The 144179-nt window shown below is 34.3% G+C and overlaps 12 protein-coding genes across 20 annotated transcripts in view; 4 read left to right on the forward strand and 8 right to left on the reverse strand.

The window, feature by feature from the left end:
- Positions 1-739: 739 nt before the first annotated feature.
- Positions 740-5290, forward strand: LOC110615538. Its single transcript, XM_021757433.2, has 4 exons — positions 740-1597; positions 3119-3718; positions 3817-4108; positions 4729-5290. Exons 1-4 carry the CDS (start codon positions 953-955, stop codon positions 4743-4745), a joined length of 1554 nt encoding a protein of 517 aa, XP_021613125.1. The 5' UTR covers positions 740-952; the 3' UTR covers positions 4746-5290.
- Positions 5291-8278: 2988 nt separating this feature from the next.
- LOC110614414 (dnaJ homolog subfamily B member 4) lies at positions 8279-10059 on the forward strand. The gene is made up of 2 exons (XM_021755939.2): positions 8279-9040; positions 9319-10059. Exons 1-2 carry the CDS (start codon positions 8517-8519, stop codon positions 9773-9775), a joined length of 981 nt encoding a protein of 326 aa, XP_021611631.1. The 5' UTR covers positions 8279-8516; the 3' UTR covers positions 9776-10059.
- Positions 10060-14751: 4692 nt separating this feature from the next.
- LOC110614413 lies at positions 14752-19710 on the reverse strand. The gene is made up of 4 exons (XM_021755938.2): positions 18869-19710; positions 18588-18784; positions 15433-15507; positions 14752-15331 (listed from the first exon to the last, which is right to left on the reverse strand). Exons 1-4 carry the CDS (start codon positions 19554-19556, stop codon positions 14942-14944), a joined length of 1350 nt encoding a protein of 449 aa, XP_021611630.1. The 5' UTR covers positions 19557-19710; the 3' UTR covers positions 14752-14941.
- A 2328-nt stretch (positions 19711-22038) lies between these two features.
- On the reverse strand, positions 22039-36180 carry LOC110614426 (AMP deaminase). 3 transcript variants are annotated; one of them, XR_006350654.1, is made up of 20 exons: positions 35536-36178; positions 34494-34687; positions 33953-34154; positions 32228-32403; positions 32011-32062; positions 30720-30847; positions 30457-30636; positions 30260-30327; positions 30033-30175; positions 28986-29047; positions 28306-28419; positions 27286-27426; positions 25694-25846; positions 25080-25133; positions 24882-24992; positions 23800-23973; positions 23638-23718; positions 23279-23377; positions 22597-22877; positions 22039-22129 (listed from the first exon to the last, which is right to left on the reverse strand). XR_006350654.1 is itself a non-coding variant. In XM_021755954.2 (19 exons), the coding sequence occupies exons 1-19, from the start codon at positions 36008-36010 to the stop codon at positions 22809-22811; spliced, it is 2676 nt and encodes an 891-aa protein (XP_021611646.1). In that variant the 5' UTR covers positions 36011-36178; the 3' UTR covers positions 22473-22808. The 3 variants fall into 3 exon arrangements, 1 of the variants encoding a protein (XP_021611646.1); XM_021755954.2 differs by lacking the exon at positions 22039-22129 and having other exon boundaries at positions 22473-22877; XR_002487785.2 differs by lacking the exons at positions 22039-22129; positions 22597-22877 and having other exon boundaries at positions 23299-23377; positions 25080-25165; positions 35536-36180.
- Positions 36181-41935: 5755 nt separating this feature from the next.
- LOC110615742 (protein NRT1/ PTR FAMILY 2.13) lies at positions 41936-44923 on the reverse strand. Its single transcript, XM_021757807.2, has 4 exons — positions 44455-44923; positions 44128-44345; positions 43047-43630; positions 41936-42957 (listed from the first exon to the last, which is right to left on the reverse strand). The coding sequence occupies exons 1-4, from the start codon at positions 44642-44644 to the stop codon at positions 42084-42086; spliced, it is 1866 nt and encodes a 621-aa protein (XP_021613499.1). The 5' UTR covers positions 44645-44923; the 3' UTR covers positions 41936-42083.
- Positions 44924-48642: 3719 nt separating this feature from the next.
- On the reverse strand, positions 48643-55745 carry LOC110614467 (pentatricopeptide repeat-containing protein At2g01860). Of its 5 annotated transcripts, XM_043956343.1 has the most exons (4): positions 55327-55745; positions 51393-53085; positions 49166-49385; positions 48643-48833 (listed from the first exon to the last, which is right to left on the reverse strand). In XM_043956343.1, exons 2-3 carry the CDS (start codon positions 52910-52912, stop codon positions 49325-49327), a joined length of 1581 nt encoding a protein of 526 aa, XP_043812278.1. In that variant the 5' UTR covers positions 52913-53085; positions 55327-55745; the 3' UTR covers positions 48643-48833; positions 49166-49324. The 5 variants fall into 5 exon arrangements, with proteins under 5 accessions (XP_043812278.1, XP_043812277.1, XP_043812276.1 ...); XM_043956342.1 differs by lacking the exon at positions 55327-55745 and having other exon boundaries at positions 48643-48828; positions 51393-53216; XM_043956341.1 differs by lacking the exon at positions 55327-55745 and having other exon boundaries at positions 51393-53216.
- A 1859-nt stretch (positions 55746-57604) lies between these two features.
- LOC110614568 (uncharacterized protein At1g27050) lies at positions 57605-58915 on the reverse strand. Its single transcript, XM_021756131.2, has 2 exons — positions 58454-58915; positions 57605-58211 (listed from the first exon to the last, which is right to left on the reverse strand). Exons 1-2 carry the CDS (start codon positions 58790-58792, stop codon positions 57966-57968), a joined length of 585 nt encoding a protein of 194 aa, XP_021611823.1. The 5' UTR covers positions 58793-58915; the 3' UTR covers positions 57605-57965.
- A 16273-nt stretch (positions 58916-75188) lies between these two features.
- On the forward strand, positions 75189-77048 carry LOC110614369. The gene is made up of 2 exons (XM_021755889.2): positions 75189-76059; positions 76294-77048. The coding sequence occupies exons 1-2, from the start codon at positions 75512-75514 to the stop codon at positions 76712-76714; spliced, it is 969 nt and encodes a 322-aa protein (XP_021611581.1). The 5' UTR covers positions 75189-75511; the 3' UTR covers positions 76715-77048.
- A 15361-nt stretch (positions 77049-92409) lies between these two features.
- On the reverse strand, positions 92410-94467 carry LOC110614793 (homeobox-leucine zipper protein HAT5). 2 transcript variants are annotated; one of them, XM_021756455.2, is made up of 3 exons: positions 93989-94467; positions 93004-93398; positions 92410-92898 (listed from the first exon to the last, which is right to left on the reverse strand). In XM_021756455.2, exons 1-3 carry the CDS (start codon positions 94095-94097, stop codon positions 92512-92514), a joined length of 891 nt encoding a protein of 296 aa, XP_021612147.1. In that variant the 5' UTR covers positions 94098-94467; the 3' UTR covers positions 92410-92511. The 2 variants fall into 2 exon arrangements, with proteins under 2 accessions (XP_021612147.1, XP_021612146.1); XM_021756454.2 differs by having other exon boundaries at positions 92410-92919; positions 93989-94466.
- A 35586-nt stretch (positions 94468-130053) lies between these two features.
- On the forward strand, positions 130054-134383 carry LOC110615599 (protein NRT1/ PTR FAMILY 4.6). Its single transcript, XM_021757565.2, has 5 exons — positions 130054-130214; positions 130372-130483; positions 130616-130833; positions 132615-133055; positions 133146-134383. The coding sequence occupies exons 1-5, from the start codon at positions 130212-130214 to the stop codon at positions 134115-134117; spliced, it is 1746 nt and encodes a 581-aa protein (XP_021613257.1). The 5' UTR covers positions 130054-130211; the 3' UTR covers positions 134118-134383.
- Positions 134384-134516: 133 nt separating this feature from the next.
- On the reverse strand, positions 134517-137358 carry LOC110615600 (aldehyde oxidase GLOX). The gene has a single exon (XM_021757566.2). It carries the CDS (start codon positions 136720-136722, stop codon positions 135040-135042), a length of 1683 nt encoding a protein of 560 aa, XP_021613258.1. The 5' UTR covers positions 136723-137358; the 3' UTR covers positions 134517-135039.
- Positions 137359-137510: 152 nt separating this feature from the next.
- The window catches only part of LOC110615237 (protein TWIN LOV 1), a 9869-nt gene continuing 3200 nt past the window's right edge, over positions 137511-144179 (reverse strand). For both annotated transcript variants that reach the window (XR_002487925.2, XM_021757016.2), the window contains exon 7: positions 137511-137842. Coding sequence is in view for 1 of the 2 variants with exons in the window: in XM_021757016.2 (XP_021612708.1) it covers positions 137690-137842 (153 nt within the window). In the remaining variant the exon portion in view is untranslated. The remainder of the gene's footprint in view (positions 137843-144179) is intronic.

Genomic DNA, 144179 nt, shown 5'->3' on the forward strand with positions numbered 1-144179 from the left:
TCATCAAAAACAGATAGAAGAGCATGATATCGTAACACTTATTGCATCATCAAAATTTTCCTCTTTTGAGTAAATTGAGATTTCATGAAAAGTTACTGAATATAATCTAACAGATCCATCGCACTTATAATTGCAGTATTTCTTATATACTAACTAGTATCAGTTAAAAATAAATTCCACCTTTTAATTATATAAAAATTAAGATACACATTTTTACATATTTATTTTGAATTAAAAATAATTTATTATATTCATCTATCTAAACTGATTTGAGTATTGAAATTACTATTATATGTGTCAATTCCTTCACTTTTCTTAAATTAATCGATTGCAATTCAGTTTTATTTTCAGTCATATTAAAATCATAAAATTTATCTAAATTAAAATATACTCAATATACAATAATATATAAAAAAAAGTGCAATAGCACTTTTTTATTTGTACATTTATGAAAAACCTTGTTTATAGGTGTCACGCCTTTTCATGTTTTGAGTTCAAAGCGAACAGGTGTAATTAAAAATTTTCTCTATATATATATTTTTTTAAACAAGGGACGAGGGAGCGAGACTCGAATCTGAATCTGTAAATAAGTTATATATAATTTTAGAAATTAGATGAAGACAAGGCAGGCAGAATTTCCGTATACTGGATTATAAATGTGGGTATAAAATTTTCACTCGTCTTATGCCTTCGTCACATTCCGCACCAGATATACATAAACTAACATTAATTGTCAATACCTACAACAACATACCAACACTATTAGCCTTTCTATGGCATTAAGTAATTAATCCCCACCCATTTTCTCTGCACCTTCGCTCTTCCCCGTCTCCATGGTCATGCACAAACTCCATATATAATAAACCCCTTCTCTTTCTTCTCTCCAACTTCAGCCTCAACACGCAAAACCCTTATTTCTAATCAGTCAAGGGGAGTACCCTTCTGTTTGTTCATGGAGTTATTTGCCAAAACCAAGGCAGTCAAGCTTCGCAGTCATCTTGATAAGTACCTGATCGCCGATGACGATGGGGAAACTGTTCGTCAGAGTAGAAATGGCTCGTCTCGTAAAGCCAGATGGCTTGTGGAGCTCGTCGAAGGGAAGCAAAATGTTGTCCGTCTCAAAACCTATAATGGCAGATATCTTACTGCCTCTGATTTGCACTTTCTTTTAGGTATGACAGGGAAGAGGGTAATTCAAACTCTTCCTGAAAAGATTAGCGACTTGAATCTCGAGTGGGAGCCTATAAGAGATGGGTTTCAGGTGAAATTGAGGAGCTGGTGTGGGAAGTTCTTGCGTGGAAACGGAGGGACGCCACCGTGGAGGAACTCGGTTACTCACGATGAGCCTCACACCGGTTCAACAGTGAGGTGGATTCTGTGGGATGTAGAGGCAGTTGACGCAGGTGAAACGGAGTCGTTGGCGGAGTATTTGTCGTCCATGTCGAGTTTTTCTTCGGTTCCTGGTGACGTTCTTGAAGCTGCTTCCGATGAGTATTTGGGTTCAGAGCCTGGTTCACCGATTTCAGTTGTATCATCGGTAAGGACTCCGAGGTTGACCGTCATCAAGTCCATGTCTCCAAGGTTGTCTCCAAAGAAGGTATGCAATTTTTTTAACTTAGAAAATTACAATTTGCTAGTTAATCTTAGGATTCGTCAGTTGGGTAATCAAGATATTAACCTGGTTTTATTGTTTTTCTTGTTTAAGAAGAAAATATTAGGTATATGCAGATAAGGCTAAATAATTTATGGTCTTAATAATTCGATAGACAGTGACTTAAATTAAAGATTAGCAGAATCCCAATTCTTAATTTTTGCAATGATAATGCCATTCATAGAAATGCATTAATAATTCTAACAGTAAATTATGTATATAAATTAGACACAAAGTCCAAAATTAGGGAGGAAAGGTGACAATACAATCGGGCAAATGAAGCATGAAAATTCCGTCCGCAGATGGAAAAAAAAAAAAGAAAGAAAAAGAAGCTGCTTTATTTAGAGCAATAAATCCTCTAACGAATAAAGAATAAGTTGCGTGTACGATGTGCACTAAGCTTTGTAACATATGGAATAGCTTTTTTTTTTTTTTGGCCTTTTCTCTTTCAGTTTCATTGGTGCACAGAAGAAGTGTACAGTTAAACACAAAATAAGAGATGAGGAAAGAACAGGGAAAAAAAAAAAAGGTGATTGTAGTTTAGAATTTAGACAAACATGAAAGGGTCACTCTCCGCTTCTCAAACTCCCCAAATAATTAATGGCTAGACAAATCTTGCTAGCAGATGCCTTACCAACCCTGCCGCACCATGTAATGGTTGAAAACTTAACCTGTCAAGAATAAATAAATAAATAAAAATTCTAAGTGGCAGTATTAGACGCGCAATAATTTTGTCAAATTTTTCTAGTGGTTTCAGTGGTGCCAGGTGGCATAAATTTTTTTATGGATGGATCGGAGAGATTCATCTATTTGTGTTTTGAAGATGTTCATGATCGAGACAATATATTTCATTTCCTTCCTTCTGTGTGTGATATTCCTGAAGGCAACAAGGAGTTCTTCCTTTGCAGAAATCCCATAAATTCTAGCCTTTATTTACTTAGTTGAAAACCCTAATTGTTCATTTGACGATTGACGGGCATATGCAGAAGATTCAATAAACACGCAACTGAATTTTCCTGTGTAGACAAACTGCCAGGAAGCTCAATTATTTTACGCTTTATCCTGTTTGTAATATTTTCTTTATTGACTTATTCAACAAATAGAAAAACCAATGATGCTAATGTGAACGTCGAAAGAGTCGCAGCAACTTGGAACGGGAATATTCAATATCCATGGGACCCATCACCTGTTTCCATATCCAAAGGTCACAAAATTAAATCTATAATACCGTCTGAAAAGCTGAAAAAACCAGAAAACTGAACAACCATACTCATAATAGCTCTCCAAGAAACTTCGGACAATTATTTCTTTTCTTAGATTAAATATAAAAAAGAAGCAAAGAAAAAGGCAAAACAAGTAATAGCCGTGTCCAACTCGCCGCCAATTCAACTTGGAACCATGAAATTACGGAAGACCGTGCTTCACGATTTGTAATCATTCTAAATTTGTAGTCTTTTGCTTTCGCAGTCCATTTCTAATCCCTTCCGGTCAGCTATGGAGTTCTTCCACAACGCCAAGGCCGTGCGTCTCCGTAGTCACCACGAAAAGTACCTCCACGCTGAGGAAGATGAGGATTACGTCTGCCAAGATCGAAACGGATCTTCCAAGCAAGCTAGATGGACTGTCGAGTTCGTCCCCGGAGCCGACAACTTAATCCGCCTTAAGTCTTGCCATGGGAAGTACCTCACCGCATCTAACCAGCCTTTTCTTCTCGGCATGACCGGTTGCAAGGTCCTCCAGACTTTGCCCAGAAGGCTTGATTCCTCCGTCGAGTGGGAGCCCATCAGGGAAGGAAATCTGGTTAAGCTCAGGACGCGGTATGGGAACTTCTTGAGAGCTAACGGGGGACTCCCGCCTTGGAGAAATTCGGTGACTCATGATATTCCTCATAGGACTGCTACTCAGGATTGGATTCTTTGGCATGTTGATATTGTCGAGATTCAAGTCAGGTCTTCGCGTCAAGAAGGTTCAGAGCCACAACCCATCTCTCATTTAGATTCTTTGGATTTAGATTCCAGTTCGCCTTCTTCCGTCTCCATCAAATCTGGCAGTTTTTCAAGACAAGAGGTTTGAATCTCTAACTCTCCTTGAAATTACATAACAAAAGCAAAACTTCAACCTGTTTTTAATATTTTCTTTTTTTGTGGTTTATATTGTGTATGCAGTCGACTGAATCTAATAGGAGTTCGCCTCCTAAATCTGAGGGAAGAACTATATACTACCACGTGGCTGATGAGAGTGGGAATGTCGATTGTGATATTGTGGAGGCTTCCTCGTTGAATTTTAAGGGAAATGATTTTCATGGATTGACTCAGAAATTAAGGGAAGAGACGGGTCTTCAGGATATTATTGTTTGTTCTCGTAGTCCTTTGAATGGAAAGCTTTACCCCCTTCGGTTGCAGCTTCCTCCAAACAATGCCGATATGCATGTTATTGTAATTGAGTCTTCATCTAAACGTAAGTTTTTTACCCCACCTTGCAATTTAGGGGAGTGAATAGCTTTATAAATCTGTCTTGCTATGCCTTTATCTGAATCTTTTATGCTCTGTTTGGTTGCTCTGAAAGAAAACGAGTTGATTGCTTCTTTTCCAGCACTTTCGAAGTAAAGTGCTTGTGTGATTAGTGCCATTCTTAATTTTGTTGCTTCTTTCCTGTTACCAGTTATATATTTTTAAGTTCTTGTACACTAGCTGGGAGTTAATACACTTGTAACTCTTATAATTCTTGTGTTGATTCTTATCTCTAGTAAACTTATTTGATAATTGTGGATTTGGATTCTGTAAATTGTAGTTTTAAGCACAAAGCATTGGAAATTTGAATTTCATTAACTGTGTGTTCTTGAACGAATTTGGAGTAGCGTACCTTTTTCCAAGAAACAAGAGAGAGGGTAGAATAATGGGTCATTTCAGTTCAAGTAAATTAATGCACCTAGAGGACTAATGGGCTTTTTCTCATTTATACTACAATTGTCTCCAGGGTTGAGAGATCTCATTTTCCATTTCAGATATTATGATTATTTTTCTTCTTCCTTTTTGGGTTAGATATTTTTCTTGACATATTTTCTTCTTCTGTATCAGTGGCCAGAGGATTTTGAGAGCCAGGAGTCAAATTATGAGATACAATGGATGGATATCACAGTTTTGTTATCTTCTCACGACGGCATATTTTCTGTACATTCTATTCCCTCCCCTTGTGCATCTAGTTGAAAGCACGATGAAATGGATCTATCTTTCCAACCATGGTCGTCAGACAATAATAAGTTAGACTATCTTGTGGAACTCTAAGCTATCTGCTAAGTGTTGTCGCAACTGCGGATGGTCAATGTGGTGCTGATGCGTCTCCCCCCATCGATAATACTATGCAATATTTGGTCTACTCGGAACATAACTATAGCATAATTTCTTCACAGATTTGTTGCACCAGATTGCGTGTGAAAAAATGTATGGTTTTGATAGTTTGCTGTGACCAGGTCCCAAGTGTTTTTTAGGTCTTTTCAGGGCTTGTGCAACTGATTCTGCCTGTGAAACAGTCTCATGGGTTTATAAATAAACAACCTCTTTTTTCTTTTTATAATAGGATGTTAGGATATCTCTTGCTACTTTGTACGGTTTACCAATGAGTTAAATCAGTTTGAGCCTATTTTGGTTTTTTTGCTAAAGATTGAAGGTAGAACAGGCATTGCTTGTCTTTCTCAAAAAAAAAGAAAAGATGATGGTTTAGTTGCATCTAGTTCCGGAAGGCCAATTCTGTAAGAAATTTATGGGTGGCAATGGTACTTCTACATTGACGTGTGTAGGATAGATTGATGGAGACTAATATCTAAGCAAACAGAGATTTATTGGCTATGAATTGTACAGATATGGTTACGAGACACGTTCATAATACAATAGCTCGTTCACTCTGCAACTCCATGCAGTTTCTGCTTCTCTACGTTCCACTTCAAGTTGGGTCTGGGGAAGCATCAGCAGGAGACAGTTTGGAAAGGAAGTGAGGATGTTAGTAACACAAAGTGGTATAGCCAGAACAACCAACTAAGAAGCAGAGGAGACGCAAACCGGTAATTGTAAAAAGAATAGAAGGAAGAAGAAGGGAAGAAAGCGAACCTGGTTCAGGAATTTTACCTAATATCTTGGGTAAGATATAAAAAAAATCATAAATCAGAAACTGAAAAATCATATTAAAATTTTTTAAAAATTAAAAAATAAGTTTCAAATAAATAAAAAAATATTATTTATAATAGAAAAAAATTATAATATATAAAATTATAAAAATAATTAAAATATAAAATATACCGTTAAACTAAAATTTTCGTCTTAAATTTTGTGATAAATATATGATTCTCGTCATATTTTAAAAAGTAATATGTGTCATGCAAATTGATAATTATAAAAAAAATAATAGTAAATTTGATTTAAATTGATCTCACGTCAAATGCAATTAAAAATTTTGTGATGATATAAAAATTAATATTTAAAATAAAAAGTGAATTTTAAATAAATAAAAAAGTCTATTTATCATAGAAAAAAAATATTAATTTTTATTTTAAATTTAGTGACAGACTTGCTGTTTTATCATATTTTTTAAAGTTCGTGCAATTTTAAAATTGTGAGACTTTCATAAATAGAAAAAAAAAAAGGTACGATTCAAATATGTAAAATCATAAATGTTGCATTTTTTAGACTGCAGGGCTAATTTAGTTCGCGAGTAGGCTGGATTGTTTATGTGGATGCATTATGGGTTGGGTTCTTTTTGGTTACATCTTTTTTGGACTCTCTTATATATATATATATATTTTTTTTAAGGGTGGAGATGGGGAGTTTGAACCCATGATCAGGTTTCAACTTCTCCTATATGCGTTGCCACTCTGCTAAAGGAGGGCTGCGACTTTCTTGTATTTTGCCTTCTAGACTTTTAAATGCAATAAAAAAAAAATTCTTGGAGTCAAAAAAGCCGTCAGAAGCATAGAAATGAAATTGTTATTTGTATAAACATTGGATTAGAACCCAGGTTTTAACTTCTAGGAATGCGCTTTTCCCTTGATGAGAATCAAACAATTGAGCACAAGCCTTCAAAAAGAAAGGGTTCTGTAGATGCAGCAGAAAAGCTTGTTTTTACAATCAGTCTGCCAGAGCTCTGCGCACGGGTTCTAATAAGAGTTCTACATGAATGAATTGAGCTGCGAAGTCCACTGAATACAATGCAACCTAGAGCTTGAGCGTGAATTTGCTCGAACTGAACGTGTTCCCGCATTCATCCAGGCAGCGAAGACGTCAACGAGTAATTGGGCTTGGAGATGATTTGAGGTGGTGGGCTTGGGTTAATTGTCCATAACCATTTTTGCAGGCAGCTCCGCATAACACATGCCATGGGCTGCTTGTGCCAAGTTTGTTTACTTACCATTCATTCATAACACATTCCATTTAATAATAATGATAATGATAATTAAGAAATCCTGTATTATGTTTTCATTTTTCACACTCCAAGCCACACCGTCCATTTGCTTGCTTAGTTGCTTAGATTAGATTATGATTATGATTATGATTAAGCTTAACATAAACTCCTAATTAAGCAAAATGTCAAACAACGCTAGCTGTTGTGCTGAAAAATCGTCCACCATTACGTGGCGTCTCTATGATTTCCATTTAAATAATAACCCAGAATGTGAGGTGTGAGGGCGATTAGATCGACGAATTTAGTAAAGGACGATGTCGTTTTGCCTGTGTACATTACGTTATCTGAATGATTCCTTTGGCCACCTCGCGACGCCAAACCAGATTCTGTCACGTTGTGGAAACTCTTGTCCAACAAGATACTCCTCTGCACGTTCTCCTCTCCCTCTCTTTTTGCTAACCCAACGGCCCTGTCACCTAACACCTTCCTTTGGGCCCTTTTTTACTCCTACCTTTCTTTTCTTCAACTTTCCAATAGAGATTTGCCTCACTCAAACTCATGGCTTTCACCAGAAACCAAAAAAAAAAAAAAAAACCCATATTTTAATTAATTTTATGTAAATTTTAATATAAATATTCAATTTAATAATTATTAAATTTTATTCTTATATAAAATTTGTTTCAATTTAATAACCAATTTTAAAATTATTTAAAAAAAAACAAATTTCTAAGTTAAAATAAGCATCTCGTAGATCCAGCTAGAATTAGTAAAATATTAACAACATACCTCTTCTTTAGGGAAAAATAAAAATTTATTAAATATAGACTTTTAAAAAAATTACTAATTTGCTATTAATAGGATTATATGAAGATTTTTCTCCTAAAAATTCGTTTACTGAACTAACTACTTGATAAGATGATTTTAATAAATATCTTCCATCATATTATTCCTAAATTATAAACATTTATTATCTTTTTCTAATTACTGAAAATTAAAATTTAATTAAATCATTAGAAAAATCGATATAAATAAAAAAAATATTTTTGGATGATTTATTGAATCTGTAAAATAAAAAAAGAAAACTTGGTTATGAGACTGTTGGGATATTTGTCATAATTAGGCGTTGGACTCGAATGGGTGATTGACACTTTGCTTGGAATGCCTGTCAAATTAAATCTCAACACAAGAGCTGTTACCCAAACATTACGCATTTATTTATTTTAAATAATAATCTCTAGTCCATGAACGCGTTATCAGAAACAGAAAGCGTCACCACTGCCACATTTTTGCTTCACTCGCTCTACAACCGGCCGACTCGCCGCTTTCTTTGTTTGCCACCGTCCCTTTCACCGTCAAAAAATTCCAAGAATTTTTTGACAACCCCACATTTCACTAGTTTTTAATTACAAAACCCAAGTCGCGTTTTTCCCATACTCACTCTCTTGTCTATCAATTCAGCAAACTCTCTCATTGAATGCAAATGGGGGTTGATTACTATAATCTACTGAAAGTTAACCGGGACGCAACGGACGATGACCTGAAAAGGGCCTACAAGCGGCTGGCCATGAAGTGGCATCCCGACAAGAATCCCGTTAACAAGAAAGAAGCCGAAGCGAAATTCAAGCAAATTTCAGAAGCTTATGATGTCCTCAGCGACCCGCAGAAGCGTCAGATCTATGATATATATGGGGAAGAGGGGCTTAAGTCTTTTGAATTTGGTGGGCCTGGTGATGAGGGGAAGGCGTCCAACAATACGTCATTCCGGTTCAATCAGCGGGATGCAGAAGACATTTTCAAAGAGTTTTTCGGCGGATCTGGAGGCGGTGGTATGGGTGGTGGGAGTGGGAAGAGTGGGTTTTATCGGAACGGGGAGACTGTGAGTCAGGGGAACAGGAAGATGGCGGCGATTGAGAGCAAGTTGCTGTGCAGTTTGGAGGAGCTCTATAAAGGAGCTAGAAGGAAGATGAGGATTTCGCGTTCTGTCCCTGATGATTTCGGGTCAGTTGATCTTCGTTAATTACTTCCGTCTCCTGATTTTAATGGTATTTATATTTTTTTCAAGAATGACGCTACAATTTGTAACTGGGTATTAAAAATCATCACTTTGTAGATAGAATTTTGGGAGTTGCACTTCCCATTTATAGGTTGAACCAAATGAATCCCTGTAGAAATATGGAATGAGAAAGCAGTATTGGAATTTGTGGCACAGTCTTGCAGTGATTTTTTTGTTCTTCGATTGCTTCTTTATATATTTGGTTGGAATTCTTTTCTTGCAGTAAGCCCAAGACTGTTGATGAAATCTTGAAGATAGATATCAAACCAGGATGGAAGAAAGGCACAAAAATCACTTTCCCTGAGAAAGGGAACCAAGAACCTGGTGTTATTCCGGCTGATCTTATCTTCGTGGTGGATGAGAAGCCCCATCCTATCTTTAAACGGGATGGGAATGATCTTGTGGTCAATCAGAAAATCTCATTACTAGATGCTCTTACAGGGAAGACTGTTGATTTAACAACCTTGGATGGAAGATATCTTGCAATCCCAGCAACGGATATTATCAAACCAGGCCATGAGATGGTGATATTGAATGAAGGAATGCCAATCTCAAAAGAACCACACAAGAAAGGAAACCTTAGAATCAAGTTTGATGTCACATTCCCATCAAGACTCACTGCAGAACAGAAATCTGATCTCAAGAGGGTACTAGGTGGTGCTGATAGCTTGGGTTACTGATCATCCATCAGTGCTAATTGTTCATGTAAGTTAATCGGATGTAAATACATTTGCATATTCCACTGTTCTAGAGCAAGATTGTGCATAGTAGGAAGGAAGTTAGAAGCATATTAAGCACTATTATAATTCTATTATCAAAGCTGTCAAAAGATTATTCCTATTTGAAAGTTGTATACTGTTGATCTACTAATGTTTAGTCTTTTTGCTTTGAAGTTGAAGCGAGAAAATCCTCTGTATGTACTTGAGAAATGATGACATCTAATGCACTGACTTGTTTCCTGACACTTCTTTCCTCAGATTTCAGTGTTCAGTTTAATTATAAGTTAAATCTTCCTGTTTGCTTTTTAGCAGAGTAGGGAATATATACAATTAAAGTGAAGAACTTTTATTTTAGCAGATCAGCTCTTAACAGGACACTGGCAATTTTATTTCCTCTGCATGTTCCAACTCTCTCTCTCTCTCTCTCTCTCGATTTAATGGAGCTTGGTTGTAAATCTGATCTGTGGCCTTGTTTGCTGGACAGAATCATAGGGTGATATCTGTCAAGCAACAAGAGCCCTACCATTTTTTATTTCTCACATTCTCTTTGTTTCAAGGAGAAGAAATCATTGGCAATGTCCACAACAAGTGAACTCCGATTGTGGGATCCACAAATCACAATTCCACACACGCTTTATAATATAAGCAAAGTCTATTTGAATAGAAATGGATTGGATTTCAAAATAATAACAAAAAAAATTTCAAACATTGTACTAATTATTTACTAAAATTCCTATATTTATATTATGAATTTATATAGATCCCATTTAGATTTGAATTTTTTCCTATTCCCATATTATTGAATCTTGTTTTGCGAGTTCTAACTTCTTAATCCGTGCAATCTTGTCAACCTCTTTCCCTTTCTTCATGAGTTTGCCACCAGCTGCATTCACACAATTTTCATCATTTGTTTTTTCTAGTTTGAGATTGAGAGGAATAGGGAGAGAGAAAGAAACAAAAATCTTAAGAAAGTGTATTTACCACCAACTTGTCCACATCAATCTTTGATGAAATCAACATCTGTGTATTCAGCAGCAAACTCTTTAATGGCTGGATCAGTGAGTCGATAAGGTCTGCACCGTGTTACTGTGAATTGATTAGCTAGCTTCAACACCAGAAGGTAAATAAAACCATGCTTAACTACCAAATTCATAGCAATCTATGTATACTTGTTTGTTGATAAGCATTGATGATTATGTAGAGACTATTATTATTAATAACTACCAAATTCATTGGCGCATATGGATTTCCACAACCGTATCTGATGGTTTTGTGTCTGAAAATTCATTGTAGTGATCAAAGCTAAACCAGCTTGACATCGTTCTTCCCCTTTGAATAACTGGGAAACCGAACTCCATAGACGACATAGCTAAGTAGTCTGAGCTTTGTTTCTGAACTTTAGAGACTGCCAAGCCTTCATGTAAATGCAGAAGGTTTTGAGCTGCTTTTAGAGAATAGGATTCCTAGTTTTTTATATAATTGATTTCTACTGAAATTCAAACTCTAAGATCATATAACATTGCAAATTACTTGAGCACCAATAAAATAAAAGTACATTAATGATTCTTTTATATATTTAACTTTCAGATCTACAACTAACAAACCTAACCGGAGTTGGATCCCTAGAATCCGAAACTTGATCAATAAAAACCATCTAAAGCACAAGAACATTGAGTACAATGGTCAATACTATAAAGGAAAAGACAGTCCAGAACAGAGTTGAGATGAAAAATCGATGGTTTTGGTGTCGAGTAGTTTCATGAGGAAAACCAAGAAGATTAGGAGGTGAACTGTTAAACAAGAAATGATTGACTTTCACAATGTTCAAGACGATTGAAAGCCATACTTAAGGAATCGCTTGTTGGATTTATACTGAGGGAGGCAAAAGGAGATGTTTATTGAAGGACCTAAAAATCTACCAACTTCAACCTACAAAGCCCCAAACAAACTAAACTAAAGGAAAAAAAGCATAAGAGGCCATTCAAACTCAGCTAGAAGCTAAAACAGAGCAAACTACAGTAGATTTAAAAGCAAGTCCTTATCAAAAATAAAAAAAATTGTATATACATCTCATCTAAAATGGAAAAAAGAACACACCTTCAGGCAACTATGGAGGAGCCATCCCTACTCAAAGGGATAGAAACTAATTGGTTTAGAACCTTACCGAAGAACCGAATATATAAATATATATATTTTTTAAAAATAAATTATAGTGATATTATATTCAAATACAGTTTCAATAATATATTTTACATTATATAAATAATTTCAATAAAATTACATACATATAATTGCAATATTATTTAATTATTAAATATTTATTGTCTTTTTATTAATAAATTATAATTTAATTTTAACTAATATAATAGATTAATATATTTTATTAATAGGTTTATAATGATATAATTTAACTAATTATAGTTTATTTTATTTAAATAGAATATATATATATAATTTTCGTATTAATAGAATTATACTAATAAAATATAAAAGCTCGTTTAATAAAAATTTATTTATTTTTATAAAAAAATTGTAATAAAATTTTGAAAAACTCTATGGATAGTTTTTTTTTAAGAGTTTAGAAATCGTAGTAAAAAATATATTATGTTTAATTATTTAATTATTTTTATATTTTTAAATAAAAATACTATATAATATAGTGAATATTTAATATTAATTTAATATTGAAATGTGAGTTTTGTTAGCTTGTTAGTTTGAAAAAAGTAATATCAGCTTCAAGTTAATTTAATTGTCTCGATGAAGTTTAAATTTTATTATAAAAATTAAAATTCATATTAAAACCAGAATTAAAATAAAAATTGATATTAAAACTTAATCAAAATCAAAACAGTAATGATAATTCAATTTATATAATAAATTAAAATAAAAATATATAAAACCGTAATAATTTTAATTTCCATTTATTATATAAATCGTTGTAAAATTGAAACTGCATGTACAAAATCTACTAATGATTGGTAGAGATAAATAGAGAGAGAATAGTGGCTCCACACTTGAAACTTTGAGATTAATCCAAAAATTTTCTGCTATCTACAAACTGGCAATTCACATGAGTTAACTTCATATTTACTTGAAAATCATCTTATTTATCGAATATGTTAAAGTTTAACAACTTTCGGACATTAACTCTTCTTTCATACTTTGAAATTTGAGAATCATCTTCTCTATTGAATATGTTAAAGTTTAAGAAATTCTGGACATTAACTCTTCTTTCATATTTTAAAATTTAATTAAAACTCTATTTATTTGTAAAAAAATAGTTTGTATTTCAAAAATATTTTTTAATGAAATAATTTATTTTTTATTATTTAATTTTAATTTAAAAAATAAATTTTATTAGCAAATTAATAAAAACTTCAAGTAGAAAAATAATTTTCTATTTTTAAAAAATAAAATTATTTTTTTAGATTAAAATTTTAAACGTTTCTATTTTTCGTGAAACAAGCCTTGAATACAAAAGTAAAACCATATCATGCCATCTCCACCAAAAAAGAAACTAAATAAATCCATGAAAATTTTTGATGCGGAAGAAAAAGCTAAAAATCCAAGAATAAGAGAACAAATGGCCACTGCCGACCAAGGAGGCTTGAAGTAGCCGCTGAAGTCGAGTTGCGGAAGGAGGCATCGGTCACGTACAAAGAAGTATCGAGGAATAGAAACAGCTCAAATGGGCTTCGAAAACTGATTATATTGTGCAGTTAAAAATACATGGGCCCTTTACTAACATAGCATTATGCATGTCTTACACTCGCATTCTTGAATTTGACCACATTCAAAATTATGTGCAAATTTTACGAAATTAATATGTTTAACAACTCAATAGATTCTTTAGAAATTTTGAAAGTACAAGTTCAATGCGTAAAAGGGTTAGGCCTAGAACAAGGATAAGGCCTAGAACAAGGATAAGGCATACTCAAAATATCCAACCTAGCTTAAAGATAGGAAATCTCCCAAATAAGGCCCATGCTAGACTAACAATTGGATAACCCATAGAGAATTGAATAATAATAATAAAATAGGGGCCAAGCCTACGAATGGATCATCATTCTTAACAAAGCCAACCCCAGGACGTTCAATATCAAACTTCAGAGTCAAGGTAAGAGTACATTGAGAACCAGAGGAAGATTTACAGAAAGTGGCAGGAGTCTTTTCCACATCCTGCCTGTGGGAGACTGGGTGCCTACATAGCAGACAGCTAACGTCCTCAAAAGATATCACATTCAAAAAAGATAATCCTAGGGTTGATCACAGGCACAACAATCATGACTCACAGTTGACAAGAGTACTGCGTAATAGCCCAATGCCTGCAAGTAACCATAAAATAGCAGATCAAAGGACACTTGCTCTCTTGCAAACTCGATCTGCCTTAAAAAATCAAATTTCATTTACCATAATTCCCGTTCCAAGTGAGAAGGAAGAAACCATTGTTGAGAAAGGGGAAATAAAGGCCATCCCAAACAGAAGGCGGGAAAGACGACCGCTAACTGATAGGAATCGACTCTGCAGAGAAAATGAGAAAAACAGGGACTCTATCTATCCAACTACGAAGGTAAGATATTGTTCTAATAAGGGTGCACTAAATTGAAGTGCCCAAGTTCAAAATTGTTCTCAAAACAAAAGAAAAAAGGTTCCAAACCCTCAGAAAAATGCCGTTAAACGGAGGCGCATCAAGTCAACCTCTAGCAAACGACATCAGCATTCCAGCTGGAAGACATATTTACTAGCTAGGGACACCATCCTGCTAACTTATCAAGAAGTTGTTGCCTTTCTCGGTTCATCAGAATTGTTTTTCCTGAATATGTTTACAATCTGTCAATCTTCAGTACAATAATTAAGCATTCAATAAGATTAATACACCTAGCAAGTTGGCCGGACAGCAAAACTAAATCAAAGAAAAACTCCTTAAAAAGCAAAAATAAATCAACGAGAAGTTCTTCATTGAACGAACTACAAAAATAGGGTGTCTACGTTGGTGCGTTCGACAGCAACCCACATTCATAAGAAGTTTCTTATGCAAAGCAGCAGATAAAAACCATTTTAATTACCCACCTGGCACCTAGAAAACTAGTAACACGGCACCCTATAAACACCCAATGAGTAATGACGTCATGAAGCCACACCAACATCAGCCTGGCCGTGACCACCCTGAACTGCTGAACCATGATTGTTATAAGGGTACCCACCACCTCTGCCACCCCGTCCTCGATTGTTATAGTAATTCCTTGGATAATAGTTTCCAGATTGTTCGTAATATTGGCTGCGCCCATTTTGGTATCCACCGCCTCCTCTGCCACTACTTCGACCGCCTCGGCCATTTGAATAACCTCTGCGGCTCCCACCACCACGACCGCCTCGTTGGTTTTGGTAGTTCCTTCGAGCAACATGTTGTTGATCCTTGGGATCTACCTCTTTTTGATTATGATCCACTTCCAATGATCTAGCCTGATCCTGTTCACCATAGACCTCTTCCGCTGGAATTTCAATCTCCAGTTCATCCTGCATTGGAGAAATGATCCACAACCCACATATATCAATTCTAGAAGTAACGAATGATAGCTAATCAAAGAAAAAGTTAATAGCATGAAGAACAGAAGCACCTTCTGAAGTTCCTCAGCCGGGCTGGACAGATTATCACTAGTTTCATGTCCTAACAGATTTGCTGAGTCTTCATCCTACAGAAAAACTAGATTCGTAAAGCTTCTAGAAAAACCAAATATCAAGTTTCAACAAAATGAAGAAATAATTTAGAAGTCATCAATAAAGAAACTCAAAACTGCATTCCAGTTACGAGAAAAATAAATTTTTTGGTGAAAGGCTCCTTAAAACTGAAAATCCAATAACAATCCACACAAAATAATAATAATAATAATTCAAACTAAATCAAAGAACATCCAAATGTGAATTAAATGACTCAAACAAATATAGACAAAAGAGTATATCAATTTCAAATTATCAAAGGATAGCCAACTAATTTAAAAAGAAATGAATATGTGACTCATGCATTAACCACTACTCACTTGACCTCAGGGATTTAAAAATTGAGCATGTATTTGCACTTTTTTTTTTTAAATATGAAACCAACATATTCACAATTAGCTCAAAAGATTGCTAATATATGGAAAGAAACTTATGTCGCTTAGATCATGTAAACTTTACAATCAAGGTTAACTTCAAAACTGAAGATATATAACCACTTCATCCGATGTAGTAAGACCTGAGCAACACTTATACCCTCCTGACAAGTCCTAGTTTATAATTTTCAAGTCAGGAACTCTCCAGCACAAAACTGCATGAAACTCCATTTATGACAATTCATTAAACATCGCAGGCTGACACTTGGAATACATGATTTGCCTCTCTTAGATACAAATATGTTTTCTGTTCTGGATTCATCTAAAAAGAATGAATATAACAGAACAAGGTCACTTGAGTTAATCTGATTGCCTCTGGACTAGCAAACACAAAGACATGCACAAAAGAGCTCCTTCAGCAAAGTCCAATATAAAGAGAAAAAAAATAATATAAGACACATTTTCTCGGAGTCGACAAGTCCAATAAAACATTGAAAAAATTATTATTGAGTCCCCACGGTATAGAGAAACTCATTAATTAATCAGTTTTACAAAATACATTAAAACGTCTCTAAAATTTTAAAAAATCTACTAATCAATAGCAGGTAAGTATTACAAAAAAATCTAAAATGCTTTCAATATAAAAGGACTAATCAGTAGACATTCTTACGAAACTAAGACATTCTTACGCAACTAAGAATTAACTAATGAGTTTTTCCATATCACAGGAACTAAATAATAAAACACTTAATGTCTAAACTAATGGAATGACTAATAAGTATAATTTTTAAAACCTTTGAGATGTTTTAATATATTTTTCAGAACCAAAGAACTAGCTAATGAACTTTTCCGTACTACAAAGACTAAATAGTAAATTTTCCTCAAAATTTTTGTTAGGGGGCAACATGCACTTGTTCTCATGGTTTTAAATAACGGCTGTTACGTTATGTAAGGGTTTTTGGGAGGCCGTTATCTATTATCCCGTTATACAACGCCCCCCCTAATTTGCAGGCATAACGACCGTTATGTAACAGCCGTTACCGGTAATTGAAATTCTTTTATATCCTTCATCTTCTGCCCCTTATTCTCATTTTTCATTAGTTTCTACACTTTTCAGCAGTTTTAAAGGCTATATTTTTTAAGTTTTCTCTTTGTTTTCTCTTTCAAATTTCAATCTTCCTTGCATATTTCTTATATAAGCTTAGATCCATCATAAACTACTATATTTCCAAGCTTAATTCTTCTAAAAGGTTAGTTACATTTTATGTATTTTAGTTTTTAATTATTGTTTTTTCCTTTTCTAAAAAGATTTTTGCCAATTAAAATGTTAATTTTGAGTTAATATTGTACTTTGAACTATTAGTTTGACTCGATCTATAAAAATTATATTGATTTTTCTTATTTTAAACTATATGATGTTTAACTTAAGTCAAATAATCTATATTTCATATATTTATGTTTATTATGCATTTATGTACATGTTCTAAATTAAATCTAATTAATATCATTTTATTTATAAACTTTGCAAATTTTTTTGAAAAATTTACGTAGCGCCAGACCATTAGCATTACATTACAGCCATTACAGGCCTATTTCCGTTATTCGCAACCGTGACCACAAATGCAGCCACGACTTAAAACCATGCTTGTTCCAAAAATGTGCAAATGGCTGAGATACAAAATAAACCCTCACAACTTAGAGACACACCTAATTTTAACAGAATTAGTAGGTTATTCTACATGTTATATATGTCTTTAAAAAAAAAGGAAGGTTTTCGAACAAGTTAAATTTCAGAACACCCAAGTTCTCTCAAAGTAAACTGAGTTTATACTCAACCAATAGTAACAATGAAGGGGAAGGGGATGCAGGTATCAAATAATTAGAATTCTTTTATAACTATCACCAAACATACAGAACTATGCACACCAATGAGGAAAAAAGTTTGAACACGAACTAGCAACCACATCTGGAACAGATAAAAAGCTGGTTACCCAAGATAGATTAACATTTGTACTTTGTTTCATGAGGCAACAGGTTTGACGCCAGAAAGTCGATGTTCTTCATTTTATATTGGCGTAAAAAGATTGTTTTTCTATTTGCACATACAATTGTAGAGAAGCAATAGCATTCATAGTTCTTTCTACCTAACTATCTAATGGCCAGTTTGCAATATAAATACACTACTGAAATAAAGACAATAATTCAAATATCTGTGCCACCAATCTTGGCAATAACACAAGCAATCTTCTTAGCTCTTGACCCCCTACCCAAAAAAGTACAAACATACACACACACACACAGAGAGAGAGAGAGAGAGAGAGAGAGGAAGAAGAAGTAAACTAGAGGTTCTTGACTCTTCACAAGATCCGGCAGTCGGCGTGACAGAATTTTTTATGTTCCACCGTGATAAGCACACAACAGGCTCCTTAAAATCTCATCCTGCCAAAACATCCTTCAGGCCAACTATGATTATCTCCATTAATGAATGTACCAATAAAATTAAGGGAATGCTATAGCTATTAAGCTAAAGCAAAATGCCATGTGATGACATTGATATACATAGATCAAAGAAACAAACAGGTAAAAAAATACATAACGAGCAAACGTGCAAGACACAGTTCATATAGAATTAAACAAAATCACATATTTGACATATAGCTATACAAGAAATGAAGTTGTACCTTCTCTTCGTACTGCTCAACAGAGCCTTCCACTTGGACTGGCATAGAGATAGGAACTCTATGAACAGGAACCTGGAAGGACGCATAATTTCCAGCAGCAGCAGCTGCAGCCACTTCCACTGGAGCTTTCATCTCTGGTGTGGTCGTGAAGTAATCAGAAGCCATAATCTTGTTCAGCCTCTCCCTCAGTTGTGCATCTACAAAATCAACAAATCCAAAACGTCATTGAGAACACCACACAAACATACACAACCAAACCCACAAATAAATAGAGAAATTACAAGTAACGTTAGCACTGGGCTCAATTGGCTCGTCGGAGTTGGTAAGCCATAACTTGGCATGCTCGATGCACCGTTGCAACGCATTCTTATGAGATAAGCTAGAATCGACGGGGCGCGAAATCAGTAACCCGCCAAGCTTGGAAATCATGTCCAAATCCCTTTCTCCAAGCAGATCCGTAGCATCATCAGTCACATAATCGTAAGTCAAGCAGCAACCTCTCTCGTGTGTCCGAGTCAACAAGGTGGCGGTAAAGTCATTTTGCGACTTCACATCGAACATCGACCCAAAATACAACAAATTCAACAGATCCTCCACCAGGGAACCACCTTCCCCTTGAGAGCCTTCTTCATCGGGCCCGTAATTGCTTTTCTCGCTATCATCTTTATCCGAAATTGCATTATCAGAAACAGAAGACTGTTGCTGATGGCGTTGTAGGGCGAGAGCGATTTCTTCAGAGACGGCATTAGCGAGAGGCTGGCGGAGCTTCTCGAGCTCTTCAATTGCGGCGGAAACGGAGGGCTTAGAACGCAGAACGTCCTCTTGCTCTTTGTTGATAGGCTTGCCTTGAGAGATGGACTCTTCCATCTGGAGGATACGGTTGTACTTCTTGCGGAGAGCACGGAGGCGTTTGTTAATAAAGCTGAGGACAGGTCCTTCCGTCACTTCTGAGGCAGAAGTGGCCGCCATTATAAAAGGGGGATAGGGCGGGTTTTGTAGATAATCGGAAAGCACCACCGTATGGTCGGTGGTGGTGAGGGTTTAGAAGCGGAAGTTATCGGAGGGCAGAAAAAGCGGCGAGGGGAGCGAGAGCTGAAAGGGGAGCTTAAAAAGGATTAGCGTGGGGTTAATATTTGGGAGCGTGAATGGGCATTGAGTTTGAGTTGGATTGGTTAGACGTGGACGGATGGATTAACGGGTCAACTTTTTTTGGACCCAAATCCACATTTGGGATGGGTCGGATTACCCAAAACAATAGGAATTAAAATTGGCAGGATAACAAGTTTTTTGCTCATTGATCTCTTAAATCCAGCGATGAAATCATTTGAAAGATCTTCTGCAGCAGTTCCAACATGTCTATTTCTCTATCTAATTGGATTAGTTCTTGTCCAAAGGCTTTGAATGATTGTCTTGCTAAGGATGATGCCCTGGGGACCTTGTAATGCTTAACAAGCAATTAGGGGAAATAAAAAAAAAAAAAAAAAACAAAATTTCTGTGGTAAACCTTCCCATCCCCACAATTACTTGTGCAATATCGACCATAATTTCCCCGCACCCATAGAAAAACGTCTAAGCCTCTCTTCGATTTCCGCATAGCTTGTGTTGTAAAATTGTAATATAGGTTCCTAATTCGCCCGTCTTCTTTAAATTTAAATTGTTTTTAAATTTTAATTTAAAACCCAAAAAAATCTTTATAGCTTATAATCAATTTCCGCATAGCTTGTGATATAGGTTCCTAATTCATCCCCCTCTCTCAACTTCATTTTAATGGTTCAACAATAATATATACATACTTTATATTTAATCACAATTATTAATTAAAACTTTAATTTGATTAACAAACTCTAATTTTTAAAATTATTTACCCAATTGAATAGGTAAATCTAAAACTTTAGATTTTATAAAAAAATGTAGTAAAAATTTGTAGTTTTGTACCCAACATTTTATTATAATTATAGTCAATCTTAAAATAATTTTAACTAATTTTTAATTAATGCATCTAGTACCTAACAATATTATTCTAATACTTAATTTAAAATCTATAATTTATAATTTATAATTATTTAGATGTAGAAATTCATTCAAAATTTTAAATTAAGGATTAAGATAATAAAAGTTAAATATTTTTTTATGGTATATGAATAATTAGAGCTAGAAGATTGTTTAACTAAATTATCTAGTTGTAGGGATTCATTCAAAATAGAAATTTTAGATTTTAAATTAAGAATTAAAATAATGAAAATTAAATTTTTTTTTACTAATAATTAGCGCTAGAATATCGTTTAAGTGAATTGATTAAATTTATTTTAAAAATTAACTATAATCGTAATACATTTAAAAAGTTTTAATTATAATTGTAATTAAATTTAAATTTTAAAATTATTAAATAAACAATTTTAAAACTTAACTATAATTGAAACAAATTTTAAAGTTATAATTTTATTATTTAAAATTAAAATTTTTTGCCACAATCATAATCAAATATAAAGTTTTTACCTTTTTATCCAGTAAGCTTAAATAAAAAAGTTTGCAAATGTTTGTAAACTTGGAATTACCCGTTCTTAATCCACATCTCCTTCCGCCTTATAGAATCAAGCTGACCACCCTCTCCTCTTTTTATTTCTTTTTTTTTTTTTTCTGGCCAACTCTTTTTTATTTCTCTCACCCTCTCTTCTCTCTCTCATACCTCTCGTGTATCATACGAATAATTGAAGGTGTAAAACATCTTATTCAAAAGAAAAAAATTAAAATAATTTTTTATAAAATTATGTAAAAATTTTATTTATTTTAAAATGATAATTTTTTAAAATAATAAAAATTAAGTTCACTTTTTATTAAAAAAAAAATTTAATTCACTCATTTTTAATAAAAAGATTATTAAGAAAAGAAATTAATTGAATTAATTTTTTTTAAAATTATTAATTCCAAACGGAAAGGATGGAGGACGCTAAACGCGTTTCTATATAGAGCTCAACTTCATTCACTCAAAAAACTGGATATGTACAGAGTGCTGGATATGTTCATGAAGTCACACAATCAGGGATGAAATAGGCAACACAATACACATCCAGTACGATGCGTCTTTGTGAAATGAAACACAGAATTGGTAAATTCAATTCTTTAGCACTATCATCATCACAGGATTCAGAAACTACAATCTGGTTGTTGTTTGGCTCAAACATGCCAACACTCACCAACCAAAATCTTTCATCTCACATCTCATTCCATCAAATCTAAAAAATTTACCCTGCAAACGCAAGGCTCCAAGTAATTCCCTCAAGTAATTGGGAGGTTGTTATGAAAGTAGCGATCATAGTATCTCTAAATTGAATCAGTACATCTTGAAATTTCAATAGGAGGGAAGGTGAACAAATCCATGAGGCCTCCTTTGACATCACTACTAAAACCCAGAATACTGAACAAAGATATTGAAATCAACATTTTTTTTTTCTGGAAAAGCAACAAACAATTAGAAATTTAGAATTACCTGATGCCAAGAAAACAACGGAGAAGGTGGATCCAAAATTTCACTACCTCTGCACCTGTGAAAGAGGAGGCGATTGAGCTTGAGAAAATTGTGAGTATAGAAGCCAGGGACGGTAAAAAATAAATCGTCAAATTGAAAGGTAAGTGACCATGAAGCAAAAGGACGAATAACAACTCCACAAGCAAAAAGGAGATTACAGTAATGGATACTGTCAAGGATATTTTAAGCAAGGATTTAGGAAGCAGCCGCAGTTCTTAAGGAGAATGAACGAGAACACTATGATAGAGACAACTATTATCGCAGAAATAAGGGACAAAAAATTAGTGGATAAAGAGGAAAGTAAAGACGGAGGATACGAGTAGAAAGTGAGAGAGAGAGAAGAGAGATGGAGATTGCTATAATTTGAAATTAGTAAAGCTTTCATGTTTATTTAATTAATATTAAAGGATCTTTATGCTACAAATTAAAGTTCAGGAAAGATAATACATCACCACCCCCAAATAGATAATGGGTGAAATTTACCCTTACAATTGCCTGTGTAAAAATCGCAATTTCTCCTCAAAGCTACTATAAATTATGGTATCGGTGCTAGTTCCTTGCAACCTGTGATTATAGTGGAGTGATGAATTACAGGCGGTGTTGAACCGATAAATTTGGTAAAGTTGGAAAAATTCAGACGAATTGTTGGCAATTCTCAGTAAGCATCAGTGTCTAATTTGTAGTTGCTTCTCTGTTTAAAATTCTACTTCTTCAGGAAAAACTGCCCTTCCTGAGTAGACATACTGCATTTCCTCCTTCCATGTCTGCAAAATTGAAACCAACTATGAAGCATAGATAATGAAATCAACTATGAAGGACTGATATAGGGTTTGTTTAATATTAATATTCACTTCTATAGCTGTCGTCGAGGGAAAACATTTTCTAAAATATATAGTAAGAAAGTGTTAAAAAAATTTAAAATTAAATTTGATAAATTTTTTAGTCATACAAAATATCAAGAATAACAAACAGTTTTTTTGTCCAAATTGCTTTTCTAATAGCATTTAAAATGGTCCTTTTTCTAAAAAGCACTTTTTTGGCCAAAACCTCAAATGCCAGACAAAGCCTAAAGAAGTGCTTTTTCTTGGAAGTGTTTTTTAACCCTGTACAACATGCCAAACAGGTTAAGGGACACGCTTCGTAAAATAAGTTGCACAAAACTTACCTCATCTCTGAAGGCAATCCTCATATGAGGTACATTTGTCTTATGAATATCATTTCCCTCTGGACCTCTTAATAAAAATTTGCTGCCGAGCCAATGCAACTGCAGAAGGAACAACAAAGAACGCAAACCTTGTTAGCAGATGCTATATTTTGCCGCCCCAACCACCACTGAAACCCCCAATCCAAACCAAAAAAAAATGTTATTAGTAAGCTTTGCTCATTAGATCAACCCAATGAATTAAAGCTATTGTAAATAAATATTTTCCATTTGGTATTTTATCAAATGAGATAATTATATTCATTAGGAAAGGTAAACTATTTATGCTTGTGCATGTCTTCAGTGTCCTTAAATATCCCTACCTTTGCCACATGGGAGAATCCAGATTGGTAAACAGAATTTCTTGCTATCTCACAGAGGTCACATGAACTGAGCTTCCACACCTAAAGAAGGATAAATTTTCTATAGCACACGTCACTATAACACTGACAATACTAAAGAAAAACTAAATAAAACAACAAAACCTTTGCTGCAATGCTATACTCTTCCACCAGTGGTTCCCTTGTTAAATGAATTTGCAAAGGATCATCAGTTGAGAGTGAAACATTCAGGCCACGCTGGAAGAACATTGGAAACGGGTTTCGATGATAATCCAGGAATAGGGAATTGTTGCTCAATGGTGACATAGCCAATCCAATCTGAGAATGAGAGGAGAAGTTGACTCATAAATAAACAATTTAACAGACTGATGAAGAAAATAATGACATCAGCTGCAACCGTGCAAGTCATATCTTGTAATTCACAGGTTATACTAATGATCACTTAATTTGATTTTGTTCACATCACTTTGCTGCCATTATGTCATGAAACGTTAATTTTGTGTCTATCTTGGTATCTGGCCTGATTCTGGACAAATATCACAAAAAACAGCACTATATAGTTGCACATTTTTGGGATTGGGTGGGTGAAGGGCAATATATATAACATTAACATGTGTAAAAGTAAAAAGAGGCAACATATTTCTTTATGTTTGGAAAGAGCTGAAAGAAGGGTATAAAATGTAATAAATAATTCACTCTCACCTCCTCCTTATACCCCAAATCATGGTGTAAGAAAATTTGAGATTTAAGGGGTAAAGAGGGTAACTTTTATCCTCTATCAATCACCTCTTTTTAAAACTAGGGTACACAATTGCTCACCCCTCCACATCCGACCAAACATAGAGTTAGAAAGCCTGTATGCACTTAGGATGCATTATTTTCTTTTCCTTTCTTACCTTGTCTTTTTATTCTTTGGTTGACATAGGACATGTATTCACACTTGGAGATTAGGAGAAAGAATAGTCAAAGCAGCCCAAATATTTTTCCTGAACACCAAGCAATGGCCTTGGAAACATAATAATGCATCAAAATGAAGTTTGCAGATGCAATTGTTCTATTTCCCCAACCCCAAGTGACCTATAATGGATATGTGGTAGACATACAGCAATAAGGTCATGCAAGTTGGGAAACAGTTCACTCCCAGAACTATAACAAAGAGTAGTTGCAAATCCCAAGATTGTGACTTATTTCAATTACATGTGAATGTTAGTGCAAGTAAAGCAAACCTGAGAAAGGTAGTACAAGTATTGCAAAACAGGAGATTTGCGCAAGTTGATCCCATGAGATATATTATGGCATAAAAGAAACGCAGCAGCTAAATGGTCAATATCACCAGCCTGCACGATTGCAAGTAGCAAGTATCATGAGCATCTCAGCAATCTAATAGTCTAAAAGAGATATTAAGAATGGACATAGACAAAAACCTCTCCACAGTGTGGCCGAAATTTTATGGTCGGCAATCCCTTAGATTCGCGAAGCTGGAAGGGAAAGGGGAAATATAAGTTGATTCCTGTATCAGCATAAAATTGTCCCTTTTTTTCTCATTTTTTACTAAAGGAAGAAAAAGGTACCATAAAACAAGAATGAATGACTTAAAAAATCAGTACTGCAATTCAATAAAATCAGCAGAATGATTTACTGCATAATGCAGATGTATTTTGTACCATTCAAATCAACCATCCAGATGAGTTCCACAGAAATCCATTCATCTTACTTAAAATCTTATCCAAATAAAATTTTTATAAAAAAATTGTATCCTCCATTCTGTAAGAATTAAATAAATTTTGAATATGGGTGTTTCAATACTTCCAACACTTAAATTAATTATTAGTATTACCATGAATTCAGGATATGATCATGTTAAACTCATACACAATACGCAACAGCCACCACTATAACTTGGAAATAGAAACAATCACACAGCACTAAGGGACTCACTATAATTTTGTGCTAAAATCAACATTGGCACATTCAATAATGAACATACTCCTCAATCACATACAACATAGTTCAAAAAGAAAAGGGCATGCATAGAAACCTTGTTAAGAGTATATAGATTCGCATAACAGTAGTAAGCATAATAAGAGTAGGCTGGATTGAACTCATTGGTCCATTCAGCTGGTTTTGGCATGTGCTTAGTTGGACGTCTTTCTGGTCTGCTTTCATCATCAACAATGTCCAACCCCACAACCTGAATCAAGAAAACACACACATACACAAACACACAATTAGGGTTCTTTTTGTTGATTCCCTCATATATCAGTATATTAGATCAGATGTCTATATTAGGACTAAGGCTGAGCAGAAATCTGTCATAAATGGGAAAACCAAACCAAACTATCCAATTCAGGTCTTTAATTCAACCAATTCGTTATTAAGATCAGAAAAATGAATTAACTGACCTGACCCAAATATTTCTCAGCTTACCTATGTACTGTCATTTTAAGTTGAAAGGATTATGCTTTATGGTGACCAAACCCAAGTATAAAATGTAAAATCCAAAAACCAAATTCCCAACTCCCATTCTCCTCTCCAAACTCCAGATAACATCTCTAGGCTCTTGCCTCTCAAGTCCCGACTCTCACTGCTAGTGTCCACTGTCCACCTTAACCCGAACATCCTCTGTCCTCTATCCACCTTGAAATGAGAAAGAGCTTGCATATTCTCTAGTCTCAACACTATACCTCTGGCTCCCTCGCTCTACCCTCCATCACTTGCGTGGACCCAACTCTGGCTCTCTCTGCCATCACAATATATGGCCTCACTCAAACGGCCAGACAAAGTTGCAACCTCCTACATCTCCCTTTGTCAAGCAAATAGCAGCCATAATCAGCACCGCCCTTGATCCTTTCTTTCTTTAAGCTGTAAATCGTGCTAGAATCTATTATTCTAATGTAATATCTTTTTCTTTTTCCTTTTAATTTTCTCAGAAAATACTATATTTCCTTACAAAATTATTGGTTTTGGTATGCATTTCATTGTTTGCTTATGAATTGTTAAACCTATTGAACAATTTTCTTCTTCAAATTTCAAGTATTTCCCCTGTTTGCATTTATCTGCTGTTTCCTCTCCAATGCATTTGTATTTCATCATGAAGCTAGTAATGGAGCTTCAATAATTTAATTTGTGCAATTATTAAATCAATAACTTTAGTGTGTTTAAAATAAAGAGTTGTGAGCCAACGTTTAATTTGAAACATGTTAAAAGCATTCTGATTTTGCATCATAGAAAGCCTTATTGCAATGCTAAATCAAAAAATTGAACCGAACTGAACTAAAAGCTTTCAATTTGATTAAGTTCATTTATGTCTACAATTACAAAACAGTTTGGATTAATTTCCATAATTTGAGAGCTTTGTTTTCTGGTTACTTCAATTCGATTCTGAACCAACCAAATGATCAACTCTAATTAAGACAAAGGCCTTTTCCCCACAAATAAGTTGATTTTCATGTCTCCGTCTATCTGTGAACCTGACATGGAATAGTTGTAATATGTATAAATTACACATCAAGGATCAAAAGAGCCCATTTCATTGAACTACACATGAAAGAGACAAAAATTTGCCAACCATATCAACTACAATCTATGGAACTGTCAAGTATCAATTTCCAATAAATACATAAAATTTACCTGCATTAGAAACACATGTAGTTGAGGATGAGTGCTCGGATCTACTGTGACTTCAAACAGTGGAATGAAAACATTCTCAATAATATTCTGAAAACATTTAACTGTTCCCATTTGCTTGTAGACATTGTAGAGCCGTGGTAGCTGTACATTTAAAAAGAAAAGCAAAAAGAATATAACAACTGAAATTAAACCAGCAAAAGAAAAAGAAACTTTCATAGGCGGACAACACCAACAAAAAAAGGTTGCTAGAAACAACAATATTTCATTAAAATATTGATACAGAGAAAATTCATTTTTGTTGCTTTTTTTTCTAGCACTAATCAATTGTTGTCTTAAAATGCATCAAAAGTTAATACAAATGGCAGTAAGACTAAAGATTATGCTTTTTCATCTTTTAAGCAATGCAAAAGACAAACATGTTACATGTTTAAAGAATCCCTCAAAATTTAAGGTTTGAGTAAAATAAAATAGCAAATAATTTTCAACTCTTTATCCTTTTTGCATAACTCATAAAACCAATTGATTTTTACATGTCAAAGCTATTCAAGGACCATTAGATACTATACTACAACTGTACATGGATAAAAGAAAGGCTTTAAAAAAAATCCTAACATTCTATACAGATTTTGTGCAGCAATCCTTGCATCAATACAATCCTTAGAAGCACTGCCTGGCAGATATATCAATAAACACAATCAAAACTAGCAGAAAGAAATGACCTTTGGGAAACAAAGGAAGAAGAGATAGATGGGGAGGGGAGAGGAAGGGTGATTGAACTATTTATCAACAAATTTTAAGCATGAATATGCAAAGAGTTTCTTTGTGCTGCTATTATACAATGTGTCCAATTCTAGTCAAGGAATTGTAAATAAAGCCTCCCTTCTCTAACCAACTGGAAGGGCCTCAATGGCCCACATCATATTACAACAGATTTCAGGCATGCCACTCTGATCAATGAATGGACAATTATATACATAAAAATGCAGCAAACAGAAGAAAGTCGTTGGCGTTGTGAATTACCTGGATTAACCAAACAGCATTCTCACTATAAATTGCATTGTTTACAAACCAACTTGCTAGCTGGTCCCATTCACTTTGTTTCCTTCCATAAATAGAAACCCTGTACTCAGCCATCTGAAATTTGTAGCAGGAGAAATTCCACAAAAAGTTACACATTAAGTTATTGTACACTCAAGTTGTATTTGACATAAAACTGCTAAAATCGAGATATAAATTAGGCTGTATTGCATGCAGTAGCAGCACAAGGTTGACAAAACCAAGGAAAAACGATAACACTTATCCCACTTTTGGAATTAGAATCAACTATATAAATATAGATTATCATCTGAAGGAGTACTAATTTAATGGAGATTATTGACCAGCATTGTGCTAAAGAGAACCCGCAAGAAAATATAAGCAAGTCCAAAGGTGTTTGCAACTTTATGCTGTTCTTCATATTCTTAAAATCATTTTCTGCTGCATTCAAGTGCTCTTGATAAAAAGAGAGGAAGAAAAAACAATATCCTGTTCTTCCAAAACAATGTCCATAAAGCGCTCATAGACGTATTTAAACAGCAGGGCTTCTTTGAAAAACCAACAATCTTGTCCACAAAAAGATTGGAAGAAACAGGATGACTTAAAGAATAAGAATCAGTAACACTAAAAGTTTCAACCATTTGTCTCTAGTGTGTAAATGAAACCTGGTATTTGCTTGCTTCAAGATCTGATAGAACTTCTTTTGTTACTTCTGCCAAGAAACGTCCTGCAATGATTAACTAAAAAGTTACTCCTTTTTTTCTTTCACCTAATATAATCTGATAGTATACATTTATTCACTTTTGAGATTGCATCAAATACAAATGAAAAAAAAAAAAAAAAAAACAGAAGTTCTGTTAGTTGAAGATATATTTGATATGTGTATGCAAGTTCCAGAGGTTTAAAAAGAAAAAGACAAGTAAAAACCGAGATAAGGGCATAAATAATATTTCTACCAAACTTCTTTGGACTTAATGCTTCCATCATGATTTTCGTGAGAAATACTAAATACATTATTTGCAGTTTGGGAGATGTAAAAGATTTGGTCAACTGCAGATGTTTTACTTATCAAAGGGAAAAAGCAAGGAAAGTAATTCCTGTCTGTAAAGTAGGAAGTCATGAAAAGGAAAAGAACCTGTAAGAAAAAGACATCAACTTATATCCACTAGTCAAGACTCGAGAGACCACCTACAAGTATGGTTGGCTCTCGGTCACCACATACAATTGCCCAACACCACAATTTTTTTTTTTTTTTTGAAAAACTAACCACAAAAATTTATCTACCCCTTCTTTTAGTAAAACTCTCTCATATTCTACTCTAAATGTAAAGGCTACACTTAAGTTGGAGCCTATTACTTTTCCATATAAAGACCATAGTTGATTTTGTTATTATTAACTAATAGCAAGTATAAAGACATAGCCCATTCATTCCAGTTCAGAATCTAGCAAATTTGAAGACATTATTAGTTCAACTACTATCACAGTTTTTCTCACTGAAAGAAGATTAATTTTCAAATGCAGTATTCAGTAACACTAATACATATTTCCTAATTATTTTAGCATTAGGATTTTACAAACCAAGAATGAAAAATAATGCATCTTCTAAGGAAACAATTTCTTAATAAAATGTTTTTACAGCATTTTGGTAGAAAGAAAGTGTAAGATAACAAGTATCAACCCATCATAAATTATGCAGGCAATTAATTAATAACCTTGAATTAGATTATCCTGCTTTAGAAAAATCTCCCGGAGTCTGCTTTGTCCACAAGGATTGTATTTAAGATTAAATTTATCAAATCGATGAAACGTGCTTTTATCAGCATGGACATCCAACAAATCAACATTCAAATCATACCTGACATTCAATGCTCAAAAAGTTAGGAAATCAATAGAACAATTGTTGCGAGGAAAGAATTGATAGAACAATAATAATCCATACCCAGTTAAGTCCAAACTCTCAAAAACTTCTTTTAGTGTCATATATTTTCCATCTCTAAATATAACAACCTGCAGACAATGTTAATGGTAATCATGGAAAAGAGTGTTAATGTATTAACAGCATTGAAAAATAACTAAAGCTTCTGACTAAACTAAAATTTGGCTGACATGCAAAGATTCGTGAGTATCAAAATTCACCTCATCGGGTTCCTTTCTTAGCTTTGACTTAATGAATCGCAGGAGATGCTTCTGGTTCATGCAAGCAGAATGATGCACATGTGTATCAACTTTTCTGATATTATAGAAATCACGATGGGGAGCACCCTTCTGAGCCAAGGACTCCCTATCTGCATTTACTAACAGATGAAGGCGGAATTTCTGTATACATTCAGACATAAGTTACAAGAAGATGCCCAAGTAATTAAAACATCAGTCCAAGCTAAAGAAGGGAAAAAAACTACCTCCTCAAGAAATCTTAGTCTGTGATGGCAAGCAGTGCGAACATTTCCAATAGATATGATTCTTAAAATGTGGTGCATATCAGTAAAAAACGTTGTTGCATTAGCAACAGGGAAAAGATCTACAGTATCTGAATTAAAAATCAGAAAAACCTTTATTACTCACATGATTAAAAAGTAGACGGATTTTTGAAAGCAAGTGACCATTCAAATCATATAAGAATAACTTGCACAGCAAATTATCACAACATTTTCTGATTTTTAATATGCAGCTGAGAAATTATCCTAATTCTTTATAGCATCATTTCCATCCACCTATAATAAACCTCAAGAGTCAAGTCTTCCCCATGATTATAATCTACATAAAAATTTGTGTTTCTACAGTTCATTCCTGCTGATGCTTGAGTTGGCATTGGCAATGAAAGCTACATCCTCTATTTACCCTATGTAGGCCTAAAAGAATTTTACTAGGTATCAAATTTAGAAAAGAGAAACCGCACCAACTAATTCTAATGGACCAATGCAGTAGGCCAATTTAAAGATCATCTCACGGGAGCATTTCCAAAATAAAGCCATGAGGACGTGATTGTGCAATTTAACATGGTTCACACCTTTATCATTTATGAAGGACCAATGAACATAGAAAGGTATCACATTGTCCCAGATCAGTTTAGAACAAAGTTTTGATTGTTCACAACCTAGCAATGAAAGAGTTTAGTTGTTTTTGTTTAGTCTACCATTGAATATAATAGAAATCCCAACACGGATTTCAAATTTAGACATTTAAAAGCTATATTTCCTGCACTCTCTTGTACAATGTCAGATATGGTTATGAATCCATGTTTTGGACTCACCTGTTTCCCAAATTTCATAGATTTTCTTCCCAAATCTGATGTGTCAAAAATGGCAAGCCCATCACCATGCTTGAGTATCCTTAACCAACATAATACTTGAGGGTAAAATGAAGTATCAGAGGTTCTAACTTCTAAATGCAAATGCATGGATCAAATAATACATCATTGACATGAAAATTCATTTAGCGAAGAGATTCACTAAATCATCTCTGAACCTTGCAATTCATTTTACAAGAATAGAAAAAGGATTGACCACTGCTAAGTAATTGAATCCAGTGATATCAAAATTCTGTTTGATGGCTAGATTGGATCTATCGGATAGGTTGTCAGTTGACAAACCAACTTTTGAAAGAAGTGAAACCACGCCAAATAGCTATAATCTTTAGTGTAGCAACTAACAAGTTTCAACTGAACTACTAAAATTTAATGCAATTCCTTACCTTGTTCACTGGCATAAACATGTACAACTCCATCTTCCATCCTAAAGTGGTGCTGCATAATAATTTTGTTTTTAAAAATATATATATATAAATTAGACAAGCATAATGGATTAATGAATGGCTTCACTTGACTGTATGGATTAAAAGGAACAATAAGTTATTGTGCAACAAAACTTATTGCAGAGAACTTGACATTGATAAGGAGAAAATAACATACTGTAGTAGCAGGGACAGGTTCAAAGTGAAAAGGATCTGATTTCAACCGTGGTGTACCAAGTTCACCTACATCTAGCTTCCACGGAGCAACCCCTTCCCTGTAAACATACCTATTCCGCAAATCCAAGCATTCACGGATCATCTTCCGCACTTCTTCCTCTTCAATATTTGCCGCCTCTAGATTAAATTGTTTTTGACAAAAAAAAAAAAAAGGAACATGTGTCAACAATCTAAATCCCACATTCTAACCAAATCTCAAAAAAACTCGTTCTGCAAACTAAGTACTCACTTATGCTTGGATTGATAATCTCAACTATTTGACAATTTCAACAACATTGGCATAGATTATGGGGGAATGGGAAAGATTGCATCAAGCAGCATAGTGCCAATACAGAAGTCAACAAATAAAACAAGGCTTAATGTCAAAAAAGGCACCAACTTCTAGCATTTTCATAATTTTAGCATGATTTATTTTTAATAAAAGATAAACAATTAAAGCATATGACTGGTAGAGGTCATTGCAGCTTGGAAGCTTGATGATGTGATGGAGCCAGGATCTGTCATCCCTGTTCCCAACCCTGCTAGGTATTGGGGAGACAAAGAATAACCAGGGGCAGAGAAAGGCAGGGACAGGTTCCCTGTTTAATTTCTTTATTCAAAAATAATTTAAATATATATTTTATATATTATCATAAAATAGTATACATATTTATATTAAATTTTATATATTATTTAGTTAATACAAAAAAAAAATTTATATGTAAAATATTTTCCAACCCTAATGCCGATTATACTTCTTTCTGGGCAGCCATACATAATACATACCATTTAAAATGGTGAACCCGGATCTATTTCAAGAATCCGCTTTATATAAAATATTTTTTATATTAAATATAAAATTACACTTTATTACATTTAACTTAAAATAATAATATAAAATGTTATGTATATTAACACAAAAGTCAAGGCAAGGATCAATGTGGAGAGGCTTAATCCTGTCTTCGCCCCTCATATCCAAGGTGGGAAAGGTTCCCCATCCAGGCGCAACAGATTTGCATCCCTATATCCAGCAGCTACATATGTCATGTCTAGAGAGATTTTCTCGAAACTTGGAGCTCAAAGCACCCATTTAAATTTGTGGCATTTTCATCCTTTCCACTTTTCGAATAACAAATGATATTTTGATTTTTTTTTTGTTTAGGTTTTATTTTGTTTACTTTTGCTTTTTTTATTTTTTTTTTTTTGGGGGGGGGGGGGGGTAATTATTAACTGTTGTTTAAAGTTTAATTATGGTGTAATCCTTGGTGGAAGTTAATCTCATGAAATCTAGTTTATATTTAGGATAACTATTGTGATTGCTCTGTTCCTTCCAAGCTCACAGTGGATTAGGAGTACCTGTTTTTGTGCAGATGAAAATTTAAATGGCTTACATCAACCCCTTTTGTTTTAGGAGCACCACAGGTGAAAATTGCGTGTTCTGTATTTTTCTCTATCCCACATGTTACTTCCACATCATCAAGCTTTCAAGTTGCAATATCCCCAACCAGTCATATGCTTTGATTGTTTAATTTCAATTAATTAGTGCATTTTATTGGAAAAAAAAAAGTCCATGTTGTAAATGTGCAAAGCACTAAAGTTAGCACCTTTTTTGAGATGAGGCTACAATACAAACAACAAAATTTATGAAAGAAATACAAAGATCTAAAAGGCGGCAAATAAATTTTACCATGCATTGTACTCCTTGAAGGTCCAATTGTGTTGGCTTCATTCCCCACTTGGCGCGCTAAAGCTATATCTACGTTTCTGCTAAGCATATCAACACCGACTTTTACTTCAGCTATAGGTTCTTGCAGATTCTGATCGTTAATAACGTTTGTAGTACCACCTAAAAATGGCAGAGATGAACTTTGGACTTTTGAATCAACCTCCTGCAAACTCATTAGCAACGATATCTCAGATTTGTTTTAAATGCTTCAATTCAGTCATACAACAAAGTAACATAACTTTTACCAAACTGGTAAAGCAAAGAACGTGACATTTACAATTAAACTGCAGTCAACTATGTCACTGCCTAGAAAAAGTGTGCATACTAGACTAGTAAATTATCTTCTTTCCAAGTGCGTAACATAAGAAATAGAGCATAACCATTTATAGCCAAAAGCATACATATCCAAACTAGCAAGAAATTGCATCATATATTGGATAGAATGGATGTCAACAGTAATACACCAATTAGAAGCAAATAAAGTATATAGAAAGCTGGTTACATTTATATGATCAGCAGAAGTGTCCAAGTTTTCGTTGACGAAAATATTTTCATCTTCATTATATTCTGTTCCTTCCTCATCAGAGTCCCATTCACTTCCAAAGGCATTACCTCCAGGGGATCTTGGAGTATTTAGCCTGCCAATAGATGCCATCCTTGTAACAGAAGTGGAGTAGTTGACAGATTTATTTTCTCCTACAAAAAGCAGAAAGCAAACAAAATTAATGTGGCATTAACATCTCAGAGAAAATGCAGAAATGCCAATTTTCCTGATTTGTCTTAGTAAACCCTGAAAGCAAACTGGACCGTTTCCTTATGCTTTCAGTTCAGTAAAGAGAAAGCAATACTCAGCATATCAACATGTAGCCAGGAAACAAGTGGAATCCATTATTCAGTTCCTAACATGGCTCCACTATTGGATTGAAGTTCATAAAATGTCCAAGAACAAAACTATTTCATGAAAAATTAAAATCTTTTACTAGCACTTCCAGTTGAAATCAACTGCTTCAGAGTGCAGGATGTCAGGGTTGGCACCCCCATCCCTTTAAGAATTCTAGAAGTACCAAGAGAAAATTTGGAATACAAGATACTAACCACAAATATCAAGACATATTTACCAACTTTTAAACATAAATATTTGCCAGGAACATTGAATATTCTTGAGGTGCTAGAATATACTGTAACCAAATAGGTCCATTGTTAAGAAACATACACCCATAAATAACGCACAAAGCTGCGAGCTCAGCTAACTACACTGCAAGTCAAAACCCAGCATTAAGGATATTAAACCCAACCCATGAATTTGTTTTTTCCCCATGGTAGCTTTCTTTTTTGGCTTTTACAATACAACACTATGCCTGCGGTGCACTTCCTATTTTCATTTTAAAACTTTACGTTTTCTTTCACAGGATACAGCTATTCAGGAGCAAAATAACGATTGACCATTTCAAGTTATTACAGTTTACAAGCAATAATCAGGTGAACTTACTTTGACCGGAATTCCAATAAAAGTAGACAGTACGCTGAAGTTTTTTCAAACTTACCATCTCTTGTAGACATTCGCAGAGGCGCCAGCCCCAAGGGAACGAAATTAAGCCTCTCTCCCTGACCCTGAGCACTAAACCTCGATGACTGCTGACCAAACTTAACATCCTCATCAAACCAATCATTGCTCAATGTCGCATTGGGCATCGAACTCGACACCCTATCACTGCGAAGCACACTTTTATCGTCCAACGACCTCGATGCACTCCGACTCCGCATTTTTCTCTTCATAGCCACTTCTCCATCCCACACGTACGCTTCACCGTCCACGTTTTCCTCCTCTCCGGAATTCTCTTCGTCAGTGACAACTGATTTCATTTTGGAACTTCTAGGTGAACCAAAGCGTAGTTCAATGAGACGATCGAGTACTTGGTCAACAGTGCGCTTGTGAACGTAAAAAGCGGAAATTGCCATCAATGAAGCTCCAACTAGAGCCGCCATGGCTAGATGCAGGGACGACGACGACGAATCCATGAATATCGGAAACGCCGTTTACAGCTGATTTCGATGAAAACGCAACCTCACTGTCTCTTCTCTTATGTCCGGCGATGACCCGATGAGATGAGGATGTAGATGAGAATTGGTTGTAGTGAAGAAAGAAGAGGGGTTTTGTTTGGGGGAGGGTGTTGGACAGTAAGGGGGGAGAGGTTTCTCAATTCCAAAGCTGGTGGGACCTACATAGAGCACACCTGTACATAGATGGTTACAAGTTGGACTTGGGCTTGGCCCACCTTCGAGAATGTTTAAACCCAAGCCCGCTCAATTGAGAGGACCGAAATGAAGAAAACAACGCATTCGTTAATCCTAAATCAAAATTATAAATGACAGGATAAAATCTTATTATAATTATTATCTTTTAAATCCACAAAAATCAAATTTTAATTAAAAGTAAAATTAAAAGATTATAACGATGAATTTCATTTCTGTCATCATGCATGTTTATAGTTAATTACCTTATGATATTGCTTATTTTACTTAGTTGATCAAGAAATATAAGAAATATATTGCTCGATTTCAAAATTTTGAAATTGAGCCCACCAGCTTTTTTTATTATTTTTTGTCCTTTCAAAGATTTTAAATATTAAAAAAATATGATAAAAAAAAACTACAATTAAATATGTATCTGTATATAATTATTTTTATAGCAGTATTATATTCTATAAAATTCATTGAAATTTCAAAATTAAGATTTTAGCAATAGAATCAATATTCAAGCAATCAAGTCTATTAAATATGTGTAGTAAAAAAAAATTAAGACTGTGTATTTATGAAAAATAACTTATATTTTAAAATATTTTTTATAAATACTATTTTTTAAAGAATATTTTTTATAAATATTTTTCAATAAAATAATTTATTTTTTATTATTTAATTTTAATTTAAAAAATAAAACATATTTATAAATTTATATATTAAAATTTTAATAAAATTCTCAATAAATAAAAAATAACTTTTTTAAATAAAATTATTCTCTTTAAATAATTTAATTTTTCTAAATCAGAAAAATATTTTTTATTAATTAATTTTGTTGAGTGTTCAAAAATATTTTCATAAAACAAATAGAGTGTAAATATTTAAGAGCCGAAAGTCTAACATTTGCATAAAGTTTTGGGTAGTAGATGGTTTCGTCAGTTAAAATATAATTTAAACAAATTTTCAAATTAAATTAGAAATTTCCCTTGCCAAAGCATGCGGCTATTAGATATTTTAATTTTAATACACTATAATATATAAAAAGTAATATTTTAAATTTATTATTCATTATTCATATTTTATTTCATTACTTTTTTTTGTAAAATGCTCTCAGTAATCCACAGTGAAGCACACTGTCATCATGGAAAATTCAAACATTAAACGGTATATAATCCAAGACGACGTAGAAAAATGTGGCCTGCAGTACTGGGTTAAGCAGCTGTCACTGCCAGCCATTTTGCCTTTGGTTGTGGTGGCGGTGGTGACTGGTGGCGGTGGAGGATGTTACAGGGCAAAAAGTGGAATTAAAATTAATGCAAGATATCTGAAAAGAATCTTTTGATACAATCAGACAAGTGATGAGTCGACACTCGTAAAGAGTGTAAAGACAACCTAAGTAACTCAGAAGGCCGGTGAGAGAATAAATCTATATTATATTGAGTAGTAGTGGACCACTTTGCTTTCAAATTGAAATTCCAACCACGTTATGCTTCTTAACGATGATTATCTTGAATTGGGTTTATTATGGTTTTCTAACTCATTCATCACTTTTGATTCATCAATCAAACTTCAAGTCAAACACAGTTTTTTTCTTAATTATTATATACTCTATCAGCTTTTTAGGTAGCAGTATTTAATTAAATTAAAACAATCATGGAATCAAATAAATTTAAAAATTCAAGATTGATTTTATATTTTTTTTAATTTGATTTAATTTTAATTTTTAAATTTATTTATTTGAGTGATTTAAATTTAATTAAAAAAATCAATAAAATTAAATTAATTAATTAATTGCAAAAATTAGACTCTAACTAAAATTAAAATATTTCAATTGAATTATTAAATATTTAAAGTAAAGGATAAAAATTGAAAATTTCGTTAATATTCAACCGAGCAAATTAAATTAAATCAAATCGATTCAATTTAGATCAATTTCTCCTATAATTCAATTCAATTCAATTTTTATAAATATTTAAATTTAAAATTTTAATTTATTTAGTTCGATTCAATTTTAAACCAAATTAACTGAATGCTCATATTTATATATTATAAAAAGTTAATTGAATCTAATGACCGTTGAGCCACTAGCATCTAGGGCGAGATCGAGCCCTAGAAGGAGAGTCAGGTTCAAAACCCATCAGAGACCACTACCCAAACTGATCCATTAGCGGACAACTCAATCTGCGGTTGAAGCAGGTCGGGCTGAATTTGAGTCCGGACTCATCAGATGGAACCTAACGCATCTGACGTCAGCAAGAGAGTAACCTGAGTTATGCTGCGAACCTATCAGCACAAGCGTAGGAAGGGAATTAAATTGTCGCCTGACGAGCAGGTAGATACGCCCATATATACGGTTCTGTGTGATAGCGACAGATTGTACTGTAATAAAATAACGATTATACATCACTAGAGGATAAGAAAAAGATAAATAAAAGAGAGGTGTATGGCTCATTCAGACAAAACTTACTCATATATCTAAACTCTACCTTTTTTGAAACCTTAATTTCAGTTCATTAGTATTAAAATTTATAGAGGTTTCGCTATGCAATGGGATATATTTAAAGTATAATGAGATTTCATACTACATCTAATATTTGTTGGCTATACAACCAAAATATCCAAGCTATTGTGTTTTTGGAAATAGATAATATTTATTATTTAATTGAAAAAAGTTCACAATGAAAGGTTTGCAAAAAAGAAAAAAACACCCTGTTAGTAATTTTTGTGTTGTATGGCTGTGATTTTAGGCCAAGTACTTTTCATTAAGTGTTGTTTACAAAGTTAAAAGCAGAAAACAAGAAGCAAATAAATTTGAACACTTAACTGTTATTAGGAAGATGATGACGTTTCAAATTTGTTTACTTAGGATCTCTGCAAGTAAAACAGCGACCTTTTTAAATTCTAGCTGTTAGCTAATACTTTTGCCTTATTTTCCACTTCAATTATTAACACAAGTTAAAAACTAGATGATAAAAACAACAAACTATGGTCAAGAATCTTGACTTTATTAAAAGAATTTGTATACATTCAAAATATTATTATAATAAAATCATGTCTGTATTTCTAACAAAACATACTGATTTAACTATTTAAAAAATATATTTGATGTTCTCGGATCAATAAAAATAAGGTTTCAGTGCATATAGAAAAATTTAATTTGGAGGGATCACATTCTATTATTTTATTCTTTTTTCCCTTATTCTCTAGTAATGCATAACTACCAGCTTACTACAGTGTCACATGTCTTTGTCACGCAGAATTATACATATGGGCGTACCTGTCTGCTTATTCTCGTCAGGTGGCCATTTAATTCCCTTCCGGCCCACGTGCTGATAAGGCTACGACATAACTGGACATATTCTCCTACTTCCCGTCACATCAAACGAGCTAGACTCCCTTAGGTAAGTTTAGGCTCTCAGTCAGCTCGACATGTTTCAGTCGCGAATCGAATGATTTATTGATGGACCGACCAAATTGGTGAGATCTAATGGATTTTGAATCTATTTTTTTTTTAGGACTCGATCTCAGTTCCAACATCCAAATTCCGCGGTTATGAGCATTATTAGGAGGGAGGGCAGTTGTAAATCCTAACATTTCACGATTTAAGAAATAACTAGCACTATGTGAGTGTACACACTTTGATGTGATAATAAATTTCTATATATATATATATATATATATATTGAATTTGATGTAAACCTAAATCTGCCATAATGAGATATACATAGGAAAAAATAACCAATAAAATCTATTGTGTATGGCAGATGTAGTGGGGGAATTATATGAGGGTGAGTGGCTGTTGTTTGGAGGAAAATTAATGGATCAACATTTCAATTCCTTCATCTATTTTTGAAATTGAAAATTAGGGGATTAACTATTGTGTTGTTGGAGTGCAATCTCTCTTTACAATTAAAAGTTTTCTTATAATGATTACATATCACTTCGCACTAATAATTATATATTTATCTTTAATTATATATATAATTAGATTTATTATTGAAAATCATGTTTATATAAACAAGTTTGGACAGTAAATATTCTATAAATAAAATTTGAAATTGATTCGAACCCGTCATGACATTATTTTTTAAATTTAAACTCATTATAACTATCTAAATTTATTCTATTAGATCCGTTCAAATCGAATTTACCTATTGCTAAGCATAACCAACGAATAATTAAAAAGTAAATGTTTCAATCATATTATCCATAACAACAATCTTTCTCTAACTAGTGGCAATTGACGTAACAAAATAAGTGATGAAAATAAGAAGAAGATAAGCCCTTAATTTCACTTCTCTCAAATGGGTGAAGTGCGGAATGTGCGGCCAATCAGATAAGCAAATATGGTCAGAGAAGCTTTTGATGATGAGACGATTGGAAATTTTGAGATGAAGAAGATGATCAAAGTGCAGACAAGTGGCCTTTAATTTTATGGACCAATAACAATTTATATTGGAAGATGCGATGTCGATGTCGATGAGCAGATTGCTAAGGAATTTACAGACATGCGGTTGCTGCCTTTGAATATGTACAAACAGAAGCTTCCAAATTCTGTAGCCGATCATACAGACTCGTAATGCTACTGATTTGGTGTCTTTTCCAATAGTAGCCTAAAATAATTTTATGAAATAGTGCAAAATTTTTTCCAATAGTAGCCTAAAGTTACTTTGACAAGAGTCAAACTCAACATCTCCTACTTGTTAAAAGTTTATTTAACCTCTTAATTTTAGAGATAATTTTAATATTAATGAAGTTAAAATATAAAATAATTTAATGCATGTAAACTACATAAATTTTATTATATATTTATTCTCATATTTCATGAATTAAATTATTTATAATTTAAAAATTTTGGTTGAATAATGACTCAATATTTATATTTAGGTGTGATTTTAGTTAATTTTCGTTGAAATAAAATGTGAGATATAATAATTTTTTCAATATAAATTAATTTTACATATAAAAAATAACATTAACTTATATTTAATTATAATTAAATAATATATTTAATTGTAAAGATAATAATAAACCATTCATTAAATATGTGGCCAATAGTTTTAATAATAAATATATTTTATTTTATATTAATAATTATAAAAATTTTATAACATATATATTATTTTTAATTTATTGGTAATTCTCGTGCAACTTTAATTAGTATAAAATTAAAAATTCATTGCCATGAATATTTATTATTTAATTCATAAGATATAAAAAAATATATTAATTAATTTATCAATTTTAAAAATATATTAAAATATTATTAAATTTTTAAAAAATATATTAATTAATTTTCCACTATAGTTTTAATAATTAAATGTGTTATTATTTAATTTTTATAATATGAAAAATTTTATTAGTCGTTTTTTTAATTTTATAAAAATATTAATTAATTAATGTTAAAAATATTTAAATTTTTTAATAATAATAAATAAAATTAATAAAAAAATTAACGAATAAACCTTTTAAAATCCAGATATATTTTAATATATTTTTTAAAATTATATATTTTTTTTAAATTTTCTATACCGCATGGATGAAATTCATATCACCATCTTGTAAAAACGGAAGGATGATGGTCAAGTGTACCGTGTAGACGTGATTCCCGAAACCGCAAAAGCAAACCCAAGAATTATTTGCAATACATCTCATAATTAATAAGAAAACTAGGCAAGAAATTTCCCACTTTGATATATTCAAATCTGCAAAGCCAATCCATAACTCCATTTTATTCATCCCTAAACATTCCACTAAACAGAATTATTATAATTACTTTCCCCCTCTTCTCTCCCATTTCTTTCCTCAACTTCTTTATCCTTTACAATATATGGCTAAACGAAACGTTTTGACCTTAGCTTGGGATTTTTTTGCTCAAGCTTAGCTCCACATCATGGTAAGATTCATCTTCTATTTTCACATTACTGCTAATTTTGTAGCGATACCGCCCAGCACACAACAGGAAGTACAAAAAGTTCAGGCCACCCATTCCTGCTAATAGGAAGTAGAAATAATCCAATTTTCCTGCATTTAGATCCTCGGTTAACCAGTCAGGGTGGTCTTTTGTTCTGGTAGTTTTGTGCACCACTGTGATCACCAAGCTGCTAAGGTAGCTAGAACCCGCAAATGAGCAAAAGAAAAGTGAATTAGCCATACTTCTCAGGTGCTCAGGGAACTCCTTGTTGTAAAATTCTATTTGTCCGATAATATTGAATGCTTCACACAATCCCATTACTACAAGCTGAGGTGTGAGCCACATCACTGACATGATGTGTGCACCATCATTGGCTACAGCCCTTCTGTCTCTTTCAACCAATCCTGAAACCACCATGGCTAGAATCGAAAACACAATCCCGATTCCGATTCTTTGGAGAAGTGTGATTCCACCTTCATGCTTTGTGATTCTTCGAAGAGCTGGTACTATAATCCTGTCGTAAAAGGGCAGCCATATTCCTACTGTTATCATTGAAATGATACCGATGGAACCTGCTGGAATTTGAAACTTGGGTCCGAGGTGTCTGTCCATTTTCAGAGCTTGTGATACGGTAAATGTTCCTTGCTGTGTTATGGCTGTCAAGCTAACAATACCAGAAGCCCATATTGGAGTAATTTTGAACAGACACTTCACTTCTTCTATCTGTTGGATACTGCACAGTCTCCATTGATTTGCACAAGAACCATCAGGGTTTAGGTCGTTTTTCTCTATCATGGCTGCCTTGTTTAAGAACCTAGATAACACAATAATCAAGTAATTATTGTGGATGAAGTCAAATCATAGTTAATACTAATAAAATCTTCGACGAAAACGACATATTACCTGAACTGATTTGTAAGAGGGAGCTTAGAAACTACAGTATTCTTCACCGGAGGATCATAAAACACCCCGTCAACCTCCTGGCCTCCATCATCATCAGGAAGCTTAACCCTTCTCTTTCTATAAGCAGCAACGAACACCTGAGCAATGTCAGAAAAAAAGCTTCCCTCTGGCTTTACATGCACATAAATTCTTGTTCCAATGAAGAAAACAACAATAGAACACAGCATAAGCACAGTAGGTATCCCAAAGCCAAGAACCCAGCTCACAGAATCTTGAATATACACCACTACAGTTAAAGTGATCAAAACGACTACTGTAAAAGTCGTGTAGTACCAATTGAAGAAGCTGTTAATCCCTTTAATTCCATCTTCAGTTGTTGGGTCAAATTGATCAACCCCAAATGGAATACTGCATGGCCTGATACCACCAGTTCCTATAGATAAGAGGCCAAGGCCCATCAGTAGGACACCCAATTGAACTGCTGTAGGACTCTTACAGTGAACAAGTGGATGCCCTTCTTCTGGGTGGCATTTGGGAGGATGGAGATAAGGTAGCCATGCTGTTAAGGTCACAGTCAACATTCCCTGCTCAGCAAAAGAAATTGATTATAATATATGATATTATAATTTTCTTCATTACTAAAGTAGGTTTCCTAATTATAACAAATTGCTATTGTTGGCATATGCATTAAAAGCTTGCTTGTCCCAGTCTATGGTTGTCATGTAAGAACTGACCAACAATAATTACTATATTTTTTTTTTCTTTTTTCTTGTCCTTTTGTTCTGATTTTCTTCCAAATCTCATTAATATGTACGTGTATGCCAGAAGCAATATAATTGCAACTGGTCGGACAGATCCCAAAAAAATTGCAAAGATCACTCAACCTAATATGCTTTTATTATTGTTATTATTATTATTATTATTATTTATCTGGGTAAAATCGCGTCTGAAATCAAGAAATTTTATCTTACTGGATATATAGATAATCCGGTAGAAATTTAGAAATGGACATGCAGAAAAGAAATTGTTAATACAATTTTAATATTATGAATGCAAGGACGTAGGGCAGTAGAGTAGATACCAGAAAAGCTGCACAGGAAGCAAAAGCAATGGTTCTAAACTTGCCCACATAGGCATCGGAGATGAAAGCACCAATCAGAGGAGCAAAATTTGTTATGCCAGACCAGATATTGATAACATTGGCTGCAGAAACCTGCTCCATATGAAATACTCTCATCAAATATACCATAAAGTTGGCTAACAATCCAAAAGTAGCCAATCTCTCAAACGTCTCATTCCCTGCCCATTAGAATCAGCTTCTCTTTGTTAGATAAACGACAACACTCTGAAACAAATTAATATCAAAGATTGATCTGAAACAGAGACAGAGATATATATATATATATACCTAAGATGTAAGGCATAGCTCTCCATCCTCCAGGTTTCTTCTTCTGGATTATCTTGGAGTTATTATCAGATGATGATGATGATGACGACAAGCTGTTTCCTTGCTTTTCTTCTGCAGAGGAGTCTGAAGCTGAAGTTGAAGGCTTCTGAAAGCATTTTGTGCAGCTGTATAACCAATCTCCGAACACCATTTTAGCAGCTTCTTTAATTTGTTCAAGAACTCATGAACAAGAAAACCTGCAGTTTCTTTCAATACATTTATGTGAGACTAGCAATTACTCAGGGGCTTTGAGCTATTTTCTTTCGCAGGGCAATTGGGCACACATCTCTTTATACAGAATTGCACAAGAGTACAGGATATGATAGGGTGATTCTATGGGGGACGAAATGACAACTATAGTAGTGAGAGAGGACAGAGTTGTGGGGTTGGTTGAAGGCTGTGGCTCTCATAAAGTTGCACCACATGCCCAAACAAAATGCTAGCTAGCTAGCTTGCTTGGCTTACCAATTTACGTGTTCCATTTGGGTTTGGAGGCTGGGATTGGGACCTCTGCGGAGAAGCGTGACGAAAATTTTTAACTTCTTCCCACTAAACAACACATAAAAACACTCTCATCTAGCTATAAATATTTAATTTAATAGTTATTAGACTCAATTTTATATAAAATTGAGTTTATATTTGATTTCATCATATCCATAAAAATAGATTTTTCGAGTGTGAGCTTGGACGGAGGGAAGACTCTCCTCCCCTTTTATTTCTTTCCTTTTGTTTATGTTCATATGTTTTTATCACTCAAATCTGTAGGTAGTGTCAGTTCTCTCTTCACGCCAGACGGCCATTTAATTTTTTTGGATGCATGCGAGTAGGACTGTAAGGTGACTAGACCTGCCATCTTTCCTCATGTCACATCATCGGGCTAAATTCCCTCTACTGGACTTGGATTTGAAGGTTACCCGATATGCCCCGCGCGTCTGAGTCAGGGCCTAAAATATTTGATAAATCAGTCTGAAGGGCTTCATAGATTTTGAACCAGCTCTATTTTCTTGAATTTGGTTTTGTTCATAATGGATGAGACCCGATAGTTATCAATATTAAATTGTAAAACTTGCTTTTCGAGAGATTTATGGGTTTTATATCTATGTGATAAGATTAAAAATTCATTTTCTTTCTGCCTATGGCATTGGACTTCTCTTCTTTTTGTTTGCCGACGTGAAAAGTGTATTTCTCATGGCAGTTCACTTTCTTTTTTCCATTTTTGGAAGGGTTGGGGAAAGGGGTTATGGAAGGTACACTGAAATTTAATTAATTGCCTGATATTTGCTTTTTTTCTTTTTGTCACTAAATTCGTGATATTTTACTCATTCTTAGCTATACATCGTTTGCTTCATTATTGATTTATTGTTTTTGAAATTTAGGGTGGGGCTTCAAATAAATAATTATTGGGGCAAGAGAATACCTCATTAAATATAAATAAAATAAAATTAATTTCGCATTTAAGTCTTAATGCTCAGCCTTATATTACTAAAAAAATACTAATAAAATATGGAGAACAAGTCTCCGTTTATTTTACAGATAATATTTTATATAAAAATATTTTTTTAATATATTTTTTGATATTTTAAATATTTAAAAAATTTAATTAAAAAAATATTTTTCTAATCAAAAAGAAAAAATTAAATTATTTTAAACAGATAAAATAAACAAATATTTTTCTAAATAATTAATGTATACAAGCAAGTAGGCTACAATTCTAATTAGGTTTGCAATTAGGTTTGCAATTCTAAATCTCAACCACTATTAATTAATTAGTAAATTTCTTGTATAATTAGGTTTGCAATTTATAATTATAATGTTGCATTGTTGTCATATTATTTAAAATTATGATATATAAATTTCTTATTAATTATTTATACACACAATTAAGCATGTAAAGGTTTTCTTTTCTTGAATAATTGAAAGTAGGTTTCACCCATAAAACAAATAAATAAATAAATGCTAGCTCCACTATGAATTAATTAGCAAATTTTTTTTATTCTGACGGAGGGTGAGTATTTATCGGTTTAAAATTTAAAATTGAATTAAATTAAATAAATTAAAAATTAAAATTTTAGTATGATTTAATTTGATTCGATTCTATTTGATTGATTTAAATTTTTAATAAAATTTTTATTTTTATCCTTTATTTTTAATATTTTAAAATTTAATTAGAATATTTTAACTTTAATATAATCTAATTTCTCTATATTATTAAAAATAATATACTATTATCACTAATAAATTCGATTCGATTTTTTCAATTTTTTCTGATCAAAATCAAATTGAATCGAAATAATCAAAATTTTTAAAATTAAAAATTAAATCAAATTAAAATTTTAAATTCATTCAATTCAGTCGACTTTTTAATTTGAAGCAAATACTTCTTGCCCTATTTTGAAGTTGTTTTTTAACCATATTCTCCAGAAATTTTAGGGCATGCATATTACTGATGAGAGGAAAATATCAAATTCATCAATTTGATTACAAGGGTTTATATTATGATTAATTGGTGTTTGCACTAAGTTCCAACAATATTAATGCACATATTTTTTTTATTATTGTTATAAATATTTATATTTGAAATGAGGACAAGAAAACAATAATTTTGATTTGCATACGACATCAAGTAAGATACAAGAATCTTGTTTTGTAATAATATGATTAGGGAGAATAATAATTATTTATATGTTTCACAATTCTTGGGGCAATCTTTGATTTGACAGTAGTTTTTTTTTTTTTTTTTAAGTAATAAAGGAGAGAGCCCAAAGCTCTTAAACTGGAAATTGCCAAAATTGATCCTACTCACTAGATAGAGATATCTTATAATTTGCCACTTAAAGCATGTGAAGTTGTAAACTCATGCTTGAAAATTCAATTAAGCAAACTTAAATTGCATGTAGAAAAGAATTTGTATTTAAAAAATATTTTTTAAAAAAATATTTTCGTGATTTATATTTTTTGTTTAATTTTAATTTTAAAAAATAAATTTATATATAAATATAATAATAAAATTTCCAAATATAAAAAATAAAATAAAAAGTAATTTCCTTTAACGGTGATCATTAAGCCTATAATTTGTATTTATTACCAAAATCATACATCATTGGTAAAAAAGTTTGGACTTGTTACAAAATAAATATATATATACAACAATTATATTACAGCGATCGCTAGGTCCCACCATATAATTAAATATTAACATAACAGTTGCATATATAATAATTGCATAGAATAAGAAAGACCTACAAACATACTCACTCCAGCTGACTCACTCTAACCCAATGCTACAAATAAAAAGTAATAATATCTTATCTTTTTAAAATTCTCAATCTCATTTTTAAAAAAATTTCTTTAAAATAATAATGTTTTATATTTAATAAAAAATTAAATTCACGGTATATTTTGATAAATTTAATTTTTATTTTTTTATTATTTTTTTTATTTCTTTTTTATTTTTTAATGACATATAATCCAATTAATATCTTTCTATTATATTCACACTGGTTGTACATTTAAAGATATTGTATCATTTTCTTTTATTAGACAACTATTTAATTTCATTCCGCGCTATTATAATATAATCCTAAGCATTATAGGATTTATTGTTCTACGTATGCTATTTGAGGTTAGAACCCTCACGAACGCTAGCGAATATTTGAGTTAGGACGTTACGAACAGCTTATCTTAAACTCTAATTGAATCCAGACCCAATCATTTTAGCATATTTTATCTCTTTTTCCCTACTCTCTCTGAATTCTCTTTTCCATTCTTTCTACTACCCACTGCCATTTGAGTTTAGATTATATGACCTTCCTTGGTTCATCATTCAGCAATACTTAAGCGGCCATAGCTTCAATAAACAGTGATTATAACTCTATAAAAAAAAACCATTTATACGCATGAAATCTTTTCTCTCTCACTTTAGAACAAACAAATACTAATCCAACAATAAAATCTAACAATCATATGATATTTTTAAGTAAGCAGATCAACACAACAAAGATCTCTTTTATAAAATAGACATTGATTTGATTGAATAAAAAAAGCACAATGAATATTATGAATATATAAATTTAAAAGAGTTCATCGTACAAATGAAAAGAATGAATTTATAAAATATAAAAAAAATATTATTACAAATTAAAAAAATTAAAATGTTTTTAAAATATTTTCTATAATAATAATTAAGTCGCTTAAATATCTCTCTTGGGTAAAGGAATCAAAGATCTCGTAGTTCAGTTATATAGTTACATTTTATTGCTGCTCCTGGATCCTCTTGTGTGAATTCTTCATTGCTTTGTTTTAGCATCACCGGTCTCTTATACTCTTCCAGGCATTCTGATCTATCCATATATTTATTCAGCAAAAAACATAAAATTTAAAGCAAAAAAATACTATACAACAATTCACTATGAAATGAAGATATCTGCCCACAAGCATGGAAGTAAATCAAGCTCTCCTATAAAGAATCCCCACAAAACAATTCTTAAAGCATTTTCATTTCAAGGCTTAATTCAACAGGATCACTTGCTAGCACAATTTATCAGGTACCAATAATTATCACAATAAAGCAGACCCGTTTCTTTAAGCTCGCACAATCAAATGAAGATCAGAATAAGGAAAATGAAGGAAACATAAGGAGGCATATCTATTTAATAATCAAAAGATTTCTAACCTTCTTAAGTGCAAGAGCTAGGCGTTTGCTGTGGAGCTTCCCAGGCATGTAGTCAAGCTCCTCACGAGCACACTTAAAAGCTCAAGTCTGCAAAGGAAGTGGGCATATGAGAAGCTCTAACACTTGCATTAAGCCCGTGGTATTGCTCTTGCTGTTTGTTTAGCTTTCTTCTTCTCTATCAAACAATTCAACTGGCTTCTCCTCTCCAACTCCAACTCTGCTTTTAAAATTTCCAGAATAATTTAGACAAAAAGTTAAAAATAGATTATATCGAACTTTTTTAATAAATTTATAGGCAAAATTGACTATTAATCCATAAATATGGAATAGTTTTCCAGTTAAATTGTCCTAAACTGAAAGAATAAACAATTTAAATTAGGAATGTACTAAATAATAACTCATGTCAATCAATAAGTAGTCTGATTGCTCTTATTTCACCAGGTGTAGGAAGTGGATGAAATCTTGAGTTCGGGTCTCCATTCATGTCAATTAAAAACATGTGGACTATTTAACTCTCGTGATTAAAAAAAATAGATTTGTCAACGTCATTTGACTAATAAGCTTCTTAACCATTAGTTATCTCCATTTAAATGCTAAATATACTTTCTTACATAAACCTGTAGCCACCAGTTTGTTTAAAACCCAGAGAGATAAAGCTTCAGTTTCCCCGTTTCTCTTTACAATTATCCATTCTTATTTGGTCTTTATGATTTATTGTTTGCTAGCTAGCTAGCCTTACACATGTATAAAGCATAAACACCCATTACAGAGTTCAGCAATGTGCATACAGCTAAACAAGAGTCCCAAGGAAATACGAACAGTGTTTTATCTTGATAAATCCTTTAATTTACATCATTATTTTAAGAGAACATACAAACTAGTCATCATGATTATAAATAATTACTAATCAAGATGACATTTTTCTAAAATCACACCTCATCCTATTGGTCGTCACCTTGGCACTTGGAACTTTATTTTGTTCTCTGCGCCATTATAGAGTCCAAAGACTCCCAGGGAATTTGCTGAGGCACTGGTGAAAAAGGCTCATCAGTTCAATGGATTTAACCTGGTGTTGGTTGTTGTCTCATCCAAAGGCATGGTATATATCTCTAACCGGCCTGAAGGTGAACCTATTGTCATTCAAGAGGTTTTTCAAATGCTACTCTGGAGTCTGGACTCTCCCCGGCCCAAGGTTAGACTGATAAAACTATAATTCTACAACGCATGAACTCAGGAAAAGCAGGTGTCACCTATTCCTACATTCTATCTATCCTTGTGTGGGCACAGCGCCTGAAAAATAACTTTTAGGAAGAGCTTGATAAATATGGTGAATGTGAAATAACTGTAGAAGAGATTCTATGCAAACTAATGAGAGACACCGTTAAAGCCAAAAGAAGCAGGTTGCCTGGCATTTGTTCCCTTCATTTGGGAATACAATTGAAGCTCCATATTTGTTGAAGTAGAGACTCCACTGTTAACTATGGTTGAGAATGTAATTATACATTTGGAAGGAAGTTAAGGGCATTTTACTCGTAGGCGTTCATCTGATGTATATATATACAGATGTTATGGCAGAAACACAAGAAACAGTATTGGGACAGTCATAGTGGGCACTAGAGCCTATATAGAGATGTTATGCACACGGAGAAGTAATCTTTTATGAAACCTATACCCATCTTGAAAATGATATGTGGAAGGAGCAAACTGTGAATTATTATATTTCAAAAGCTATCTTGAGACAGTCATAGTGGGCACTAGAACCTAAATAAGGGATGACTCATCCATTTACCATATGTATGCATGTTCATGCTTGATTGAGTTACTCTGTCAATCAAGGTTGGCAAATAAATCAATAATTATCTGAACTAAGCAATCCTATTTTCAGAATATCACCACAAACAGCTGTCAAATATGCATGTGCACAACATCTTATGTTTTCCAATCTCCATAAACTCCAAGGAAGGTAAGATACTCTCAACTTCAACAACAGATTGTCACCCCAAGTTGTACAATTGAATGGATAATCAGGAACTCGAGAAGAACGATATTAATAGACAACAAAAACACTCTGCGTGCAGAAAGTATTAAAAGAGTTGATGAACTCAAATATAACCGTGTGCATGCAGCACGTCAACAAACATTTATTTGGATTTACAGAAGTGACAATTTACAGTTCATGCATAGAGATTATTGATTTCAAAGATCCAAAATAGTTCAGAAACCTTACCTGGTTTCTCTTTCAAGTTGTGGTAATTCTGACTTCATTTTCTCATCCAACTTGAATCCTGCTATCTCTGCTTCGTTCCAGATCTCCTTACACTTTGCCAGCCTCCCAGAAACCATATAAACTGTAATCAAGTCCCTATATATGTCGTAAGTTGGAGAGAAACCCGCTTCCTTAAGTTTTGAAAAGTATCTCACAGCCCTCGAGAGATCATTCAAGGAAACAAACAGCTTGATAACAACACGATAAGCGGGGAGATCAAAGAGACAATTTGATCCCTCCATTTCCCACACCACAGTTAATGCCTGCCTGAATTCCTTCTCAGAATAATAGCTGTGAATCAGAGTAGTGTACATAACAACACTTGGCTCGCGTCCAGATAGTTTAAACCAATGGAATAGACCATTTGCTAATTCAAATTTTTTAAGCCTGACACAAGCTTTCATCATAGCAGTGCAATCCTGATGGCTTAAATTCAAATTTTCTCTTTCCCCAAGCTCGTACAACAACTGCTCCACAAGCATGTGTTTATCAGGGTTCTTACCAAGCTCCAATATTAATTTTGCATATATGTTCGGGTCTAACATTCGTTTGTCCTGGGTGGCTACTGAAAGAAGGTTCAAAGCCAGTTTTAAGCTTCCACCGCGAATAAAGCCCCTAATCATTGCCTCAATCACACCTCGACTTGCCAAACTAGTGAACTTTTGAAAGTCGAATGGGAATTTTAAGTCTTGATTCCTTGCCAAAACCTCAACAGTGGAAGCCAAAATCCGATCATCAGGGAAAAGATGAGGTTGTTTCTGAGCCCAACAGAATGTCTGTAGAGCTCGCTCTGGAAGACTCATATGACCCAGCTCCCGAATCGTTAACGACAAGGACCCTTTACGCAAGAAACGGGCGCAATCATCTAAAACTACAGATACATCATATTCTGGATTAAGACGTTTAATTTCCTTGGCTAAACTGACAAGAAAGATTGGATTTTTGTAAACACGCTTGCATACGGTGTCCCGCGAAGAGACTACCCATGGACTAACGTCTTTTATGTGTCTCTTCGGAGTAGGATGTCCCGGAGGTCTCAATTTGTAAGGAAGTGAAAGTGGGAGAGGTCTTTCTCTATTCAACTTCCCAGGCTTCTGAGGGATCCTCCCTTGAAAAAGAGAGGATATTGCTTCAATTTCATCTGCTTCCCAAACAATATCACCATTATGTTCCTCTTTTTCTTCTTCTTGTTCACTTCCCTCTTCTTCTTCCTCTTCGGATAAATAATTATCGTCCAAAGTAGGATCCTTTTGCCAAGGGTTACCCCCAATGGTAGGTTTTTTTAGGAACAAATTAACCCCAAAATCAGGAGGAAGCTTAGATCGTCGCGGAGATCTAAGGTTTTTGGGTAGTTTCTTTCTGTAGTGTGCTTTTTTATTGGAATGTGCAATCAAAGTTAACGCTATCCTGCTTTTCCAAGAAAAATTACTTTGCAATGGCACTACTGGATGCAGGCTCAAGGACAAGAATTTACAATCCATTGTCTTCGCAGTGAAAATAAAAAAGATTGAAACTTGCAGTTCTAGGGCATCCTAACAGAATTTTTGTCGAACATGTGATGTGCCATCTCCTTGCCACTCAACAGAAAGCACTTCTTCAATTCAATATCCCAACTTGGTTGGCCGTCTTCATGTTTTGCAGCTGTTTTGCTTACCTGTGAGGAAAACAAAGCATGAACCAGAAAGAACACGACTTTTATATAATCCCCCTGTAAGCCCATCAGATCATTTAGTAATAGGGTCCAGTGATGTGCAAGCTGTGGTCGCCCAATATCGAATTGTAAATGGTATTGAAATGAAATAATACCTTATCTGTTTAGCAAGGGATATAAGTTGGTGGATGGCAAGTTTTTGATAGATGATGCCTTTGCTTAAAAAGTTCAAATTTACCGTCAAGACGATATATGATTTGTTTTATGATTAGATTTAAAAGATGATTTGTAGTGTTTAACTTATTCTGTATTTTATTTGGATTTATGACCGATATAAAAAAGATGAAATTGAAACTTTTCAGAGTTGTATTTTATATAGGTAATAGTAGAGAACATTTTTTATATTTTTTGTAATTATTCTGATATCAATAATTTAGACCTGATATTTAGAGGTTCGACTCTCTTTATATTTTTTTTTATCTGAATATTATTATTCAGTACTATTGGTTATCGAATTTTGAAGGTCGATTATATTTTGATTCATTTTCTGTAAAATTTTTATTTTCAAATTTATGGTAGATATAGAAATGGAGGAATAAAAAATGTGTTTTATAATATTTCTTACTTGTTAAATAAATAAATATATTTTTTAAGTTGCAGTTAGCATAAAATTTAAGAGCTTAGTATTCACAAAGTAATAAGGCTCCCAACTGTATATTGTCGACAACCTTCTTTGTCTAATTGGATTAAACTAACCACAAATGGAGGTGGCTAAAAAAATCTAGAAAGGATAGTGCAAGAAAGTCTTGTACAATTAGTGGGAAGTATGATCAAAGAATTATTATATTGGTCCTACTGTTTATTCTTCAATGGATACGAAATTGCGCCATGTTAATATTTTTTTTTTTTATCAATTTACATTTAAAAGCTAATCCAACAGCTATTTTTTATCACTTGGATAGTTATTGCTTTCAACAAATTTTAGTGTTTCTAAGAAGAGTAAAAAGTCATCCATTCGTCTTTAATTTCTTTCCAAGTTTTCATAAAAATTATTATTCGGTTATTATAATAAAATTTATTAATTAATTTATCAATTTTACAAAATATATTAAAATAATTTTAAAAAATCTGCTAATTAATTTCATCCATTAATTTTAGTTATTAAACGTCGTAATAAAATCTAAAATGTTTTCGTATGGAGACATTAATTAATAGATATAAAAAATTAAAACTTTAAAAATAAGAAAAGCTTAAAGAAATTACAAAAGTAATTATTGTATTTAGTAAAGATAAAAATATAATTCAAAAAAAAAATTAATACCCTTTAATATTCTTAAAGAGTGATATAATTTTGGACAAATTAATTTTTAAAATGATAAATAAGAGTGGACGGGAGGGAAAAATAAATTTTATGAAATTAGAGCATAGGAGATAGGTGAAGGAAATAATTGTTCCATTGGGACCTTCTAACAATATAATAATGTTTGGACCTTCTAATGGGTATTAAAAAAAGAAACAAGATTCACACACAAAAATTATGATGCTGTAAAACTTTTTCCTGTAATTCTCTTCTCAGGACATTTATCTTCTGAAAGTGGTACAAATTTTAAATTCAAAATTAAAATACGAATCATACCAAATTGCTAATTCATACTCGGAAAAAATTCTATTGACATGGAAAATATGAATTTCTAACTACTCTTCACGGTCACAGTTCATGACAAACAAAAAGTTATCCATCTTTTAAGATTTGGTGCTACCTAGAGTCCCTTCTTTTCCTCTTTGAAAATTGAAGGGAACGAACTTATGTGAATCATTTCTACACAGGATTGAACCAGGATTGAGCGAATCCCTTTATCCTTGTTGCTTCTGCATCGAAAAACCACATTTGAACCACCTTTACTAGCAAAACCTAAATTGAAAGTTCTCCTGCTAAACCAGGTTGCTTAGTAGAATTATTGCCGAATAATAAGGCATAATGCAGAAATATAGAAGGAGCCCTAAAAACACAAAACTAACCGGTTTTACGGAATTAAATACTCATTCACATTAGTCAATTGGTTCTACCGGTCTACCCACAGGAAAATTATCCTCCTTGCAAGCCCTTGTTCATTCCCACATAAAATTTTCAAAATATGGCAACCATTGTTATAAGCAAGAAATGGTAATATTTCAGAAATAATTTTAGGAACAAAAAAAATTGCTAAATCACATACAGATTGGGAGAAAAGGCTAGAGATGGACCTGATGAACCGGCTGGAGTAGAGGACGTGACCTGATCAGGACCAGCAAATCAGAGAGAGGCGAGCTGCAGAAACATGTGCTGCAGCAGATCAGCAGAACATGAAGCGGGCCGCAGAATGAACCAACGGCGTCTGTCAAACCTATGTTTCTTGATTAACGTTCCTTGAGCTCCGTCTGTCGTGGACGGCGACCGGCGAGAGGATGTGGTGCCTCTGGCGGGAGGTGAGCAGCAGCCTGATGGAGTATGGAGGCGACGGCGGTATGGAAGTCAGTGAGAGAATAGGAATGGCTGAATGGAATTATCAAGGATAGACTGGGTATGGGATGGAAGGACTGCCACTTTTGATTATTCTCTATTAACTTTTATTTATTTATTTTTCCTCTTTCTCTATTGTCTTTCTGTTTTCCCTTTTTCTTCTACTCACTTCTATGAGTTTAGATTATATGACCTTAGTGGGTTCATCAATAAGCAAACCTTTAAGTAGCGGATTCATAATTAAGCAATCATTAAGCAATCCTTAAGCAGCTATAGCTTCAATAAACAATTAATATGACTATTAAAAACAAAATTTATAATGCAGGAAATCTTTTTCTTTCTCTCAACTTCTCAAAAACTATCAACCAAAGAGAAATAAATATATTTAAGTAAGCAGATCCACATAACAAAGATTCCTTTATATATATATAGAGTTGACATTTATTTGATTAAATTTAAAAAAATAAAAGCACAATGAATGTTATGAGTATATAAATTTAGAAAGTTCATCGTACAAATCATAAAAAATAAAAAATAAAGGGCAAAATAAGATTATGTATTTTTTTTTTTTTTTGAAGAAAGATTATGTATTTTATTGATAATAAATTAGTTTTAATTTATTTAATATAAATTTAAAAGTTTTAAATTTTAAATTTTGTATCGATATCTATGAGAGAGTGGTGGCTATAACTGTCCTGTCCACCGATTTTCATTTTTGATATAAAATAACTAAGAGTGTGTTTCTCTTTCTTTCTTTTTTTCCAATTTTCAAGAATAAGCGTCTCTTTTCAAGGAAAACTTTTTCTCTTTCAATATTTTAAAAAAAAAACTATCTATCATCACAATAATTTGAGAGAACTAAAAATTTATTCTAGAATACAAGTGATTATGCATGTAGCATGTGATTAAGGAAACTGTAATTAATTTAAAAATTTTTTAATATTAATATTAGAGTATCCGAATTTAATTTCTTGTATGTCATAATTTTTTAAAAAATTTGCAGAAGACGTGTTGTTAAAAAAAAAAAGAGTTTTGTAGATTGAATGCCTTTGGCATTCTCAATTTCATCCCATGAGCACAACTAAAATAATTATTAATTAATAGAAGCTAATTGTATAAATGTTAATTAGTTTTTTTTTAAATGGAAATGTTAATTAGTTATTAGGCTCAACATTAACTAATTAAAATAAATTTGGAAAAAAACATAAATTTTGCACTATAAAAAGATAAAATAAATACTTCACATGTTAATCTTAATATTCATACATCAATATTTAAAAAGATAAATAATTTTGAGAGATGACACAAATTAATTATAGGGAGCAGTTAACTTGCTTGGATAGATTAATTTGGTTTTGTATTTATAATTTATTATATCTTGTATAATATTATAATTTCGTTTTAATTTTAATTTTAAAATAGCGAGCACTCCATTTCAAAAAAAAAAAGAAAAAATAGCGAGCACTGAAATTTAAATATATTAAGTGAATTATTTATTATTACTGAAAAAATATATACAGGACCTTACCCTTATTCCTTTCTCTTTATTCTAATTAATATCTTTATTATTTTAATTTAGAAATTAATTTTGTATGAGTAAATAATAATTTACTATCAAATAATTTATCAGGTTTTCTTATTGATGAAAATTACAATAAAAAATCTTTTTTTTTATTGGTATTAGTTCTTGTATACCTTAAGTGAACCCAACATTATATTTTTTTAATAATGATAAAATAAATGATAAATACAAAGAATTTGTTGTAAAAAATTTAAATTAAATAAAATATTAATTTAAATAATAAATAATTAAAATATTTAGAGAAAAAATATTTTTTATTTTTTAAAATGAAGATTGAGAACGTAAAATATAAAATTTATCAAATTTATTCAAATACACTTACCATTAGATAAACTTACCAGAGAAAAAAAATTTTTAACCATCCCTCAAACTAGGAAAAAAGGCTAATATTACAATGGTGTAAATATGGAAAAAAAAAAAATCTGAAAACAACAGTATCATTACCCCGGACAAATCAACAATTCCAACTCAAATTTAACCGATTTTAATCCTGTTAGGCTTCTTTGAGTACAGACCCAAACCGGCCTGGCCGAGCCTACAATTTTTTTTCTTAAAAAAAATAATAAAAGCAAAAAAAATTACAAATCAAAGATCTATAAAACCACTCCAAAACAATGATACAGATCATTGCCAAGAAAAGAACTAAAGCTTAAACAGCCACAGACCAAATCCTTGAACCAAATACTTAAGTTGCTAGCCTTCCATGAACTTGTAGATTCATTTTCAGACCAATCCGACCTAAATAGAAAGCAAAATCTACTCGTACAAAAGCAAAGCCCTTTTGAAGGAGAAAAACAAACATTATAGTATATCATCATAAGCAACCATCTCTCTGCCTTTGGAAGCCACATCTGCCACACCAGTACTGCCACTGCTATTACTTCTCGGATTCACTATTGCAGAAGCCAGCTTGTTCCCTCTGCCGCGTCTGCTTAAGGGTAACTCAGGCCGCAAAAGTTTTGAGGATGATCCACTTTCCTTTTTGTCCCCAACCCCAACTCCTTCCCTCCATTGCGCGAGCGGATCTGTTGCCCATAACACCTGTACCTGAACCAAAATCTCAATGACGTGAAGCTTGTTTTGATACATCAAACAATTGAGCTAGCAGAATTGAACTTAAGAAGCTCAACAGCTGAAGTTTCATGCTTTCAATTGCTAAGCAAAGTGAAAAAGCGTAAATTTCACAAGATACCCAAATAATGGAAAGCTAGGGTTTTTGATATTTCACATTTTTTTTCCTAGCAGAGGCACATTACTAAAAATTGGGAAGGAGAGAACAAAGTGCATACTCTTTTAGATTCAATAGTGATGCCAAAGGAGGCGTCAAGGGAAGCAGCAATGGCAGCTTCGGCGTAATCCTTGGACCTGTACGTGACGTAACCGACGCCATCTCGGTCGATGCGGATGCGGGAGATTGAGCCGTAGATCTCGAACCTCGACTTGAGGTCAAGAACAGAGGAATTCAATGGCAGACCCATAATCACCAAAGCAGGCGGCGGAGGAGGCTTCACGGAGGGCTTATCGTCACTCTCTTCGGCAGACTGTGGAGGAGGCAGAGGGCGCCGGCGTTTGGGGTAAGGAGCACGGTCGTGGCGAGAGAAGTAGGGTTTATCCCTCTTGCGACTCATATTGAAGGCGAAGGGGAAATCGAATTGAGGATTTGGGAAATCGAAGCGGAGGCAGGGAAGTCGTTATGAGCTGAAGTTAGATGGGTAGGCTACGGCAGTAGGGGTCGAGGTTGACCACGTGTCCACGAGGTCAAGGCTCAAGTTCTCTTCTGTTAATACCACCGGGGCTGCTTCGAAGTGCTGCCGTTTTGGTCATCAGCAACTATACAAGTTGGCAATTTATTGAGGATAAGTTTACAATGCATAAGGCTAGTCAGAGTGAAATTGATATTTAAATTTATAAATTTATTACACATTTAATTAATCTTATCATAATTTTAATATAAATATTTAAATTTAATATTTTTTGGATTTATTTTCATATAAAATTAATTTATATTAGATGTGTATAATTTAATAATATGAATTATTTAATTTTTATGAAAAAAATAATATTTATATCATTTTAATTTTAATAATATGACTACGATTACAGATTAAAGAAAAAATTATATAAAAAAAAACACTCTTAAGGTTTTATGTCGTTAATAAAGTATGATATTTTTCCTTGTACCATAAAAATTATTGATAAATTATAATTTAATTATTACAATTTAATAAAATATATATTTTATTTTTTTATTTTTTAAATGTAGTCTTTAAATTTTTATTTTATTAAAACAATAATCCTTTTAGTTACACTACTTTTATATTTTTAAATTAATTTCTAAATATTTCAATTTTAAAAATAAGTCCATATATTTTTACAATACAATCTCTATATTTATTAAATTTAAATATTTTAAATTAAAAAAAGAAATAAAAAAAATTGAATTAATAATTTAAACTCAAAACTCATGTTATATAACTTTTTCCATCCCCGCTAATTTAAGATTTATAAAAAGACATAGTGAGATTCTACATAGGGTTGAGCAGTATTCAGTTTAAACCGATAAAATTGATCGAATCGAATCGATTTGAAAATTTAGTTCGGTTTGATTTTTAATTTCAGAAATTTCAGTTATTTCGGTTTGGTTTTGTTTTGATATAAAAAAAATTAAAAAAATCGAACCGAACCGATTAGTGATAATAATATATTTTTTTCAATAATATAGAGAAATTAAATCATATTAAAATTAAAATATTTTAATTAAATTTCAAAATATTAAAATAAAGTGTAAAAAATAAAAAATTATTAAAAATTAAAATAGATCAAACCGAACCGAATCGAACGGAATCAGACCGGTTCAGTTCGACTCGGTTTCTGACCATAATCGATTTGATTCGGTTTTTATAAACACTAAAATTTCAATTTTCGTTTTATTCAGTTCGGTTCGGTTTTAAACCGAACCGACTGAATGCTGACCTCTAATTCTACATTAGATTTTTTTTTTAAAAAATAACATATTAAAATTTAATAAATTTTAAAAATAATTTATAGAATATGACATCATATTTACAAATAATTATAATATTTATTAATCAACTTATAAAAATATAGGGTTGAATTAAAAAAAAAATTATGAAGTTTAACGAATTGATTATTTTATTAATAAATAAAAATATAAGAACTATATTTAAAAACTTAAATAGTATTAGATTTCTCTAAACTTCAAAAATTATAATTAATTTATCGTGAATATTAAACATTTTTAAAAGAGAAAAATTATATTTTATTAATGGTGTAAAATGTATAAACACTTTTATTACGAAATTTAATTATAGAATCATATTAAAAATATATTAAATTATATTTAAAATTATAATTCAACAAAATTATTCCAAAAAAATAAGGAGCATATTGAAATTTAGAAAAAAATAGTTTTTTTTTTTCTGGTTTATATGGAAGGAGAAGGAAAATTAAGAGAGGAAAAAAGTGAAATAAATATATAATTTTTTTTTTATAAAATTATCGGATCATATTGAAATTCAAGACATGCAACTTAAAAATAAAGAAAAAAAAATAATTAAGTAAAATTTGCAGATTTTTTTTTTAAACAGAAATTGAAAATAGGAGATTGAGAAAGTAAAATCTGAAATTTTTCAAATTTATTCAAATGTACTTATCCAATTTATTCATATTTTAAAATGGGATCGCTATAATTTCAGTTAATGTAATGGATTAATTTTTTTTGATTTGAATTTAACGCAAACCCTTGTACATAAATCATATAGTTTGATTGGCCAAAGAGCTACATTGCTCAATTCTAAAACTCTATATACAATAAGATAAATAGGTTATATTTTATAAGTCTCATTGAGCAAATGATTTAGTTGATAAATTAAAACTAAAAGAGATCGAGAAGGTCCATCACAATACTGTACAACTCCAAGTCTCCACTAATGAGTGGTCGGTACATAAGTAATTCTCACATTATTTAAATGTTAAATCTCTATTCCACCGTGGAGAATTTTTTTTTATTTTAAATTATTTATTATTTTAAAATTTTAAAAATAATATTAATTTTTATTTTTCATATATACCCTTATTAATTTTTAAGTAATTTAATATTAATATGTAAAAAATAATATCATTTAAAAGGTAATTTAGATAAATTATTATATTTTTTAAAAACTTAAGAGTATTAATTAATTTTATTAATTTAGGTGTATAAATTTAAATCACTAGAATTAGAAATGAAAAATATTCAGTTTAAATAAAAAAATTTGATAAAATCGAATTAATTTAAAATTTTAATTTAATTTTTTTATTTGGTTTAATTTTTATTTTTGAACTTTTTAATTATTTCTGATGATCTGAGATCCAATAGAATAGGGTTTTACAAGGGTTTTGTATTACTGAATAAGGCTTAAGCTTTCTGAGGAGGGGGCTCCTCTTTTATACATTGTCTTGCTTGCTGGTGACGTGTAAAGGTCTCTCTAGGATTGGGCCACGCGTCTCTGCCATGCGGATTCGGAGGTACTAGGGTATCAGCCGCCTGCTCCATGCGTAACGGCCTCTGATTCCCCTCGTGTGTACGTTCAAGCGGATCTGCCAGGCTGTCTGGTGAATATTATTCTGAATCCTGGGTTGGGCCGAAAGTTGGGCTGGACGCTAAGTCTGAGTGAAGAGGATGGGTCGAGCCCGGCCTTGAGGGTTGGATGAGCCAGCCTTGTTATGTACATCAGGTATGTGGGCCTCTACGTCATGGGCTTTGGGCTGTGGTCAAGCCCCTGGCCCGGGGAGGAGGAATCCAGCGGTCATCAATTGCCCCTTCACCTTCTCGGCGGTTATTGCTCCAACTGCCGAGGGGGTGAATACCAAGAACTTTTATGATCCCGTCTGTTCGGGTTCAGGTGTCTTAATAACATCCTTTCATCTTTCAGTCGTTGCGCAGTTTCTGAATTCTATTTGCTCTTTTCTCTTTCTATCTTTTTTCTATTCTTCCTGTCCTCTGCCGCCTTTGCTTTCTTTTTATTTTTTTGTCATCATTATCTGGACATCTCCTTTCTTTCCTTTTCCGTGAATATCTTTTAAGAATCTGACATCACTGGCTTAGAGTCTAGCGTAGCTCTGCCTCGTGCTAAGTCCTCAGGCTCCGAGTATATATCAGTGCCAGCTTTTCTTCATTCTTGAGCCTTCTGTTGAAATGAGAAATTCTTGTCTTGTCTGTGGCAGGTCCATTCGACGCCTTCTTCAAACAGATTGCCTTGTGCCCCAGAGGTTTGCTTTGATTTTTCTCTTATTATCTTAAGGGAGAACTGTTTCTGACTTGTTTCTGTTTTGAAACTTTTTGCAGTTCCTGAAATAAAAATGGGTCAGTTCAAAATTCTTGAAAATTTGATGTTACCTCTAAGGCGTCTGGATGGTGCATTGAAGATCCTTCTGGTATGGCAGTCGAAGGGTGGAACCATTCGGCAAGCTGCTGAAACTGCTTTACCCAGATCGTTTGTCCGGGCTTCAAAGAAGTTCTGGGCTATTGAGGGGTTCGCTCTAACTTCACCTTTTTCCGCAGAGAAAAAGGGAATTTCCTCGATGCCCCTGTTGTCCTCTTTTGATATAAATGGGAGTGGCGCCGGCGCTCAGCTTGTTGTTCTTCTTGGTGTGAAGTACCAGTATTATTATTCCCTTTGGTGTGAAGTACCAGTATTACGTGGGACTGAGATCTGCTGCACTCAGTCAAGTCTCCCGCGATTTCTTCGAATGTGTACTTCGCGATCTCTTCGGAGCCATAGCCCGAAGACTTATGTTTTTCATGTGTGGTGCACGGCCGGCATACAATATCTGAGCTTGTTCGAATGTACCGTGCATCACATTTGGGTAACCGAACGTTTGCCCAGGGGGACAGTGAGAAATGCTTATGGGAATCAACTTGTTCAGTTCCCCTATAATAGCGGGACAGATCTTGGCCTTTTCTGAAAAACTCACATTCCGAGCTGCGAGAAGTCCTCCGAACTGAAGACTAGAATAGTAGGATAGGTGATAAACGTAGATGATGAAGTATCTGGATATGTAAATCCTTTAAGGATAGTCTTTCATCCCGTAGTGTAGGCCTTTGTAACGTGCTGTAATGTACTTTTCTTTTAATGAAGTTCTTGTTCTGCTCTCATGCTTAAGCTGTTCTTCCTTTATCATGTGTGAAATACTTTAGATTGCTCGCCTTATAATTTTAACCAATTGAGCTCTGTCCTGCTTTTTTCCGAGCTGCTCTAACCATATTTGCGAGCTCTGATGAGTTGAATTCCGGATCCACTTAGCCAACTGGACTTTCAAGTTTCTGAACTGGACTGCCTGACCGACCTATGAGCTCGGTCTTCACCTTGATGAATTGAGCTTTGAGTCTCCTTCATCCGGCCGGGCTCTCAGGTCATGTTGTCCGGGCTGGACTAACCGACCTGAGAGTTCTGTCTTTGCTTAGTGAAATGGGCTGAGTTTCCTTTAGCTGACCGAGCTCTCAAGTCGTGTTGTCCGAGCTGGACTAATCCAACCTCTGAGCTCGGCTTCTGATGAGTGGAACTCTAAGCTCTCAGTTCTGTATGATTCCGAGGTGCTCTTGGCGCCTCTTTCCGATCTCACATCCTTTGTTTAATAACGATAAATCAAATCTTATAACTTTTTAAGTGATGAGCAAGTCTGACCTTTATCATGCTCCCTTTTGCTTTGTACTTTTGAGTCTTTTCATGACTTGCCCCTCTGTTTCTTCGGCATTTACCATAGGGATGGTAAAGTAGTAGGTTAAGTTGCTCTGACGGATGAGTTGGGCCTGTATTATGTGGATGGCGAATGGGCTTTTAAATGATGGGCTGTCATCGTATACTTGGCCCTTGATAGATGTAGATAAGCCCAGCGATCATCCTTTTGCCCCTTTACCGTCTCGCCGGTTATTACCTAACCGTTGAGAGGGTAAACTTCGAGAACAATTAATGATCGCGTCGCTCCAAGACAAAACTGTTCAGATCAACGCCCTGCCTCATAATTGCCTTTCTTTTCGAATTGCTTCTGTCTTTTGAAGAACTAGCTCTTGTCTGCTCTCTGTCTTCCTGCAACTCTTTGTACGGTTTTTCATCCCATCGTGTTCTCAGGTACGCTTCCTTGTTCTTCCATGGCAAGTTCAAAGCTTCCTGATGTTTTTGACCTTGAGTCGAATATTACACCTTCCAACATAACTAGTCACATTTCCCGGAGGCTTTTAGATACTCCGTTGTATCTTATTCGAGCACCTCTTCCAAATGAGAGGATAGTTCTTCCTTACCCTCGTCCTCCTGGTTTGGTGGATCCCCAAGAAGTTCGTAGCATAGTGTTTTTCCTGAAGCAGAGAGAATTTGGTTTACCGTTTCCTTTTACCCCTTTCTTTGTCGAGGTCTTTGAATACTTTGGGGTAACTCCTCGAATGTTATCCCCAAATTCCATTTTATTCATGTCCTGTTTTGAGTCTATCTGTCTGGGTTGGGGTTTCGCACCTACGGCCTGTCTGTTTGTCACTTTTTTCCGCCTGGTTAGGGCGAAGCAGAACTTCTATTACTTTTCCCCCCGTAATGGGCTGTCTCTTCTTACGAGCTACAAGGATTCTATAAAGGGATGGGTAGAGAATTTCCTTGTGGCGGAGTTAAAACTAGGGTCCTGCCGATCGTGGGATGTGGACCTAAGGTGGGGGGAGATCTTTCCGGGCTGCAACGATCTGCCCGAATTGAGTCTTATTGAGCAGGTCGGGCTGCTTCGACTGACTTCCGTTGAGAGGAAGTATGATGTCGAGAAGTGTATGTTTGCGTCCAACCTTAGGGATATCCGGGACACGGGTATAGTGCTTTGTCCGGCTATTCTGTTTCTTCTTTACTCATAATATCAGGAAGTATGCTGACTCTTTATAACTTCTTGTTTCTTGCAGCTTCTAAGGTTAGAATGGATGGCATCAAATTCCCCAAGAATTTTGACCTGTCTCGGGAGAACATGCATGCAATTTTTGACGCCTTTGGGGATGGGCGTTCTGTAACTGAGATTGCTGCAGAGCTGGCTCAGGCCACTTCCTCCAAGAAGGTCAGCCGACCTCCCGTCAAAGCTTCTTCTCGTACTTCCAAGCCGAGCTCTCGCAGCATCAAATTAGCTCGGCCATCTAGCCATGGTGGGTCGAGCTCAACTTCGACACCTGCTGAAGGGTCTAGATCCGTTCCAGCCTCCTCAGAGGTCGTGAGGGAAACTTCCCTAGCTATTGTGGAGCAGACCCAAGCTACTGAACAAGTGGGGCAGAGTGCTGCCCATTCTACTGAGGGGGTGTCAGGGGGGAAATCTAAGTCCCCTGTTGAAGACAATGAGACCTCTGGGACAGGGATGGAGATCATCCTCCTAAAGGATCAAAGCCCAGAGGTTTCTGGTGAAGGTGCCCCTGCCCCTGTGAGGACTGAGCCTGAGGGATCTGAGGGCGTCTCCTCAAAGACCGGGGGCAAGCGTCCGACCTCTTCTGGAACGCCTGTTCCATCTCCTGCGCGGAAGAAGTCCAGGACTGCTGCGGGTCCTTCCCCACCTCTTTCTTCCATTGGGAAGGGGAAGGGTGTTTCTGTTGTTCCTTCGTCGTCCCCTGCTGACAACCTTCTGGACCTGTCAAGCATTTCCTCTGAGTCTCCGGCCTCTGCTGTTGCCGCACTTCTCCGGGAGCGGATGTTCGGCGGGATAACAGAGGCTTCGGATCCTCGTCTGCTGGCCCTGACTGGTCACTTGGCCAGTTCTACCAAGGAGCAGGTGTCCTTCCAATCTCGCTCTCGTGAGGAGCTCGGATCCTCGATTGGAGAAATGCTTCTGATGGTAAGTTATTTTTTTTTCACTTCTCTTTGAGTTTGCTTTGTTTCTTTTCTTGACAATTGTTCTTCCGTACTAGGTGTTAGGCCTGGTTATGGAGGGGATGCCCGTGACCTCTCTCTTCGGGAGTCCGTGGACCGCCGGATCGAGGAAGCGTGTCGCGATGAAAACCTGACTGCCACCAGCGACGCGAGGGGCCACCTGGCGGCCGCCCGGGAGCAGATCCAGGCTCTCCAAAGGGAGTTGCATTCTGCGCTGGAGGCCTCTAAAAGAGCTGAGGACAGAACGGCTGAGGCGGCAGAACATAGCAAATCCCTGGAATCAGAGCTGTCTCGTACTCGCAGGGTTCTCCAGGAGTCCGATGAGAGAGCAGCTGAAGTGGAAGCTCGTTGTGTAGAGGTTGTGAAGCAGCTGTCCTCTATGACAGCGGCCCTTCAAGAGAGGGATGAGGCGGTAAGCCAAAAAGCTGAGGTCCAGCGCCAATATGAGGCCTTAAAGGCCGATTTTGAAGGGCTTCAAGCTCACCTGAATGAGGTGAAGGCTCAGAGGGAAAGTGCCCTAGCCCGGGTGGAGGTCCTTGAGCAGGAATTGGGCACAAGTTCTGAACGTATCAAAGAGCTGTCTTCATCGGCTGAAGAGTTCAACCTTCGCCAACAACAGCTAAAAAATGAAGTCAGGGCTTTGGAACGTAAATGTTTAGCCCTGCTCGAGGTGGTAAAGTATGCCGAAGGGAAGGCTCAGCTGAAGCGTGAACAGTATATAGCAGAGTATCAGGAGTCTGATGAGCTGAAGGTTAAAATTGAGCAGGCCTGTGAAGCTCATCTTCAGGACTACAAAGACTCTTCTGAGTTTAAGGAATTTGTAGCTGAGGCTTGTGAAGAACATCTTGATGAGTATAAAGCTTCTGGTGAAATGAAACAGGCAATCTATGATAAGGCCTACCGCATGTATGTAACTGGCTACAATCGCGGTTTAAGAGAAGCTAGACAGGCTCTTGATATTCCTTTGGCCGAGCTTCGTAGGCGCGAAGTGGACTCAGATGGCGAGTCAGTGCTATATGGGGAGGATGATTTTCCTTTGCCCCGAGGAGATTCTCGGAGGAACATAGACCGGCCAGCTGAGTCGTCTTCAGGGGAATCCGAGCTAGGGTCAGAGGAAGATGATCTTGATTTTGAGAAAGATGGCCTCCACCCTGGGGCAGAAGTTGCCCCTATTATTAATGTTGAAAGCTCTAGCCCAAGGGACTCCGAGCTTCCATCAGAGGTGGCTGTACATAGAGACAATGCAGGCGAGGGTGTTCTTACTGATGTAAGTCCTTTAAGGACTATTTATCCTCCTGCCTCGCCGGAGAGATAAATTGTAATAGTTATTAATGAAATATCAGTTTCCTTCTTTTTTATTCTTGTTCTTTTTATATTTCTTGAAATTTCTCTCTACTCTTCGTACTTTGTGATGTAAACTACATATTTTCATTCATAAGCTCTGAATTAATCTGAAGGTGCGAGCTCAACTTGTGGCGGATAGTCTGGGAGAACAAATCTCGTACCTTTTTAATGGCAACTATCATGTCAGTGTTTGGCTTTTAGTCCTTCTTTCTTGGTTGTGATTTTGTATATTTGTTCCAGATAAACTGATTTAGGCTTTGATTATAGCCTTTTTATCCTCCTAAGGATTTCTTCATTTATGAGTCCTTCTATGGAGGGAGCTCGGCCTTTCTTTTTGGCCTTTGTATCTTGATCCTTTAAGGATATGAGTCTATCTGAGCTGAGAGCCCGGTCTTGGGCCTTTGTGAATATTGGTCCGAGCTGGGAGCTCGACCTCTTCGAAAGCCAAAGTTTTGGCGTTAGCGTCTTTTTCGAGGTTGGGGCTGCTTTAGCTTATTAGGCCTTTGTTCCTTTTTTCATAGGTCGGAACCTGACTATCCGAGCTGGAAACTCGGCCTTTTTCGTTCGTACCTTGAATTTTTGCGAAGATAAGTCTATCCGAGCTGGGAGAGAGCTCTTTTTTTTTTTTTTTTTTTTTTTTTTTTTACAAGCTCTGGGCTCTTCTCTTTCCGAGGTCGGAATTGGATTTTATAAGTTGTCCCTGTGGTGTGGGAAAGATTTTTTATTTCGGGAGGGTCTTAAGTCCTTCACCGACCTATTTTTGATTCTAGGAGATCTTACGGGATCCTGGTTCGTTTTGAATTTCCGGGACGACATCGGGGCCTCGCCGGTTGTTTTTGATTCCAGGAGATCTTACGGGATCCTGTTTTTCTTTGAATTTCTGGGACGACCTCGGGGCCTCGCCGGTTATTTTTTGGTACCCGCTTTGGGGTTTTGTACAAGATTCAGGCTTATTGGCCCTACTGTCGCTTCGTCATCTCAGCTGATTTCGTGCCTAACTGAGGCCTTGTAGAACGTTATTCATAAAGATAATCACATTGTATAAACAATTTTTATTTACTCATGTCTGTCAAAATACAACGTTTTTCTTTACGAATATTTCAAGGAAAATACCTTTTTAGGTGCTGGATGTTCCAAGCGTGGGGCTCGGGGTTTCCTTGCATATCTTCGATTCGGTATACCCCGGGCTTAACCACTCTTGTCACCTTGAATGGACCTTCCCAGGTCGGTGCTAGCTTGCCTGCGGCTGCTCTTTTTCCTGTAGCTTCCAGGTTTCTTAAAGTCAGGTCTCCCACCTTCAGGCTTCTTTCTCTGACCTTTTGATTGTAATATCTTGCCGCTCGTTGTTGATAAGCAGCAGTTCGGATTTGGGCTTCTTCCCTAACTTCTTCAAGAGCATCTAGGTTGCTCCTTAATTTGTCCCCATTAGTGTTCTCGCGAACGAATTGAACTCGATGAGTGGGGATCTGCAACTCAACTGGGACTACAGCCTCTGTGCCATAAGCAAGTGCAAACGGGGTTTCTTGAGTGGGCGCTCTGGGAGTGGTTCGGAGTGCCCATAGAGTGCTATTGAGTTCTTCTGCCCAATTCTCCTTTGCGCCATCCAGCCGCTTCTTTAATCCTTGAAGGATAGCTCTATTAGTGACTTCCGTTTGGCCATTAGTCTGAGGATGAGCCACGGAGGAGAACTTATGCCATATGCCCATGTTTGTTGTGAAGGCTCTGAAAGTGCTGCAGTCGAATTGTCTGCCGTTGTCTGAGATAAGTACTCTTGGTATGCCAAATCTGCAGATGATATGTCCCCATACGAAATCTATCATCTTGCGAGTTGTGATTGTGGCTATTGCTTCTGCCTCTGGCCATTTCGAGAAATATTCCACAGCCACCACTACGAATTTCCTTTGCCCCGTAGTCTTGGGGAAAGGTCCCAGGATGTCAATTCCCCATTGTGAGAAAGGCCATGGACTGGATATGCTTGCTTGAGGAGTGGCAGGGGTCCTGATGGCATTAGCAAATCTCTGACATACGTCACACCTCCGGATGAACTCTTCTGCTTCTTTTTTAACAGTGGGCCAGTAGTATCCTTGCCTGAATATTTTGTTAGCTAATGTCCCTGCTCCTTCGTGAGCCCCACATAGGCCTCTATGTATTTCCTCCATTACCTTTGCAGCTTCCTCCGGACTCACACACCGGAGCCATGGGCTGGACTTCCCTTTTCTGTATAAAGTTCCCCTTATTACTTGGTAATTGGCAGCTCGCGCTGCTATCTTTTTGGCTTCAACTTTATCTTCGGGGAGTTCGCCCTTTTCCAAGTATCGCAGGTATGGAGTCATCCAAGTTGGGCTCTGTTCCACCTGCAGTACTGTGTTTGTCTTCTTGAAAGCAGGTGTGCTGACATGCTGTATGTATACTTCATCAGGGAGCTGCTCTAACTCTTCTTTGGTCAGTCGACTAAGCAGATCTGCCTCCTCATTTTCATCTCGAGGTATCCTCTGAAATCTGGTAATAACTCCTCGGCTCGTGAGGTCGGCTTCCACAGTTTTTACTTTATCAAGATAACTCTGCATGATGGGATCTCTGGCCTAATATACTCCCGTTACCTGGTTGATCACTAGCTGAGAGTCACTATTTACTTCGAGGTCGGTTACCCCTATTTCCAAAGCTACCAACATTCCGTTCACCAAGGCTTCATATTCGGCCACATTATTAGAAGCTTTGAATTCTAGCCGTAAGGCATAACATACTTTAAAGCCCTCCGGCCCCTTAAGTATTATCCCAACGCCACTGCCCTCAGAGCCTGATGCTCCGTCTACATATAGCTTCCAGCTGGACTCTTGGGAAAGCTCTCCCTCTCCTTCTTTTCTTGGTATCTCCGAGGATGATCCTTCCTTCTCCTCGTTGAATGAGCATTCTGCTATGAAGTCAGCCAGCGCTTGAGATTTTATAGCTGTCCGAGGTCGGTACTCCAGACAGTAGGGGCTGATTTCCACGGACCATGCTAACATCCGTCCTGAAGTTTCTGGCCTACGTAGGATCTTCTTTAAAGGTTGGTCCGTCATCACAACTCCTTGGTGGCCTTCCAGATAAACTTTGAATTTCCGGACTGCTAACAACAAGGCATACGCCAATTTTTCTATGTTTGAATACCTGACTTCGGTATCTCTGAGCACCTTGCTGACGTAGAAGACAGGCTTCTGCTCTCCTTCTTCCACCCTTACTAGTACTGCGCTGACTGCTTGCTCTGAGGCTGCCAAGTATATCAGGAGTTCTTCCCCTTTTATGGGGCTGCTGAGCACGTGAGGCGAGCTGAGGTATTCCTTAAGCTCTGTGAAGGCTTTTTGGCAGTCTTCTGTCCATTCAAAATTCGGGACCTTCCTTAATTTTTTGAAGAATGGCAAACACTTTTCTGCCGACCTTGACATAAATCGGTGAAGCGCCACTACTCTCCCGGTTAATCTCTGGACGTCCCTTACACAGATCGGCTCTGGCATATTCAATATGGCTTTCACCTTCTCCGGATTGGGCTCAATGCCTTTTCCACTCACCATGTATCCCAAGAACTTTCCTCCCCTGATGAAGAAAGCACACTTTGCTGGATTCAACTTCATCCTGTATTGGTCTAACACCCCAAATATCTCCCTTAAATCCGTTATGTGTTGTTGAAAAGTTGAACTTTTAACCACCATGTCATCCACATACACTTCTACATTCCTGCCGATCTGGTTCTTAAAGATTTTATTCATTAATCGTTGGTAAGTTGCCCCGGCGTTTCTTAATCCGAAGGGCATAGCTCTGTAGCAGTAAGTCCCGTCTTCAGTTATAAATGAGGTCTTCTCCTCATCCGTCTTTTCCATTGGGATTTGGTGGTAACCAGACATAGCATCCAAAGAAGACATATAATTAAAACCGGCCGTTGAGTCGACCATCTTATTAATATCGGGGAGGGGGTAACAATCTTTAGGGCAAGCCTTATTCAGGTCGGTAAAATCTATACACATCCTGTATTTGCCATTGGCTTTTTTGACTAACACAGGATTTGCCAACCACTGTGGGTACATAACCTCCCTAATAAAGCCTGCCTCTTCTAGCTTCTGCACTTCTTCATGGGTAGCCTGCTGCTTCTCTCTTCCCACTACTCTCTTCTTTTGCTTTACTGGTCTGGCCTCGGGGAGGACATTCAATCGGTGTGTCATCACTTTGGGGTCAATTCCTGGCATGTCTGAGGGCTTCCATGCGAAGGTCGGCGAGTGACTTCGGATCAGGGCCATGGCTTCACCTTTTTGTTCTTTGGTGAGGCCGACATTGAGATTGAAGACCTTACTCGCTTCTTCTTCTGATAGGGAGAATGTCTCCAGCTCTCCAACGGGCTCTGTCCGGGCTTCCTTTGTCTCATCCCTGACCTCCAAAACTTCCGAATCAAGCGCTTCTCCGGTTGAGTTCGGTTCCGTCACTGTGGCCAAGTATACTGCCCTTGCTTCTTCCTGGCTGCCCCGGACCATTCCCACTCCTTCTTCCGTTGGGAACTTGAGTGCCAGATACCTGATGCTAGTGACAGCTTCAAAGTTGAACAACGCCGGCCTCCCCAAAATCGCATTGTAGCTCAGTGGGAGTTTAACCACCAAAAACACCTCATGATGGGTGCGAGCTCTGGGTGCTTCTCCCAAGGTAAGGGCCAGCTTCACCTTCCCTTCTACAAGTACCGGTGCTCCTCCGATCCCTTTGATGGGTGACTGGTCCCGAACCAGCTGTTCCTCTGGGATTCCCATCTGCTGGAAAACCCGATATGGCAATAAATTGACCTTACTCCCATCATCCACCAGAACCTTCTTCACCCGAAAATTATGAATGACTGCTTCAATGACAAGCGCGTTATCATGGGGCATCTGAATGCCCTGTGCATCCTCCGAAGAGAAAGCGATGGTCATGGGAGAGTGTTCAACGATCTGCATAACCTCGCCATTGCTGGTCTCCCCTTCCCGGTTTCTCTTCTTTCCTCGACGGTTCATCCATCCTCCAGTTCCTCCAACAATCATATTAATAGTCCCACTGGACCCATCATTCACTGGTCCAGCTCCAGTTCTCCTGGGCATCTGGGCTGCCGGACCGGGTTGAGGCCTCTGCCCCTCCGATTTTTTCACAAAATTTTTGAGATGCCCCCTTTTTATCAATCTTTCAATTTCCGCGATTAACTGAAAACAGTTATTTGTGTCGTGGCCATGCGTCCGGTGGTACTGACAATACTTGTCAGGATTCCTCTGATCTGCTTCTGACTTCAAAGGTTTGGGCCACTGGAGAAACTCCTTATCCTGGACAGCCATGAGCACCTCGGCTCTGGACGCATTTAATGGAGTCGGTTTCTCCGGGACCCAAGGAGGGAGCACTCTTGGTTCATGAGCCCTGGGAGGAGGGGGAGGCCTTTGATCCCTTCTTTCCCAGGCCTGCTTGTACGGCTCAGGCCTCTTTCCATGCTTCTTCTCGTGTTTCTCCGGCCTCCCCTCCTCCGGGGCTTTCTCTTTTCCTGCCACCCCTTTGGCAAATCTACTCGTTACTAAGGCGTCATCCTGCCTTATATACTTTTCCGCCCTCTTCATTAACTCGGCCAGTGAGGTCGAAGGTTTCCTGCTCAGAGAACCAAAGAACTCGGCAGAGGTTGTTCCCTTTTGCATGGCCTCTACCACCCTTCCTTCGTCAAGCTCGGGAATCTGTAGGGCCTCCGTATTGAAACGGGCGACATACTCTCTGAGGGATTCACCAGCTTTTTGTCTCACTGTTTCCAGATAGCTCGTCTTCCTATCTGCTGGCACCCCGGCTACGAACCGGCTAATGAAGCGGGTGGCAAGATCTCTGAAACTTTTAATGCTTCCGGCCTCCAGGCTGTTGAACCATGCCCTCGCTGGTCCCGAAAGCGTTGTTGGGAACACTTTGCACATCAGAGCATCTGACAGAGTTTGCAATTCCATGAAGGTCTTATAGTTCATGACATGCTCTCTCGGGTTACCAGCTCCATTATAGGCCGCCATCGGCGGCATCATAAACTTTTTGGGAACGGTCTCCTGCTGCATTAACTTTGAGAAGGGAGAAGAAGTAGGCAAGGAGGTTTGACTCTGATCTTTCTTACCTAGCTCGGCTAGGAGCTGCTCCTTCAACCTTTTCAGCTTTTGGTTCATTTTCTCGTCTTCCGGGTTGGGTCTTTTGCCCAAACTACATTCTTCCTCCTCTGTTTCAGTTCCCGTTTCCCTGGTTGTTTCAGCAGAATAGTCGTTCACCTCTTCATTTTCTATCAACTCTCTTGCCCTTCTCCCATGGATTCGGGCCTCCGGTTCTTCCTCTTCTCCGGCATCGTGGTTGTTAGTTTGGAGGCAGGCAGAGGTAGGTTGGGGTTCATCGGTTCTGGGTTCCTCCACTACTGGGAGTGCGTTTACTGGGGTGCTAAGTCCCCTTTGTTGCATTATCTGCCCCAACCAGTGAGCAGTGGTTTGTAGCTGGAGGGCCATGGTTTGAATGTCTTGGTTAGACAGGGTCATGGTGGGAGTATTCCCTGCCAAGCTTGGCGAGGGATTAAGAGAAATAGGTGTTTGGTTATTCAACGTTGTAGGGCTAGAAAAGGAGAACTGCTGCCCCTCTTGGGCAGAGCTCAGGTCATTTGGAATATTAGGGTTACTTTCTTGGTAGTTTGCCATCGTGGATCTCAGTGGGTTTTGAAAGTGAAAACTCCGGTGATGAAAAGATCTCATTCGTTTCCCACAGACGGCGCCAATTGATGATCTGAGATCCAATAGAATAGGGTTTTACAAGGGTTTTGTATTACTGAATAAGGCTTAAGCTTTCTGAGGAGGGGGCTCCTCTTTTATACATTGTCTTGCTTGTTGGTGACGTGTAAAGGTCTCTCTAGGATTGGGCCACGCGTCTCTGCCATGCGGATTCGGAGGTACTAGGGTATCAGCCGCCTGCTCCATGCGTAACGGCCTCTGATTCCCCTCGTGTGTACGTTCAAGCGGATCTGCCAGGCTGTCTGGTGAATATTATTCTGGATCTTGGGTTGGGCCGAAAGTTGGGCTGAACGCTAAGCCTGAGTGAAGAGGATGGGTCGAGCCCGGCCTTGAGGGTTGGATGAGCCAGGCTTGTTATGTACATCAGGTATGTGGGTCTCTACGTCATGGGCTTTGGGCTGTGGTCAAGCCCCTGGTCCGGGGAGGAGGAATCCAGCGGTCATCAATTTCAATTAATTTAATTTTAATAAAAACATAAGTGGAACCGAATCAATTCTTGATAATAATATATTACTTTTAAGTTTAATTTAATTTTTATTTTTGAATTTTTCAATTATTTCAATCAATTTAATTTTAATAAAAAATAAAGTGAAACCGAATCCATTCGTGATAATAATATATTATTTTTAATAATATAAAAAATTATATTATAATTAAAATAATTCAATTAAATTTTAAAATATTAAAAATAAAATATAAAATAAATAATTTATTAAAAATTTTAATCTATTAAATTAAATCAAATTAAACTAATTTAATTTAAATTATTTCTACTTAAAATCAATTGAATTTTTATAAATATTAAAATTTTAATTTTTAATTTATTCATTTGAATCCAACTAATGGTTCCTAATTAGGACGAAGGTAATATTAAACTAAAATCAATCTGTCTTTTAGGAATGATTTTATTTTATTTTATTTTCAGAAAATTAAAAAATAAAATTAAAAGTAAAAACAGAAAATAAATTAATAGTCTCCTCCCAATTCTACAGGAACATAAGAAAACGTTGTAGATTGCTTCGGTAACTCCTCCCTGCTTTTTGGTTAATGCCGTTTGTTTTCATCTTTTTCATCATTGGTTTCCGCATCACACTCTCTTAAGAACGCCTTAAACCTAAAACCCAAAACGCCTCCCAATACACAAAGACAACTTCTAATATCTATTCAATTGGCTGATTTTTTTAGACCTAATGGCCATTCAGATTTCCAACTCTTAACTAGAAAGATGTGAAATTTCAAGGTAGATTGATTTGTTCAGTGTCACTCAGAATCTCATTGTGTGTTACCAAACCCCCAACTTTGAAATTTAAGCTTGCAACCATAAACCCACTTCTCCTTCATCTTCCCTCTTTCAATGGCTGCCTCTGTGTCCCCATTTTCCCTATCTTTCTCTTTCAGAAATACCCATCTCAGAGCCTTACCCAATCGTTCGAATACTGGTCTTTATCCTTCTATTTCGCATGACAAACAAGTTCTTCTCAAGTCAACCCCATTCTTGGCATTTAAAGCTTTGGATCTTCCTGGTTATTGTATTTTCTCTTCTGCTCCTTTGGCGCTAACTAGATCTTCTTCACATGGGTTTCTTGATCCTACTGATGACGAAGAAATATTGCCGTCATTTGAGGAAAGGCCAGTCAAGTTTCTGTTTTGGGTTGTGTTTTGGGCCTCTCTTTCTCTTGCTTTGTTTGCAGCTTCTGGGGATGCAAATGCTGCTGTCGATTCCATCAAAGCCTCTGGCTTTGGGCTAAAGATTGCTAGTGCTCTTCGAGGTTCGGGTTGGCCTGATGAAGCTGTGGTTTTTGCTCTTGCTACGCTTCCAGTGCTTGAGCTCCGTGGAGCTATTCCTGTTGGTTATTGGATGCAACTTAAGCCTCTTACACTAACTGTCTTGTCGATTATTGGGTTAGTCTCTCTTTGCTAATTATCATCAATTCCCATGAATGTGGATTCTTTTAAGAGCTTTAAGTTTACGATGATTGATTAGTGAGATAAAATTTGCTGCATTTCACAATTGCAAATGTGTCCATTGACCCATGAATTAGCTGGGATTTTCTGCATCTTTAATAGTGCAAAAGCAGAATTGGTTAGAAAGGACAACTAGCTTGAGGTTAACAAATTTTGGGGTTTTAATTGCAGGAATATGGTTCCTGTGCCTTTCATTATACTTTACTTGAAGAGATTTGCTTCTTTTCTTGCTGGAAAGAACCAGTCAGCATCTCGATTCCTTGACATGCTGTTTGAGAATGCCAAGCAGAAGGCTGGCCCTGTGGAAGAGTTTCAGTGGCTTGGCTTGATGCTCTTTGTTGCCGTCCCTTTCCCTGGTACAGGGGCATGGACAGGAGCCATCGTGGCTTCTATTCTTGATATGCCATTCTGGCCAGCTGTATCAGCAAATTTTTTTGGTGTTGTATTGGCTGGGCTGCTGGTGAATTTACTTGTGAACCTTGGTCTCAAGTATGCAATTGTTACTGGTATTATCCTCTTCTTGATATCCACTTTTATGTGGAGTATCCTTGGGAATATTAGGAAGTCCTTCAGCTCCTCAAACTCAAACTGACGTTTTGTTGGTGGATTAGATTGCATATTCCTCCTCGTAGCAGTAAAATAACTCTCTAGAGTTCTCAAGTTTCCATATTCTGTCATTTGGGACTCGTTAGCTGTTTATGCCCTGTTGCAACGTCGGGAGTTGATTTTCACTTTTCACTGGTTGTACTGCAAAAAATTATATGCAATCTTGTGGGATATCTTTCTCTTGGAGCACTGTTAAGTGAGAACTTTATGCTATTAACACTAAGGAAATGTATGAAGTTAATCAAATCTCAGTTAGGTAGATTGTAGATTTCACGAGGTCATGAATGATACCAGATTTCTAGTTCTTTATTTTCGTAAAATGAATAGATGAGCTGAATACACACATGCAGGGAAGGAATTAAACTGCCATAGAGTCTCTTAACCATGAGTTGTTTCTCGTGTTGTCCGGATATTACTGTTTATTCTCTAGGGGAGGTATAAATATCAACGCTATCCTTCCTGCCATGTTCTTGCAGTATTTACTACATTATGATTTATGATTCAGCCTTGCACACTTGTTTGAATGTGGGTTCAGCATGTTGAACCTGTCCTAATAAGAATAATTGGAGTCTTTAGGTAAATATTTGGATCATCCATGAAGGTCGAGCATTAAACAAGGAAATGGTGAATATCCTATGGAGTCAAATTTCTCAAGCAGCTTGACTGCCTTGAGCAAGTTGCTCATGATGCTTTGATATATTTTGCTGTGAAGTTCCTCTAACCCTTGTTGTTTGATATCCTGTCTTGATTTAACAGAAGCCTATCTTCATAACTTACCTTAGCTTAATCTATGATACCGATTCTACAGAAAGCATCTCTTTTTCTCACCTTCATAGGTTAGTGTAATCAATTTTCCTGGCATGTATTTTCTGATTAGACCTTTATTTCTCGTGCTCTGTTTGGGAGATAAAAGGAAAATGAAAGCAGAAAGGAAATGGTTTGGGGTTGGCAACACATGCCATTTATCAATTTCCACCTTCCACTTAGGAGTCAAGTCACGAGGGGATTGAATATTCAGGCAGGCAGGCGTCAGATCCAAATGTTTCGGGAACTTGCACTTTATTAAGGCAAATTAATCTGGTTATTTAGACTTTGGGCTAACTTAGAAGAAGATCAAGGCCTCTGTCCCAATGATCAAGCCCAATCCTTTAATGAATCATCAGTCTCAGCCATTGTGCTTATGGTCTTTGCACCTACTGTCACCCTCCTCTCACCATGTATTAGATAGATTAGAGTTTAAATCCCCAATAGCTAATGTATTTTCTGGAGGATGATTATCTCAATTTTTCACTTAGTAGCTTTAATTGACTTTCCCCATCTCCTACCACATGATGATAATTCCCTGAAAATTATTATTTTTTATTTATTGGATTGTTTATAGATTAATTATGACTAATGGAATTTAAATTGAATATGATACCAATTTCAATCCTTTATCATTAAAATGTCTTGAATGTTTTAATTTTGCTGTTCTCTTTAATATATAATTGAGATAGAGATTTATTAATTTAAATTTAAACTTTGAGAGAATGAAGGGAGAAATGCTAGAGACAACGAAAAATGGTACGCACGTGCCTTGTGGGACCAGAGAAAGCGATGGAACACGTGTGACATCAGGGTAGAGAAGAGCCCATCCGGTCCCGCTTTGATACATCATGTCTCATCGATTCCTATCTGCACCTCTAGGAACAGAATAAATGAAAACGACACTTGTATAGCGGACCCCACTTCCCTGAACGGAGCTTTATTGTTCACCATCTATTCGCTGCCACGTTGCGTTTCAACTTCTACATTGGATAGCGGCGCACAACACATCAAAGCTTCCCTGGTGTGCGCTATGTGTGTGGATGCGTGGCTATTTCGACGTCGACACGTGATGGTCTACCAAGGTTCTTGTGATCTTGTCCGAAAACGTGGGTGAATGCCATTGTCTGCCACAAAGACCTAGGCTCCAATGATCGTCAGGATTATTGCCAGATGTCGCTCCTTGCTTCCGCCCGTAACCAACCGGCTCCCTTCTATTAAAATAAATATTAAAATTGAACTGGGGTGATTTAAGCAGCTTGATTAATTGAGCTGAAATAAATATCACAATATTCCTTTGGACATTATTAAACGGTTCGAACAGTTCCAATATAAAGCTAGCTGTTATTATGTTTTTCTTTAGTTTGCCCAGTGGCATTTCTAATGAAAATGTTTTTTCTATGTTTTTTTTTGAACAGGCAGAACTTATTGCACTTAAAAGTTTAATGAAAAAAAAAAAAAACTCATCTACCCATAAAAAGAAACATCAATTCAGAATTCATTAACACAACTCTAACACACACGATCCAATATCACGACCCAACCAAAAAAAATTGATGCTGCTTAGAAATTGCAAACATCTTCAGTCTTCACCACATCTATTGCCGCCAGCCCAAGACAATCAGAGAAGAGGATGAAGAAGCTTACTGCAGATCCAAAAATTAAACCCCAACCACAAGCCAACACAAAGACACGTAAGAAATTAAACTTTAGAATACTAGCAATTAAAAATATATTTATTAATTAAAAAAATATAAAAAATATAATGTAGTTTTATTCATTTTTATTTCAGGATATGTGATTCAATTATTATTAAATTAGTATTCTGTGATATAATTTTCATATCAACATTATTAATAGTATCTAAAAATTACATTTTTTTACTAATTATACTATTACAAGTATTGTTTTTAATACAATTAAACTACAAAACTGAATGATAAAACTATAAAATATTTTTTATACTTTTTCCTTAAATAAAACATACTTCTCACTTTGTCGTGGGATTTGTATAGTTTTTAAATTTCTGTTATTTATTGCTTAAAAACGATTTTCTAAAAACTATTTATATAACAATAAGTTTATAAATTTTTATATACAAATAAATATTTTTTTGAATTATGATATTTAATAATAAAATAAAGGCATAAATAATTTTATAAATAGTTATATATAAAAATACATAATAAATTATTTTTACAAAGTATATAATATTAATTAATGAGTTTTCTTGAAATTAAATAATGATTTTTTTTTATTTATGAATTAATTGAATAAATATATATTAAAAATAAAGAAATCAAATTGATTGATGAAAATAAAATATTGAAATTCTTAATGATAATCTAATAAAAATTATAAAGAAAGATAATAATTTAATAGAATTTATAATAAAAAAAATCAATATTTATAGTTTTCAATTTTAATTTTAAAAATATTTTTTAATTTGTAAAGAAAATAAAAATGCCACAAACAAGTTATATACTTTTTCATCAAATAAAAAAAATTAAAAAATTATAACGATAACGAACGCATCCATAACTTATAGTCAGTAGATAACTAATTATAATTAGTAGCTAATAAATTATTCTAACTCATATATTTTAAGTCTTTATTAAATTATATTTAATAGTCGTTGTTGATATATAAAATAATTAATTAATTAAAATAATTTGAAATAAAATTATTTTATATAATTTATTATATAATAATAAATACTGTAACTAGTTTAATTATTATTTATAGTACTTTTAATTTATATATTGTAATTTTAAATAATTTATTAATGTAAAATTTTTAATTTTAAAAAATTATTAATAAATTATAAAAAATAATATAATTTAAATAAAAAATAAAATCAAAATAATTACAAGCGGTTCAAATTTTAGAGTTTATCCAAAATGTTACTGATACACTTCATATCGATTCCTTATTAATTATTTTTTAACTTTTTAAAAAATTATCAAACAATTTATTGTAATAGTTAAATCAAATAACTCTTTATTTGAAATAATTTTTTTTATAAAAGCTCAATTCATTTAAATTTTTTTCTATAAATTTACTTGTCTAGTGTGAAAATCAATTGTTTTTTAACTTATGGTTAAACTTAAATTTTGAATATTTTATGAGCTAAATTAAATAAAAATTGAGAATTTATATTGACATGATATAGCAGTTGGGATTATATTAGCATACCCAAAGACAAAATTTTATTTCCATTTATATCTGGTGGACATTTTATTCCTGTAAACTACCATTCTGATTGCAACATTTTCTCGTAAAAATTCAGCTTGATCCAAATTGAATTGCATTTTTTCAGGATTTTCTGAAATCTCAAGGTGTTATGTTCTTAAAATACTTACTTGGATTTTCATGGGGATTACTGCCTTGCCCCGTACACAAGAGAGAAAGGTATTTCTCCGATGGCTGTTCTTGGGGTTGTTCTATACACCCAAAGTATGTGGGGCAATTCCTCAGGCTAGATGCCCTTGGCTTCATCGAGTTTTTTCTCTAGCCCTTGTAGGATAGTTCTATTTGTAATCTCGGTCATTCCATTGGTCTATGGATGATAGGTCAAACTGAACCTGAAGTTAATCTCCCATTTCTTGCAGAAATCTTTAAACTTAGAGCTTGCAAACTGAGTTCCGTTGTCAATGATTACTACCTTTGGGATTCCAAACCGAGTGAAGATATTCTTGTTGATGAAAGAAATCATTTGTTGGGTGGTAATGGACTGAACTTTCTCAGTCTCAGCCCACTTGCTGAAATGATCCACTGCCATAATTATGAATTTCCTTGACATGACTGCCTTCGGGAACAAGCCATAGATGTCTAGCCCCCACTAAAAGAAAGGCCAATGGCTTCAAATTGCTGACTACATCTCTCTAGGGGTCATTGGAATGCTCGCATATATTTGACATCTTTAACATTGTTGGATAAGTTGCTTCGCATCTTGCATTATCGTTGGCTAGTAGTATCCTTATCTGAATGCTTTTTGGGCAATCGTTCGAGCTCCTTCATGGCTCCCGCAATCACCTTCATGAATGTCCTTTTGGATTTTCTGGCCCTCCTATTCTGTAACACAACGAAGCCATGGTTAAGTTGATGATCTCCCATACAACCAACCATTAATTGTGCATATTTAGAGAATTTTCTTATTACCTGTTTAGCCAACAATTCATCGACTGACATATCATCCTGTGTCAAAAACTTGTACACAAGTGACATCCACTATTCTCCTTCCTCTATGGGAAAAGACTCTTCCTCGTCAGTTATTGGAGTGTGCAGCTCTTCAAACTGAAATGGCTGAGTTAAGTGTTATTCACCTGCTATCACTATTTTGGCTAGAAAATCAGCCTTTTCGTTATCACCTCTAGCTACCTGGTGTAGCTCGCAGTTGCCCTGTCTGTCTTTGATCCTCTCCATTAAGGAGCAAACCTTTTCCTTGTATTTGATGAGGTTTGGTTCTTGGATTTTAAACTGTCCATAGCATTGATTAACAACTAGCTGTGAGTCACTAAAAATAATAGATTTCTGTATACCTATTTTCTTGATGATATTTAGGGCTATTATCACAGCCTCATATTCAGTTACGTCGTTGGTAGTGTTGAAAGCGAGTTTTGCCGCATAGTGAAGCTTTATCCCTATTTGACTCTACAAGAGAATTTGAATTCTAGAACCCTAGCTTTGTAAACTCCATCCACCCAAACCTTCCTTTCCTTGATAGTTGATTCAGGAAATTCTTAAGACTGTAATGGCAGAGTCATTTCTGCAATAAAATCAGCTACTGCATCGGCTTTTATGGCTTTTCTTGGGACATACATGATATCAAAGGCTAACAATATTACCGCCCAGGTGGACAATCGCATAAATGCTTCGGCATATGTAAAATATTTCGTAAAGAATAATCTGTCCTGACTTCTATAGTATATGACTAGAAGTATGAACATAATTTTATGGCAGACATTAGGACTGCCAATGCCAACTTTTCGAGAGGAGGATAGTTCAGTGCTGTTCCCTTCAAGAATTGGCTGTTATAATAGACTGGGCTTTGCTCCCCTTTATTCTCATGAATGAGTACCGACCTTATTGTTTCCTATGTTACAGATAAGTATAGAAACAAAACCTCACCTTCGATGGGCAAGCTTAGCAAAGGGGGAGATGATAAAAAGGTTTTCAAAATTTCAAATGTTTTTGCACACTCTTCCTCCCAAACAAACTTATTTATGCCTTTTAAAGCTTGAAAGAATGGGAAACACCTTTCGGCCGAGCATGATATAAATTGGCCAAGAGTTGTGATCCACCTATTCAACTTCTGTATTTCGTTAATGGTTTTAGATGCCTCTGTATTTTGGATGGTATTAATTTTTTCGGCATTTGCTTCTTTGCCTCTTTTTGAGACTATATACCCTAAAAACTTCCTAGCTTCTACCCCAAATGTGCATTTTTTAGGAATTAATTTCATACCTGCCTTATCCAGTACGTCAAAAATTTTTCGGATATCATCTGGATGATCTTCTAAGGATCTACATTATACCACCATGTTGTCCACGTACACCTCAACTGCTGACCCCACCATGTCTTTGAAGATGCCTGACACATGCCTTTAGTAAGTCGCCCCTGCGTTCTTTAGTCCAAACAACATCACTTTATAGTAGAAGACTCCTACATCGGTAATGAATGCAGTCTTTTTTGCATCTTTGTGTCCATCATGTTCTAGTGGTAGCCTAAAATGGCATCAAGAAATGAAACCACTGCATGACCCAAGGTCGAGTTCAGTAACCTGTCGATAGATGGGAGTGGGTAATGGTCCTTTAGACATACTTTGTTCAAGTCAGTAAAATCCACGCACATCCTCCATTTTTCGTTGGCTTTCTTTACTAGTAGTACATTGGTGAGCCATGTAGGATACTGAACCTCCTTTATTAATATTGAACTTAACAACTTATTAACCTCCTCCTTAATCACCTGTTGCCTCTCTAGTGTAAATTTTCTTTTCTTTTGTTTCACTGATTTTTATTTTGTTGATAGACAACTTATGGGTGATAAAAATCGGGTTTACTCCTGTCACATCTTCTAGAGACTAAGAGAAAGTGGTCACTTTATATTTTAGTAATTCTGTTAAACAATTCTTTATTTCACCAGTTAAAGCAGTACCTAATCGTACCTTTTGATCTTTACTTAACTAGACCTCTTCTACTGGGTCTGCTGGCTTTGGTTTTACGTGGGGATTAGGCTGCTCTAGTAAGTCGATGGATATTGTTACTTTTCTAAAACTTTTTGTGGAGTGTCTGTAACATTTTTGGATTGACTTCTGATTGCCTCAAACTACAACTAACCCTCCTGGAGCTGGTAACTTGAGATACATAATACCCATATTAATAACTATATTGTGATAGTTTAGAACTGGGCGATCAAATATCACATTGTATGCAAGTGGGATATCTACCACTGCAAACACCACATATAGCTCTTGCTTATACTTCTCATCACCCAGCACAAGGGGGAGATTGATGGTGCCTAGTAATGCCATGGTCGTATCTCCTAATCTCACTAATGGATAGGAGACTTTAACAAGATTATTTTTATCCAAGTCCAATTTATTAAAAACATTTAAGGCGAGGAGACTAACAAAACTATCTATATCCACCAAGACTCGCCTCACCTCATACATGTTTAGATGGATGTTGATGACCAGCGGGTCATTTTGAAAAAATCCTATTGCCTTATCTGCAGGTTCGAACTTTACTTCCTGTTTGGCTCATAGTTCCTGCTCAACTAACATGATGTCTTCTGCAACTTGTTTATTTTTTCCCTTGCCATCTCTGGGTCCTCCTGCAATTACATGTATAACCCCTACAGGTTCACTGTCAAGGGTAGTTTCAGGAGTTGTTACCTCTGGTTCGGGCCTCCTCTCTTCTCTATTCTTTCTGGCAAACTTTCAAAGTGTGTCGTCCCTTATTAACCTCTCAATCTCGTCTTTCAGCTGTCAGCACTCCTCCATGGTATGTTTGTGATTTTCATAAAAGCGGCAATACTTGATCCTGTCTCGCCTTTCGGCTCTCTCGGGATTGAGCTTGGTAGGCTACCTGACCTCTTTATTTTTTTTCTGATCCACATTAGAATACGTGTTCTTGAGTTATTCAATGGAGTATAATTCTTATACTTACTTTGGTCATCCCTCCTTTGGGAGACTGGGTAACTTCTGTTGTAATTACCCGAAAACCAGACCGCTACCGGCGCTAGGATCCAGATTGGCTTAAGGCCGCCGGGACCCATAGCAAGCCTGACATAAAACCTGTGAACCTGTCAAATCCCATACATGATCATACATGTTCAAAAACCTGTGAACTTTTTCTTTCCATAAACCAAGCTCAACCTGTATAAATACTCATAACATAACATAACCCACACACTGGAGCTCTCATCAAATGCTCCAATGGGGTAACCCAACATGCATACATTAAGCTTGGTTGAACATAAACATCATAAAAACATTCTATAGATCATGTATCAAAGGGATAACCATATACATAGGGTCAAGCACAATCTCTAATCCTCAATATCATTATTACATATCATGACTACATAAGACATTACATTACAATTTTATCATGTCCACAACTTCTAACTATTACATGAAATAAGACTTTACTCCTGCCGACCTCCTGGTTTACCCTGTACCTACAAACCTGGGGGATAAGGGGAAAGGGGTGAGCTACAAGAGCCCAGTGAGCAGAATAATATAACATTCAATTTATTTTTCGTGCTTTCATGAAATGCAACATATCACAACCAATTCACATCAAGGATGAACTTGTCACCAATAGCCCACTACTGAATCCAATAGTGCCAGGGGCGTAGTACAGGCCACATCTGGTCTTTTTCTTATACATAACATATCATAACATATCCAATCATACCGGGGGCGTAGTGCAGGCCACTTCCGGTCTTTCTCTTACATAGTGCCAGGGGCGTAGTGCAGGCCACATCTGGTCTTTCCTCATCATATCATAATGTAATGCGGCTAAAGGATCATCCAACATTCATCCACATCAACAACATATAATGCAATGCAACATATTCGTGATTTCTAGTGCAAACAACCTAAAATATCACATGGCATTCATGATGCATGAATATGCTCAAGATTTTCATTTATTTAAAAGATAAGAGTTTATTCTACTCACCTCAGCTAGCTCTGACAACGACTGAGGCAGCTAACTCACTGTTGGGGTCCTCGGTTCCTCGGGTCCGAACCTACACAGGTGGACTCAAATGGGGGACCAAACATACTAGAACATAACTCTAAAACATTCCCCAAAAACCCCTTAAATCACCTTAAAACGATCATAGAAAACATGAAAGAAGTGGCTGGACAGGGCACTTTCGGCAGCATGTTCGGCGGCCGAAAGTCCCTCCAGAGCCGAAAGTCAGGCAGGTTCGGCGGCACCTTCGGCGGCCGAAACTCCCAGACAGAGACGAAACTCATGCATGTTCGGCGGCCGAAACTGCCCTCCAGAGACGAAAGTCCTCTTTCGGGGGCAGGCTTCGGCAGCCGAAGGCTGCCTCCACAAGCGGGTTCGGCGGCCGAAAGTTCCTTCGGCGGCCGAACCTGAGTTTCTGCCACTGAGTTTCTCCAAAGTGGCAGAAACTCAGCTCCAACATGCACAAACGCCTCCCAAACTTTTCAAACATGCATAAACCTATTCTACAACACTCCCAATCATACACAATCAAGCATACAAGCTCATAGGGGTCTCAACTAGCCTAAACCCCAACTACAACACATAAAACATACCCACATTGCTCATAAACATACATTAAACCCATAAACTCAAAATAACCTAAACATGCATTTCTACTCCATAAACTTGCATAAAACTTGTTTAAAACATATAGTGAGCTCAAGATCGGCCCTTACCTCTTGAAGATCGAGAGGAAAAAGACCCTAGCTCGGAGATGGGAGAGATTGAGCTTCTTGAACCTCAAAGCTCCAGAACTTGCTTTATACTCGAAAATCTTCAAAATAAAGTGAAAACTTGTGAAAATCGTGAAAGATTTGAAGGAAGAAACTCAAGATCGGCGAGGGATGGCGGAGAGCTCACCTTGGCCGACAATGGGGAGAAAAGTTCGCCCATTTCGGCTAAGGGACCCCTTTATAGGTGGCTGGCCAGGCCACATTCGGGAGCCGAACATGCCTCCGCATGCATGCCATGTTCGGTGGCTGAACATAAGGTTCGGCGACCGAACCTGGACTTCCCTCACTTATGCCTTCGGGGGCCTAAAGCACTCCCGAAGCGCATGCATGTTCGGCGGCCGAACTTGAGGTTCGGCGGCCGAACCTGGGTCTTCCTCCAAGATCATTTCCATGCAAAAACTAATTTTCCTTCTAGCTTAAAAACATAAAATACTTTAAAACTTTTTATAAAAACATGATTTTACCCTTCTAGAGGTCTCCGACACCCGAGATTCCACCGGACGGTAGGAATTTTGATACCGGAGTCTAGCCGGGTATTACATCTGTGGTTTCTTTCATATCCTTGTCTCTCTGGCTTTTGGTTTTGCTTTTGCTCGTCCCTTTATCCTCTCTCAATGCTTGGTCTTCATCATCCAACCTAATATATTTCTGAGTTTTGTCCATTAGTTATTGGTACATAGCGGTTGGGTTCTTAATTAGGGAATCCATGAACTTGACATTATTTATTTCTTTCTTCAGTGCTTGATATGCTATCTCATGATTTAATTTCTCCACCTATATTGCTTCTGCATTAAACCGTGAGATAAAGCTCCTTAAAAACTCACCCTGTCCTTGGCGGATCTTCCGCAAGTTAGAGGAGAGCTTTTTAGGAGGTGTACAAGTAATAAATATGGATTTAAATAATATAGCGAATTGCATAAAATTCTGAATTAAACCTGGACTCAGATGTTGATATCATTTCTAAGCCAAACCTGTGAGTGTTGATGGAAACGCTTAGCACAACACGAAGTCGTTGACATCCTCAAGTTGCATGGTCATCCTAAAGATCGCCAGGTGACTTATTGGATAGACTGTTCTATCATATTTGTCCAAGCTTAAAGTTGGTTGGGAAAGTTTATGTTAAGATCTCTTCTGATAAGGGCGAGGCATCGTCCAAGCCATAGTTATCCTCGTGCTCCTTCTAGTACCTTTGAACAGCCCATACCAACTTCTAGTCAACGTCCTTCAGAGCATCGTTTGGTGACTCTTCTTCTTTGAATTTAGCCTTTCTTTGGACTGAGTTTGGATCGCCTCTGTCTGGATCCTTAGGATATCAACGGAGGCTTCCTCCCTTCCCCTAGAAGCCATGAAAGATGTCTCCTCCCAAGCCTTGTATTGCTTGAGAATAGTCTGCAACCTTTTGATATATTGGAGTATTTGCTCATTGTTAAAATCTGTTTTGTTGACTATAGAGGGTGTATTTTGTCCACTGCTAGGAGCGGAAGAAATGATAACACCCTCATTAGTAGCAATCTTAACAACAGCTCGTGAATTGCTGACTATTTCGAGAAATGCTGGCTATTTCAAGAAAAAGAAAGGAAAGATTTCTTTTTAAGTAAAGAGGATAAGAGACCGGTTTTAATCCAAATGAATAGAGAGAATTCAATAGATTTTACCGACAACGGAACTAAATGATGTGACTGAAATGAAGTTGTGCTGGATTGGTCAATCTGCAAGAAAGAGAACATGAGATGGTGGACGCCTACGGTAGCCACTGTGATGCTCAAATCAATAAACTGAAGAAAAGAGTGAATGTAAGAAATTATTTATAATATAAGATTAGTTGTATAAAAATTGTCTACCTTTATCTTTGCGATCATTAGTTTTTATACCGTAAGAAGGTGGAGTTAACTATAGCATTTTCTGAAAATCTGGTTGATGCCGACTAATTGATCAAGGAACCCACAAACTAATTGATCAGGGATCCCGTGATTACAGGCGTAATGAGAATCTGCTCGATTGTGCTTGCTAATGGTAACTTTATGTGAAGATTCATCCTCTTCGAGGGAAGGCGAGTCTTGATAAAGAACCGGATGCTATCTTGTTCGGTCTTCTTTTCCACTAGTGAAACCGCGTATCAGTTTATCAGACTTTTATCAAGTGATATTATTTTATAATAATAACTTACAACTTATTTTGAACAATTGTTGTTTACATTAATTTCTTTTTTATACCATTTTAATTTATTTAAAAAAATTCATAATGATATTTTTCTTAAAAACTGAAGGCAATATTAATTGATTGATATAATTGAAGTTTCTAATATTTTATTGAAGCATAAAATAGAACTAATGAAACTCCATTGTAACATTTCCATACCTTCATTAAAAAACAAATAAATTAAGATTCCAAAGCACTATCTCAATGTCAATTGGAGTTTCTACTTGTTTTAGGTTTTCGTTTTTCCCCTTGTCATGCAACTATAATTGCATTAACAGCCTAATCAGACAAATCTTTTACAAAGCTCATCCAGCTTAGAAAGTACGTTAAGCAACTCATGAATAAGCCTAACTAGAAACAAGACTTTAGATCCAAAACTTCCTAAGGGCTAACAGTTAGGGGTGATCGATAGTTAGATTTAGATTAAATTTAAATTCAAACTATTTTCATTTATTATAATACATAATTATTTAATTTTATAATTAAATTCAATTTAATTCATATATTTTATTTATTAGTTAACTGTTGATTAGACATTCAAATCATTTAATAGTTCCATACTCATTAATTATTAAAATAAATTTTATTAATTAATATTATATTAATTATGAAATACAATGAAAAATTATTTATTCTTAATTATAAATTTGTTAATATAATAAAATCACAATTAAAAAATATAAATTAGAAAGTATCATAAAAATAAGATAATTTAATTTAATTATTACATTTCAAATAATAAAGAAGAAAAAAATTCAATTAATTTTATAAATTATACACTTTTAAAATTTATAAACTAAAAAAATTAACTTCAAAACCAAAATTTTAATTTTTCAGAAATTAAAAAAATTAAAAAAATTTCTGCATATTATTTTAATTTTTTTATAAATATGACTAATTTAAATTTATAAAAAATAAAAATTAAAAAATAAATAAAATATATTTTACACATTATTTTAACTCTTTTTTAGTAGTCAAGTATGAATTAAAAAATAAAATAAATTTTATATATTAATTTAATTTTTTTAAAAAATATGACTAATTTTAATTTTATAGAAATTAAAAAAATAAATAATTTATAATACATTTTTTAAAACTTTTTTTTTCTGAAATGTGACTAATTTTAATTTTACAGAAATTAATAAGTTATTGCACTTAAAATAATGCAGAAAAATAAAATAATGTGTCTGTATAATATGCTATAGGTGTAAAAATATGGTTAATTTTAATTTTTTAAAAATTAAAAAATAAAAATAATCGAATTGAGATATTACTCCCTAATAATATTAGAAATACAAAAAAAATAATTAGTATTATATTTAAATCAAACATAATTAAAGAAGAAAAAGTAAAGTTGAAATTAGGTTGTATAATTGGATATAAAATTATTATTTGTTAACCAATAAAATTCAATATAACATAAATTTATTGATTTAGATTGGTTGGATTTCATGGATTGAATACTCCTAACAAGCGCTGACTAGATAACAATAAGCACTATAATGATATACATTTAGGGATGAGCACTATTCGGTTCAAACTGAAACAATCAATCGAATCAAATTAAATTTAAAATTTGGTTCGATTTTTTATTCAATTCAGTTCGATTCGATTTTAAATTTTAAAATTTTTTATTATTTCGGTTCGGTTCGATTCGATTTTAATCATAAAAAAATTGAACCAAACCGATTAGTGATAATAATATGTTATTTTTAATAATATAGAGAAATTAAATTATATTAAAATTAAAATATTTTAATTAAAATTTAAAAAACTAAAAATAAAGTATAAAAAATAAAAAATTTATTAAAAATCGAAACCGATCAAATCGAATCGAAATGCAAAGTAACCTAAGCCAAAAACTCGACAAAAATTTAAAGAAAAAATAAAAAAAATTACAGAATAGATAATGTTTTATCTCTCCAAAAAATTAGAAAGATTATATTCTAGTTTACTTTTTTATAGAACAATGCAAATGGTATTGCATTTAATAAGGCTAGAGGCTAATTATAAGAGAGTTAGCCACTTATCAATCTAAAAGGCATCTCTACATACATGATTATTTATAACTCAACTCACAAAACAACTAAAACCACCAAAAAAACTGCAGTCCAAAATGAAAACAATCAATTGAAAAGCCTCAGAGCTCAATTCAAAATTTTACAGTAAATGGTACATTTGAACTTACCCTAATTTTTGCAATCAACGTCCAATAGAAATTTATTATAATTTTTTAAAAAAAAAATTTCAAGATGCATAACTTTCAACAGTGTAAAGAAAACTGCAGACCTGTTACAAAATTTGAGAGGGAAATTTTATCGTTTTAAAAGTTAAATTTATATTTTATTTTTTTTAAATATTTTTATATTTAGTTTTTACTATTATAAATAATTTTTTTAACCATTTAAAATTCGATTTTTAATATTTCAAAAATTTTAATAATATTTTTCAATTTATAATCTCTTATTTCTATTATCTTAGTTAAGGACTTCACTCCCAACGCTACCGTCACAAAGGACTTACTGAAAAAAATGGCTCCTTTTCGCTATAGTGAAGGACAATCACGGCGGAAAGAAAGGCCTTCATCTCAAAGGGTAAAGGCCGAAAGAAAGAAAAGAGCAAAATTAAAACAAAAAGAATAAAATAAACAAAAAAAAAAAAAAAAGAAAAACAAGAAAGAGAAAACCTTCCACACCGACGCTGCTTCCGATTCGACTAGTTTTTATGTCGTTTTCCTTTCTTATTCCGAATTTTTCTCATTCTTTCCGACGCTCTCTCGCTCACTTTTTTTCTCTCTCTTTCTCGAGAGCTATTCCAGTTTACTTGTGTTAGGTTTATTGGGTAAAACAATGTGAATGAAAAATAATTTGTAAACCGTTGGGAAAGAATATAAATGAATAAAAATCAATCAAATAGCATGATCTTATTGACTTTGAAAGTAAAATGTCAAAATGTGGTTGGTTGATGCTTCTTGCTTCTCTCTTAATATTTTAATTCTACAAAAAAAAAAAAAAATCATGATCATCAATAGAGAAAGCCACTATTTCTTTTATGTACATATAATAATATTTAATTGAAATAATTTGAAATAATTAATTTGTTTATCTCCAACACCTTCTTATGATTTGCAAATAATTAATTAAGATGGTCAAATAAAATTAAAATATTTTAATAATTAAATTTAATTAAAATCAAAATAATCAAACTAAACTAAAATTAAAATCAAACTGAATATCCAGAAAATCCTTTTTGGGCAACATAATATAAAAAAAGACCAATTAAGGCTTGTCAACATCTTCAATTGGGCAATGGAGTGCCATGAAAGTCCTAAACCAAGAAATTTAACAAACAAGAGAAGAAGCAAAGCAAGACATATGAACCAAAGGGAAATTCTTTTCTCCATCTCATAATTTTTGTTTGATCTTTTTTTTAGTTATTTTAACATTGTCTTTTTTATTATATTAAATTTATAATATTCTTTGATTAATTTTACACAGTAATTCACTCTAGGAAAGATTCATCTGTCTTGCACATATTGTCAAGACTTGTGTCCTTAGCGAGCTTCAACAATGCAATTGCTGTAAATTGCAGCCCTCCATGTGATTGCTTGTTGCTAAAGCTTTCAGCGGATATGAATAGTCTTTTTGAAGAATCACAGCCTAAAACCATATTAGATCAGACATCCAAACTCTACACAGTAAAGGCAAGCACTTTTAATGAAAATATATAATTACAACTGAGAACTTCGATTTGTATTAGCAGCAAAGTGGAAGCTCATATATCTATGACATATAATTAACTCAGTAAGTCCAGGACCAAAATGGTTGATCTTCCACTGGGAATTCAAAACTGCATGAATTTGCAGGCAGATCTTGGTATAATTTTGGAAACAATGGTGTGGGCAAAAGGCTCCTGCCAAGTTCATCTTCTTCATCCTGTGAGAAATCTGAATGATCTGGCTCAAAAACATGAGAAGAATCACCCGGTTCCAATAATGAATGCGGGCTATCTGAATCGAACACATCACTTTTTGCTGAACTTGCCTCTTCTTGTTTGAGTATCAGCAATGGTGCATTGGAAACAACTTCAGAAACAGTTTTAGCAACTGGGTTTCCAAGTTCTGCATCTGGTGGATTCATGGCTTCAACTGGTTCTAAATTTCTCAGCCCTTTCTCGCCAGCCAGCAACTTCGCTTTCAGGGAAACAAGCTGTCGAACAGGCATTAGCCAAGTGAATTGTGCAGAGACAGATCAAATTAGTACTACTTGAAAGAAATTTGATTACTTAGTTACCTGATTTTTCAAATTCTCATTCTCCTTCAGGAGATTGTCATAATCAAGCTTGAGCTTATCGTAGCTGGTTTTCAAAGAGTCATAGTTCTTTTCCAGCTGTTTGTTCTTAAACCGAGCCCGCCGATTTTGAAACCATATTGCAACTTGGCGAGGCTGTAATCCAAGTTCCTTAGCAAGCTGTATCTTTCTCTCCGGCTCAAGCTTATTTTCAACCTCAAAGTTTCTTTCAAGAAATTGAACTTGACTAGCTGTGAGCCTCCTTTTCTTGCCTGGTGGGTTAAGGCACACATCAAAATCTTCATCGCCGCTTTCTTCTTTAACAAGAGCTTGGAAGAATGGCGTGTCCATGGTGTCCTCTCTACCATCATTCTCGAAGTCAATCACAGATTTTGGAGCTAAAACAATTACACAAAAAACATGATCAGATCAGCACTCGCTCAATTGAAAACCCAAGAAAAGCTACAAACAGTAAAGCACCAAAAAGCTTTGTTTCAAAAGTAAATTTAAAGCAGAATCGTACCGACCCAGTAAACAACAAACTTACAAAAAAAAAAAGATAAACAGAAAAGTTTATGCAAAAGCTTCAACCTTTCCTTTATAGTAAAACGGTTGCTCTGTTGATAAAAAATACAACCAATAGTTTTGGTGAATTGGGTTTCCATATCTCCCCAAACACCTGGAAGATCCATCTTAGGATTCAATTCACCTAACAAAACATAGTATTTACCAAAAAATAAATTGTAGGATGATCCTGTTCCTACTCCTACACAATGACAAGGAACAGCAACTCAATCTTCTTAGCAAGGAAACTGGAAATGTTCCCATATTCGTCGAAAGTGAAAATCACAAGTTGAATTGAAAAAAAAAAAAAAAAAAGAGGAGAAATTTAATATAAAATAACGTTCCCAACAAGATACAGAACACAGAGCAGATTGTATCTATTTCAGATTATTTAAGAAGAAGAGGCATAAGCGAGCTGAATTACCAGGAAGGGTGGCAGGAGAAGTGGGAATCCAGAGAGAATCACAAGGGAGAGTGTCGTTTTGAAGCAAAACAGTCATATTAGAACCATCACAGACTTTACCACCTGCCATGGCTTTTCTTTCTGTTTCTATTTTTTCTACTGTCTTTTGTTAGGCTTGTTGTCCTTTGAATTCCCAGAGGTAATAAAACAGAGAAAGAAAGAAAAAGGGATGATGCGTTCAAGTCAGTGTAATCTAGGACCTAAGACGAAAGAAAGTGGTGATGAGGAAGATCACGGCAATGTGGAAAGCCTATGAGCGAAGAAAGCTCACAGCCATCACTCAAAGGAAGAAGAAAAGGCTGGGAGGTACAAAAAGGGATTCTCTGTGCCTTGGACACATAGACATACACGAAAAGAGGAGGAGGGCGTCGAAGGTAGAGAGTTTGAGAGTTGAAAACTTTGAGAGAGTGGAGACAAAGAAAGAGAGGTTCTTGTCTGAGCAGGAGGACTAGATTGGGTTTATAACAAGCTAGCTGAAAGGACATGGGCCATAGGGGCTTTTCTTTCCTTCTTGGCCCTGACAAGCTCTGTTTGGAATTACTTTTTTGCCCCTTTTCTTATATCAAGAAAATAAAGCCATAGGATTAGGCAAAAATGTGTTAGTGGACTTTTTTTTTTGTAAAAAAAATCCATCACATGCTTTTTTTTTTTTTTTTTTTTTAAAAAAAAAAAGCAATTGCTCCATAAATAAAGTTTCACTTTGTAATATTTACTTATAAAATATATAATTATAATCTAACAAAAATCTAATTATAAAATATATATATATTTTAAAAAATCTATGTGAAGATGTATAGTTTTATCATAACTGCCAAATAAAATTTGTCCTTCATGAATATCGTATTGAAAAATTAAAATTTATTAATTTGAAAATAATTTAGCATTAACAATAACAATATAATTGAAGGGCATATTAGGAAAAGATAATATAAAATTTATTATTTTAGTCATATTCACTATTTTTTTTAAAATAACTATATATCTATATTTATAAGATGTATGAGTTATTATGTTTTGAGTTATTATTCGTTATAATTCTAATTATGTGCTAAATATTAATTGGGTGAGAGTACGATTATCTTAAATATTAAAGTATTTGAGACTCTATTAAAATAAAAAGAAAATATTAAAAATTTTAATTTAATAATATTAAAATTGTATTTTATGTAATTTATATGTTTAATATTTAATAAAGTTAATATAAAAAAATAAACATTTAAGATGATTTTTGTAAATAAATGTACAACAATGTGAAATGATGCTAAATTTTAATAGACATTTTAAACAATATTTTGTAGTGAATTAATTTTCCCACATGTATATATTTTTTCGAAGATGTGTAAGAAAATAAAGTCCATTGATGTGGCGTAGACAATTTAATGTCCATAAAAATTTTAAATTATATATATTTTTTATAATTATATTTATAATTTTTTTATAAAAATATTTTATAGTAATGATATTATTATAATTGTATTTTCCGGTTATATTTTTATTAAAAATTAATGTAAAAATTGATTTTGAATATAAAAAATTAATGGCAGATTTATAATTTAATCTTTGAGTATTACCATTATTAATAAGTCAGTCCCTATATTTTCATAAATCTATTAAAATGTCATTATTTTTTCTCTCCGTCAATAAAATAGTCCTTTTGTCTATTTCTGCCGTTAAAAATATAGTAAAAGATCAAATTACCCATATTCTTTTTTCCTTCTCTTCCTCTTCCTCCTTCTTCTTCTTCTTCATTGGTTCTTCCTCTTCTTCTTCTTCTTCTTCTTTTTCTTATTCTTCTTCTTCTTTGATTCTATTTTGATTTTTCCTTTTATTCTTCTTCTTTAAGGAGGGGGAGGAGGAGGTTATTCTTCTTCTTTTTCTTCTTCTTCATCATCATCATCATCTTCTTCTTCTCCTTCTTTTTCTTCTTCTTCTTTTTTCTTCTTTTTCTTCTTCTTCTTCTCCTTCATCTTCATCATCATCTTCTTCTTTTTTTTTCTTCTTTTTTGAGGAGGAGGAGGAGGGACTATTTCGTTGACGGAAAGAAACGACAATGATGTTTTAATAGATGTGAGAAAAAATAAGGACTATTTCGTTGACGGAAAGAAACAATAAGGACATTTTGATAGATATGAGAAAAGATAAGGACATTTTAATAGATTTCTAAAAATGTAGGGAGGGACTATTTCGTTGACAGAAAGAAACTATGAGAAGGGACTATTTCGTTGACGGAAAGAAACAATAAGGACTTTTTAATAGATATGAGAAAAGATATAGACTATTTCATTAACGGAAAGAAATGATAAGGACATTTTAATAGATATACAAAAAGATAATAGTGTTTTAATAGATTTTTAAAAATATAGGGACTAACTTGTTAATAATAGCAATATTCAAGGACTAAATAAAGGATTTTATTTTAGGGCAAAATTGAATTTTAAAAATTTTATCTCTCATCCTTTATCTAGTTTTAACGGAAAAGAGGACGGAATGACTATTTTGTTGACGGAGAGAAAAGATAAGGACATTTTAATAGGTTTCTGAAAATGCAGGGATTGACTTGTTAATAATGGTAATATCTAGAGACTAAATTGTAAATCTCCCAAAATTAATTAATAAAAAATTTAATTAGAGTAATATTTAAATCTAAAAACAGATATAGAGATAAAAAAGTATTTTTTGATCTCATGAGTAAAACTCTAATACCAGGTCAAAAGGCAAGTAACAAAAATGCAAATAGATGGTGATAACCACTGGGCTTTATACTCGGACCGCGGTCGAGCCCACGTTGAAGGGTCAAGCCATAACCCATCAAAGTCCTATATACATGCTGGACCATTAGCGTGCAGTCTAGGTTTCGTTCGAGCAGATCGGACTAAACAGGGATCATGCCCACGTGAAGAAGGTGCAACTCATTTGAGGTGACGAATTCATGAGGCAACAGACTCTGAACATTCAGGATCTTATCTGCATGACATTGAAGGGTATTAAATGGTCGTCTGACAATATAAAAGGACGCAGTATGTCCTTATGTACGGCCCTAAGTGGAAATGATAATGTGTATGGGTGCAGGAAGAGAGTTATGCGCTGCAAAAAGATAAAAAGGAAAGGGATAAATAAGAGGGGAAAGAGCCAGGGATAAATAAGAGGGGAAAGAGCCAACGAGACTAAGTTCACACATATGCATACCCTAATCCTACCCTATACTGGATCTTAGATCATCAATTGATGCCGTCTGTGGGAATGAAGGAAGATCTTTTCGTCACCAGAGTTCTCATCCTCATCTTACCCACTGAAATCCACATGGCAAATCATGACGAAAACCACACCGAAAACACTCTAAATGATATGAGCTCTGCTCAGGAAGGACAACAGTTTTCATTTTCTAGCCCTACCATCCCACTAAACCAACTTTCTGTATTGTTTAACCCCTCATCGAGCTCGGTGGGAACTATGTCCCGAACCACCATATCTGACTAGAAACTACAAAACATGACTCTTCAACTCCAAAATACTGCTTATTGGCTAGGGCAGATGCTGCAGTAAAGGGGACTCAATACCCCATTGAGCGCACCCCTGGTAGCTGAAGGATTCAATGCTAACAAGCCTCAACCCACACTGAACCACCAAATCCATCAACAAGAAAGTAGGAGGACGAATGATGGAGACGGAGAGGTCAGCAAAAGAAATAAGCCCATGGCCAGAGCACGAGGCCAGATAGTAAGAGAACTCATCGAGAATGACGGGGCTGAAAGCTACTCTTCTGAGTCGGCGGAAAGATCAGAAAGTGAAGGGTTGGAGAGAAACTACCGTCTAGAGAAAAGACTAAGGAGAGAAGAGGAAGATACAAATTAGAAGTTGGAGAGGCTGAAGGTGCAACTATTGGCAGAACTGAGGGCACAAGACAACAGTAGCCCACTGCTGCCGACCTCATCCCCATTCGTGAGAAGGGTACAGCAGGAAACTAGAAGCCTATCTTCTATGTTAGTAAGGTGCTCAGAGACGCCGAGGTCGGGTACATGAATATTGAGAAACTAGCATTCGCTTTATTGCTAGTAGTGAGAAAGTCCAGAATGTACCTGGAAAGCCACCAAGGAGTAGTGATGACTGATCAACCCTTGAAAAAAATCTTGCACAGATCGAAGACTTTAGGACGAATGCTAGCCTAGTCCATTGAAATCAACTTGTACTTCCTTATTTACCGACCTCGGACAACCATCAAAACCCAAGCCTTAGCTGATTTTATAGCTGAGTGCTCATTTAACTCGGATAAAGAAGAATGGAATGAAACATCACCGAGCTCAGTAGAAGAAAAGGAGATCAACGGCTGCATGAATTCAGATGGAACCTATTCGTAGACGGGGCATCAAGTTTCGCAGTAGTGGAGCAAGAATCCTATTGAAGGATCCATATGAGTTTAGAGTGTGCTACGCTCTATGTTTCGGGTTCTTAGCATCTAATAACATGGCAGAATACGAATCTCTCATAAACGGGATGAAGATAGCCTTGAGAGTGGAGGCAACTGACCTTAGAATAAATAGTAATTCTCAGCTTATCGTAAATCAAATAACAGGAGTGTACCATTCAAAAGATCCCATCATGCAGAAATACCTAGCTAAAGTACGAAATCTAGAAGCCAAGCTCAGTGAACAAGGGATACTCGTCCAATATCAGAGAATACCCCGAGAAGAGAATGAAGAAGTAGACTTGCTCAGTAAGTTGTCTGTAAAGGAATTTGAATAGCTCCCAGATGAAGTATACTTACAGCTGATCGATACCCCCACCTTTGAAAGGCTAGTCCCCATTATGCATATCAATGAAGAATGAAGCTGGATGACCCTTTACCTGGAATACTTCGAAACAAGGAAATTGCCCGAAGATAAAGTAGAAGCCCGAAAAATCGCAACTAAAGCTATCAATTATCAGGTAGTAAAGGGAGCCTTATATCGAATGAGGGGAATCCATCCTGTGGCTGAGATGTGTAGGCCTAGAAGAAGCAGCCAAAGTGATATGGGAGGTACATCAAGGGGTCTATGGAGTTCATGAGGGGGCCGCCACGTTGGCGAATAAGATCTACCGATAGGGATATTACTGGCCTACAGTCAAGAAAGAAGCTGGGGAATTCGTCAGGAGATGTGATATCAGTCAAAGGTTTGTCAATGCTATCAATAGCCCGACCACACCACAATTGATCATATCTAGCCCCTGGCCATTCTCACAATGGGGAATAGACATCCTGGGCCCATTCTCAAATACTGTAAGGTAGAAGAGATTCATAATAGTAGCCGTGGAATACTTCTCTAAATAACCTGAGGCAGAAGCTGTACCTGCTATCACAATCCAAAAAGTGATAGACTTCGTCTAGGGCAACATTATATGCCGATTTGGGATACCCAGGATGCTTGTATCGAACAATGGAAAGCAGTTCGACTGCAACTCTTTTAGGGACTTCACGAGGAACATGGACATATGGCACAAGTTCTCCTCAGTGGCTCACCCGCAGACAAATGGCCAAATGGAAGTGACAAATCGAGTTATCCTACAAAGGCTAAAGAAGCAGCTAGACAATGCTAAGAAGAACTGGGCAGCCAAGCTATATAGCATTCTGTGGGCATTCCGGACCACACCTCGGACACCCACAGGGGAAACACTTTTCGCCCTGGCATTTGGGATGGAGGCAGTAGTCCCATAGAGCTGCAAATCTCCACTCACCGAGTCCAATTCAGTGATGAGAGCACCAACAATAAAAAATTGAGAAGCAATCTGGATGCCCTCGAAGAAATCAAAGATGAAGCACAAGTAAGAACAGCTACTTATTAACAAAAGGGAGCTCGTTATTACAACCAAAAAGTCTGTGAAAGGAACTTGAAGGCTGGAGACCTGACCTTAAGGAGATTGGAAGCAACGAAAAAAAGAGCAGATGTGGGAAAGCTAGCACCGACTTAGGAAGGCCCATCCAGAATCACCAAGGTAGTCAGACCTGGGGTATACCGAATTGAAGATCTGTAAGGAAATCCTGAACTTCACGCCTGGAATATTCAACACTTAAATAGGTATTTCCTATAAGGACATGAAATGTAATATATTATTTCTTAGGAAGCATGAATAAAATAACCATCTTTCTCTTCCTATTAGTATCTCTGAACAGGTATAGAAGCCCTCAATGAGATAGGTGACAGGTCTCGAAACATGACTGTCGGCACCACAAAACCGGTTGAGGAAATGAAGACCCCAATGAGGTGGGTGAACGGTCTAGAAACATGACTGTCAGCACCACAAAACCGATTGAGGAGATGAAAATCCCAATGAGGTAGGTGATCGGTCTCGAAACATGACTACCGACACCACAAAATCGGCTGGAGAAATGAAGCCCTCAATGAGATAGGTGACCGATCTCGAAACATGACTGTCGGCACCATAAACCGGTTGAGAAGATGAAGACCCCAGTGAGGTAGGTGACCGGTCTCGAAACATGACCATCGGCATTACAAAATCAGCTGGGGAAATGAAGCTCTCAATAAGGTATGTGACCAATCTCGGAACATGACCGTCGGCACCACAAAATCGGTTGAGGAGATGAAGACCCCAGTGAGGTAGGTGACCGGTCTCAGAACATGACCACCGGCTGGAAAAATAAAGCTTTCAATGAGGTAGGTGATCGGTCTCGGAATATGACTGTCGGCACCACAAAACCAATTGAGGAGATGAAGACTCCAGTGAGGTAGGTGACCGATCTCGAAACATGACCACCGATACCATAAAACCGGCTGGGGAAATGAAGTCCTTAATGAGGTAGATGGCCGATCTCGAAACATGATCGCCGACACCATAAAACCAGTTGAGGAGATGAAGACTCCAGTGAGGTAGGTGACCGATATCGGAACATGACCACCGACACCATAAAACCAGCTGGGAAAATGAAGTCCTCAATGACGTAGGTGATCGGTCTCAGAATATAATCGCCAGCATCACAAAACCAGTTGAGGAGATGAAGACCATAGTGAGATAGGTGAGCAATCTCGGAATATGACCACCGACACCACAAAACCAGCTGGGAAATGAAGCCCTCAATGAGGTAGGAGGACCGATCTTGAAACATGACCGCCGGCATCATAAAACCGATTGAGGAGATAAAGACTCTAATAACCACAAAATCGGTTGGGGGAATAAAGGCCCATGGCGAAGGCTCAATGTCAGCAAGACCATAAGCCTAAAGAAAATGAACTGAAAAATACGCTGCCGACCTAAGAAAGAACCTCGGCACACATAAGACTCAACAAAACAAACAAAAATCTAAGAACGCGAGTGAAGAGAAACAGGAATACTAATAGGAGTTTGACTCTGACCTCACAAAAAGGCTTAGATTACAGGAACACGAGTGAAGAGAAACAGGGGGCCGACCTCGCCAATGAGCTCAGACCATAGAAAAATGAGACAACGATCTCACAAAAGAGCCCGACGTATAGAAAAATGGGTCTAAAATCAAAACATAATGATCGACTTCGCAGTAAAGTTTGGCACGAAAAAATTAACCTAAGGCATCCTAATACCCATTTTATGAAACGACGTTACCCATGGAAGAGCTAATTTAAGGCTCACATAGCCAAAAAGTTATGCTGGCCTAAAAAATGATCTTGATACAAAAGGCGAATGAAAATTAGAAAACTCAGCTAGCCCAAGAGCAGTATGAGTTGAAATAAAGAGCCATGAGAAAATCAACTTTAACCCAGATAAAGGCTTCAAGAGAACAAAAAGCGAAAAGCACCAAAGGCGTCCAATAAAAAAGAGAAATAATATAACATGAGAAATACAATACAAATAAAACAAGTTAACGAGCTACCAGCCGGGCAAAGTTCACAGGCTGAATACCTAAAACAGTATAAGTATATAAGTATAAGCAAATTAGGCTGACGAACTGCCATCTCGGTAAAGTCCATAGGTTGTATACATAAAAACAACCTAAGTATAGAAATGCAACTAAATTAGAATAACGAGCTGCCAGCTCGGCAACATTCATAGGTTGTATACATAAAATCAGCCAAGTATAAAAACACAACTAAATTAAAATAACGAGCCTCCATCTCGGTAACATTCACAGGTCGTACACATCAGAATAGCTAAAATATAAAGCACATAAGCGAAATTCAAAAAATAAAAAATGAAGGTAGACAAAGGCAAAATAATGAAAAATAAATTTTATTGATTTGTGAAATGAGTTACAGAGGCAGCAAGGGGGGGAACCAGAGATAACTAAGTCATTCAGGGGCTTATTTACAGTACCCTCTCCCTGAAGTCCAGAAGGTAAGTGAGGAGCACCCTTGGACAAAGGGTTGTCATCCTCTCCGTAGCGCACGTCTTCGTCGTCATAATCCACTTCCAGAGCTCGCAAGTCCACCAACAAAATGGAGGGAGCATCTCTAGTCGATTTAAGCCCCTGATTATAGCTCAAAGAGAACATGCAGAAGGCTTGTTTATACACTATTTCTTTCATCTCCACAGATGCCTTATACTCCTATAGTCACACTTCATAAGCCTACTGGATTTTGTCTTTCAGCTTTGTAGAGTCTTTGTACTTCTTAAGCGCTCCTCACAAGCCTGTTGAACCCTATTCTCTGCAGCCCGGGCATCCCTCAATAACGAAGAGCACCTCTCCTCCAGAGCAGTGATCTCTTGACGAAGTTGTTGTTATTAGAGATGAGACTTCTCTGCTGCTGAGGCTATGCCTTTCAGGTCCTCAATGCGCTTGTTGAACTTCTGCTGAAGGACAGTAGTATGGGAGTCAATCTCTAGGAACATTCCAAAGGCTTGCCACAAAAAAAAAAGTTAAAAAGCTGAAGAAGTTAGAAATATCTTTAAAAATAACAGATAACTTACCATCAGAAACATCTCCCTCATATCGTCCCTAAGGTCGTCCAGAGAGCGAGTGTTAAACACCGGCTGCTGCTTAGTGGAACGAGCAAGGGGGCTAATGAAGGCCAAGAAATGGGGATTCGAGGCGTCAGGAGCTCCGGCAAACATGTTCTCGTAGAGCATCTTAGCTACCAAAACCGACGAAGACTCACGAGTCACCTCGGCGGCATTTAAGAGCTCGTTGTCTGGAGCCGAGGATAGCTGCTCCACGACTCTCTTTCCTGTTTCAGCGAAGGGGGGAGGGGTTGTTCTCGTAGGTTTCGTAGTATGAGACCTTTTAGCAACCCTACCCTCAATATTAGGCTCTAAAGTCTAGGTCCGTTTACTAGCTGCCCTTCCAATTACTACGGCCCTCATGGCTTGAAGAGGGGGAATGTCCAAAGGGGCAACTCCAGTGCCCTCCTATGAACTACTCTTGGTAGACTCGCTTAGCGCAATAGGCCCTTTGAAATCCGACTTAGGAGCAGCCATAGTCTTTGTTGGAGTCGTGCTTTGGGAGGAATGGATGTCCTCGAAGTGGCGGACTGAGAACCCCCTACTGCAAGAACCAACGCTAAAGTAGAGGCAGGGGCAGTCGAATGATTTGCGACTACTGGATCCACTGCCTGGAAGACCTTCCAAGTTACATCAGCCACCGTCTTGTTAGCTTTGAAGGCTGCCAAGATCGCCCTCATATTCTCCCGGGATAAAGAAAAATTTTTTGGGAGCTTGGCGTTCTCCATAGGAACAACAGAAGCTGAAAAAGAAATACCAATTTAGTTAGAACACGAAATAACAAAAGGAAAATGCAACAAGGAAGAAAAATAAGAAAATAGTAATACCAGCTTCCCGGCAGTCCCGAAGGTTGGACATGAACATACACTTCTCGAAGTCATACTTCTTCCTCACAGAGGTCAGTCAAAGAAGGCAGATCTGATCTAATAAGGTCAACCTGGAAAAATCATTGCAGTCCTGAGGGACCTCCCCTCAAGAGAGATCAACGCCCTAATTGATCCATGAGTTCTCTTTCAGCTCGACAACCACAAAGGCCTTAGCCCAGCCTTTTATCGAGTCCTTATACCTGGCAAAGATGGATAACCCTGTCCCAGGACCAAAGTAATAGAATTTGTGGGTAGACCGGACGAGGCAAAAAAAGGTGGAGAATAAAGCAACACAAGGGGAAAAACCCCAACACAAACAAAAAGACTCAAAGCAACACATAAACAGAATAGAGTTGGAAGATAACATACGGGGAGTCACCCTGAAGTGACGGAAAACATCAATAAAGAAAAGGGTAAAAGAGAATGTCAGCCTGAAATCGCACTATTTCACAAAGAAAACTAAACTACGTCCTTATTGAGCGTCTATTAAGCCCGATGGAGGTGGATTGGGAAGAAGAATCCTCTCATTAGGAAGGGAAGCCCTAATCCTATAGATGGTGGTATTAGCATACTCACAAGAGAAAAAAATTGAAAAGGGAAGAAGGGGTGACAGAAGACACCAAGCCTGCGACATCAGAAATTCTAATGGAAGCCATGAGAAATGTGAGATGTACCTCGAATCGAGAAAGCAAAGATTACAGAGAAGAAAGAAAATGAGTTAACAAAGCAGCATAAGAAGAGGAACCGAGAACAGAGTCGAAAGTATGAATTTAAAATGGGTAAAGGCAGAGATAAGACGTTTTGGCAAAAAGCATTCCTAGAGCCTCACAGTCATAATCGGGGCTTCAGGATTTACCCCCTCATTAATCATGGAATAATTAATGAGCAGGTAAAGGGCACATGATGATCGCTGGGCTCTTATACCCGGACCGCGGTCGAGCCCACATTGAAGGGCCAAGCCATAGCCTATCCAAGTCCTATATGCAGGCCAGACCATTAGTGCGCAGCCCAGGTTTCGTTCGGGCAAGCCGGACCAAATAGGGGTCAGGCTCATGTGAAGGAGGTCTAGCTCATTTAAGGTGATGAATTCATGGGGCAACGAACCTTGAAAATCTGAGATTATATCTGCATGATGCTGAAGGGTATTAAATGGCTACCTAATGATGGGAAAGGACATAGTATGTCCGTACGTACAGTCCTAGGTGAAAATGACAGGGTGTATAGGTGCAGGACGATGATTATGCGCCACAAGAAAATAAAAAGAAAATGGATAAAGATGAGAGAAAAGAGCCAACGAGACTAAATTCATATAGATACATACTATAATTCTACCCTTTACTGGATCTCAGATCATCAGGTGGAATAACTCTATTTAAGATTTTTATTTGTTAATCTGAAAAATTTTTTATGCTGAATTGATTTTCTATATTAATTTTTAAAGAAAATATAAATGATGATATAATTATAAAAAAATTATTAAAATAAAATAATTTTTTATTTTTTATTGAGTGCAATTATACAAAAAAATATAAAGTTTAAAATTTGTATCGACATTTTCCCTTTCTGAAATAGTTGAAACATTGCCTCGTAATTTATGAATCAAATACCTAATTACTGATAAGTGTTTCCTGTGATTTTATATTGAACATTTATCAATTATTTGGAAAAATAAATTATCTAATAAACTAATGGTTAATGGTAGGATTTTCTTCAAAATCTATAAAGTTATTTTTGTGTCAAGATTTAAGTGGTAGGGGTTTGATTGGATCATTGCAATGCAATCCCTTTTCACGAAGTCGGCATCAAAAGTTTCCCTTGTCTATTCACATTTGCTACATTATTTAGCTGTTAAAAGGCAAAATTGCTTTTTAGCTTTGTATTTAGATATTAAAAGCTAACATTGCAAATTAACTGGTGTTGGAAGAAATTGATTTTATCTTTTCTTTTCTTGGATGAGGTTATGATTCAATGAGTAAATATCTGTTAAAAATATCTTATTTTTTAATGGATTAGTTTACTGTGAATAAAATAATATCAGTACTTATAAGTTAATATTGCAATAAAAGTGTTTTTTTATTTAAATAAAAAAATAATTATTTTCATTCTATAAAAGTAGACTTAGTTGGTATAGGTTTGCTCATTTGATTTAAATTAAAACAATTTATTTAATTTAAAATTTTGGTGATATTAATTTGATTTGATTTTTTTTTTTAAAAAATTCAGTATAATTGAATGGAACAGAAAAGTGAATTTAACTATACATGCTTTTGTATTATGATGATAGATTGATGGATGGTATATAATTAAAATTTTGCATAATGATATTAATACCACATCAGATTTATTCAAAATAGACAATAAACCATCACTACTAAATAGATTCACATAATAAAAATCTAATAAATAGATAACGTAAACCCTCACATTCTAATACCTGATTTTATTATTAAAATTCACATTCTCCTTTATAGAGCGAGTATTGGCACAAAATTACCGCTATCAAGCGCATTTTAACATATTTCCATTATATCTATAATTATAGGATTATCGATTTATTAATTGATAATATTTTTTATCAAACAGCAGACCACATTATAATCGGATTATGAAAAAATTTTATATTTATCTTTATCTTATAACAATATAAAAAGAGTCGAGTTATAAAGATAAAAGGTACGTTATTTTCTTATACTATCATTTGAATTCTAAATATTATACTCACTATTTTTTTTAAATTACTGATTTGATTGTCGGAGTAACTGTCATAAATATTTATTATCTCATATATATATTTTTTAAAATTTAATCAATTATATTATAATTTCATTCTAATCCCATGATCAATTTAATATCAAATATGAGTTTTAAAGTTTGTGGTTGAAAGAAAGAATGAAATATGATATTTTTTAGTTTTTCAATTTAATGTGTTACTTTTTCTTGTTTTTACTGTTTAGTAATTATTATTAAGCCAATTGGAACATTTAAATTAATTTTAGAATATTAAAATAAAGTCTATAAAAAAATTCAATAAAAAAATTAATCAATCGAATTGATTTAAATTAAATTGAATTAATTGATTTAATTTGATTTTTTTAATTTAATTTAATTTAATTTAATTTTAATAAATTTTTAAAATTTTAATTTATTTTAATTTTAAATCAAACGAATGGATACTCACTCCTAAGGTAAACTTTTTTTTATTAATTATAAGATATAGATGAAAACTTTAAATTATATTAATTTATTTATTAGGTTATCAATAATAATAATATTATTATTATTGATATTAAATAGGGTAAAATTTATTAATTTTAAAAATAATTTAATAATATGATTTTTTGGAGAAAAATATAAGTAGGTGATAACAGGACTGGATCAAGCCAACTGATATTATCACATTAATATATATATATAATAGCTTTTTTTTGCCTTTTAACATTTAAAGAAAAGAAAAATAAAGTGAATGAAACAAGAAGCAATAACATCCAACGAATAAAATAAATAATTAAAAAAAAAAAAAAAGTTAGAAAGAGGGGTAAAGAGGTAAAAGGAGAAAGAGAGGGGGGGAAGGCAAGATGGCAACGAGGGAAACGGAGAGGCAGAGGGAGAGCGGGGAAGAAGAAAACAAAAGCAACATGTCCAATCAGTCATTATCAGATAGGAGGTCTATTTTTTCTGCCAATTGATGACTCATTAGCCTATTACTTCCCTATCTTTCCTTCTTTTTTTTTTTTTCTAATTTATAATCTTTCAATTTTTTAATTTATTTACTTTATTTTTTGAAATAAAAATAGCAGTAAATCAAAATCTAACCGAAACTGGAGCAAAGCATTTATTTGATTATAAATGAAATAGTAAAAAATATAATATATATTTAATATCATTAACAAAATATTTACAATTGTAACTTTTTTTATAAAAAAATATAAAATTATAATTAAAAAATTAAATATTCATTTATTAGTTTTGAGATCACTCAATAAAAAATAAAACTAAATTTAAAATCTATTACTTGTTCTTAGAAGAAAATATAGTAAATAATTCATAAATATGAAAAATATAAGTACAATATATTTTCCTTTCAAACACATGATTTTATTTGAGTTGCTTTATTTATTTATTTTGGTAAAGCATTCAGACACATGAATGGCAAGTTTATCATTCCATATAGATAGAGAAAAGGGTGTAATCTGTGGAAGGACACTTGTTCAAATTGATAATAATTTTATAATAAAAAGCTAGAAATTATGAAATTTGAATGTATTTTTCACTTGCTTATCTTATATTATATTATATTATTATATAATGGAGGATTAGGAAAAAGCAGTTCATAGCTTTTTTATAAAAAATAAAATAAAATAAAAGAGATTATAGCGCACTACTCTGCTTTTAGGAGAGAGGATCATCACCATTAGGAGAGTGATTAAGAAATTAATAACTTGATTAGTTGACCGTTATTACGGTTAAATAAATTATCTCCAATCTCCATGAGCTCGTGATTCTCGTCCTGCACGTCAGATTCGTACAGGGACCCACAACACAAGCTAGCGTAGCCATTATTGGCTCTGTGGACGTGGACCCAATCTCTGCCGCTCATATCACATGATTGCGTCCTTTCTTTTCCTTAACATTATAATTTGCACTTATATTAACATTATATAATTTAGAGAGTTTACTATTTAATGTCTAAATTTTATCATAAGTCAATTTATATATTTTTTAAAAATTTATTAAAATATTTATAACTTTTATCCTATTAAGTATATAATTTTTCTATTTATTTTTATCATAAATATGGAGAAAAAAATTAAATTACTCTTTAACTTTTAAATTAATTTCTATCTCTACTAAAATATCGAGCGACCACTTTGAGAAGAAAATGACAATTTTATCTGGCCAAATCTCAACAAAACGGTAGCACCATTGCACCAATAAACAATTCTTTATTGTCGTGGCCACATACTTGAGAGGAGTACTCATGTCTATATGCGTGAAGTATTCAATCGCTACTTTAAACCAGACCAAAAATTATGATTTGCTAAATTTACCTGTGGCCCGTCCACCGGCTGAGGCGGTAAAGAAGGACAGAGTCTTGACTCGTGAAGAATCGCAGTTGAGTCTCAGGCTGAAGAGTTTCTATGGAGTTTTGCTCAAAGATAAGCTCAAGTCCACCGTGCGGAGTCATCTCCTCTTCTCAATTGCTCTTCTGCGTCCTCCTTCCTTCACCGCGCTTACTACCTCTTCTTAATAGAAAGACACCTCTCATTTCTCTTACACTTTGAAGGACAGTCTAAGGTCGGTGATCCGAGTGATGCAAGTGATAATGGAGGAGGTAGCGATTCCATTCTTTTTAGCTAGAAGGATAATTTAGAATTTTATAATTTCTCTTTCTTTTTATTAGGATTTTAATGACAAAAACAGTAAAAAATAGATAGATTATCTATTTTATTAATAGAAATAAAAAAAATATTTTAAAAAAAATTTCAAAATATAAAACTGGCATATAAATAATAATAATAATAAAAATTAAATAATAAATCTCTTTATAATTTATATTAACTAAATAGTAAATCTTTCGATAATTTATATTGAAGTTCTGATTTATAAATTATATTTTTTAAAGTGTTTATTAATAATTAAACTTATATACATTTCTGCAAGGTTATTAGCTTGAAAATATCTGCGATAGCAACACCATTGTATTGTTTTTATTCATAATTTATATTCGAAAAAAAAAATTATTTTATCTCTATATTATTTAAAAAATTTACTAATTAACTTTTACTTTTAAAAATTAGGTCCATTAAATAAAAAATTTAAATGTCTATTACTTTTTACATTTATATTTTAATTTTAAAATCTAAAACAATAAAACTAAGTTTTTCACATTTCTCTTAATTTTAACCCTTTATCTTAATTAATTTTAACATAAAAATTTTTAGTATACGTTTTGTAAAATTATTTTTTAAAAGGTTTATTAAATAAAAAAATTAAAATATTTACGTTAATTCATATTTATATTCAAAATTTTAAATTTTAAATAATAAAATTAAATTTTTTTCATTTTGTTTCGATTAAAACCAAAAAAATAAATTTAATATAAAATGATACTAAAAATTTACAAAATAATCCCTAAAATTTTATTTAACTAATAAAATAATCCTTAAAATATATATTTTTATTTCAACAATATCTTTTTTGTTAATTTATTATTTACTTTTCATTCTCATTTTTAAACACATATTATAGTTTAATAAAAATTTAAAATGTAAAAAAATTATAGTTTAAATATATAATATTTTATTTTATTTAATATTATTAATATGAAATACAGTGTTTTGTAAAATCAATCAATAAATTAATATATATCTTAAATATAATTGTTATATAAATAAAAAAAATTAAATATCTCATATAATTTATAAGAGAAGTAGTTAATATATTTAAATTTTTAAAAATAAATGACTTTTCATAGTAAAACATATATATTTAATATTATTAATGTTCATATATTAAAAATATCTATACATAATTAATGCTTTAATATATAATATTTATATGTAATATTTTATGTAGTGAAAATTTATTTATAATAAATATTTATTTAATATTACATATAATAAATATAAAGTAAATTTATTTTTAATATAAAATTTATTTAGAGGCCTATATATTTATTAATATAAAACTTTATGAACTATATTATAATTGCCATTATTTTTTTTTAGATTCAATTTAATTTTTTTAATTATAACCATAACAAATCGAAAAAATTCAATTTTATTATATAAAATTTAAAGTTTTGAATATAAATATGAATTAGCATTCAATAGATTTTTTAAAAAATAATTTTATATGGCATGATATATGAATTACAAATTTCTTGATTAAAATTATTAAGGTAAATGGCTAAAATTGAGATAAATTTGAAAGAATTGATTTTATTGTCTAAAATTTTAAGGATAGAATATGTGAAAGGTGGTAAACATTTAATTTTTTTTTTCTTCAATAAACCTAAAAAATATAATATATTTCTAACTTCTTAAAAATTTTACTAATTAATCTCTCTACTAATTAGTAAGACTTATTATAAAATATTTAATATAAAATTTTTAAAATATTATAAATATTTTAAAGTAAAAAATAATATATTTTCTTAACTAATAAAACATTAGAGCGCCTTAAATTACTTAAAAGTTTTAAAATGGACCCATTGATTTTCTCTTCGTTTCTTATTTTATTTCGAGATAATTAGAGGATTCATATATTCATAATGATAATATTTAACAAAACCGTTAAATATACAATGAATAACTATCTCTATCATATGGATTTATTAAATATTAAATGATTTGATTTTGATTTTCCTCCCATCTTTTAAACACTTATCAATGAAAATAAATAGATTGATTTTAAGTTCAACCCAAATGTAAAAATGTTTTATCTGCAAACTAATTATAATTTTCTGATTGTTGTTATAGAGTATTGTGATAAAATATGTTGGACTAAATTATTATTATTTAATATTTTGATATTTAAAAAATAAGGTTTATAATGTGAATGTAATAATTTAGTTTGAGAAGATTATGTTTCTCCCTTTATCTTTTTTTTTTTTATTTTCTAGTGACGCATAACCGTTCCCTTTATCTTTTCTTTTTTTATTTTTTAGTGACGCATAACCGTTATTCTATTATAGTGTTACCTATTCCGATCACTCAGATTCGTATATCCGGATATACCAATGTATCATTTCTGTCAGATATCCATATAATTCCTCTAGCAAGCATGCTGATAGAATTACGAGGTGACTGGACATACTCTCCTACCTCCCATCACATTATTAAGCTGGGCTTTCTTCTGGTGGACCCAAGTATCGAGTCAATCTGGTTTGCTTTAGTCACAGGTTGAAAGGCGCGATATTGGGCTGCTATGCTCAAAGGGAGCTAATGGATTTTAAGTTTATATTCTTTTTAGGATCTGGTTTTCTAGTTTGATGGTTTTCATTAGTTCATCAGTCATTATTATTATTACCTGTTATATTCAAACTTAATTATTTATATTAATACAAATTCTTTTGCAGCTAAAAAAACTTAATTATTTAATTTATATTTCTAAATCGCTCAAAATTAAAAAGGTTCTTAAATTTTATAAAATAAACTTTTCTACCCTTTAGTCAAATAACGTCAGTAAATTTATTTTTATTAAATAAATAGTTATAAATATTTAAAACTATAGGAATTAATTAATATATAATTAAAAAGGAGACTTGAACGTCTCTTCTACCTTTAGATCACTAAAGAAAATCAGCAGAAAAATGATTTGGCCAAGAGGTTCAGCCGCCCACGGTTTGATTAAGTACAAAGCTACAGAAAAATGACATTATGTTATAATGTCAAGGCAGGTTGTACTAATTGGGCAATTAATTACTTCAGCAGAATTCTTGCTTGTTGCCTTGATTTATGATCTTCAAAGTTCAAAGCCCATAATCACCTTGGAGAACTTGTGATTCAGCCTTAATCTGCTAGAAAAAATGGGAATTCATGGCCAGAATTTAGCCATTTAATGAGACAAATTACACCTGAAATATTCATGATAGATGTAGCATAAACTTTTTCAAAGTTTAATAATTCCATACCCAAAACAAAAAAGAAATTATACATGAAACTGGGAAAATTTGTGGTATTGTTCATGAAGAAAATGATTAAATAAGTGTACAAACCTTAGAGAATGCAAAAGTTTGAGATATCAACAACTTCCTTGAACACTAATTAAAAACTTGGAATTTAGCAGATTGCTGTTGTTTCAGGTACTAATATACCAAAACTTTTTCTTGCTAACACATGATTGCTGCTTCAAGCAAATCCTAACATTTCAATCTATATGAGAATCTTTGTTTGGTAAACATTCTTTCATATATCTTTTCAGGTTCAGACAAAGATGGTCACAATGATAGTTCAGAAATGGAATATTAATAATACCAGTTAATGATAGGTAATTATACCCAAGAATCCAAAGCAGGTGAAAAAAAGTAATAAGACATCAGCAAACTTTCCTTCATTTACTGATTAGGGCATGAGGCCATGCACAAATTCTAAGAATAAAGTTGGGAGCTGCAAGAGCTCAGCTGAGCTTGCGTATGAATTTTTTTTTTTTTTTTTTTGGGATAACCTGGACTGACTCGAACTTGAAATCTCTCAGCCCTAGAGACGACGCTGGTAAAAATGAGCTAAAGGACTTTGTAGTTTTGGTTATTTGATTAGTGGTGTTCCTGGAATTTTTGAACTTTACAGATTATCAGCGGCTACCCTTCTGGCTTTGTCTGGAATATTTTCTTTCTAAGGTGTTTATAACCCAAGAAATTGGCATTTTCACATCACACTTTAACAAAGAATATAAAAATATACACGCAATGTGGCCTGGAGAAGTTCCAGGAATATTTTATATGTTTCCCACATGATTTGCTGCTCATAGTCTTTGGTCTTCTCTGGGAACTACTGCATTTTAATTCCCACCTGCAACCCTTGAACTTCTAACATCCTACTGTCAATAATATTCTTCTTGTTTCTTGTGTGTGGGTTCTATCAGCAAAATACATCTGGTCTTGCAATAATTATTAATGCCGAAACAAAAGTACTAATGATGAAGACAAGCATTCAGTGGTTTGGTTCAAGTTAAAATCGAATTAAATTAATGGAATCAATTTGATTTAATTTAATTTTTTTTATTTCAGTTTAATTTTAATTTATAAAAATTTAGATTATTTTAGTTGGATTTGGTTTTAGTTAAAAAGTTTTGAATCGAACTAAATAATTATTTTTAAATGATTTTATATGAATAGATAGGTAGATTATGAAGTTTTTTTTATTTTATTTTTTATTTTTTATAGTTTTCAGTTTAAACTTTGTTATTTTTCCTTATTTAATAGTTTTTATTAGTGAAAAAAAATTAAAATTAGAACATTAAGATGAGGTCTAAAAAAAACTCAATTAAAAAGTCCAATAAATCAAATCATAAAAATTTTATATGGAGACTCGTCAGGCAGATTTTGCCTATAAAAATAAAAGTGATATAAAAATAAATTAATATTGATGTCATCTATATTTATTGTGGGTTAAAAGAGGATGATTGCTATTCTGTGTGCTCGAGATTGCTGGATTCAACTAGGTCTCTCTATTGGAAATATAATTTTTTCGAATTTTGCTGAGTTCTTCCAATATTTGTGACAAAATGCTGATTAGTGTTAGACAGAGAAAATTAATTTAGTTGCTTAGAGTATATAGACCAGGCAGAATTGGTTCTTTTGGCATAAAAAATCGCTCCACAACATCTAAAATGGTTGCTTCAGGTCTTAAGATCTGAAATGAATGGCAAAATGCTCATGTTGCAACCAATGCAAAGTTTACAAAAATCTAATGTTTGGCCGCCACCATCAGTGAGTGAGTGGCCTTAAATGTGATGTTGATGCTGGCATTCATGAGCAGCAAAATAGGACTTCTTTTGCCACAGTGCTCCGTGATTCAAATGGATCCTTTCAAAGAGGTTTGACATGCTTCTATGAAATTATACTTCCACCTAGTTGGCTGAAATTCTCGCACTTAGAGAGGTTTTATCTTGACTTCATGACTATAATAGTTCTAATGGGTATTTTGAGTCTGATGGTAAAGTTTATGTAGATATTATTTTAAACTCTCAAGAAGATTTATCTAAATTTGGTCAGATTATATTGAATTATAGTGATTTGTTGTTCTTTAGATCTAATTGGACCTTATCATGAATTTAGAAACAAGTGTTAGAGAAGTTATTTTATGCTAGTCCCATTTTCTGGAAGAAACCTTCACCTTTCCTTTATCATGTGTTAAATTCTAATTTTATTCATTCTTTCTCTTAATAATTTAGATTTTAAGTTGAGTGTAATAGGATGATCTGGTTTGGATTAGTTCAATATATATTTTTTTTAAATTTTATATTTTTATAATTTATATAATTTGATTTAAAAAATGATGAATATCCCAATATATGAAATATTAATGAAGAAACCATAATATCAATCACTAGAATTATGTAGTATATTAATTAGACATAACAAAAAAAACTCATATTTTCTAAAAAATTTTTTATATACAAAGGAAGAGACTATCCAAGAGTAAAATTATCTATTAGAACAAACCAAGCGAGCATGTTCCGAAATCTCACCTGGGCCAGGCTGAAGAAATTGCTGATAGCTAACTCCAGAAATGACAGCTAGACTCGCTAAGCCATCTGCACTATGATTAGTTTTCCTATAGACATGACAAAGATGAATTCACCAATCCTGTCTCATAAGAGCATCGCACTGGAAAAGAACATTAAAATGAAGCAAATTGCAATTCGGACCCTTGGATAACAAATCTAGACTCACCATAGAGTCCAGTCTCAAGGATTAGCTTCTTCACCCCTAATGACCAACATGTAAAACAGCCTGTAGTTCAGCTTGAATAGCATAGCACGTACTCAACACAGAAAGTCAGAAACCATGCATCCATAAACCACGAGCATCTCTCAAAACACCACCACCCCATCCCTTTAAAATTATGAGACGGAAGGGTAATTAACATGGATTAAATTGAGAATAAAAAAAAATTCAATAACCTCTTGAATAATAAATAATAAAGAAATATAATGTACATATATTGCTGAGAGGAGAAAAATGAAGAAGTTTAAAGATGAGCTTTGTGGGCTAAACCGCTTAGTTTGATTGGTTAAGAAGTCTAGTGCTTGATCCGTGAATCCGGCATTTGAGCCCACCACTCCCTCTAATGGTTTTAAATGCAAAAAAGCATGGATAAAGGCCTTAAAAAGGTTTATGAAATTACCTGATAATTACACTTATTATATCCTCATTTGGGCCTGTGCGCAACTTTTTGGCAATGGGGAGTCGCCCAACAGTCCATACCGCTCTTATAAAATATGGGTTTGAATTCAATTCTCATGTTCAAAGTTGATTGATACGAGTTGGGTTATTTAGGTTGTGTTATTACTTATTAGGTGTTCGAATCAATGCCCAACACAGATTTGGTCTGTTAAATAGAGACGGTGATTTGCGAGCACTACATGTGGCAATGTTGGTTTTGCAAGAGAACTGTTCGATTAAATGCCACAGTAAGACCCATAACATGGACTGCAATAATTGTTTAGTAAACATAATGTGGGCAGTCCAGGGATACATTGCGTTTGTTTCATTTCATGCAATTAAAGGTTGTCAAGGTTAATAAGCGTCCATGGTTCAGTTTTATCTTCCTGCAAGTAATTAGGTGCTCTGGCTTATGGGAGATGAGCCCGTGTGTGTATTGAGAAAAATAAGATTCTGAAGATGGTGACATTAGGAATTGCACTCATTGATATGCATGCAAAATTGGGGGACATGAACAAAGCAGTGTAAGTGTTTTAGGGAATGAAGGAGATGAATGTTTACACATAGATTAGTGCCATGAATGGATAGCGATGAATGGGTTTCCCTTATGCAAAAGAGAGGAGTTTCTCGCAATAAGGGCACCTTTCTTTCTATTTCAAGGGCTTGTTATTGGATTGCCTCTACTTGAGCATTATGGATCCGTAGTTGATTTGTATGTTCGAGCTCGACTCTTATTAGATGATACCTTAAATTTCATCAGTATCATGCCAATGAAGCCTCGTACTGCTGCTTTGCTTAATTCTTGTAAAATGTACAAACTTCTGCATTATGTGAATTTTTCTGAAGAAAAATAATTGAATTAGAGGGAAAAAATCATGGTGCCTTTGTTCTCTCTCTCTCTTTTACTGATATAAAGAAACAGAAATGATTGACAATGTGCAGCAAGCTATGAAGGGCAATGGTGTGAGGAAACAACCTGGTTGTGGTGTTGGAGAGATTGATGGTGAAGCTCAGTTTTTTCAGTCAGAAATAATCCCTATCCAAGGTATGGTGATATTGAGATCATGGCAGAAGAGATCATTTCTAGGATGTCAAAATTATCAGGTCAGTAACTCTAATCCTCTGCTGTTTGATATTAAGAAAAAGAGGAAGAGCTTTTATAGCAAAGGGACTGCTGCTATTGAATTAAGTTTTATCAACCTGAAGAAAATTGTGCCTATTAGGACTCTGAAGAACCTCAGGAGTTTGTTGGGATCTCATTGTTAAAAAAAAAAATCTAATTGTTGACCTTTAGTTCATTGTCAAGACCTATTTCTGTTGTTGGGCTAACACCAGCACTTAGGCAAGTTTAAGGCTCCTAAAACCAGTACAAGGCTTGAAAATTTTAATTTGTCAGAATATTGTAGATAATATTTCACCGCAATTTTACTTATTAAGTCCAGAACAATACTCTAAACTTAACGATTCTTATATACACTTGGGAATGAAATAAAAATTCACGGAGAAATTATAACATAATATAATATCATATTAACTATACGTTGTCCATTTACCAAAAATTACATTCCAATATGTTAATAATTATTTTGCCAACGTAGTTATGGCTAGATTGATCACGTACACAAAGGCCCATGTTACAATGATATGTGGATTGATTTATTGGGGGAGTGCTTATGAAAAGTTATATAAGCAATTGGGCCAACATTGCATTTGTGGTAATGGCTGATGGATAGTGCCTATGAAGAGTTTTCTTTCTTTCCTTTTTTTTTTTTAATAATTTTAAAATCTCTCTTGTTTTAGAGAGAGAAGTATTCTCTCTAAGGGTTTCTTGTCTTTTTTTCTTTGGGTCTTGCTTGTGGTGTCTGCCTCGAGGTTTCTCTACCCCTACCAGGCAGAGAGAGACCTCCTCCCAACCCAGCAGTGGTTTATCTCCCCTTTGTTAGATTGGGTGTAAATATTCTTTCGGTTTTGATTGGTTCCTGTGTCCCTCCTTGTTCTCTGCTTGGTGAAGTGTGTTAAGGAAATGGCTCACCTTCAAAGGCCTAAGTGGATCGACTAGAGTGTACTTTCATCACCTTTGTCTGCTTTATGAATAAGTGGATGGATGAGTTAGTTATTATTTATTTATAGTTATGATTTAATTTTGAGAACTATTTGATAGTAGAATTTAAATTATGAATGTTATGCTTTATTTCTATATCCTTGTTTGACATAAAATTGTTTTTCTTTTTTTTCGGTGTTAGAAAATAAATACAGTGAACTGAGTGAATCAATAGAATGTTATTACTTATTTTTGTATATTTTGTTTGCTAGTTGTTTGAGTATAACTTTACTATTGATAGTTTCTTTTGAGCTTATTGTAGATTAATCATCTCCAACGTCTTACGTATCATGAGAATTTGTGATAACGTGTGATGGCTAGGAAAATATAAGTAAAAGAGCAAAAGAGAATCGTAACTTGAAGAGATGGAATGAGGAAATTCATGAAGGAGGAGGCAAGGGCAAGCTCAAAGCCGTAGGACTTGGTGCGACAACCCCTACCCGGAGGTGCTTACCGGCTGTCAAGGGAGATGTTGCAGAATCATTAATCACTTAGAAGTAGCCAACAACAGCACTAGTAAAGAAATTCACAACCTTATTGAACTTGTATCAAAGATTGAATATCAACCTCCATTCACTTTTGCAAAAGATTGAAGTTTCAGAAATCCAATCAACGAGACAAATTTCAACAAGAATAAAACTTTCAAGGTCAACTATTCAGTTAAAAACAACCATTGGGCCAAGAATCGTCCTCATAGAACTCCATCAAAGTTGGAAGAAAGAGTCAAATATTTGAGCCAAAAATTGAAGACCTTTGTCACGCTCTGTCGATGTCCTCGAGGACGTCCACCGTTTAAGTAGGAGAATGTCAAGAGTCTAGAGTTTTGGGTACTAAAATATAATTTTTCGAACAATGTAATTTCTAAAAAGCAATGTTAGGAAAAAATAAGTATAAAATAGTAGTATTAAAAAGGCCACGATAATTTTTTGTGATTTCTTTTTATTTATTTATTTATAAAGGAGATGTTACCTCAGATATATTGATGTCTTCTACTACTACACTTCTATTTGTTCTTAAGACTCTTGGGGAGTGATTAGTTAATCATCAATAAAGACTGGGCTCAGCTGACCATCAATAAAGACTGGGCCCAGTTGGCCATCGTAGGCTTAAATTGTGTCTCCACTCTTTATAGATCATCTTTCTTATCTACAAGTTGTGAGAAATTGTTGCTATGACTGTGTAATGACTGTTTTGTTCCTGAAATAAAATAAATAACTCATTTATTAAATCTTAGTGTTTAATTTTCATATTTTATGTGTTAGTATTGTTATGATTATATGATAATGATATTTTATTAATTATTTATGGCTTATCCCCAGTTTTACGGGAATAAGACGGAAGGTTCTGACTCAAACGTTATAGGTATACACATAAATTTATCAGCTGACTTGACTTGAAAGGAATTCAAATCAACTGCTGCCCATCAAACAAGTGCTAAAATCTAGGTCCGTGACACTTCTAAACCCAAAAATCGTTGTCCAAACTTCCGATGGTTGCATATATTTATCTATTTGGTTTTAACTTTCCCTTATTTTGGTAGTTTAGATTTAGTCTGAGTTTGTTGATTTATGTTTTTGTTCTGAGCTACAATATGGTTTGTTGCCTGCATAGACTATTACAGAGAGGAATAATTTCTCTTCAACCCCGGCAACATGCTCAAGCTCAAGTGATCAGAGTGAATAGGAGAAACCGATGTTAATGGTTTCTGATTCTCGAATCATCATCGGATCCTAGAAATGGTTGGGTTTTAGGTGTTCCATACATTTGGGCTTCTGGTTTTTATGTCTTTTGCAGATGAGCCTCTGAAGCTGCTTTGAACTCTTGTATTTTCAAGTTTTGGACTGCCTATCTTCTAATAGTAATCTATTGGTAACAATTTTTTTTTTTTGTTAAAGGTGTATATGTAAAATTTAAAAGTGCTAAGATAAAACTGGCTTTTGCTAGCTTTGGCAATTGTTTGACATACTGTTGTCTGATTTGCAAATTAAAATTTGTTGAAATCGGAATAAATTACAGGAGTATTGTTAATGGGAGAGTAATCGCGGGCTGCGTTTCAACGGAGGAATTCTTCGAAAAAGAAAAAGAGGAGACCTTGTCCTTAAAGAATACTTGAGAATTTGTAAGGTGAGATTTATAATTTAATCTCTAAATATTGTTATTATTAACACGTCAGTCTATATATTTTTTAAAAATTATTAAAATATTCTTATTTTTTCTCTCCGTCAATAAAATAGTTATTTCGTACTATTTTCCATTAAAAATAGATAAAAAAAATGAGAGAGAAAATTTTTAAAATTTATTTTTGCCCTCAAATAAAACTCCTTATTTAATCATTGTATATTGCTATTATTAATAAGTCAGTTTTTATATTTTTAAAAATCTATTAAAACGTCATTATCTTTTCTCATATATATTAAAATATCCTTATCTTTTTTTATATTTATTAAAACGTTTTTATCGTTTTTTTCTGTCAACGAAATATTCTCTCATCCTCCTCCAAAAAGAAAAATAAAAAAAAAATTGAAGAATAATAAAAAAAAAAGAAAAAGAAGAACCAAAGAAGAAGAAGAGGAGAAAGAATCAATGAAGAAGAAAAAAAAAAAGTAATTTAGTTTTTTATTATATTTTTAACGGCATAAATAGGTGAAAAGATTATTTTGTTAACGGAGAAAAAAATAAAAATATTTTAATAAATTTTAAAAAATATAGAGACTGATTTATTAATAATAATTATACACATAGATTAAATTATCAATCTACCGTTTGTAAATTATAAATCTTGTAAAGTTCACGAGCCCATAGATGCACCGTAGGCAAAATTCATACATAATGTTTGATTTAGATGTAATCATTCTTTTCAAATGAATTTTGTACTATTCTCCCTCCGTCACTTTGATGACTTTTAATGGATTCATATTTTTAAGAAAAAAAAAATACAAGTAGCCACCGGCTGCCTGTTCTAAAAAAAAATTCTCCCAGTAAATAATAAAATATTATAAAAAGAATACGTGATACTTAAAATCCAATAGAATTTAATACCCTGAGAAGGCCATGCACCCAACTTCAACCTTTTCATACAATTTGGAAGCATGCATTAAGCAAAAGCGTCCAAAGTCAATTAATTACGATTATTGGTGGAGCCTTCTCTGTGTTATACGTACGAGCAGAAGCAACAAATATTTTTCAACAGATGGGCCAGGAGAAAAAGAAGAAGAAAAAGAAAAGAAGTACTTGAAATGTTTATTAATTTATTTTTGATGGGTTATGTTATAGTCCCCATACATTTGCTGATGATTAACATTAATTCTGAATGCTGTAATTATAAAATAATAAAAATAAAATCATTTTCCTTGCTATGCATGCAAATTTTGAATGTAATGTTTGGTTCATTTGATTTCTTCAGAGTAAAGTCACATCTTATTGTATAGATTTTCAGTACAAATACTGTCCTGCCTCTCAAGTTGTTTCTTCGTAATTATCACGACCATTGCTTTTGCAAGAAAAAACCAGGTGGCACACTTACAACGGATTAAATTTATTGCTCATGTTACTCTGTCGAATCTTGTTTTTTTCCATTGATGTAGATGCTTCATATAGAATTTTTTGTATTATTTTTCCTTTTAAATACTCATTTTAGATAAAGAGTAGTATCATAGCTTCTTACTTTACTTATTAAATTTAAATTTTATATATATAATATATTTAAAATTTAAAATTTAAATTAATCGAACGAGTGAATATTCATAATTAATTATATTGATTTAAATCTTTTAATTTGTAGTTTTTGCAGTCTAATCATAATATATAATGAAGTAGAATAATTTTTTATTATTATACATCTACGTAAATATAAAAAATTTTAAATTTTATCATCTCAAATTTTTAATTTTTATTTTAAAAAAAATATTAATAAACATTAATATTTTTATTATTGTGAAGACTGTAGGACTTATGAAATTATAAGATAATGGTAATTGAACTAACAGTTTTAATCTAATGATAAATACATACGAGTAAATATAAAAAAATTCATATTCTATATGAGAAATTTCATATTTTATTCCTCTAATCTTTCAATTGCCATTTAAAAAAAAAAATAACTTGCAAATTTTGTTTAAAAAAAATTAAAAAAGAGAGCAAATAAATTCAAAATTAATCTGTTTCCATGTGATTGCATAGGTATTTTACATTTATGCCTTTGATGTGGATGTGAAGTCACGTGCAACTTTTAGCAGCAACGAAATTTAATTTTGAGTTTGTTAATTGGTTTTCATGGTCAATACCTTCATTGAGCAAAGGCCACGACTCCCACCATTTACTTGTAATCTAAGGAATTTATATTTCTGTATTTTATAATTTTTATTTATTTTTTATAATATTAAAAAATATAATTTTTTAATTATATTTATTTTAAATATATTAAATATTAAAAAATTTAAAAAATTTTAAAAAATTAAATGGAAGTATAATAATCCATTTATATATTATTATAATTTAAAAATATATATAATAATTTTGAAATAATAAAAAGAAATAAATATTATAAAATGGATATAGTATTAAATTTTATCACCTTTATAATAATACTAATATTAATTTAACTATTTAATTTTTATTTTAAATTATTTAATTAAAATAAAAAAAATTATTTTCCAAAAACTATAGTATAATTAACAAATTTATCTTTTTAATTTTTAGAATTGAACGTTTTCATTTTTTATATTTAATCTCATCAAAATTTAAGATTTGTCCTTTAAAAATTTCGTTAAATCAATTATTTATACCTAATCGAAAAAGAAAAGATGAAATATAATTCCAAAAATACCTTTATTAATAATAAAATGAAAAAATTAATATTTAGTCTCTATAACACGGAGAAACTCATTAGTTAGCCTCTCAATTTTGAAAAATATATTAAAATATTCTAAATATTTCAAAAAGTCTATTTGTTAATCCTCTATTAATTTTATCGTTAAATATTTTACTATTTAGTCTCTATAGTTTTAAAATATTTATTAGTCGATCCCTTTAAATTATTAAAAAATTTACTAATTAGTCCTCTCGTATCAGGATATTTTAGATTTTTTTAAAAAATATTTAATGACTAAAATCAATAAAATGACTAACTAGTAGATTTTTTTAAATGCAAGAGAAGTTTTAATACATTTTTCAAAATGGAATAACCAACTAGTGAGTTTTTTCATATTATAAAATCTAAGTAGTAATTTTCTCTAAAAAAAAATTCTTTCTATCTTTCATATTCTCATATTTATTTCATCTACTTTCCACACTCTCTTCATTATTCATGTCTAATCCATATCTAAAACTATAAAATTTGTAAGTTAAAAATTCATTTTGTAGTAATTGAGAAAGAGATGGAGGATCTATCACGAATGACCGACAATGCAAGCACTCAGTAAGTGACATGAGTAGTCGAAGGAGCAAGCAGTGAGTAACGAGCGGCGAGTGATGCGAGCAGCTAGAGATGCAAGCGAGCTACATGAGTTGTTGGAGACACGATCAACGAGTGATGCGAGTGGCTGAAGACACGAGTAATGAGCAACACAAGTTATTAGAAATGCGATCAGCGAGCGATCCGAGTAACCAAAGATACAAGGAGTGAGTGGCGTGAACGGGAGGTGTATCGAGTGGCAAGCAACAGAAACAACTAGTGACTTGAGCAGCGGGCAACTAAAGTAGCGAACGGTAAGCAATCGATAGCAAGCAGTGGCGAGCGACATCACAAAAACAACTTCTTTTGAGTTTTATTTTTTTATTTTTAATAATTTAAATTTTATATATTTAAATTTTATTATATTTTTTGAGTTTGAATATTGAATTTATTGAAATTTTTATTTATTTGTGAAGATTGAGTTTGAGATTTTTTTTTTGAATTCTAATGAAATTAAATTTCAAGAATTAAAGTGTTGGATTAAAAAAATAGAGTGATAAATTAATTATATTTTTAGGGAGGAAAAAAATATTTTTTTTAATTTTTATTATATTTATAAATTTAAATATTAAATTTATTTAATTTTTTATTTATTTACGGAGATTGAATTTAAGATTTTTAATAGTTTGTTAGTTTGATTTGTAAATAAAATTTTGTTGATTTGATTTTAAAAAAAAAAAATTTATAAAATTACTGGTATTAAATTTTAAAGACTAAAATATTGAGTTTTAAAAAGATAATTTGATCATTCGTCTTATCATTAATTAATGGTATTTTTATGAAAAATTTCTATTTTTAATCAAATTAAATTTTAAAAATTAAAATATTGAAATGTTAAAAATAGAATAATGAATTTTAACCAAATTAAATTTTAAAAATTAAAATATTAAAATGTTAAAAATAGAATGATGAATTTGTTAAAATTTCGATGAAAAAATATTTTTTTATTAAAATATTATTATAATTGGTTTTCTTATTTTTTTTAAAAAATATTAATTAACATGTTTTATCCGTTTAGCAAACTGTTCAGAAAACGGTTAATAACTAATAAATACATCTATCAGTCTTGCTTTTAATTTTATTTTTGTCGATTAAATTTTATATTTTATTTATATTACTTTTATAGTATTTAATTAATTATAAAATTATTATTTTTAAATTTAATTTTATATATCAATATAAATGTAAAAATAAAAATATTAAAAAAAATATAATTAGTTATAATATTTGTTTTATGAGAATTTAATATAGTTTAGGTGGGAGAGAAATAGTAAATAATTGATGAGAATATTATTAATTAGTTGATAATTACAAATCACGAAGCTAAGCCGCCGCATGCATGAAATTAAAGTAAGAGGCCAATTAAAAGCTTGAAATTTCAACTCTTGACCATTTTTAATCTGCAGCTGAAGGAAGCTGCATGGTCCCATGAAAATGCCATACTACCTACCTTATCGTATAACTTGACCCAAAAAAATAGTGATCCATGTTTAGACAACACCCAACTTTCATTTCTCAGCCCTTTCTAGATATGGCAAAGATATGAAAAATAAAAAAGATAGATATAAATGCTCGGATTATAATATTAAATTAATTAATTAATTTAATACGTAAAATAATTCAATTATTTACATAAATTTAAATAAAATAAATATCTATTATTCAATTTTATAATATAATAAAAATCATTAGTTAATTTTATAATTTTAAAAAATATATTAAAAACTTTAAATACTAACTAATGAATTTTTTATATTATAGCAATTAAATAATAATTTTTTTAAATAAAATAAATTAATACTTAATATTTTAAATATTCTTTTTAAATTTAATATGGTATGAGCTTACTCTCCATTATAGATTTCAGTCTCTTGTAAAACCTATAATTGGGCTCATATTAGCTTAATATGAATTAATTATTTACACTAAGAATATTAGAAATTCTATATTGAAAATTGATATTCTTAAATTCAGAAAATAGAATTTTTAGTATAAGAGTAAGTTTAGTCAGGGAATATCACTCATCTTCCCCTTTATTCTTTTCCTTTTGTGCTCTAGTGACGCATAACTGTCATTCTAATACAGTATTATCTGTTACTATCACTCATGTTCGGACGGACGTGTTAGCATATTTCTCTCTGTCAGGCGGCCATTTAATTCTTTTGACGCGTGATAGGGCTACGAGGTGATTAAGTCTGAACTTTTGTCTTCCATCACATCACCAGGCTAGGCCATTTTCGAGTGGACTCGCACGTGGATCAATTCGGCATGCCTTACTCACGAGCTAGAGTAGACGATACTGGACTGGTCTACTTTACAAGGTTCTAATGGGTTTTGGGGATTCAGGTATAAGAAGTCCGGCTGTTATCAGAAATGTATAAAGATGAAAATGGTAAATTTAAGAATTTAAATTTTAAAATTAAAACGATTGATTATTTTAATATATAAAATAATTCAATCACTTATATAAGTAATAAATTAATGTTAATATTTTAGAATTCTTTTCAAATTTAATATTATGAACATATATTGGCATGTATAAATTATAGAATTAGTTTCATAAATTTTTAATTATATAATAACATTATTGGAAGAAAACTGAAATTTGAGGATTTGTTAAATAAACAATTGAGGAATCTAAGCATATACACTGAATTAACAAATATGGATAAATCTTGGTTTGTGGGTTTATCACAAAATGTCATAGCTTAGGTAGAAATAAATGGTAAAAATAGAAGAGGGATATTGATTAAGGGGTAAAGTTGAGGTGATATAGAATCATTTGATTCCATGAATATTGCAATTTGTGTGTGTGTGAAATGTACCCATTTTCAAACGGCAATTGGAAGAAATGAAAAAGCACTCATGTTTCTCATGTACTTCCATTCATGAAAACGACATCCAAAAGTAAACTCATCTCCATTGTTGAATTTCAAAGTTTCTTTGGAGTCGCTGTTATTCGTTTGGGTGATCCAGTTTCAAAGAAAAATTATATAGATAAAGTTATTTTTGTTTTACGGAAAATATAAAAAATTTAATAAAATTAATTAATTAATTAAAAGTCAATCTCCCTTTGAAGTAAAACTAATTGCTTGCACGTCTACGTTTGCCATTGAATTTTAGAAGCCTGCATAATATAAAGAAATCAAGTCTTTCGTCGACAGTTTTACAAAATAAATTTTATTTTATAATAATAATTATAAAAATTTTAAAATATCTAAAAGTAAACACCAAAGAGTGAACTTCACTGGTAAAGACTCTCCTCCTCTGATGATGATGATGAGACAATGAATAAAGCAGGCATATATAAAAAAAAAAAATGTAAAAGGTGAAGCCCTGGAGGCTGTTAATTAAAGTAATTCTCTTTTTCTATTCTGATCATCAACATTGAGATGCTTCGCCATAGCCAGCCCCTTTCTTTTTCTCTAAGGAATCAGAATTTTTCACTCATATTCTCATTTCTTCACTTAATTCCTTGCTTCTTAATTTTTCAGACAAAGTTTTTCAACTTACACATTCTCTCTATATTCCTTCCTTATTCCTCTTTTCTTTTTTTTATTATAAAAAATATTCATAATTAGCCATAGGAGATTTATTATTTTTCTGTGGGCAAAGCTACACTTATAAATATTCTTCTTTCTTTTGGCATCTCTAGAATAAAGATTCTGAATTTTTCAGTTGTCAATCTTCATTTGTTTCAGATTTGTCTGGTTTATATGTGTGATCCCTCTCAAGAATTAACATTTTGCTCTCAAGATGCTTCAACTTACTCTTCAACTTGCAACAATATATTATATTCTTTTTCATGGCTAATCATACATCAGAATAACTATCTCATTTTCATAATATCTCACGTATCATTTTTCACATTTTAAAATTCTTATTAACATTTTTATATAAATTTATTTATAAATAATAAAAATATTAAAAAATACTAATTTATTAATTAGACGAATTAATGAATGTAATTATGAATTATAAAAAAACAAAAACATACCTACTTTTGTGTGATTGTAAATAAAATCTTATGCCACTAATTATTACCACAGACAAAATGTAGGCCCAACGTTGTCATGTTTTTTTAATTCCATTACCAAACTTTGTACCATTAGCAAAACCTTACACCTTTCTCCATGGCTTCCTTCCAAAACCAATACTTAATTTCTTCACATATTAATTATTATTTTCACTCTGGAGTAGGTAATTAAAGAACTTCGTCTGGTTTTGGTTCGAAACGACATTTTTCTATAATGTTCTAAGCACGTTCATCTGCAGCAAAATTTGAAGTCAAAAGTCTTGAATTTTAAAATATATGTATTCTTCCTTTCAAAGCGACTTTGTGAAAAATAAAGCAAGAAAGATAATATAAATTATTTTAACAACCATTACCCATATTTCAGGGTATATTAATAATTAAATTATTATATAATATAAATAAAATTATATATGATTTGGGAGAATTTTAAACCAAATCGTGTAACATGTAGGTAATTAAGAAAGAAAAATTAATTAAAGTGGGTATGTGAATTGTGTTTTTAGGTAGTTATGAGTGTGTGACGTATGATGGTTGTTATGAGAAGAGTTGGCATATAAAATTAAATATAGTATTAATTGAAGAAAGGAGAGAATATCAGAAGCAAAATTTACAAATCAGACCTAATTCGACGGAGAAACAGGCAGCCTCCCAACCACAAAATCAAAGTGGAAAATTAACAAAAAAAAAAATTAATTAAAAAAAAGGTGAGGTGTGTTTTGGATATGCACAGTGACTGTTTTGCATTGAAACTCTGTTGAAGATAGTTTTTCTTAGTTTAATATTGTTGAATTGGGATCCGAGAACAGAAAAATGTGGACAGATTTAATTTATTAAAAAAATTAATGAATTAAAATAGTTTAATGAAAAATAAATATTAAAAATAAATAAGTGTCAATGAAATTAGAGATTAAAATTTTTTTTAAAGGATAAAGATGGTGAATTCAGTGAATCAAAAAATGTCTAAAATTTAGACCGTATTAGATGTATATATATCTCTAGTTATATTTACGTTCTTTGTGACATATCTCATCAAATATGATTCAAGAGTTTTTCGATATATTTATTAAGTAATTTATTTAACCGTGGATAATTAATTAATTAATGTGAAACCAATTAATTCATGTTTTAATTGTGAGACATGCTATATTGATACTGTTGTAGTATGAAATTTAAAGAAATTTGACTTTTCATCCGAATTTTGGTTAGTATCGATGGTCTATTTTTAGTATTTTATAAATCAAATTTACTATTATTTCATCAGATTAAATAAAATAAAATTTAAATAATTTTTTTAAATTTTAAAATTTCATGTCACGAATTTAAATTATTTTTTTATTTATATATTATCAAATATATTTATATTTTAAGCACACTCTATAATAAGTACTAAATGAAATATTTATTTTATTATGCAATACCCAAAAAATTTTTTTTTATAGCGGTGAATATTGTTAGAGTTTTTTTTAGTCCTTGTGGTCTTGATAACACTAAGCTAAATTAATGAAGAGTTTTGGATATTCGAAAAAGTAAATACTTAATAGCTACGGTAAATAAATATAATAAAAAGATTTATATTAAAATAATTATTTTTTTATATTAAAAAGTTGCTATTAATTATATATATTTTTTAAGATTTATTAATCTACTTTTGAGTTATATTGATTTATTTATCAAAATTTTAAAAATAAAATTATATATAATTTTATAAAAATTTATTTAACTTTATGATTTCAAATTCCCAAGTCCCACTCCATAACCACCCTCATTAATTCCAAGCTTACAAAAGTATTTTGTCCTAATGATAACACACATGTTTAACAAAGAAACAAAAACATAGTAGGAGTTGGTCCACACACTCCATGTCTAGTAGTTGGATTGTCCCATACCCGCATGAAATAAATTACTATAATATTACTATTATTATTATAATTAAAATCAAATTAATTGAATATCAAAATGCAAATTGACCTATCAAATAAAAAAAGAGATCAGATATTTTTGGTAGGCTTAATCTTCCCAGCACATCAATACTCAATTTTATATTTCATAGTTGAAGATTCCCGTGGCTGAAACCCATCTTCTCCAAATAAGAAAATCTATTATTTTTCTTAACAAAACAGAGTGATAACAAGTCAGAGATTGAAATAATCCTAAAAGGGCAATCAATAAAAATATCAAAATTAATAAATTCTATCATCTCAAGCAAGTACATATGCTTTGAATTTCTTTTTTTTTTGCATGATTAGGTCTTCTGCTTCAACATGGCTCTTGATCTGACCACTGATGGTGGTGGTGAAAGAGGAGCTTAGTGGGTGTGTCAAAAAGCTTAAATCTGACTGTTTATTTAAATAAAATTTTTTTCTAAAACTGCCGTATATATAATAATTATATTATAAAAATTTTATACTATAGTTTTGAATTGAATTTGGAAGGTGAAAGCTAGCATAGTGTAATTTATGAAGGTGAAGCATCAGCAACTTTAGATTAGGAATTAAATAAAATTTTATAATATGGTCAAACAAGGGAAGGCTTATCTTGTATTTGAATTTGGAAGGAGGATTTGATGCTTCAATGTCCATCTTTTGCCTTATTTTGGGAAATACCCATTTTTATTAACCAAACACCCTTTTTGAGAAGAACTTTCACTTTTCTTTTTAACATGTTTATATTCGGAAAATGGACTGCCCAGCCAAATATCATAATCAATTTGGGAAAATAAAAATTCCTAGTAATATAGAGAATCAAATTAATTAAGTCATTTTTTAAATGGGTTCAGACCATGCTGTCCCGTTTGGACCATCTCGTTAATTCTTCTCGCCTCGGTCTTTAAATCCATCCACCACTCATCTCTCTTTGTACTCAACAACTCCTCTCGCCGTAGATCCAACCTCTCAACTCGAAAAGAGAGAGGGAGAGAGAGAGAGAGACAGAGAGAGAAATGGTGGGTTCCTCTTCTTTTTTTCTTTGCTTTCTTGCTCTTTTTTTAGTCTTTCTCTCTCTCTCTCTCTCTCTCTCTCTCCCATTAATTCCTGTTTGTTTAATTGGGTGGCTTTATATTAGCTTTCCTCTCGTGAGTTTTAACTGTTTGCTGATTACAGGAACAAGAACAAGAGCAGCAGCTGGCCAGATGGGATGGCTATGTGGACTGGAAGAAGAGGCCTGCGCTCAGAGGCCGTCATGGGGGCATGCTCGCCGCCTCCTTCGTATTGGGTAAGTCCTATATGCCTTCCTCTTTTTGGTTGAGCAGCCAAACAGCAGCTTTTGGGTTATGTTTTTTGTTGTTTGTTTCTCGAGAGAAAGTGAAGGAAAATTGTGGGGTTATGTGGTAATTTTGGAGTGCAGTTGTGGAGATATTGGAAAACCTGGCATATCTGGCAAATGCAAGCAACTTGGTGATGTATCTATCAGAGTACATGCACTTATCTCCATCTAGATCGGCTAATAATGTCACGAATTTCATGGGAACTGCTTTTCTTTTAGCTCTTCTTGGTGGTTTTCTATCAGATGCTTTTTTCACAACTTATCTCATCTACCTGATAAGTGCAGCCATCGAATTTCTGGTAATTACTCTCTCTCTCTCTCTCTCTCTCTCTCTCCTTAGTCTTCTGCTAGTTACTCGATGAATTGGGTTCTCCCTCTCCCTCTCTCTCTTGATTCGTCCTGTTTATCTAGGAGTTTGATTTATTTATTTCTTTGCTAAAATGGGAAAACGTTGATGATTCTGAAATTCCTAGAAGAACTGTCAAGTACAAACTTATACAGGACCATGTCTCAGCCAGAATAGTAGTGTGTGTGTTGCAGGAAATGGAACAAATCCCAATCATAAGATTTAGGAAAATGTTGGCAAATTTTTTCTTCATTAGCTCCAATCATGACATTGCAACAGAAGGTTTATTTAGTCCATCTCTTATCCTAGATTTTTTTTTTAATTGTTGATTGAATACTAAAGAAATAATATGCTTTTTTAGAAAATTATACAATTAAAAATTATATAATATATGATAGAAAATTATTTATATAGAATCACAAATCAATATAAGTTATATTATTTTTTATGTTTAAATAGTAATTGATTTGCGATAGTACACAGAGTATAGTTTGCCTCTGATGTATATGAAAGGTCGAGGTGATAAGGGCATGATAAATAAAATAAAAATAAAAACAAAAAACAAACCAATGGAAAAGCTTATCCTAAGACTCGCAGATGAATTTAAGGAAGAGCAGGCACAGTTAACAAGGCACCGCCGCGATTGGAGATATATGAGCTGTGATGTTGTCAGCTTCCACTTTTTTACACCAATTTGCTTGTGTTGCTCAACTTTGATCCCTAATCAATGGAAACTTTTTCCTCAGCATAACCTCCAGCCCTTCATGATGTAATTTGTCATAAAAGCATTTATTTAATAAATAATATTATTTATTTGCTATATTTTAAATAAAATTTATTTTAATTTTAAATTATGTGTTACTATAATATTGAATCGATATAGACACTCCGGGTGTTATAGGATTTTTCTATTTATACTGTATAATTTTCATAAAGGACTTAGTGGGCCATAGTCGTGCTGTGTTTTTGCTGGGACGAATAGAAACTTCTAAATTTTTGTTCATTGATGTCGAAATTTTGTCCTTTTTGCTTCCAAATATTGTCTCTACTGGTAGCCAAACACCACTAAGGTCACCTAATGCTGCTTGACAAGTGTCCCTTTCCAGTAGTATTTGCACGCCACGTGTATCTCCTCAGCTGTGGAGGCACCAGGACCCGTCTCTGTCGTAGATACGGTAATCTTGGTCTGCCCACCCTTGGCCATGGGGGCTATGGGAATTGTGGATTAATTATTCAATTTTTGGTATTTGTGGGCTTACATACAAGCTACTGACAGCCACATACACGCATGTATAGGCTTAGGTACGTCATTCACCATTGCAGGGATTAAAGTTTTTATTCATATTATAATCAAAATCATATGAATCAGTTTTCAAATAGTAAAGTCTAGAAATATACTCTCACATTTACGAAGGAGAGCTCAAGAAGCAAGGAATCTCACGTAACAGGATTGGAATTTGTGTGATTGGAATTTTTTTTTTTTTTTTTTAGTAGAAAGTAATTTTTGTGTCTTGTATTTAGAAATATCACTAGGTAGCACAAACATTTTCAAATGTGACATTTCATATTTAATAGTCCTCTTCTATATATGAGTCCAACAGCTGAATTCGTGATCAACACGTGGCCCCAGGACCACATTTGCTTATTTAAGCTAACTGTTGATCTGTTGAATAAGATGCTTCAAGATCGAGTAATGATGATGATAATAATAATAATGAATTTTGATTGGAACAGGGGTTGGTGATACTCACCGTGCAAGCTCGCTCTCCTTCGCTGAAACCACCAGCATGCAACCCAGCCAACCCCAACTTACCATGCGAAGAAGTGGATGGTGCAAAGGCTGCAATGCTGTTTTTGGGGCTGTATCTGGTGGCGCTTGGCGTTGGAGGGATAAAGGGGTCGCTCCCAGCTCATGGGGCAGAGCAATTTGACGAGAGCACGCCACAAGGAAGGAAGCATAGATCAACCTTCTTTAACTACTTTGTCTTCTGTCTTTCATGTGGAGGCCTAATTGCTGTCACTTTTGTTGTGTGGATTGAAGACAATAAAGGGTGGGAGTGGGGTTTTGGAATCTCAACAATTGCGATATTCTTGTCTATCCCTATCTTTCTCGCTGGCTCAGCCATTTACAGGAATAAGATACCATCTGGAAGTCCCTTCACAACTATTTTCAAGGTATATGCTACAGGTTCCCATGGCCTTTTTAACTACCATGTTGAAGAAAAGTTCCAAGTAATTCATCGCTTAATGATTTTGTTTGAACAGGTTTTGATTGCTGCTGCTATTAACGCTTCCACAAGCAGCACTCCAAGCAATGCCGTAGCGAACCTTAACGCTAGCCCTTTCAATGTAACCCAAGCCGACCAGGATTCAAAACAAAATTCCAAAGAAATGGCACCCACTGATGAAACTGCTACAAAAAGCTTCAGCTGTCTTAACAGAGCAGTGGTGAAGACACCAGTCCACTCAGCACTAGCGTGCACAGTACAGGAAGTCGAGGAAGTTAAGGTTGTGATAAAGATTTTACCTATATTTGCTTGCACCATCATGCTTAATTGCTGCCTTGCTCAGCTCTCCACATTTTCTGTACAACAAGCTGCCACCATGAACACAAGGCTTGGTTCCTTGAAGATACCCCCAGCTTCCCTTCCCATTTTTCCTTTGGTCTTTATCATGATCTTAGCACCAATTTACGACCATTTCATTATCCCATTCGCCAGGAAAGTGACTAAATCCGAAATGGGCATCTCTCATCTGCAAAGAATAGGCATTGGTTTAGTTCTTTCTATAGTAGCAATGGGAGTGGCAGCTGTCGTTGAAATCAAGCGGAAGAGAGTTGCCACAAATTCAGGACTACTAGACTCGACTGACCCATTGCCCATCACATTCTTCTGGATTGCTTTCCAGTACTTATTCTTGGGATCAGCAGATCTTTTCACATTGGCTGGGCTGTTGGAATTTTTCTTTACGGAGGCACCCACAGGCATGAAATCCTTAGCAACATCTCTTTCTTGGGCATCCTTGGCCATGGGGTACTACCTGAGTTCAGTAATCGTCTCATTAGTAAACAATGTCACAGATAACTCCACACACAGACCATGGCTCTCAGGCAACAACATAAATCACTATCACCTGGAACGATTCTACTGGCTGATGTGCGTGCTAAGCGCTGTGAATTTCTTGCATTACCTTTTCTGGGCCAACTGGTACAAATATAGATCAACAAGAGGTAACTAGCAAAATCAAAATTCGATGTAGCAGAGCGCCCTGTGTATAGCAGATGAAATGGTTACGCTAAGCAATCCCTTTGCTGTATATAAGATGAACTGCTGGATCTTGCTTGCCGGCCAGTACAAGGGAGGGATATTCAGATACTAAGGCAGAGCCAGTTTCAGAGAAAGGGTCTAGAGTAATTTTACCCTTTAATCACTGTTTCTCATGTAATAGCGAGGAAGCAGCTAGTTCATTTTGTTAAGGAAAATTGATCAAGTGATTATCGTCTAGTCATAACTAATTCTAACACATCTGAATAGTGAAGGAGTTTGCGCACCATCAAAATACAGGAAATTTTGTTCCAAGTATTACAACCTAGCCACCAAAGAAGCAAAGTTAAGCGAGAAACTGGAATCTGAATAAGTTTAAACATTACAATTCAGCAAGCGCATCCACCATTTTATATTAAAAAATTGCAAGAGTAAGCCACAAATCAACAAAATATGTAAAAAATTAGCTTGATTTTCTTCATTCAAAGTCACTGTAACCCACCAAAAGAAACTAATTCCAAGGAATCGACAAGAAAATATTATGACATATAAAATCAAGTTCAGCAAAGGGATGTAGTGCAAAAACGATTAATTAGGTAATTCATTATATGACACAAATCATCATCATCCCTTTGGAGCTTTTGAAAAAACAATAAATAGTTGTCCTAGCGAGGTGTTCGACGAAATGCATGCTCTAACTTCCGTATCAGCGAGGTGAGTTCTTCAAAAACGTAAAGACGCTGAGCACCAAAGGAAACAAGAGAGAAATTTTCTGGAGGATTATAATTGAAATTGAAAATTGCATACAAATGTACATTCTGCTTTACATGTGATTCTATCTAATGCCTAAACTGACCTCCTAAGCATCATATACAAATTTAGATCAGTATTGTTTTTCAGCGCACCCTAACCCAAACAGCATGGCTGGGAATGCCAGCGTTGACCAGAAAAAGCATATAATACCCAGGTGGGGCCACATTGACATTTGTGGGCCCAATCACGTTGACCTTATATCCATAAGCTAACAGTCTCTCCACGTTCACCAACTTCAAGACCAGCATCCTTTGGTTCATAGACACTGAGTGAGTGTTAAACGACGGCGTCATCATTACCACCGACATCCCCAAATCTGAACGGTAAAACGTCAACACGAATGTCACGGAGAACATCTCCTTGTACGACACCGTTCCCCCCGTTGACTTCACTCCCAGAATCGTTGGTTTTAGATGTGCGTACAGTGGGTCCAGATATGGCGGGTAAAACGCCTCCAAACTCAGTTCCGTCCGGTACGGATATGCTGTGAAGTTGTACGTTGGGTGTGGATTGCTCCCACCCACTAGGATCCTTCCATCTGGCAAAAGCGCTGCTGTGGAGTGGTACATTCTTGGAATGTCCGATGGGTTCATGACCACGAATCTTTGAGCCGGATGCTCTTCAGGGAGGTAAAGAACCGGATGGAAAACTGGGTTCACGGCGTCGTTCCATCCCGCGCTGCCATTTGTGGCGCCGTTGATAAGGATGACGGCACCGGTGGGTAATAGTAACATATCATTCATGACCCGTGGAGTGGGCATGAGCTCCATGCTCCAACTGGGTTTCGGGTCTGTTACTCTTAACCTCCCACACGTCCTCGACGCTTCCTCGAAAACCTGATCCGTGTAAGCCTTCACATAGGAGCCGTGCTTTGAGCCGCCGCAGATCATCACCTCCGCCTCGGGTAATTCAGCCGCGTCAGTCCCTCTGTTTAACTGGAGAGGAAGCAAAATGGAAGAGCCGGTGCATGGGAAGTTCCTAGCGCCGTAGGGCAAAACTGGGTACTCTTTGATCACCTTGTTTCTCGTATAATCAAGCAAGATCGATCGATTATTGGCAAAAATGAAAAGATTCCCATCGGGCAAGAGGTGTAAAAAGGGATAAAGATTGTTCTCTTCTTGTGGGTCTCTGGTTTTCACCAAGAAACGCAAGAAAAAATTATCCCCCGTTTGAGAAGTCTTGGGATAAAACTCGTAGGTAAACACCCTTCTGCCACCAACGACGATGATCCGACCGTCAGGGAGTATCTGACTACTGGCGTACCATCTTCGGCTAAAGAGAGGCCTAGAGAGCTCAACCCAGTCGCAAGAATCATCATCACAAGGGGTGAACGCACGAATTACGCGCTCACCTTCTTTGTCACCGCCGAACTGGATAAAAGTGCCGTTGGGATCGACAGCGCCGGAAGAGCACCAGGTGTTGGTTAAGATGGTGAGAGGACGGTTTGAGTTGGAAGCGATGTCGTATAAGACGGAATGCGCAGTGCAGTCTTTGTGTCTGATGGTTTCATTGTTACAGCGGCAAATGCCGTTTGGGAGAGAGAGATTGGAGAAGCCAAAATCAGTGCGGTCAAAGATGATGACCTTGTTGTTCTTGAGAACCTGAATGTGCATGGCGGAGATGCCTATGCTTTCTTGAAGAATGGCCCATCGGCCGCCTGTTGTGGTGGAGAAAAACGATGCACTGTGCGCAAAATGTTGCGAGCAGAGCATAAGCAAAGATAAAATAAGAGGAAAGATGAGAAAAGTAAGGTCCTTGATCGCCATTGGAGTTGTTTCTTAGGGTTTAACAGATGCAGAGATGGATTTAGGATTTGGCAGGTGCTCGACGATTTTAGTAATGGAGGAGATAAAAAGAGCGAGAAGCTTTCTTTGTAGTGCAGGTATTTATGGTTTATTCAGTTGCATGCATGATCCTTTTATATGCCAACTGCTAAATTAATCATAAATTATTATAATTTCGTAATAACAATTAATTAATAAAAAAAAATCTAATTTACATCTCCCGCTAATAAAAACAAATATAATATAATATTAAATTATTGTAGTTATTTTAATAATATGTGAAAATAATAATTAGACATATATTTTCATCATGATTTAGATAAGAAGATGATCTTGCCTAATCAACTTCTCTCTTTTAATTTTTTATTTTATTTTACGTATTATAATATTATTGAATTGTCATATATAATCATTAGTACTCTAAAATTTTATATCCTAATGGGTTTTGATTGAATTGAAGTTTAGGATTTATTGAAGTTTTAGATTAGTTATATTTGTTTTATATTGATTTAAATTCTCAGCTAGGATCATATAGAACCATCAAGCTACATCCAATTGAACCAAAAACCAACCATTTGGATTTGCAGGCTCCTAATTTTCCAAACAAAATCCCTTCTATTTACTCCCCTTCCAAATTTCAATTATAGAAGCCCTTGTAAATAATCAGCGTTCTAGGTTTATCTTCTAGCCTGATTAAAAGCTTGCTTTCAGAGACGTATAGACAACATAGCACATCTCAGTTCATGGAATTCTAATAGCTGAAACACATATGATTCCTCAAAATATTTTCATATATGGACAATGTGAGAATCTCAAGAATCCATTCCATCAAACTATTTCCCAATTCCAGCCTTTACAAGATGAGATGCTTGAATTTCAGGGTGAGTATTAATTCTCTCTGTTTCAAATCCAGTAACGAGAAGCAAAGTATGGGTTTTGAAGTTATATCCTATGATTTAGAGGAGCCGGCACCAATTGATGAACTCCTTACAGCTACCCTCACCGCACCTACGCAACTACGCTGCCTCATCTCAGGGTTCAATCCATGCCAGTCCTGCCTCTTACACCCTTCTTCAATTTGGACACCCACGTAGTATGCTATCTGTATCCATTATGAAAAACAACAATTGCATCAGTATATCACAGTGTTTGCTTTCATCTTCTCAAAATTAGAATCCAAATACATTTGAACCAGAAAAACAAAACTAGTGAAGATTGAACTACTCGCCGAGACATTTTTATGTGCTTAACAGCAGCAGTTCCCGGACAATCTAATGTTCTCAATTATTGACGTCCAACTTTTTGGAAATTGAAAATTAGAATGTTATGAGAACTCTGTCTTCAGTTATTATTTTCAATACTGAATCAAGCCAAAGAAATGAGAAACCAAATTTCTATAAATTCAGTACTATCATATTCGATAAATAATAACCTAACACCAAATCAATCAAATTGCTTATGACAAACCTATGTACCCAGAAGTAATAAAAAGCTTAAGTTGATTCCCAAATTTCATCCTAAAATAGTATTAAAATCTTTATCTGGAAGTATCACATCAATTTCACACCTAGTGTCTTGCTACAAGCTTAGTACAAAAAGATTCCCACTCCCCTTGGCATCTGCTGGAACAACGTTCTAGACGAGTGAGGTCACTACTAAACAAATCAAAAATTTAAAAAAAAAAAAAAAATCCTTTAAATCATTATTGTCTTGCTGCAAAGTGAGGATCTAAAAAAAGATGGGTAAGCCTGTCACCTTTATTTCTAACTACAAGAACTACAGCCATCTTCAATAATAAATTTCTTCATCAAAGTATTGCAACTTACCATCACAGTAGGATAATGGTGGTACCATTCTGAATCTTCTCATAGAAAAACTAAACAAGCAGGGAAATAGGGGACCATGGAACCTTCAACTAATAAACAGCCAAATGTTGATGGGGTATCAATATGTTTCATAAACCTTGGGCTACCTGCCACGGCAGCTAACCAGCCCGATTAATGCTATAATTGCTGACAATGACAATATCTATCCTGTGGTCACAGCCCCTTTGAAATAAAAAGCCATGTTTTTCTATACCTCTCCATATCACATTGTTGATGGGATGTTTCATCTGTCACAATGTTTAAGATGGGACCACTATAATGTTTTATCTCTGGAAGTTATAGAAAACAGAGATATAACAAGAGTTATTATTCATGACCAATAGGTTAAGAGGGTGAGCATGAACTGCATGTTATCCTGATTCTGAGAGGAACAGTATTGTTATGGGGATAATTTAAAGAGCAGCCACATGCACGTGCTGAGAAATATTTCAATTAAGGGGATAAAAGGAAGAGAAGTAACCTAAAAGACGCCAAAATGGTTTCTATTTGAGGTTGTCCAATATAGCTGAACAGGAACATGTTCCGAGCCAATAAAATGAAAAAAGGGGAACCAGAATAACCTGATCAACATTTCTCTCCCAAGTCCCTACATCACACAACTTAATATCCCCCATATTCAAATAAGCTAAGCATTGTCTAGAGAAAACACCTCAGATTATTATATCTCTGAAGGGATTAAAGTTACCATTTGTGTTTTGCTACCCCTAAATAATAGAAGAATCATTTGGACAGAGTATACCATAAGAAATTCTATAATTAACTGTTAACTTATTTGCTGATTCTACCTGATTTTAGGGATATGATTTGATGTGATTAGAATCCTTAATTATTTCCGTAATTATTATTTGATTATTTACTTCTTGATTAGATATAATTTTTTGCGTATAAATAATCATGTAAACCAATTATAAAGAAAAAGAGTGAAATACAAGAATACTCTAAACTTTTCCAAAATTCTTCATGATATTAGAGTTTTTTTTATTGATTTTAGGGTTTAAATTCAATTTTTTTCTCATTAAGGTTTCAAAACCCTAGATCTACATTTTTAGTACTAACCCATCTAGGAGCCTTTCCACCTCTCATCGCCGGCACCAGGGGAATCGCTGGACCGTCGCCAGCCCGACTGCCAGCTCTAACGCCGGAAAAGCCCGTGCGTGAGGCTCACGCGCCTTCCTTTCCCGGCGCGTGATACATCACCTGACGCTGCTTCGCCACTCCGATCACTCCAGCGACGATTTTGACCTTTTTTCCTGTCTTCCTGTGCCGCTACCTAGTCTTTTGATGATTCGGTTGGGCTCTCTTGTGTGTACAACCTTGGATAACCCCTATTCTTTCACGGTTCATTTATCTTTACCATGGCAGAAGGTAAAAGGGTCTCGATTCCTAACTCTGATAATTCTTCCTTGCAAATTAGTCCCATAAAACTTTATTGAACCAATTATCTTACTTGGTCAAGGTCTTGTTTGTTGTTTATCAAGGCTAGAGGACTGCAGGGCTATGTCACTGGTAATAAGAAGCAACCGGATGAGAGTGATCCAGATTTTCCTCAATGGGACTCAAATAATTATCTTGTTATGACATGGTTACTTAACTCTATGCAAGCTCATATCTCTAAGTCCTGTTTGTTAATTGATACTACTGCAAAAATATGGAAGACTTTGTCCTTAACTTATTCCAAGATTGAGAATGATGCTCAAATTTATGATATTCGGAATAAGATCCATGGTGCTAAGCAAAGAGAAATGACCATCTCCCAATTTTATTCTGAGTTATGTGGTTTATGCCAGGTACTTGATTACTATCAAGACTTCCAGGCAGACTGCACTGGAGATGCAGTCAAATTTCAAAGAATAATTGAAAAAGAGCGGGTCTGTGATTTTCTTGCAAGGTTGAATAACGAATATGATCCAATTCGGGTCCAAGTGTTAGAAAGAATTCCTTTTCCTTCTCTAGAAGAGGCCCACGCCCATATTCAACAAGCGGAAAGTCATCGACATGCTATACTCTATACTACACCAGTTGGAAAGGCTGAGTTGATTACTAGTTTGAGCACACTGCAACCTCCAAATTCTGAGAAAAATCACCTACACTGTGACTTGTGAGAAACTGAGACATACCAAGGAGACTTGTTGGAAGTTATATGATCGTCCCACTAGAGGCCGTGGAGGAAACGGGGTACCTCCAGAACTCTTGATAATGTTCCATGGATTATTGATTCTAGTGCGAATAGACACAAGATAGGCTCTTCTAAAGACTTTCTCAATTATTTTCCTTCTCTAACCAAAGATAGTATCAGAATTGCTGATGGCTCTTTTACTCCCATATCCGGAACAGGTTCTGTTATTTGCACATCCAATATTAAATTATCATTTGTCCTTCATGTTTCTTGCTTTCCTATCAACCTTTTATCTGTCAATGCTATCACTAATGCTCTTAACGGTAAAATTGAATTATTTCCTGATCATTGTGTTATTCAGGATCTTCACACAGGGAAGAGGATCGGCAATGGTAGGCTGCATGATGGCTTATACATGTTGGAAGGTGGTCTAGGTTCTCCGATATCTCAAGTCTGTTTGGAGAAAATAAGGATGTCAATTAGGAAATAATACAGTGGCACAGGCGGTTAGAGCATCCATCATTTTTTGTCTTAGAAAAACTTTATGCTAATTTGTTTGCTAGAACTCAGTTTTGGTTCTCTATTTTGTGATGCGTATAAGTATGCTAAGCACACTAGACCCTCCTATCCTTTGAGTTATAATAAAAGCCAAATTCCTTTTGTGACTATTTATTCTGATGTTTGGAGGCCTACTCAAGCTATCTCCTTATCCGATAATCGATAGTTTGTCACCTTTATTGACGTGAGTCTATTTGACTAAGCTAAAAATGATGTCTTTTCTTGTTTTCAGTCTTTTCATAAGATGATTTGTACTCAATTTGATACTAAAATGAAAATTTTGAGAAATGACAATGGAAGAAAATACATGGATAGTAGTTTTTTTGCTTATTTGGAGAATAATGGGATAGTACACCGAACTAGTTGTCCTTATACTAGTGCTCAAAATGGTATTGCTGAAAGGAAAAATAGGCATCTATTGGAGGTAGCTCGATCTCTTATGTTCACCATGAATCTACCCAAAGCATATTGGGGATATGCAGTCTTGTATCTGCTGATCTTATCAATAGAATGCCCCTCAAGGGTCTTGACTTTATGAGTCCTTTGGAGGTTTTACAAGGGAAGAATTCATACATTGTTCCACCAAAAGTATTTGAGTGGGTGTGTTTGTTTTGTCCATACTAGGACGACAGGGAAGTTGGACTCCAAGGCCCTTAAATGTGTATTTGCTGGGTATTCTCCGACATAGAAAGGATACAGGTGTTATCACCCTCCATCTAGGAAATACTTTGTCAGTATGGATGTTACCTTCCGAGAAATTGAACCCTACTTCAGTACCACCCATTCACCTCTTCAGGGGGAGAATAATGAGTAAGAAGAGGTGATCCTGAATTCTGTGATTCTGAATGATATAGTTCAGCTAGAGAGTTTGAGTTCTAGTAGACAGGGGAGATGTCCAATCAGGGGGAGAGAATTGGACATTTGGACAAGTCAGATTTGATGAGATATTCGAGGAGAGACAAGGTAGAAGAAGCCATTATGCAGTCTACTCAGAGTCAAGAATCTTTTTCTAGTGAGTTACCCACAACTCTTGAATGCTCCAATGACTTAGATAAACCTATTGCATAAAGAAAATGGATCAAATCTTGTACTAAACATCCTATTTATAACTTTGTTTCTTATGAATCTTGTCTCCCTCCTATAGAGTCTTTGCCTTGTCTATATCCTCTGTGTTTATTCCACAGTATTGGAAAAAAGCTCTTGCAGATCTTAAATGGAAGGAGCAATATTTGAAGAGACAAAAGCATTGGCTAAAAATAAGACCTAGGAGCTTGTCACTCTCCCACCTGAAAAGGAACTCGTTGGGTGTAAATGGGTGTTCGCAGTGAAACACAAAGCTGATGGCACAATTGGACAATTTAATATCAGATTGGTTGCTAAAGGATTCACCCAAACCTATGGAGTGGATTATCAAGAGACATTTGCTCCAGTTGCAAAAATGAACTAAATTAGAGTCCTATTATCTTGCGCAACCAACTTGGACTGGGACTTGCAACAGTTTGATGTAAAGAATGCTTTCTTCCATGGAGATTTAGAGGAAGAAGTGTTCGTGGAAATCCCTACTAGGTTCGCTGATGAGAAGACACAAGAAAATGTGTGCAGGTTAAAAAAGATTTTGTATGGACTAAAACAATCTCCCAGAACTTGGTTTAACAGGTTTAGCAGAGCCATAATGTCCTTTGGTTATCGACAGAGCAATGCTGATCACACTCGGTTTATTAAACATCACAAGGGTAAAATCACCCTTCTTATTATGTATGTTGATGATATAGTAGTGACAAGTGATGACAAAAAAGAAATGGCTCAACTAAAAAGGTTGTTGGCTCAAGAATTTAAAATCAAAGGTTTAGGAAAATTACAATATTTCCTAGGTACTGAGGTAGCTAGATCAGAAAAAGGAATTTTCATCTCCCAAAGAAAGTACATTCTGGATCTTTTGAAAGAAATTGGTATGTTGGGGTGTAAACCAGCAGAATCTCCCATTGAAAGTAATCACAAGCCAGAAGCAGGAACTGGTAAGTCTGTGGATATTGGAAGATACCAGAGATTGGTAGGAAGGTTGATTTATTTCTCACACTCGACCGGATATAGCCTATGTTGTTAGCTTAGTCAGCCAATTCATGCACGACCCTCGCGAGACTCATATGCAAGTTGTACTTCACATCTTGAGATACCTAAAGTCTGTGCCAGGAAAAGAGTTTCTTTACTCCAAACTTAGTCACTTCCGAGTTGAAACTTTTACAGATACAAATTGGGCAGAATCTCTCAATGACAGGAAATTCACCTCTGGCTACTTCACAGTTGTGGGAGGGAACCTTGTCAAGAGGAGTAAAAAACAAAATATCATTGCTCGGTCAAGTGTTGAAGCAGAATACAGAGCAATAGCCCAAGTTGTGTGTGAACTCTTATGATTGCAGAAGTTATTGGAGGAGTTGATGTTGCCCGAGAAAAACAAGATAACTTTGTATTGTGATAATAAAGCTGCTATCAGTATAACACAAAATACAGTCCAACATGACCGGACGAAACACATTGAGACTGATCGGCACTTCATTAAAGGTTAATAGACGGTGTCTTGAACTTAATTCATGTGACTTCTACTGGACAACTTGTGGATGTGTTCACTAAAGGGCTCAACAATAAGATGTACCATAATCTGATTTGTAAGTTGGGCATGTGCGACATTTTTACACTAACTTGAGGGGAGTGTTGACTTATTTGCTGGTTCTAGCTGATTCTAAAGATATGATTTGATTTGATTATGATCCTTAAATATATCTGTAATTATTATTTGATTATTTGCTTCCTGTTTAAATATAATTCTTTGTATATAAATATTCATGTAAATCAATTGTAAAGAAAAAGAGTGAAATACAAGA

Source organism: Manihot esculenta, chromosome 5 (genome assembly GCF_001659605.2).
Source record: "Manihot esculenta cultivar AM560-2 chromosome 5, M.esculenta_v8, whole genome shotgun sequence".
Taxonomy (NCBI): Eukaryota; Viridiplantae; Streptophyta; class Magnoliopsida; order Malpighiales; family Euphorbiaceae; genus Manihot; species Manihot esculenta.

Bases quoted from the DNA above. Each gene is read 5' to 3' on its own strand.
- LOC110615538 (XM_021757433.2), top strand. From the start codon at position 953: ATGGAGTTATTTGCCAAAACCAAGGCAGTCAAGCTTCGCAGTCATCTT. The intron at 1,598-3,118 runs GTATGCAATTTT...TTGCTTTCGCAG, and splicing joins CAAGGTTGTCTCCAAAGAAG to TCCATTTCTAATCCCTTCCG. The intron at 3,719-3,816 runs GTTTGAATCTCT...TTGTGTATGCAG, and splicing joins GCAGTTTTTCAAGACAAGAG to TCGACTGAATCTAATAGGAG.
- LOC110614414 (XM_021755939.2), top strand. From the start codon at position 8,517: ATGCAAATGGGGGTTGATTACTATAATCTACTGAAAGTTAACCGGGAC. The intron at 9,041-9,318 runs GTCAGTTGATCT...CTTTTCTTGCAG, and splicing joins TCTGTCCCTGATGATTTCGG to TAAGCCCAAGACTGTTGATG.
- LOC110614413 (XM_021755938.2), bottom strand. From the start codon at position 19,556: ATGGCGGCCACTTCTGCCTCAGAAGTGACGGAAGGACCTGTCCTCAGC. The intron at 18,785-18,868 runs GTAATTTCTCTA...TTGATTTTGTAG, and splicing joins GCCCAGTGCTAACGTTACTT to ATGCACAACTGAGGGAGAGG. The intron at 15,508-18,587 runs GTACAACTTCAT...GTTTTTCTGTAG, and splicing joins TTGAGCAGTACGAAGAGAAG to GATGAAGACTCAGCAAATCT.
- LOC110614426 (XM_021755954.2), bottom strand. From the start codon at position 36,010: ATGGATTCGTCGTCGTCGTCCCTGCATCTAGCCATGGCGGCTCTAGTT. The intron at 34,688-35,535 runs GTAAGTTTGAAA...TGCTTTTTGTAG, and splicing joins GCGAATGTCTACAAGAGATG to GAGAAAATAAATCTGTCAAC. The intron at 28,420-28,985 runs GTTTCATTTACA...TACAAATTTCAG, and splicing joins TTGAAGCAAGCAAATACCAG to ATGGCTGAGTACAGGGTTTC.
- LOC110615742 (XM_021757807.2), bottom strand. From the start codon at position 44,644: ATGGTGTTCGGAGATTGGTTATACAGCTGCACAAAATGCTTTCAGAAG. The intron at 43,631-44,127 runs GTATCTACTCTA...TTTGCTGAGCAG, and splicing joins CTTCCTGTGCAGCTTTTCTG to GGAATGTTGACTGTGACCTT. The intron at 42,958-43,046 runs GTAATATGTCGT...TGTGTTATCTAG, and splicing joins CCTCTTACAAATCAGTTCAG to GTTCTTAAACAAGGCAGCCA.
- LOC110614467 (XM_043956343.1), bottom strand. From the start codon at position 52,912: ATGGATTGTAAATTCTTGTCCTTGAGCCTGCATCCAGTAGTGCCATTG. The intron at 49,386-51,392 runs GTAAGGTTTCTG...AAATTTTAAAAG, and splicing joins CAACTTGAAAGAGAAACCAG to CAGAGTTGGAGTTGGAGAGG.
- LOC110614568 (XM_021756131.2), bottom strand. From the start codon at position 58,792: ATGAGTCGCAAGAGGGATAAACCCTACTTCTCTCGCCACGACCGTGCT. The intron at 58,212-58,453 runs GTATGCACTTTG...ATTTTGGTTCAG, and splicing joins TCACTATTGAATCTAAAAGA to GTACAGGTGTTATGGGCAAC.
- LOC110614369 (XM_021755889.2), top strand. From the start codon at position 75,512: ATGGCTGCCTCTGTGTCCCCATTTTCCCTATCTTTCTCTTTCAGAAAT. The intron at 76,060-76,293 runs GTTAGTCTCTCT...TTTTAATTGCAG, and splicing joins ACTGTCTTGTCGATTATTGG to GAATATGGTTCCTGTGCCTT.
- LOC110614793 (XM_021756454.2), bottom strand. From the start codon at position 94,097: ATGGCAGGTGGTAAAGTCTGTGATGGTTCTAATATGACTGTTTTGCTT. The intron at 93,399-93,988 runs GTAATTCAGCTC...TAATTGTTTTAG, and splicing joins TTCTCCTGCCACCCTTCCTG to CTCCAAAATCTGTGATTGAC. The intron at 92,920-93,003 runs GTAACTAAGTAA...CCTGTTCGACAG, and splicing joins ATGAGAATTTGAAAAATCAG to CTTGTTTCCCTGAAAGCGAA.
- LOC110615599 (XM_021757565.2), top strand. The intron at 130,834-132,614 runs GTAATTACTCTC...TGATTGGAACAG, and splicing joins GTGCAGCCATCGAATTTCTG to GGGTTGGTGATACTCACCGT. The intron at 133,056-133,145 runs GTATATGCTACA...TTGTTTGAACAG, and splicing joins CCTTCACAACTATTTTCAAG to GTTTTGATTGCTGCTGCTAT.
- LOC110615600 (XM_021757566.2), bottom strand. From the start codon at position 136,722: ATGGCGATCAAGGACCTTACTTTTCTCATCTTTCCTCTTATTTTATCT.